The following is a 140,655-nucleotide window of genomic DNA, read 5'->3' on the forward strand; positions in this document are numbered from 1 at the left end:
GTGGGGCAGGTCCAGCTGCAGCGCCAGCAACAGCCCTCCACCCAACCTGCTGGGTCATCAGGACCCTGCTTCCCTGTCATTCCACCTGGGCCACCAGCTGTCGGTGCTACTTGTCTCCTGGAAGTTCCCACTTGGGGCCCAAGATGCCCCCAGCAGGGCCTGGGTTCCGTCCACTTGACTCTCTGGCTCCCAGGGGTGGTAAGGCTGCCCCGAGAAACCCTGAACCTCCACATCAGCCCTGGGGGCTGAGAGGGCAACACCACAGCCCTCCACCCACGGGGTCTCCCCAAACACAGCTCAGCGGCCCAGGGCAACTCCAGGCAGAGGGGCCAGCAGGCTTTAGTTAAGCATACATGGAGGCCGGCCAGTGGAGGGACAATGCTACCATTCCCGAGGGCACAGTTCTGTCTCTGGGGTCCCCTGTCCCAATCAGGTTAGGCCAGAAAGAGTCAACCTCGCCACCCCTCACAGGAGGCTGAGGGAGGCCCATGCAGGGATTTCGGCCCAGATGCCACCCCTCCCTCCTTTCCTGGAAAATGTTCTCCAGGAATCTCTCAGCCAAGGACACAGAGGGTGGGGCAGGGGTTGAGGGGTGGGGCTGGGGAGCAGTTCTCCACTGTCCATGGGACTCCAAGCTCTGGGCATACTCCCTCTGCTGCTGCCTGACAGCCCCCCTTCATGACATCCAGGCTCAGCCCTCCCTTGCCTTCCCCCCGCCCCCACCCCGCCCCCTCCCCCAACCTTGGCCTTCTCGCTTTTGAGGGGACAATGTCCAGACCTGGCTCAGCCTCTGGAAGGATATGGTCACGATCTGGGAATCATCCCAGCTCTGGCTCCAGCCCTGAGATTGGGGTGGGGGAGGTCTTACCAGCCTGCCAGCTCTGGGTAGGGGTCTGCGAGGCCCCTGGGGCAATGGGGCTGCTGCTGAAGTCTCTGGCCCAGTTTAGTGACAGCAGCACCTTGGCCCCGGAGGAAGGCAGGCCAGGCAGTCATGCAGGTTTGCCAGGGAGGAAACCTGTGGTGCCAAGGTGGCCCCAGGACAAAGCTGGCTACATAGCAGCGAAGGGAGGTGTCTGGGTCCAGTCGCAGATGGCAGGAAAGAAGGGGCTCCAGGATAGGAAGGCCCCAGGAACAGGCCCAATGGGGGCACCCAAGCAGGCAACGACAAGGGCTGGGGTTCAGTGGGTGGTCAGGCCTTCTGCCTTGTCTCAGGGGCTCAGCCCCAGGGCACCACAGAGCCCAGCACTCTGTCTTGGACAGTCTTGGGGGGGGGCAATTCTTAATTCAGAAGAAGGAGCCTAACTCTGCCCTCACTACAGGCCCTCGGACAGCCTCTCCTCCCCCTATCGCTGTCCATGTTCAACCCCTGGCACCCGTGCCCAGCTACACTGTCCTCCCAGGCTGGACACACCCTCCTTGCTGTGGAGGTCAGGGTCTGGAGCCTAGTGCCCCAAATGCCCCCTACCCTGGGAATGTGAGGGGCCCAGAGCTGGGTGGGGGGTGCTATAAGGGGCAGCAAGCCTCCAACAAAGACCCCTCCAGCTAGTAGGTTCCTGGCTCAAACCTGGTCCCTGGAGTAGCCAGCCCCCACCCCACACACCTTCCCCACTTCTGTCACAGGGAAGACTGAAGCAGGGGCAGGTGCGGCTGGCCTGCTGCCAGCCTGCCCAGAGCCAGGCTGAGATGGTTAACCAGCAACCCCCATCCCATTTATCTCCCAGGTGGCTGGCAGAGGAGGCCGGCCTGCCCAAGTCTGCCCCCAGCCAAGCAGGGAGGGGTGATAAACATTTGTCAACTCAGAAGTGTCCACGCAGGGCGGAGAGGTCAGATGCTACAATTGCTCGCTGCGGCTGGGGCGGGGGAGATTCTGAAAGCAGGCGCTGGCACTGTCTAAAGCTGGCAAACGGCAGCGGAACCCCCACCCATCCCGCCCTGACTGCAAGTCCAGTGCTCTTTGCCCCGCCAAAGCGACTGTTCCACAATCAGCACGGAGGCTCGGAGCCTTTAAAGGCGCCGAGCGCCACCTCGTCCCGGCGGCTCCAGTTCCGGGCGACAGGGCTCGAGCCAGGTCTAGCGCGGGCGAGGGCCTCCTCCAGCGACACCCCCAAACCGGGTGTGGGAGCTCCGGGGCCCCCAGCAGGAACCCTCCTCCCTTCCTCCGCCTCGGCCCTGCCGGGGCGCGCAGTCTCGGACCCCGCGATCCCCGCCCGGAGCATCCCGGGCGGGGCCAGGGGCGGGGCGCAAGCGGCCCTGCCTCCCGCCGGCTCGGCGCCCGCCGCGCGGCGGCCATGGGGGCGCGGCTGGGCCGGCGGCCCGAGCCCGAAGCGGGCTCGGAGGCTGGGGCGGCGGCGGGGTGCGGGCCGGCGCCCTATGAGCGCCGGGTGCGCTGGCTCCGCGAGATCCAGTCGACGCTCCGCGAGCGGCGGCCGGAGCGCGCCCGGCAGCTGCTGCGCCTCCTGCGCCAGGTGAGAGAAGCAGCCAAGCAGCCGGCCGGCCGGCCGGCCGGCCGGGGCTGGAGGCCGAGGAGGGGCCGGGAGTAGATGCGGAGCTGGCCTCGGGCGCGCGGGCCGGGCGGGTTCCGAGGGGAGGGGACGACTGGCCTCAGGGGTGGGGGTCTTGTCTGGGCCGGAGGGCGAGGGAGGGAAGGCAGTCAGCTAGAGTTGTGGGGTCGGGGGGACTGTGAGTGTAGAGGGGGTCCCATGACTGTACGCATCTCTGGGGTTTGAGGTCAGTTGTGGGTGTTGAGGGTGCTCCCAAGCCTGGAGCTAAGAGTCCACATTCAGGCCCTTACAAGAAAGGAGGGCGGCTGGGAAGAGGGCAGGTGGGGGTGAATCATCTTGTATTGAGGGGCAATGGGAAGAGGATGATGGTTCCCGCCTCCAGGGTGAAGGGAGGCGCAGCACTGGACCCCGAGGCAAGGACCTGGGGAAGCGACAGCCCAGCTGGTCAGTGGGTGCAACCTCTCCACGTCAGCTCAGACAAAGCCACAGCACACAATGCCCATCCTCCTAACGGGCAGCTCTCGCCCATTGAGTACACACACCTGGCATCTGTTCATCACAACATCCCATCACGACGGGTGGGGGCTCTGGTTCCACATACACCAGGTACCTGAGTCCCATATCCCTAGCCCTGGGTTGCCTTAAGAGACATGGGTTCTGATCCCAGCACCACCACTGAGCAAGCCACTCCTCTCTCTGCCCACATCCCTGTACCCTGCAGCAGCTGCCACCACAATCGGCCCCATCCTGTAAGCCGAAATCAGCTGTGCCGGTGGTCTTTGACCTGCAGGTGGATGATTGGGAAACTGAGGCTTGGAGAAAAGCAGTGAGCCTAGGGCCACAGAGCAAATTGGGGGCCAGCCAAGGCCAGAGCTCACCCTCCAGTCTCCCAGCTCTGCTCCTTCTGCTGCACTGGGTTTCCTTTCTCTGGGCTCAGCAGGCTGGAAAGGTGGGGCTGGCCCTTTAAGAGGAGCTGTCCACATCAGCAGAAGGCAGGCTTCGGTCTGGGACCCTGACTGGGTCAGCCCAGGCTCACCAGCCATCCTTCCCTTCTACTGGATCCTCCCTAGCTGTCATCTCCAACTTGAGCCGTGTTTAAAATGCAAACAACAGAGCAGCACAAATCAGCGAGAGACTATTCAGAGGCACGATCTCTGTCCAGCATGGCATCTGCAGCCCAAGGCACCAGCTGGAAATTTTAGCTGGGGAACAAGCTAGGTTGCCCACTGGTGTCCCAAAGGTTGGAATTTGAGGCCCGCCTGTCCTGCCCCATAACCTCCAGGGACTCTGCAGTTATGGAACTTGGTCATTCTGGCCTGGCCTGGCCTCCTGTGCCCTGGGCTTATACACAGAACATGTTACTCTCTGGCTTGGGGAGGGTCCACATGGGGTCTCGAGGCCCCTCCTGGCTGTGCCTGTCTCGTCAGCTTGTCGGCATATCCTCTAAACGGACCCCCGAAAAGGCACCACACCAGGCCTATGGGAATAATAGGAGGAAGAGGCCAAGGGGTGAAGGCAGGAAGGCCAGGGCAGGCCAGGGACCTGATGATGGGATCTGTGTGAGGGGTGGGAGGATTGGAGGCTGGACAGGACGGCTGGTGGGCGAGAGAGGGTGTGAAGGCCAGGCCATAGGGAGTTCTGAGACTGCAGGCTGTGTGCGAGTCTCTGCCATCACACAACCTTGAGAGCATTTGGTTTCCACTGAAGGGGTTAGGGGTCAAGTGTGTGTTTCATAGAGCTGGCTCTGGCAGCATTAGGGTGGACTGGAAGGGCATCAGGAGGCCGGGAGCCCCGGGAGGAGGCTGTGAGGGGATGAGGCCTGAAGCTCCTTGAGCAGTGGGCTTGGGGTGGGGAGAGCTGGGCAGAGGAGGGATGAGGGAAGAGTGCGGGGTGATTCCTGGGCTCTGGCCCAAGTGCCTGGGAAGATGGGATGGTGGCACCCTTTACTGAGCTGGGCCACAGGAGGCGAGACACACCCAGTCTGAGTTGCCTTTGGGTCATATGAGCTGAGAGAGAGAGTTCCACCCTGACAGGAAGGGTCTGGACCCGTCAGCAAAGAGGTAGCGGCCATAGCTTAGGAGAGCTCGGGGATAGGTGGATAGAGGCAGGGGCCCCAAAGGGAATGAGGAGGGCAGGGGCATTTGGGGATCATCAAGGAGCCCCCAGAGAATACCCCAGACAAGCCCAATCCCAGAGGAGCCAGGGGGTCTCAGCAGAACGTTTCACCTCCAGGGAACCAGTCTAAGGGTTCCTGGACCCACTTACCGCCTCCCTGAGGCCCCTGATGCACCGACCCTCTGCTCATCCAAAGGGCCCACCTGCCCCGGACAGTTTGCTAATCGCCGTTGTGGGGAGGGCTCCAGCAAGCCTCAGAGGGGAAATGGAGAGAGGGGAACGGATGTGAGAGCCTCTGGCTGGCTGGGATGGGGGCTAGGGGAGGGAGGCCTCGACCCGTGGCTCACTCCAGTCTCACTACCTGCAGGACCTAGGCCTCGAGGGGACCCTCCTCACAGACGTCCTCTACAGGAATGTGGCCTTCCTCAATCTGGTGGACCCCATCTCCCACGACCTGCTTGTGAACCTGGCCCGGGACCTGCAGTGCCCCAAGTCGGTGAGGCACGGGCCCCAGGCTGGGTAGTGTGGTTGACAGGCCAGAAGAGCCCAGAGCTGGGAGCTAGGATCTGGGCCCTCACCTGGACTGCTGCGTGGCCTTAGGCGGGTCACTGTCCCTCTCTGGGACCTGATGCCAGTTTCAGTGTATGAGGCTGGTCAGCAGCTGGAGCACATGGGAACTCTGCTTTCCCAGCCCTGGAAAGTCATCTGTTGGGTAGACCCATTTCCTCTTTTCTTTTTTTGGCCCTGCAGCATGGCATCCAGTATTTTAGTTCCCCAACCAGGAATTAAACCTGTGCCCCCTGCAGTGGGAGCACAGAGCCCTAACCACTGGACCGCCAGGGAATTCCCTAGACCCGTTTCCTGAATTTCAGCACTGTGCGCCAGGCCCTTGGGACCCAGGCAGGTAGTCGTATGGGGACCCTTCGGGATACAGGACGTTCTGACAAATCCATTGATGGAACCAGGCTCCCAGCCCCCGAGTCCCAGAGCCAGAAGAGAGCTCCCTTGGCTGGAACCCCTGTCCACATGTTCCCACTGCGTCCCACAGCAACTCAGCCACAAGCATATCCCTCCTCGTGTTGAGCTGGCACCTGCCACCTGCAGCCTCAACTCCCCTCCTGCCACCGCGTCTGCCCAGAACACCTGTCCCCCACCTGCTATGTCGGCACCTGCAGACGTCCTGCCATAAGCATGGAAGGTGCCACACTCCTGACACAGCCTGTGGCCAGCCCCCGGCCCCCGGCCCTTTGTCACAGTGAGCCCCCGTGTGAAACAGGAATGCCCACTCTGGGCTCTGCCAGCTCTGAACTGCCACGCCCAGGTGCACTTGTCACTGAGGGGTCTGTGAGGCTAGCCTAGAGCCATCGCAGTGACCCCTGGGGCTTGCTGCCACTGTGTGTGCCTGCTGTTAACAGAGGGACTGGATAAAAGAATGTGCTGGGTGGTGGAGCGTGCTTGGTGCCAGCCTGTGGAAAGCAGTCCACCCCACATCCTGCCTGAGCTGGGCCTCTGCAAGGGTCCACTTGGGAGCCAGAGAGAGCCAGGTGGTGGTGCTGGAAAATGGTAACCCTCCCTGCTGGCCGCCCAGACCCAGGCCCCATGGGTGTGGTCTCGCTTGGAGAGTGAGAGGAAGAAGAGCGTGCTGACCTGGCTTGTTCCTATTCCCTGGGGGTGGCGTCAGTGGAGCAGGGCTCCCTGGAGAGGCCTGGTCCTGCCTCCCCCTGTGGTGAGTCCCAGGGGGGCACCGAGGGTAGACAGGGAGCCAGTGGCTGATAGCCCGAGACTCTGGCCCAGGGCCTGAGGACAGGGAACAAGGGCCCATTGTCTGGGCTTCCTCCCGCCGGGCACCACGGGCCTCGGACCAGCCTGTCCAGCTCCCAGTGGGCAGCCTCCCCTGGCTCTGTGCCAGGCCACGGGGCAGGGGGGCGGGGGTGGAGGGGGAAAACCAGTGGGCGGCTCAGTGATCCGTGATGAATGCCTGTGCGCACGCACACACTTGGGTCCCCAAGGCCCGGGGGCTCACAGGGCTCCGCCTCCCCTGACAGCGCTGCCCCCGCAGGACTATGAGCTCTGGGAGTCCTCGGACAAGACCTGCCGGCAGCTCATCTACCACCTCACCCCTCACTCCAAGCGGCAGCAGGGGTCCAGCCTGCCCCGAAGGAAGACCCAGAGCTGGTAAGGGAGCCCAGACACAGCCCAGCTGCCTGGCCCCTGGGGGGGGGGGGGTCCCTTCCCAGGCCTCTGTCAACAAGAGCTGGGGCCTGAAATCCCACCCTGCAGGCCCTCACCCTTGGCTGCATCACTGCCCGTCACTGGCCGGTGGCAATGCAGGCGGATGCTCCCCAAGGCCAGCTCCTCTCCGTGTGACTGCCTCCTGCCATCTGCCTGCCCCTCAACGCCCCGCCTATCACAGGGCCTGGCCCCCCTGGGGGCCTCAGCTGGAGTCAGCAGAGTCCCCAGGACAGGCTGGGAGGGAGGTGGAGTCTGGCTTATGATTCCCATTTTCCAGGGAAGGAAACTGAGGCCGGGGAGGCAGAGTGTCTTGCCCAAGGCCACACTGCCCTGCTTCCTGAAGCCCTTTGGGGACTCTTTGCCAGGCTGCCTGAAGCTGAGGCCTCCAAGGCCAGCCCAGCAGCTCACTCTGCAACGGGGTCCCCCTTAGTCACTCCATCACAACCTCGTGGCCACAGACTCAGCCTGGGAACAGGCCACTGGCACCTGGGCCCTGGTGCTCTCCCCTGCTTGCCCCCCAGCCTCCTGCCCCCTCCCTCAGGCCTGGTGGCCCATGCTGAGCCTGGAGCCCATGGGGTTGTTCCCTGCCGTGGCAGGTGAGGGCCCTGGAGGTGTTCCCACTGCTGTCAGTCCCCAGGCAGGCCTATGTTCAAATGACAGGAGAGAACTAGAGGGGGTTCTGGGGGCAGTGGGGTACCCTCCTCAGTCTCTAAACCTCCCTTCCAGCTTAGGACACAGGGAGCCCTCCCCTAGGGCAGATCCCACCCACATCCCCCAGCATGGCCCTCTTGCTTACCCTGGGCCTGTTCCCACATCTATCCTTATTCCAAAAGGGTCAACCTTAGAGGAGGCACGTGAAAAAAAAGCATGGGCTCAGGGGTCAGAACACGCCGATTTGGAGACCTGGCTCCCCCTTAGTGGTGTGTGACCGTGGAAGGGTCGCGTCACCCCTCCAAGCACCCGTTTGCTCCTCTGCAGAATAGGATAATCATTCCCACCCCACTGAGTTGGCATAAAGATAAGAGACAACAGATGTGGCAGGTGTGGTGATGCAAGCACACAGAGGGTTTTTATAGCAGCTCATGGAGCCCTAACGCAAGTGCATCTAATCCTCACAGCCAGGTCGCCTCTTAACCAAAGGGGACTAAGGCTCAGAGCGATTCAGAGCATTGCCCGTGGCCACTCATCTAGGAAGTGGCCATCTGCAGGGCCTGGGCCTTGCTGCCCTGACGGAGGGGTCACTGTCTGAGGCAGGTGGGGCCCTTGCTCAGTCCCTCCCCACCCTCGACCCTCCCGCAGCCTCAAGAGCAACCTCCAGAAGACTCTGCCGGCGGGGGAGACCGTGAACCTGTCGGGGATACCACTGTCGGTGCAGGACGTGCAGCATGTCATGCGCTACCTGGGCAGCCAGGGCGCCAGGCTGGCAGTGCTGGACCTGAGCTTCACGGGGCTGAGTGATGAGCTGCTGCACCGGCTGCTGCCCAGCCTCTGGACGCTGCCCCGCCTCACCCAGCTTCTGCTCAATGGCAACCGGCTGACGCGGGCTGCCGCCCGTGAGCTCACTGAGGCCATCAAGGACACCACCAAGTTCCCGGTGCTGGCCTGGGTGGACCTGGGCAACAACGTGGATGTGGCCTCCCTGCCCCAGCCCCTGCTGGTTGGCCTGCGCCGGCGGCTAAACCAGCGCACCTCGCTGCCCACCATCTACGAGAGCCTGGACCCAGAGCCTGAGGGTGGCATGGCCAGGGCCACGGACCTTGCCTCCACCTGGGGCTCTGCAGCTGCCGGGCCAGGGCCCGAGCCCCAGGCCTGCTGCACCAGGTGACCCGCCACCCGCCCTGGCTCCTGCTTCCTGACTGGCAACGCACCCGAGCACGTGGGAGGGGGTGATGGAGGCGGAGTTACCCCACAGGACCCGGATCCAGTGCACAGAGGAGGATGGGCTCATTGGAGACTGGATGGTCGGTCCAGGCTGGAGTCTCAGCCTTCCCTCAGCAGGAGGGGCCCGGCACCTACTGTGCAGACCCCACAATAAGGCTGATGCCACCTCCACCTCAGCCTTTCTGCATTGTGGGCCTCGGGGCCACTAAGCACCAGCCCTGTGGCTGGGTTTGGGAGAAGGGGTGGCTGGGACTCAGGGGCCCTGCCTGCCCAAAAGGGAGGGACCAAGCTCACACTGATCTCCCCTGGGTGCTCCCTGGGCAGGGTTCCCACGGAAACCAAAGAAGGGGGGAGGGTCCGTCTGTGGTCGGGGAGTTAGAGGAAGCCTCCAGAGACCTGGCACTCACGTCTGGGCGGTGCTTGGGCACTTTGAGGAAGGAGCTGGGGAGGAGCAGGTTGGGAGCCCAGAGAGGAGCGCAGGCTGCTGACCTCCCCACCAGGGCCCCCTGGGCTGGGCATGAGACTGTGCTGACAGGGGGCAAGGCTCATTTCCCACAGGGCACAGCACTGCCCACCAGCCCTGGTACCCACCCCCCAGGCCTCCTGTACTTGGCGAGTGGGCAACTCCATGGGGTTGGGGAGGAGAGACATCAGGCCAGAGACAAAGAGCTCTGTGTTCCCTCCAGGCCCTGGGGGCCCACATGCAGAGTCCTCCCCCCATGCGGGACCCCAAGGGAGCATGCAGGGGTGAGGTGGGCACGGCCCACAGCAGTGGGGGGCCCCGGGGGAGAGCAGTACTGGAGCTGCCCCAGCAGGGGGCCGTCTCCTGTCTTCCGCAAGCAGCATAAGGGCAGGCTCCAGACCAGACGCCACAGTCACCTCCCAGCCCAGTGTGGGGAGCTGGGCCGGGACAAGGAAGGAATTTAGAGGTGTCGGGTGGACTGAGGCTGCAGCAGGGAAGCCATGGCCCAAGGCTCCCCTGCAGCACTGGGAGGTCAGGACTAGGGTAGCTGGATCCTGCAGGATGAGGAGAGACCCAGCAGCGGAGGGAGCCCCACAGGCCAAGGAGAAGGTGGGGGTCCCCCGGGCCCACATCCCGGGGCCCACCAGCTGACCTTCCCCCGTAGCTCTGGCCCACAGGGGACTGTGAGTCAGCACTGATTACACACATCCCCAGGCAGCCGGATGCACAACAGCCTCTTGGGACAGAAGGGAGATGGCCAAGAAGGGTGACGTCGGTCCCAGGACCGACAAGAGGCAGTGAGGAAAAGGAGCTCCTCTCCTGCGCTGCCTGCCAGCCCCGAGGTCAGGCCCCGCCGCTCTCACTGCTTTTGGCGGAACCCCTATCTGGAGAAAGCCAGAAAGGCATGAAGAGCACCCGGTTCAGCCCAGCTCTGCTCCCTCTCCGGCCCCCGGTCTCTCCTCTCCTCTGTCCACCATCCCTTCCAGCTCTCAATGCTCCATCCTAGGGTCCTGGCCCCTCCCTGGCCTCCTTGCTTTAAAGACATGAGCCTGCCCAGTGGCTTGGGAGCCACAGAAGTATCTCCCTGTGTCCCCCGCTCTGGGACAGGGGGCTCAGGCTCCCCAGGAGAAGGCAAAGCGGGTGGGGGTAGAAGGGGCCACAGAGAGGAGAAGGATGAGGAAGCCGGCCCAGGGCCAGGCAAGCTGATAAGCCCGTGTCCTGCAGCTCCCAGCTGGAGAAACGCCAAGCTGTCTGTGTCCCTCCTGCCCCTCGCTCCCTGCCCATCCCTGGCCCTCATCTGCCCACAAACCTTGAATGTGACGAACATGACCACTCAAAGAGATTCTTACCAGGATGGTGTGAGGACCTTGGCCGGGTGTTGCCAGGCGAGTTCTGGGAGAATCCAGGCGGAGGCAGCTGTTCTCAATCTCCCCGCCTCTCAGATGCATGCACATGATGCACTGGCTGGGCTGGAGCGTGAAACAGCTGGAGAAAGGTGGGCTGCCCTTGTTCCCACACAGGTGTCCAGGGCCCCTTCGAGGGGCCCTTACGACCACCAGTGAGGCTACTGTGCAGGCAGGGACACCCCAGAAGTCACGCAGCCTGGTGGGCAGAGCGTGCCCTCCAGGCCGGCCCCAGCCCGAGTTTCAGACCAAGGAGGCGCTAGGTGGGCGTCGCTTGGGCCGGTCCTCTCCTAGGCCCAGTCTCAGAGGCAGACACACCTGGCCTGGTCCCACCCTGTCACCTGCTGGTGGTGTGGTCCCCTCGGGGTCTGTTCCCTCATCTTGGGAACGAGGCTCACAAAGCCTCCCCTTATCCTGCTGGAGTGAGGCGGACAGAAGGATTGGAAAGTGCCTGCTGTGTGGGGGGCACAGGGCAGATGCTCTGTAGCATCAGTGGGGCCTCCACCCAGGGCTCTCTGGGTGGGAATGGCAGGAGCCCAAACCTCGGGACTAGACAGGGCTGAAGCCATTTATTTATTTAAGAGTGCTTCTGTAGCCTCTCTCGGGGCCAAGCACTGTTCCGATGGCTTTACACCCTTTTAATTCTCTTTGCACTTGCAGGAGGTGAGTGCTATTACCACCTCCATTTTGCAGGTGAGTGAGCTGAATCAGGGAGAGGTTGAGTAACCTGTGCAAGGTCAAAGGGCTAGAACTGGAGATGCCGAGAAGTGAGCCAGGTGGCCTGGCTTCAGTCTGGGATGCTAACCCCTGCCTGCCTCACCCAAATTCCTGCCAGGGGAATTCCACCAAGCCCTGCCAGAGGCCATTCGAGGCAGGAGACGTCACGGTGGCCCCGCTGGCAGGTGCCTTGCAGCGGAGAGTGGCCTCCAGCTGCACTGTCCTGGAACAAGACCAGGCAGGACCTCCCTGGCCTCCATTTCCCCATGTGCAAAATGGGTGGGGAGGGGAGCCCTCTTCTGGGATGGAAAGGGACTGGTGAGGAGTGGGGTTGGAAGTACTTGTCAGACTGAGCCCCACTCTGGGGTGTGGGATCCACGCCCACTTCCGGTGGCCTGGCTGGGACAGCTGCAGGTGAGGTGCCTTCACCTCCTCAGGTCTTTCCAGGATGTTGAGAGCATCAAAAGGAAAGATGTAGAAAAGATGACTGTTCTCTGCAGGACCTCGGTGACCAACACTTGGGAACTTCTGTTCTGTTCCTGAAGGGAGGACATTTGAGTCCAGATAAAGTTCTTTAAGATATGAGTCTACAGCAAAGGTCAGCCTCTGCAGACAGTCTTTTTGAGAATCCAGAATCTCAGATGACTGATCTTCCCAGTGGCTGATATTAACCCAGCACAGAGGTTTTTCTCTAGGTCCTGGAGAGAAAGGAAAACATACTTCTTCCTCTTAGAGATAGTTGCCAACCAACAATGGAAAGCAGTATTTCCTTTCCCAGCTGTATACTTTAATTTTATTTTTTAAAAATAATACCAGGAGTTCCCTGGTGGTCTATGGTTAGGATTCAGCACTTACACTGCCGGGGCCCAGGTTCAATCCCTCGTCCAGGAACTGAGATCCTGCAAGCCATGTGGCGCGGCCAAATAATAACAACAACAATAATGATAACAATACCTTATTTAAAAAGCAATTCTTCATTGTTGTACAACTAAAATACAATTAAGTACACTTCCCTGGTGGTCCAGTGGTTAAGACTCGATGCTTCCACTGCAGGGACTCGGGTTTGATCCCTGGTCGGGGAAGTTCCACATGCCACGCAGTACAGCAAAAAAAATAAATAAATAACATAAAAAAAAAAAACCCAATTAAGTGGACATCCCAAGTGTTACAAGTTGAAGTTGTGCTACATGGCGCATTCTGACTTGTGTATAAATCCGTGAAGTAAACGTATCTGTCACACCCAAAAGTCTCCTTGTGCCCCTTGGCAATGTCTCCCTCCCACTGTCCCTTTCCCCTCCTTCCCCAAGCAACAATTGACCTGCTTTCTGTCTCTATAGATTACTGTGCATTTTCTAGTTTTAGATGTATGGAATCATACAGGGTGTACTCTTTTTTATGTGACTTCTCTCGCTTAGCATAATTGAGACTCCCACAGTGATGCATGTATCGATAGTCCCTTTTAATTGCCGAGTAGCATTCTACTGGATGGATGTACCACAATTCACTCACCTGTTGGTGGACGTTTGTGTTGTTTCCAGTGTTTACCTATTACAAATAAAACTGCTATGAATATCATGTACAAGTTTTTGCATGAACAGATATTTCCTTTTCTCTTGGGTAGTGATATCTCAGTATGTTTTTCTCTTCTTGTAATATCTTTGCCCGGTTTTGGTGTCAGGGTAATGCTGGTCTCATAGAATGAGCTGAGGTGAGACGTATTCCCTTCTCTTAAATTTTTTGGGAACGGTTTGTGTAAAATTGATATTATTTCTTCCTTAAATATTTGATAGAATTCCTCAGTGAAGGCACACAAGCCTAAGGTTTTCTTTGTGGGAAGGTTTTCAACTACAATTTCAATTTCTTTAATAAATGTAGGGCTTTTCAGGTTAGCTATTACTTCTTGAGAGAGTGTTTGTATTTTGGATCTTTCAAGGAATTTGTCCATTTCATCTAAGTTGTGGAATTTGTTGACATGAAGTTGTTCATAACATTCTCTCTCTCTTTTTTTTGGACGTGCCGCACAGCTTGCAGGATCTTAGTTCCTTGACCAGGTATTGAACCCAGGCCCTTGGCAGTGAAAGCGTGGAGTCCTAACCACCGGACTGCCAGGGAATTCCCTGTAACATTCTCTTTTAATATCTGTGGAATCTGTAGCAGTCACCACTCTCATCCCTGAGATTGGTAATTTTGTCTTCCTCTTTTTTTCCCCCCATTGCCTGAGCAGTCTGGCTAGAGATTTATCAATTTTATTGATCTTGTTAAAGAATCATCTTTTGGTTTCACTGATTATTCTCTATAGTTTTCTATTTCATTGATACCCACTTAGATCCTTACTTGTTTTCTTCCACTTACTTCAAATTTCTTTTTCTAGATTATTTAGGGGTGGGGGCAGCTTGTGGGATCTTAGTTCTCCAACCATGGATTGAACCCGGGCCGCGGCAGTGAAAGCACAGATTCCTAACCACTGGACCGCCAGGGAATTCCCTCTAGATTTTTTTTTTTTTTTTTGGCTGCGTTGTGTCTTGCTGCGCGTGGGCTTTCTCTAATTGCGGTGAGCCGGGACTACTCTTCGTTGCGGTGCGCGGGCTTCTCATTGCAGTGGCTTCTCTAGTTGCCGTGCACGGGCTCTAGGCACGTGGGCTTCAGTAGTTGCAGCATGCGGGCGCAGTAGTTGTGGCGCACGGGCTCTAGGGCTCACGGGCTTCGGTAGTTGTGGTGTACGGGCTTAGTTGCTCGGAGGCATGTGGGATCTTCCCGGACCAGGGACGGAACCTGCATCCACTGCACTGGCAGGCAGATTCTTTTTTGTAAATTTATTTATTTATTTTTGGCTGCATTGGGTCTTCGTTGCTGTGTGCGGGCTTTCTCTAGTTGTGGTGAGTGGGGGCTACTCTTTGTTGTGGTGCGTGGGCTTCTCATTGTGGTGGCTTCTCTTGTTGTGGAGCACAGGCTCTAGGTGCGTGGGCTTCAGTAGTTGTGGCTCGCAGGCTCTAGAGCACAGGCTCAGTAGTTGTGGCACACGGGCTTAGTTGCTCCGCGGCATGTGGGATCTTTCCGGACCAGGGATCGAACCCGTGTCTCCTGCATTGGCAGGCAGATTATTAACCACTGTGCCGCCAGGGAAGTCCCATGAAATCTTCTTGTCTGATATTAATATAGCTGAGATCATTGACCTGAGACCTTGCCTTTTTCCTAATATAGGCGTTTACTGCTACTTAAAAAAACTAAAACAAAACCGCACAATGTACAAGTTGTGAGTGGAGTTTATCCAGTGTCTTACTGAGGACTGTAGCCTGGGAGAGAGCCTCTCAGATAGCTCAAGAAACTGTTCAGAAGAGGTAAGGGGAGAGGTCAGTACATATGTGATTTTGGCAAAAGGGATAGGTGCAACCAACCACACATCTCAGTAGAAGGTTGCTGCTAGTCACAAGGAATGGAAATCTTAGTTAATGATTTAGTGCTTTTCTAAGGGAAGATGCAAGAATCCAGGTTCATAAAAAATTTCTCCTGAAAATATCTAACTATCTTATGGTCTGTTCTGCCAGTTTTCCCAGAGCACAGAGTGCCTCATTCCTGATCTCTGTCCTGAACTCTTTTCAGGGTGTGTCGAAGGTCAATGGCTGCAGTGGCTTATATTCAATCCTTGTGGAGCCGAATGTCTAGTGACATTCTTTAGTGGGTAGTGCTATAAATTACTTCTCTAAGTTCTGCTTTAGTGACATCCCACAAATTCTGATATGTTGTGTTTCCATTTTCAAGTCAGTCGACTACTTTCCAATTTCTCTTTTGGTTTCTTCTTTGATCTATGGGTTACTTAGAAGTGTGTTATTTTGTTTCCAAATATTTAGAGACTTCCCAAGGATCCTTGTGATAAATGATTTCTAATTTAATTATAGTGTGGTCAGACAACATAATATGGCTTGAAGCCTTTTGAATCTTGATCAGTGTTCTGTGTGCACTTGAGAAGAATGTGTATTCTACTATTGTTGGGAGTCCTGTGTTAATCAAAGTCAAGTTGACTTACCACGTTGTTCGAGTCTACTATATCCTTGCTGATTTTCTGCTTACTTGGTCTGTCAATTATTGAGAGGAGAACTGAACTCTGACTGTACTTGTATTTGTCTGTTTCTTATTTCTATCCATTTTTTGTTTCATGTATTTTGAAGCTTTATTATTAGGTGCATAAATGTTTAAGATTGTTATGGCTCCTTGATTAACTGACCCTATCATCATTATGAAATAACCTTCATTATCCCTGAAACCTACTTGTCTGATATTAATATAGCTACTCTAGCTTTCTTTTGGCTAGTGTTAGCAACGGTATTCTTTCCCATCCTTTTACTTTTAACCTATTTATGTCTTTAAAGTGTTTCTGGACTTCCCTGGTGGCGCAGTGGTTGAGAATCTGCCTGCTAATGTGGGGAACACAGATTCGATCCCTGGTCTGGGAAGATCCCACATACTGTGGAGCAACTAAGCCCATGCACAACTACTTAGCCCGCGCTCTAGAGCCTGTGAGCCACAACTACTGAGCCCACATGCCGCAACTACTGAAGCCCGCGTGCTTAGAGCCTGTGCTCTGCAACAAGAGAAGCCACCACAATGAGAAGCCCAGGCACCGCAACGAAGAGTAGCCCCCACTGACTGCAACTAGAGAAAGCCCGTGTGCAGCAAAGAAGACCCAACGCAGCCAAAAGTAAACAAACAAATAATAAAGTGTTTCTTGTAGGTAGCATGTAGTTGGGTTTTGCTTTTTCAATCCAATCTGACAATCTCTGCTTTTTAATTGGAGTGTTTATACCATTTACATTTACTGTGATTATTGATATGGTTAGACTTAAGCCTACTATCTTGCTATTTATTTTTTATTTATCCCATCTGTTCTTTTAAATGTATTTATTTTTGTCTGTGTTGGGTCCTTATTGCTGCACGTGGGCTTTCTCTAGTTGCAGTGAGAGGGGGCTACTCTTCGTTGCGTGGGCTTCTCATTGCAGTAACTTCTCTTGCTGCGAAGCACAGGCTCTAGGTGTGCCGGCTTAGGTAGTTGTGGCATGCGGGCTTCAGTAGTTGTGGCTCACAGGCTCCAGAGCACAGGCTCGGTAGTTGTGGCGCATGGGCTTAGTTGCTCCGTGTCATGTGGGATCTTCCTGGACCGGGGCACGAACCTGTGTCCCCTCCATCGGCAGGCGGACTCTCAACCACTGCGCCAGCAGGGTAGCCCCATGTTAACCATTTTAAAGTGTGCAATTGTTTTTAGTACATTCTCCATGTTGTGCAACCATCATCACTATCTAATGACAGAACATTTTCATTACCCCAAAAAGAAACCCCATATCCATTAAGCAGGCACTCCGTATTCTCCCCTCCCCCAATCTCTGGCAATCACTAATCTGCTTTGTGTCTATGAATTTGCCTATTATGGACATTCCATATACATGGAAACGTACAACATGTGGCCTTTTGTGTCTTCTTTCACTTACCATGTTTTCAAAATTCATCCATGTTGTAGCATGTGCCAGTAATTCATTCCTTTTAATGGCTAAATAATATTCTAATTGTATGGATATACCACTTTTGTTTACCCATTCATCAGCTGTTGGATATTTGAATGTTGGCATAATTCTTTGTTATTTTAGTGTTGCTTTGGGGTTTATATTATACCTTTTAAAATTATCATATACTTCAAGTAATATACCACTTCTAATATAAGAAATTTACGGTAGTATATGTTTTCCCCTCTTGGCCTTTATGCTAATATTGTCATGCATTTTACTTCTACATGTCATAAGCGCCATAATACAATCTTCATTCCTTTGTGTAGATCCAGATTTCCATCTGGTCTAGTTTTCCTTTTTCTAGAAGGATGTCCTTTAACATTTTTTGTATAGCAGGCCTCCTGGTGATGAATTTTTTTCAGGCTTTGTGTGTCTGAAAACATTTTATTTTGCCTTCATGTTAAAAAGATTTATCCCCCCCCCCAGGTATTGAATTCTAGATTGATAATTTTTTCTGTCAATACTTTGAAGTTGCTTCACTGTCTTCACGTTTGCATGGTTCCCAATGAGAAATGTCATCCTTATCTTTGTTCCTCTAATATAACATTTGTTTTTCTCCAGCTGCTTTTTGGAATTTTTCTCTTCACCACTGGCTTTATATGCCTTGGTGTCATTTTCTTGTGCTTGGAGTTCATTTAGCTTTTGGGATCTGTGGGTTTATAGTTTTCATCCAGTTAGGAAAGTTTTTGGCCATTATTACTTGAAGTACTTTTTCTGTCCCCTCATCACCTCTCCTTTGGGGACTCCAACTACCCATATATTAGGAAACTTGGAGTTGTCCCAAAGGTCCTTTCTTTTGCAAATTCTTTTTTTCTGTGTGTTTCACCTTGGATAGTTTCTATAGCTTATGCCTTAAAGTTCATTGAGTTTTTCTTCTGTAATGTCTAATCTGCTGTGAATCCCGTCCAGCTATAGCAGTTCAATGAGAAGTTTCTCTTTCTCTTTTCCTTCTCCTTTCTCCTCCTATTACACCCCCTCGTCCTTTTTTTTGTTTTCATTATTATTATTTTGGCTGTGCTGCATGGCTTGCGGGATCTCAGTTCCCCAGCCAGGGATTGAACCCAGGCCACAGCAGTGAAAGTGCTGCGTCCTAACCACTAGACTACCAAAGAACTCCCTCGTCCTTCTTTTTAGATTGTACTTGTTTCTACTTAACTTTTTGAATACATGAAAGAGTTAAAACAAACGTCTTGGGCTTCCCTGGTGGTGCAGTGGTTAAGAATCCACCTTCCAATGCAGGGGACACAGGTTCAAGCCCTGGTCCGGGAAGATCCCACATGCCATGGAGCAGCTAAGCCTGTGTGCCACAACTACTGAGCCCACCTGCCACAACTACTGAAGCCCACATGCCTAGAGCCCGTGCTCCACAATGAGAAGCCCACACACCGCAATGAAGAGTAGCCCCCACTCGCCGCAACTAGAGAAAGCCTGCACACAGCAACAAAGACCCAACACAGCCAAAAATAAATTTATAAAAACAAAACAAAACAAAAAAAACAACTGTCTTAATGTCCTTCTCTGCTACTTCTAACATCTGTGTCAGTTTTGAATGTTTTGATTATTCTTATTACAGGTTGTGCTTTCCTGCCTCTTTGCATGCCTGGTAATCTTTGACTGGATGCCAGACATTGTGAATTTTACTTTGTAGGGTGCTAGATGTTTTTATGTTCCTATAAATCTTTTTGGGCTTTGTTCTAGAATACAGCTAACTGACCTGGTAACAGCTTGATCCTTTCAAGTCCTGTTTTTATGATTTGTTAGCTGGGTCCAGAGCAATGCTCAATCTAGGGCTAATAGTTCATTTATGATGCAAGACTTTCCTGGATACTTGTCTTAAAATACATCATATTTTTGTATTATTCGTGTTTAATGTTTTTTTATTGAATTTTTTTTTTTTTTTGCAGTACACGGGCCCCCCACTGCCGCAGCCTCTCCTGCTGCGGAGCACAGGCTCCGGACGTGCAGGCTCAGCGGCTATGGCCCACGGACCCAGCCACTCTGCAGCACGCGGAATCCTCCCAGACCGGGGCACGAACCCGCGTCCCCCGCATCGGCAGGCGGACTCTCAACCACTGCGCCACCAGGGAAGCCCCTATTGAATGTTTTAAAAATTTTTAAATGGTGCTTTGACATCTTGGGGCCTTGCTCATCCTGGAGAGACTGCCCCTCCTAGAATTAGTTATTTCCTAGAGATAGTAAACAATTTGCCTGCACAGTATACCTTTCACATAAAAACTAACCAATCCAAAGTCTACCCGCAACGACGTTTAATTCTCACACACCAAACCATTATCTGCCCTGCTATAAATCACCACAGGGCCAGGTACCACATAACTGTAGACTACCCCTATGGCTCAGAGCCCTCTGATTTGTTTAAATTATCCAATTCTAGACTTACTCAAACTGGTTTACGCTGCCTCACCCATGCTTTCCCTGTGGAAACCATAACAGAGGCTCTGGGCCATGCTCTCCTTTCACTCCTGCCTCTTGACCCACCTGATGTTTCCTCGTGTGACCCTGCATGGCATGGCATGCTCCCTGCTCTTGAGAATTGTAATCAACTCTTCTTTCAAGGAAGTCATCTCCATGTCTGTCACCTTACTATACCTGATTAAAATAAAATTCTTGGTATAATAGTCTATCCACTATCCTGTGAGTTGAGTTTTTCTCTGGCTGGTGGGAATGCACTGTTATTATCCTTTTTGATGGTTCCTTCCCCATCCTGTTTCCTCACACTTGTATGCTGATCGGTATTCTGAATATTCAAGAGGGATCTTCTGCAGACCTCCTGGGTCCTCTATGCAGCTTTCTTCTCCTGCTGTTCTGTACTATGAACTCGAGCTGGCTCCTCAAACCAGAGAGCCTGGTGGTTCCCCCTGTGTCATAGCCTGGAAACTCTCACAAGGCAGTAAGCTCACCTTATTTGTTTCCCATCTCTCAGGGATTACTCTCCTTCAGTGTCCTGAGTTTTGATTTTTTTTCAGGCATGAGGGTAAGTCTAGGCAATTACCTCCATCTTGGCCAGAAGCAGAAAAAAATCCTGTGTGCTTTGACTTTATTTTTTTAAAAAGGTTATGAAATACTCAGCAGGTGAGTATAGAAGCTGAGACAGTATCATGAATCAACTGAGTCTAAACCCTCCCTTGTATAGATAACAAACCAGAGGCTTAGACAGAATTGGTAGTGGAGGTAGTCAGAGCCAGAATCCATCTCTTAAGTCTTGGTCCAGTTATCTTTCTATGACATCATCCTTTGTTCTGTATCTTCTTTACCTTGCCAAGTGGTTTTCAATTTTAAAGTCGTATGTTTTCCAAGAAAAGACATGTTTTTGAAAAGGAGAGAATGTGCTTAAATATTCAGACCTTCATATGATCTTGAGACTGCCCCTTCCCAACTCTGGCAAAAAGTTGGATGCTTACTCTCCAGAGGGTGTTAGAAGGTTTCTGGACTAGGAAGCCTTCCCAGAGACCTGGAAGATGAAGTGAATCTGGACATGAGTGCTGAAAATACCCAGTCCTCTTCCCCCACTGAGCTCCCAGTAGGCCAGCAGTTCAAGGTAAACCCACCTGACAAGACTGAAGGTTTCTCCAAGGAATCTGACCAGCCCAAGAGGAAAGTCCTAAAGATACGGACATTGGAGATTTACTCAAAAAAGTCCAATCAGGTCACCTTACAAACGTATATTCTTTTTAATACCCTGCTCTTAAACACAAGTAGACTACCAATGATTGCCAGGCAGCTAAGGAAAGTCTGTAACACGAAAGACTAAAACAGAAAGGGGTAAGAAAACATCACGCAGGAGATGAAAGCTTCAACACAGCACATTAATTAACGTCCTCAGAGATAGGAAGATATTGCAACCCTGGAATGACGTCATATTTTTTTTTTTTTGCCCGTGCTGTGCGGCATGTGGGATCTTAGTTCCCCAACCAGGGTTTGAACTCGTGCCCCCTGCAGTGGAAGCATGGAGTTTAACCACTGGACCGCCAGGGAAGTCCCAAGGTCCTATTAAAAACAACAAAACAGGACTGGTGTCCCCAGGTGGCGCTGTGGTTAAGAATCCTCCTGCCAATGCAGGGGACACGGGTTCAAGTCCTGGTCCGGGAAGATCCCACATGCCGCGGAGCAACAAAGCCCGTGCACCACAACTACTGAGCCTGCACTCTAGAGCCTGCGAGCCACAACTACTGAGCCTGCACGCCTAGAGCCCGTGCTCCACAACAAGAGAAGCCACCACAATGAGAAGCCCACACACCACAAGCGTAGCCCCCCACTCGCCGCAACTAGAAAAAGCCTGCACACAGCAACGAAGACCCAATGCAACCAAAAAAATAAATAAAAATTAAAAAAAAAAAAAAGAAAAATGAAGCTTCAGAGAATCAACTTGGGGAAACCTACAAAGGAGGTCAAAAAACAAGAAAATGGGGGATAGGGGAGGCAAGGAGAGAAAAGAGGAGAAAAACAGGTAAGTCCAGGAGATCCAACATCTGAATAACAGGAATTCCAGAAAGCAAAACCAGAAAACCAAAGGTAGGAAATCATTAACAAGTAATTCAAGAAAGTTTCCCAGAAATGAAGGATTAAAGTCCATTCTGAAAAGGTTCAGCAAGAGCCTAGCACAATGCACCAATAGACCTTTGCCAAGGCACGTCAGTGTGAATCTCAGAACACTGGCAACAGAAGGGAGAGAGTCACATACAAAGGTCAGCACTCAGAACGGTCTCAGACTTCTCCACAGCAACACAAGATGCTAGATGAAAAAGTAACGACGCCTTCAAAATTCTAAAGGAAGACGAACACCAACCTAGAATTTCATACTCAATCGAGTATGAGAGAACAAGACACTTTCAGACATGCAACGTCTCTCAAAAAATTACTTCCCATGCACCCCTTCCACAGCAGGTCTCTACTGGACGAGGTAATAAACCATGAGGAAAAGGTTACACAAACAACAGGAGATTCAACAGAGGAAAGTCCATGATAACGGCAATACCTTAGGCACAAAGGAAAGCCAGTCCAGAGTGGGGCCTATCAAGAAGAAACTGATCAAATAGATGATGTATTTATGTCTCCAGAGAAGTCTGAGGTTAAACCAGTGACAAGTTGACAGAAAATTAAGCCAATAAGAATGTAAGTGAATTAATTCTAGGAAAAAGTTAGTTCTGCAGGAAAGTAATCTAGTCTACCACCTGGCTCAGCTGTGATTTAAATGCCCAGCCCTAATAACATAAATACTGAATATGATCTAACCAGAATTATAATATCAGGGAGATGGGTGATGGGGAGCCCATACATGGTGGGCAGGAGGAAGGAGAAGCTGAAAGATAAATGCCTAAAACGAAATATCAAGGAGTAGCCATACAAACAGGTTTAAATTGAGACATGGAGGCAAATACAAACAACAAGCCAAGAGTTGAAAGGGACTCCCCAGAAGCAAGGGAAATGGGGGAGAGGGTCAGACAGGGCAGGAGGGTTGTTGTTTTTCATAAGTCTCTCAGAACTATTTGCTCTTTCAATGTGAGTAACTGATTTTTTTCTGAAGTGCAAGATATAAAACTGTTTACAAAGCTCTATGTTTTAGGTTAATCTTCTTTATTGTTTTATAAAACTTCCAGGGAATTCCCTGGCAGTCCAGTTTGGGACTCAGCTGCTGAGAGCCCGGGTTCAATCCCTGGTCAGGGAACTGAGACCCCACAAGCCGTGTGGTGCAGCCAAAAATCAGAATTAAAAAATGTAGCGCTTACATAAAATAAAGACACTCTAGACCAGGGTCAAAATGTGGCCTTGGATATACCGAATTAGAATCATGGAGCTGTGGCGGCAAGGGCATGGTTTAAAATGCAGATTCCTGGGTTCAAATTCCAGACCAAGTAATAGGCATCTCTAGGGGTGGTGCTGTGCAACCTTCACTTCTAACAAGATCTCTAGCTGATGTGGAAACCACTGCTCTAACTCACTATATTACTAATTCAGGAGGCTCAATTAAGAAGCCAATAAATCAATGTCTAAATCAAGGGGAAGGGGGAGGGTATTCCAGACAGGGCACTATGGGTATCATAACTTCTACCTGAAAGAAACCCACTCTGTATGTAACTCAATGTGCATGTTTCTTTTCTTATCAGAAACAAGTTAACTCTTGTTCACATCTAAAACAAATTAACTCCCTTCCACAGTGAGTTCATGGAAACCACCCCACGTGCAGGAAACCCTCCACTGGAGCAGCACTGCTTGTTGGGTCACTGGCCACACTGCATCCAAACATATCAGAGGAGCTGGGGGTGGGGGAGCAAGAGACACAACACAGGGGCTGCTCTCGTGGGGAACGGTCCTGTTAGCTGACAGACTCAATGATGCTCACTGTCCTCGAGTTCTTATTACAGGAATGAAACAAGGTCTGTCACCACGTGGTTGTGTCATAACCACAAGACAAAGCTTACTAGAAAATCTCTACTTGATACAGATGGCCAACAAACACACGAAAAGATGCTCAACATCACTAATTATTAGAGAAATGCAAATCAAAACCACAATGAGGTACCACCTCACACTGGTCAGAATGGCCATCATCAAAAAAATCTATAAACAATAAATGCTGGAGAGGTTGTGGAGAAAAGGGAACCCTCTTGCACTGTTGGTGGGAATGTAAATTGATACAGCCACTATGGAGAATAGTATGGAGGTTCCTTAAAAAACTAAAAATAGGGGCTTCCCTGGTGGTGCAGTGGTTGGGAATCTGCCTGCCAACACAGGGGACACGGGTTCGAGCCCTGGTCCAGGAAGATCCCACATGCTGTGGAACGACTAAGCCCGTGCGCCACAGCTACTGAGCCTGTGCTCTAGAGCCCGCGAGCCACAACTACTGAAGTCTGCGTGCCTGGAGACCGTGCTCTGCAACAGGAGAAGCCACTGCAATAAGAAGCCCACACACCGTGATGAAGAGTGGCCCCCGCTTGCGGAACAATGTCTGCGTCTCTTTTCCTACCCTGCAAATAGGTTCATCAGTACCATTTTTCTAGATTCCATATGTATGCGTTAATGAACGATATATTTTTTTTCTCTTTCTTCAATCTGTATGACAGACTCTAGGTTCATCCACATCACTATAAATGACCCAGTTTCATTCCTTTTTATGGCTAATACTCCGTTGTATATATGTACCACATCTTCTTTATCGATTCATCTGCTGATGGACATTTAGGTTGCTTCCATGTCATGGCTATTGTAAATACTGCTGCAATGAACTTTGCAATATATGTATCTTTTTAAATTATGTTTTTCTCAGGGTGTATGCCCAGCAGTGGGATTGCTAGATCATATGGTAGCGCTATTTTTAGTTTTTTGTTTTTTTTTTTTTAATTTAATTTATTTTTGGCTGCGTTGGGTCTTTGTTGCTGTGTGCGGGCTTTCTCTAGTTGCGGCGAGTGGGGGCTACCCTTCGTTGCGGTGTGCGGGCTTCTCATTGCGGGGGCTTCTCTTATTGTGGAGCATGGGCTCTAGAGTGCAGGCTCAGTAGTTGTGGCGCACGGGCTTAGTTGCTCTGTGGCATGTGGGATCTTCCCGGACTGGGGCTCGAACCCACATCCCCTGCATTGACAGGTGGGTTCTTAACCACTGTGCCACCAGGGAAGCCCCCTCCCCCTTTTTTTTAAAGTCCTGACACATCAGGATCATTTTTTTAAGTTAATTAATTAATTTGGTTTTGGTTGTGTTGGGTCTTCATTGCTGTGCGCAGGCTTTCTTTAGTTGCGGCAAGCGGGGGCTTCTCTTCTTTGTGGTGCACAGGCTTCTAATTGTGGTGGCTTCTCTTGTTGACGAGCACGGGCTCTAGCCGCGCAGACTTCAGTAGTTGTGGCACACAGACTCTAGAGCGCAGGTTCAGTAGTTGTGGCACGGGCTTAGTTGCTCCGCGGCATGTGGGATCTTTCTGGACCAGGGATGGAACCCGTGTCCCCTGCGTTGGCAGGCGGATTCATAACCACTGTGCCACCAGAGAAGCCCTGAATTACCTTTTACTATTGGATTACTTTTGCTAAATGCTGAGTCACTGGGGTTTCCAGGCTACAAGGTCACAGTATTAGGTTTTTTTCACAGACCATGACCACGTGTGTTGTGTTGTTCAAGCTGAGCTGATGGTGCGCCCACAAAGGCTGCCTGAACAAAGTGCTCCATGAACGTCCGTGCCGACAAACGAGGCAACCTGTGCACCCTCAGAGTTGTTCCAAGGGCTTAACCAGCAACTGGCCTGGAACAGCAGCTTATGCTCTTATCAGTAACTATGCTACTTCAAACTGGAAAAAAGCAGGACATCTCCCAGGGTGTGAAAGTTTAACCTGCTGCCAAAGCAAACACACACACACACACAAAAAAAACTACAAAATGAACACACAGTCCTTATATTCTCAAAAAGAGAAAAACCCACCACAATTATTTAGTTTAACATTTACCCAGATCTAAAGAAAAAGATGTCAAAAGATAACCTAGGACATATACATACGCACACCCCTCCTGACCCAGATAACCTAAAAGAAAAAAATAAGGGCAAAGTTCTGTCCAAGATAAATTTATCTTCGTTTCTGGAAGATGTTTCCACGTCCCATTCCACGTCCTCTCCCTCTTGCGGCCACTGCAAGGTGGGGAAGAGAAAGGACAAGGTCAGGTCAGTAAGGACTCATATCATAGAGCAGCCAGAGCCCTAGGACATGGCCCAGGAAGGGGCCTGAAAGGCCACCCCGTCCAGCACCACGCTCACCCCGTCACATTTCACGGGGTAAACAGAGACCCTGGGAGGGGCAGGTGCCTGGCATCAGAGCTGGAGAGCCCTCGACTCCTGCCTTCCAGCCCAGCACTGTTCCCCACCAGAGGCAAGGCCTTGTGGCAAAGGTGGTTTGGGGACCCAGTATGGGAACCATAGAAAAGGTGATTTCTCAGAGCTGGCCCAGGGTGAGCTAATAAAACATGACAGATCCATTTAATTCACACTTAAAATTCTGAAACAAACAGATGTTAATATCTATTAAATCTGGGTGAGGGGTTTTATTATTCTTCGAGCTATTCTGCAGGTGTGAAATATTTTGGAATGGGGGGAAAAAACCAAAACCACTCCCCACATAAAGATTGCTGTTCTCTGTGACCCAAAGGTTCTAGGAGACCAGTGGCTTTGAAGAACAGGTGACAATATCCTGACGGCTACTAACTGGAGCCTCACCCCTCTCCTCTTACAGAGCCTGGGGCTGGCAGAGGCACAGTGGCTCAGGCAGAGGTCAGCGGGCCGAGGCAGACTCACTGCCAAGTGCCTTCTAGTGCACGGCCACTGGGCTCCTCCCTTTGCTAGAGAAGATGGTATCGTTACACAGTGACAACGAGGGCAGCCCTCCTTGAGGAAGCAGAGAGAACAGCAGCTGTAGCACAAAGCTGGAACTTCTGAAAATAGTTCCTTCTCCAGGACAAAGGTCCAGAGCTTTGGTCCCATCTCCCCACAACTATCTCTCTTCCAGGAAGAGCAAGGAGATTCTCTGATCAGTTTTTCTGGAGGGCATTTTAAAGGGTTACTCTACTGCGTCTTTAAACTCAACATATGCACTGCAGCTAAAGATACTGAGAGACGCTGACGACTTTCCTGCACTGTAAAGCCTTTTACCAATAAATACTAAGACGGTTCCTAGCGACTGCATTTGCTTTCTTAGCTAATCAACATGGCAGAACTTTTCAGGACCCACATACAAAACTCTGGTTGGGCTAACCAAGAAAAGAGGTCAGACCAAGTCACTGGGAAAAGGCTAGTCCCACTTTTGGAAAGTGGTAAAGGAAGGACTTATTATCAAATGTAAGAAGTTTTGAAAATGAAGTCGGCCCCTTTAATGGGTAAAGATGGCTCAAAACTGCTTACTTATCTGAAAGTGGATCCCCACCCCCGCATTTCCCTTATTTATATTGCGTATCAGTAGACATTCCCAGCCTCAAGAGGAACTGTTATCCCATTGCTTTAGGAGTCAGCTAATCAACACCACAGTGCCTCTAGTCAGCAAACTAGGCCAGGGCAAGCTTCCCCCAGACACCCCAGAATTTCTGAAAACAAAGGGCCTCCTAAAGAGTCATTATAGGAGACTTATCTACTCGTTCATTTAAGTTCCCATCTTCTTTCTAAGGAGCCACTTTGGAGTTTGCATAGCTCCTGTGAATGGGATCAGGTGAGGCAGACAGAGAAGGCAGGGCACTTGGATCCCCCAAGACTGCAGGGAAAAGGGGTGGCAGTGGGTATGGAGATGGCTCAGGTCAGGTCCACCCCCATGCCCCAGCAATAACAGGGCATTTCTAAAAGGTACACGACACACCCACATGTCACAACCAGTGCACGAGGAGCACCTACCTTGGGCCTTCAGAATAGCAGCCTTTCCCCGACCGGCCCCCGAGCCTTGGTTTTTATTTTTCATGCTCTTTAACATGGGTGCGTTTTTCAGCATGTCAGGCAAAATCAGAAAGCGGATCTTGCTGCCACGGATGTACACCTGCTCCAGCTGTGCCACTCGGCCATCTCTGTATGTGACTGTGATGTTGGACATCTGGAAGGGAACCACCGGCTCATGAGTAAAGGCCAACAGCACCAGTGGAGAGCAGGGTATGTGAAGACAAGCCTTGGCAGGGAGGGGAGTCCAGAAATGCAGAAACTCACACCACTACGTAAAGCTGGGGGAACCCCAGGCCTATTGCGTGTGCCAGGGACTGTGCTCAGCAATCCACAGAGATGGTCCTAACAGTATGAGATTCCCCACCCCCCATTTTTTTTTTTTTTTTTTTTTGTGGTACGCGGGCCTCTCACTGTTGTGGCCTCTCCCGTTGCGGAGCACAGGCTCCAGACGCGCAGCCTCAGTGGCCATGGCTCACAGGCCCAGCCGCTCCGCGGCATGTGGGATCTTCCCGGACCGGGGCATGAACCCGTGTCCCCTGCATCGGCAGGCGGACTCTCAACCATTGCGCCACCAGGGAAGCCCGAGATTTCCCATTTTTTAAGATAAAAAAACTAAGGCACTTGTCCAAGGTCCAACAGCCAGAAGGCAGGGACTCCTGATTCAAACGCCTGGACTGGCCCCCAGAGCCCCAACTCTGCCATCCTCACTCTCCCACCAGCACGTGATAAACTAACTGAAATGGCTTAGAATTGCTTGTCCAACCCCTGTGTCCCCTCCCGTATCTGCCCAGCACATGGACTGCAAAGGCGCCATGAGGGTTACGAGCGTGCACCAGATGCGGTCCCTGACCTCCCAGGGGACACACTCGAGTAAGTGAGACAGAGCCCCTCTGGCTTGGGTGACAGGGACTGAGAAGTGGGGGTGGCAGTGCCTGCACGAATGGCTCAGAATACAGGACAGGTGTGAGGCGAGAGTTCACACAAAGACCAGACAGGACATAGAGCAGAGGAACTGGGACTGAGGGCAGGGTCGTCACCTCAGAGACTATGGGGCCATGCAAGTTTGTGGATAGAGGCAGGGCAGACAGGGCTAGGGTGGCACTTCAGACAGATGAATGCGTCAACCATGGGATGGGGGGTGGGGGATGAAGGGGGGCTTAGAGGAGAATCCAGCCAGGATACTGGCCGGGCGTGGGAACATGACACAAACCTGCCAGTGCCAATCTCAACAGGCACCACGTTTATCAGATAAAGCAGCTTATTTTACCAGCCTTCTGGATGGAAAAGGACTACAATTTATTCAGAATGGGTCAAGTCCACATGGGAGAGAGGTGTGCTGGCTCCCCAATTTCTGCTGCTTGTTGTCACCTCAGCCTGACTTGCTCTTTTCTTCAAGTGTTAACTGGCCCCCGTGGCCTCTGCACAAGCGCCCAGCAGAAAGATCAAACACGCTCTAAGGCTGCCCTGCAGCTGCCAAGCCGCCTCCCCTCCAGCACATCCTGGTACATCTCACTCCCTCCCCAAACCTCTCTGAGAATCCCTGACAGAGGCTGTTACGGAAGATCAACAACACTTACACTGAGTGCTTTCACAAATGGCACGTGTCCACCTGGGCTGAAGCAAGAAAGAGCCCAGCATCCCTAGTCCTATTACAGCCTAGGAACCAGGCGGGCCACTGCTCTCGCGCTCTCTCCACGGCACTAGCAGAGAAATGGCCGCGCCGTGTATCCCTCCGCCGGGTACACAGCTTGTCAACAAGCCCGAGCTGCGCTCGCATCATGAGCTAAAGGCAGCAACTTGTGTGAACTCGGTTTAAATGAAAGTCAGGCAGGAACACCCCGTCCATTCAACTCTCCCAAACAGCCACAATGAAACACAGATGGCATAAGCCAGGTGCCCAACTGCAATGACACTTCGGGGAGAGAAGATCTTAGTACAGACCGTCTCTGGACTCATTACCCACATGTCTGGGGCCGGGGTGGAGAGTGCTGGGTGGCCAAGGACAGTCGGTCACAGCATCCCAGCTGCGGGGCACATGGCGAGCAGCCAGCAGATGTTCACCCTCTCCCTGTCCCACCACCCTCACTTTCCTGTCTGGAATCTGACAGTCAGAACTGAGAGCTTGATGCTTTCAGAGGCAATGGGATCCAACAGGTTTACTCTAGGCCTCATTTTAGAGACTGTTGCCAAGTTCACAGACTTGGGAGTCAGACACTTGGGTTTAGATTGGCTCCTTCCATGCTTGGTCACCCTGGGCATCTGGAAGCTTGTCCTCAGAGAGGTCCTGTGATGATTCAAGGACCTATTGTATGTAAAACCCCAGCATAGTATCTGGCACAGAATGTGCATGGAATGACAGAACCTTCTGGCACTATTAAGCACACAGCCGTTTGGAGACAGGTCCTAGTTTGACAAGTTAAACTAAGACTTCAAAATACTTAACAGCACCCAGTAGAATTTAGAGTTTGGTTTCTAAATTCTACTCCCAACCTAAAAGAAAGCAAGGCTCCTGAAGAAATGGCTGATTCCAGAGCTGGGTTAGGGAAGGTAAAAGATGAGCCTGTTAACAAGCAACTTATACCAGAAGGTAGGGATGTGCTCCCTCAAAATGACCAGGACACACCAAAGGGCACAGGAGTCAGCTTGAGAGGCTCCTACTGGTCAAATCTGGGATAACTGGAACATCAAAATAAACATTGACAGCAATGGATTGTAACACCCTTAACAAAACATATTGACAGTATGAGCCTATACTGATAGTAAATGAATGGATAAATGGGGGGTAAGGGAAGGCACTTCCATACAGCAGACCCAATAAATACAGAAAGAATGATGGAGGAAAAACAAAAATTATTCTTTGCAACCGTAATAGTAAAAAGATTCAAGCAAGAATCTTCACGGGAAGCTAAATGGGGCTGAGGAATGGGACAATAATGAGGAACAGAATGCTCACAAGGTATTTACTTAAAGAACCTCCCCACAAAATTCTCATTAGTTACTACAAAAGGAAAAGGAACGTACAGTGGAGAGACCACATAACACCTTAACCAAAAGATCAAGGTTAACATTGCAAACAAGGGGCAAACAGGTGTTTAGGCCTGACTGACCCTCTGGGGAGACAAAAATCACACAATAACAGCCCATAAAAGCATAACCCAAATCTAATTAGGAAGAAGCATCAGAGAAACCCCAATCAAGGGACATTCTAACAAAATAACTGGCCTCCAGTCTTCAAAATCATCAATGGTGTGAAAAACAAACTTGGAGGAACCGTCCCAGACTAAAGAAGCATCAAATGAGTTGACAACTAAACCCAGGAGGCAGAGAGGACTACACGGCCATAAAGGACACACTGTGCACCTGTAGAAACTGGATACACTGCAGGTTAAAGTACTGACTCAATCTTGGAGTTCTTGAATTAATAACTGTACTATGGATACAGTAAGAGGAAATATACAGATATACACAACATATTATGCAATAAAGGAGTATGATGACTGCAATCCACTCTCAAATAGCTCAGAAGAAACATCTAGGTAGATTTTTCCACAGACCATTATGCCACAGCCAAGAACAGTTCAAATAGTCCTGTCACTGACGGGGTGATCATGCCAAAGCCCCTAAAGCATCATTTCTGCAGAATCTATTAACTATCACTTTTCCCCCACCAAAACGTCTAGGAATTACGTCACTTTAAAGATAATGAAATTTTGGATTTGGCCCTTACTCTCTTTTTAAAAAGTAACATTTACTGTGCTTTATGATCACAAGCTTAACACATGATTGTCATTTTAAGGTAAGAAAAATATTTTTTAAAATTTAATCACATATAATTTCCCACGAAAAAACAACTATTCACTTTGGTCTTCCTCAAAAACCTTTTTTTGTTTTAAATTTTATTTATTTATTTTTTGGCTGCATTGGGTCTTCGTTGCTGCGTGCGGGCTTTCTCTAGTTGCGGTGAGAGGGGGCTACTCTTCGTTGCGGTGCATGGGCTTCTCATTGCGGTGGCTTCTCTTGTTACGGGCTCTAGGCACACGGGCTCAGTAGTTGTGGCTCGCAGGCTCTAGAGCACAGGCTCAGTAGTTGTGGCACGTGGGCTTAGGTGTTCTGGGGCATATGGGATCTTCCTGGACCAGGGCTCGAACCCGTGTCCCCTGCATTGGCAGGCAGATTCCTAACCACTGCGCCACCAGGGAAGTCCCCCACACCATTTTTATAATAGAAAATGTTATTAGAACCCAACATCAAATGGCAAACACTGAACTCCAGCTGCCCTCTAGCAAAGAACAAGCAGAGAGAGAGCCAAGAGGACACTCTCATCCCCAAAGGGCAGACTTACTGGGACTAGGAAGAAAGGAGAACAGCAGGCACCATCGGCCTCCCAGCCCGGGCACACGTGAGTCAACTGTGCTGGGTGCTCATCACAGTGGGCTCAGCTCCGCCACAGCCTGCTGGGGTCTATCCAACGCGCCAGGTATCGCTATACCCCGTGAGGCCTCGAATCTTGGCACGGGCAGGGTAACAGGCTGAATTGTACCCACCCCCCAAATTCATATATTGAAGTCTTAGCCCCCACCAATGTGACTGTATTTCAAGACTGGATCTTTACAGAGGTAACTGGGCCCTAGTCCAATATGACTTATGTCCTTATAAGAAGAGATTATGATACGGACACACACAGAGGGAAGACCACATGAAGAAAAAGGAAGAAGACAGCCATCTATAAGCCAAGGAGAGAGGCTTGGAATAGATCCTTCCCTCACGGCCCTCAGAAGAACCAACCTTGCAACACCTTGATCTCGAACTTCTAGCCTCCAGAACCCTGAGAATAAATTTCTGTTGTTTAAGCCACCCAGCATAGGACTCTGTTATGGCAGCCCTAGCAGATTAACACAGGTGGAAGGAGGTGGCAGGCCCCCACTGTCTGACATGCAACGGCTCATTTATTCTGCACTACAGTCCTGAGGCTGAGGTGCTATTTTTATCCCTGATTTAGAAAGGAGGGAACAGAGGGTGAGGGAGGTCCAAAGCTCACGACAAGTCACACCAGGTGGCAGGCTGCAATGATTCCAGATCCATCACAGGGTTTGTGTGCTTTACTTCACACTGGCTACCATTAGAGAGAACACCAAGGGCACCCGGTCAGACACCTTTCCTTCACGTTATAGATGGGAAGTCTGAAGCTCTGCAAACTCAGAAAGCTATCCAAATAAACAGCTGAATAAACAGACAAAGATTCCCTATCCTAGTCTTGCATTCTACTCACCAAACTGAAGCACCTTAAAATGGATGAGGATGCCTTCAGCCAGAGGACTGGACCTATGACAGCCATACCTCATGAAGGCAAAGGAGGCCTGGCCCCACCAGACCTGCAGAGAGGCCACCCACCCACCTCTGTGGCGTTAACACCGAGGAGAGAAACCTGCAGTCAACAGACGTCTATTTCCCCAAACACGAGGGAACCCCCAGCTGGTCAACCTGGCAGGAAGAGGATGCTCACACCTACAGAGAAATCACAAATAAACCAATGAACCCTGTGAAACAATGGATACTTAGGACACGTCCTGCAATATGACCTTGGGTAAGTCACCTCACCTCTCTGACCTTCAGTTTTCTCACCTAGAAAATATCAACAGGTACCATATGTTGACATTTACAATGTGCAAGGCGCTGAGCTAGTTGCCTGACACACACACACACACACACACACACACACACACACACACACATCTCCATCTCTCTCTCTCTTTCTCTCTCTCTCTCTCTCATCTGATCTTCAGAACAGCCCTGGGGTGGGGGTATTACCCCAGTGGCAGTCTTAGGAGTGCACTGCTCGGACTGGGATCCACCACAGCATTCACCCTGAAGCCACTCTTGTCAAGCTGCCAGCCAATGACTGACCACAGTGGGGGTATAGCGCCAGGCCACCTGTGCCCCATGCTAGACTCTTCCAATGAGAAACCTTCCTTTGCCTGGCTGAGACTTCCTCAGAGATACATTCCTACTCAACCCTCCTTCCTTTCCCCTCTGTGTCAGACCAGCACCCCAGACTGAAAGCTCTCCTGCTCCCTCTCCTTTACCCTTTATTGTTAGCTTTCCCAGTCAATCTCTTGCAGAACTAATTCTGTTCTCATTTTACAGACGAGAAAACTGAGGTGATTAACATGCCCAAGGTCAATCAGAATTCAAAGCCACATCTGATTCCAAAGTCCAAGCTCTTAAGGAGAAATTATGTTACACTTTGTAAAGTGATGCCATACAAATCCACCTGACTATTAACAAAAAGCAATGCTGGGCTTCCCTGGTGGCACAGTGGTTGAGAATCCACCTGCCGATGCAGGGGACACGGGTTCGTGCCCCGGTCCGGGAAGATCCCACATGCCGTGGAGCGGCTGGGCCCGTGAGCCATGGCCGCTGAGCCCGCGCGTCCGGAGCCTATGCTCCGCAATGGGAGAGGCCACAACAGTGAGAGGCCCGCGTATCGCAAAAAAAAAAAAAAAAAAAAAAAAAAAAAGCAATGCTGTGCCACGGGAAGGGCACCACATCAAGAAGTGGCTCCAACATTTATTAACAGAGTGACGTTCAGTAGATGAGTCCTTTAATCTTATTCTTCCTATCTTTCTTTTTTAAGGTTTATTATTTATTTATTTAATTTATCTCTGGCTGCATTGGTTCTTAGTTGCGGCATGCGGGATCTTTCGTTGTGGCTTTTCTCTCTCTAGTTGTGGCGCACGGGTTCCAGAGCACGTGAGCTCTGTAGTTTTCGGCACATGGGCTCTAGTTTAGACATGCGAGCTCAGTAGTTGTAGCGCTCAGGCTTAGTTGCCCCATGGCACGTGGGATCTTAGTTCCCTGACCAGGGATCGAACCCACATTCCCTGCATTGTAAGGTGGATTCTTTACTACTGGACCACCAGGGAAGTCCCCTATTCTTCCTATCTTATGGATGATGAAACTATCACCAAACCTGCTTACCTCACAAGACAGTTGCTATAAATGCAATCAAATGAGATGCCTCTCCCAAGAAAAATGGCAATAAACACAATATGTGAGCGGAAGATTCTGCTAACTGCAAAGCACTATGCAAACATATGGGGTAAATGAACAGTGGCCCCGAACCCAATGGTCCTCTTGAAGGTAGTGTCACTTTTCTTAAACAGGTCCCCAAAATATGGGAGAAAATGATTATGGGATTGGGAGACACAAAGAACAAAGTTAAATATTCCAAACTTCCGAATGGCTCTTATTTATACTCACATCCCCAGTACCTGTAGCAGTGCCTGGCACACATTAGGCACTCGGTAAATAACTGCTGAATGAGAACTTCAAAAAGACCCCCAACCACCATCTTTCTGTCCTCCAAGGCACAGGCTCAAGCTTCCCCCACAGTCTCAAGTGCAAAGCAGGATACCTGGCAGTTCATGTTGTCCTCTGCTTCAATGAGCTTCCCTCGATACACCTCACCAGTGTTCGTCTCACATGTCACGATGTGACCCTCAGCCTCATGCAGGACTTTAATCGGCACGCCAATAGACATCTCGGCAGGAAGAGAGTTCTACAGTGAGAGAGACAACAGTTAGTTCACCTTTCAGAGCCCAAGAACGCATGTGGCAAACACCACGCTCTCAAGGCCTGAAACTACACAAAACTTAGACAAGATGCCAAAGGTGCGTTTGTTATTATTATTATATTTTTTTTACAGAAAAAAGTAGCTTAACCCCTAGCTTGAAGGACCTATCTGGCAAACACATGCAAGATGTGGGTGGGGAGGAACAGGGGGGCTAAAGGGAAAGCTAATGAAAGGGAATGAAAAGTTCCTCCCACTGTAGATCGCTTACTTTTCATCAAATAACTATGTGTTCCCCAATACTGTGTGTTGGAGAAGAGAAGGTTGAAATGCACGTATATTTGTCAACCCTCAGTTGTAGGTAACAACTCTTGGAGAACCTATGACACAGACCTGAGCTGTCCAAGGCAGTAGCCACTGTCTGCATGCAGCTACTGAAATTAAACTCAATTAAAGTGAAATAAAATTAAAGTAGAAAATTCAGTCCCTCAGTTACATTAGCCACGTTTCAAGAGCCCAATGCAGTGGGCACTAAGCAGTGCAGATACAGACCAAAAGATCCAGGCAAATCGAGAAGAGGCAGTGCATTTAATTCAACCCATTAAGTGCTCTCTGACCCTCCACTTACTTCACCATCAAGGCTAAAGAGAAAATAGCAAAGTGTTCACAAAGTGACAATGTGCTACAAGCAGGAAATGCTTATCTTGGAGGAAAAACATAATCGGGGCAAGAGCCCGACTTGACCTAATTGAAAGGGAAAAGCAGTGGACTTTTTCTGTTCCAAGATGGGCACATCTTGTGTGGTCAAGAGAGGAAAAGGAACAGGAGAGATTGGGAAAGACAGGCTCCCCTGGTGCGGAGCCTTAGGAGTGTGGATTTTATGCTGAACGCAGTGGGGGGAACCACGTTAGTATAGGAATTATCCGATGGAAAGGCATCCGCACTTACAAAATGAATCGAACACGATTTAGAAGCAGGGAAACTTGATAGAAACTTGTGTAACGGTGTAGAAAGCATGAGGGGACCAGTGTCTGAAAGGGAGATGGAGGCTGAGATGCAAAGGGCTTTGAAAAGGATCACCCAGGTAGGATTTGGGGGAAGGAGGCAACCAGTCAGAAATGATCTCAAGACCATTACCTGAATGATTCAAAAAACACTGGCCTGGAGAGGTACAGAAACTGAAGAGCGTGTACTTTGGGGAAAAGCTAACGAAATCACTCCCAGGCGCTAGTGAGGCGACGCTCATGTTTCGGTGGCCGGGCTTCCCGCTCTTCTCCCTCCCCGAGCTCCGCAAAGCTTCCCGGCAGCGCGTCCTCCTCCAGTCCCCGGCTCCTCGCAGGTACCTCGGCCTACCCTCGCCCGCCCCCGGCCTCTCCTCACCGGTTCCGGTCTCCTCTTCCTTTCTGGTGCGGAGGTGACTCTTCAGACTGCGAAGGCGTGAAGCGAGTGAATGGCGGGGCCCGCGCTCCCAGAATACCACGCGTTCCCAAAATGCTTCGCGCAGGGCCCGCCCCCTTCCTTTTCCTAGTGGCGGGCGCGGTCTCGCCTCTGCTTTCTCCTCACCCTGCCGGCTGGGAAACTTGGGCTCTGGTATAATCGTTCCGGGCCCGGAAGAGAGGGCTGATGACCGGACCCAGGTGCCGCCGGAAACATCGACCCTCGGGCCGGCAAGGGCAGAAGGGGGTCGCGTTTCCAAGCACCCCACACCAGCGACGGGCTGGACGGCAAGGTGGGCATCGGGGGCGAGAGGCGGTGGGGCCGAGGGTCAAGACCTGCCCTCACAATCTAACCTTGAGAACCCGGCAGCGCCAGGTAAGGGGCGCCCAGAGCGAGGCGAGTATCCCACCATAGGGGGATAGGGATAGGGAAACAGGGGCGGAGCGGAGCGGGGGCGGCCTGTGACCGTCCCTCCAGGGGGTCGGAGTGGGGCTTGGTCTCCCGGAGCCCCGCGCTCTGCCTCGGCCCGAGGCTGGCGGAGGAGCTGGCCGGGCAGAGGCGGAGCTTGCTTGGGAAGGAGCCTCTGGGGAGCCCGCGTTCGCGGAACGCCCGGGCCTGGGCGGAGCTTCCGGGGAGCCGGGCGGGGAAGGGGTGCGAGGCCCGGGAGGCCAGGGGCGGGGCTCCCGGGAGCCGGGACCGCTAGCGACCGGACGAGCTGAGATCCCGAGCCCTGGGGCCTAGAGGCGTAGGAGTCGGGGCGGGGCGGGCCGCGGCCTGGAAGGGCCAGGGCGGGGCTTGGGGCGGCCCAGCCGCTGCCTCCCCTTCACCCCAGCGCGCTGGTGCTGGCGGTGGCTGCCCAGGAACCCGGCGCGCGCGGGTCCCGCTCCAGCCCCAGTCAAAGCCGAAGCTGCAGCCGGCTCCGGGCCGGGGCCATGGGAGCCCCCCGCCGCCCGCGTCATGAGGACGGAGGCGGAGGCAGCGGGGCCGCCGCTCGAACCCGGTCAGTGCTCCTCGAGGGCTCAGCTCTCACTCCGGGGAACAGGGGGGGACACCGCCCTAGCGCGGGGCAGGGTCCGGCCGCGCGACCTTGGACCGACGGCCGCCGCGGCCCGGGCTGTAGAGCTTTGAGCGAAACCTGGCCAGGTGTGCACTCCACCTTGGCCACCCCACCGCCAGCCCCGGTTAGTTGGGGTTTCCTGATACTCTCTGGGCTGGGACCCCAGGCAGCTCTGATTGCGGTCATGGTGGGAGGGTCCCCGTTGAGAGTCAGGAGCGGCACCTTCCCCAGAAGCGAAAAGTCCTCCTGGGGCTTGGAAGATCCTGTCCCCTCGGGTAGTTAAGGCCTAGAAGGGCTGGGAACTGGCTGGGAGTACAGAGCAATGGGGGAGGGCCTTCCCCTGGCCTTTCAGACTCAGTGTTTTGTCTTGCTACAGTTCTTCACTCTCTAGTTCCTCTGCCCCAGGTGGCCTGAGTTCCTTTGGGGCGGAAACACAGACTGACCCGTTCAGTGCGGCGGGCCTCAATTTGCTTTTCTAAGTGGGGGAGGGGGAAAGCAGTGATTCCTGCTCTGCTTAAGGCACAGGGTTGATGAGAAAGAGAAAGGGCTGGTAAACTCTAAAGTGAAGTGCCAATACACTGGAGAGGTCAGGAGCACAGGAGACCCCAACCCTAAGGCATTAGTGGGACACTGTGATTGCAGCAAGGAGTAGGGCCCAGGGCTACCCTGGGATTCGCCTGCCTACTCCTCCAGTTACCTAACTCTGTGATCTTGGACCAGACACTTGCCTTTGCTGAGCCTCTGTGGTGTAGTGACTCACGTTTACAGGGAGCTTTCTGTGGGCAGGCACTGTGCTAAGTTGTTTACATGCAGAGCCTCGTTAATGCTCATAATGACAAAGTCGGTTACCAATGTTATCTGCAGATGAGCAGACTGAGGCCGAGAGGGGTTAAGTATTCAGGGCCAGTGAACTGTCTTCCTTCCTTGGCAACAGCTGCCGACTGAAGCCAGGCCAGCACCTTCCAGGCAGACCCTAGCTCTCAGGTGGGACAGTCCCTTGGCTCCAGGCATCAACATCTGGCAGCAGCTTTGGGCTTGGAAGGCCTCGCCTACTCTTATCACCCCCCACAGGAGTATCTCTGGGTCCCTCTTGGCTGACCTGCTTGTGCCAGGATTCGGGATGGCCATGTGGGGACATTTAGCCACATTGGGGGTGGGGTAAGGATAAAAGAGTTAGAGATCAAGGCAAGAAGAGAAGGGGCAGCAGAGTTCCCGAGGGCCCTAGAGAGCCGCCGACCTCTGCGATGTTTACAGCTTAGGCATAGGGGAGGCACAGGAAGAGTCAAAGCCTGGCCAAAGATGGCCCAGCTAGCCAGTGTCAGAGCCCAGGCCACAGAGCAAGGAGGGAGCTGTGAACAGAGGGGCACAGTCTGGAAGCCTGGGGGAAAGGGGAGTATTGTGGTGACACGTGGGCCTGGGTATCTCGAAGTATAAGGTCTTTTTGAAAAAAAACTCCTTTCATTCGCGATTCAAGCATGTCTGTGTGCCTGCTGTGGTCTGAGGGTTGGGAGGAGGCAGATGTTGTCTGCCTGCCACTGAGGAATTCCCAGTCTGTCCAGTGGGGAAGTTACACACCACCTCCAATCCTCCATATAAAGGGCCTCAGGGAGGGAAAGAGACCAGAGCATTTGGATGGGAGACCACCTTTCGCACTAAGGGATATGCAAGAGCAAAGGCTGGGGAGTAAACAGCCCATGTAGAGAAAAACGAAAAGGCCGTTTAAAGCCACAGTGAGGGGTTCTTGAAGAGGGAGGCACCCACCACAAGGGGACAGCACACTGCATAGGCTTCTCCCTCCACTCAGCCCGTTGGGGGATTACTTTAGGATGTGAACACCTGGAGGGCAGGGCTTGATCTCAGTTACCTGTAATGTCCCCAGAGTCTGGCACACAGTGGTGCTTAATAAGTTCGTTTTTTTTTCCAGCAAAGGTTTGATTTACTACTAAGCATCAGACATTAGGCACTGGGAATAACAGTGAACAAGATTAGCACATTCTCTACCCTTAGGAGGCTTACAGCCTAGTGGGGAGACAGGATACCTTTATTTTATTTTTCTTGTTTTTGTTACTTATGCTAAGTACTGTGAAGGAAACAGGGGAATACTGTGAAGAAGAGCCCCTTCTCCCAAAGGTACAGTCAGAAAATGCCTCTCATGGGTGGAGACTTTGAGCTGGGACCTGAATGACAAAAAGGGGAAGACTTGAGTACTGAGGGTAAGAGAGTTCCAGAGCTGCACATATAAAGGTCTTGGGGTGAGGGCCAAGGTGAAGCGAGCGAGGTGGGCCCTACAGGCCTTAGTAAGAGATAAGAACGTTATTCTAAGAGCAATGGGAGACTGGAAGGGATCCCTCCAGATGCTGTGTACAGAAACAGGAGAGGGGCTGGGGGTAGAAATTGGGGCAGAGGACAGGCAGAAGTCAGGCAGGATGGAGCCCTGGGGGTTGAATCCATGGCAGTGGGTGGAGGGGACTATTAGAAGGCCTCTAGTCATGGCCTGGGTTCCTTTTAGAGCCTCCTGGGGTCGGGGAAGGAGGGAGCAAAGCCTGAGCCTGCCTGGTCTCAGTGTGCCAGGCCCCAGCTGGATGGAGATCAGGACTCACGGCAGCGCCTGTGAAGGGCTTCGCACACATTCTTGCCCCAAGTGCCCACAGCACCCTGCGGGCTGGCGTCTGTGAGAAAGGAGCGGGCACCGAGAGGCCATGTGACTCACCCAGCTGGTGGCCTGCACTCACCCGTGCCATCCTGCCTTCCAAGGGCCCCGCAGGTGAGGCATAGGAGGAGAGAGGACAGTACAATGCAGCAAAGGAGCAGTCACAGGTCCCTGCCTCCTGGGAATGCGTGACAGCCCAGCAGGGCACAGATGAGCTCGATACGAGCGTCTCCTCCTGTGAGCCAAAGCATGAACTCTGGCCTGGCAGAGTGCAGATTAGGGAAGGGGTACGGCCAGCCTGGCATCAGGGAAGGCCCCAAAAGTGCTGGCATCTGAGCCAGGCCTTGAGACTGGGGAGTGTTTAGACATGGGGAGTAGGAGCTTGGGACCCACTCCAGGCAAGAGGCTGCCTGGACAAGACCAGCAGGTTGAAAGGCCAGGACAGACTCCAGGATTCATGGGTGGCCCTCCTGGTTGGTGCACGCGGAGGAGGCCAGGGCAGCTCTGCACAGACCAGTCGTGGGTTCAGGAGAGTCCCCCGGAGACCCCTGAGGCAGGGAAACCACATGGGCTGAAAGGCCGTCCTAAGTGAACAGAGTGCTCACAGCCGGAGAGAAATCCTTCCAGTTCTTTAGACTCTAAGCTCTGTCCAGATTCACTGGATCCCAGGGCAGGAGGGTCCTGCAGGCCGCGTGCCAGCTTGCCTGCCCCAGCCCTGCCTGGCGCTCCCTGGCTCTCCTCTCTAAGGCACACCCCCCCCACTTCCCCTATCCTGGCCCCTTGTTTTTCTCCTATGCTGCTTGTTTTTGCTGTCCACCAGGGCAGGGACCTGTCTGTGTCACTCACGACCATCTCTGGTTCACATGCCAGGCACTTACTAGGCTCTTGGGAATTATTTGTTGATTGAACAACTGAATCAGACCAAAGTCCTTACTTTAGAGATGGCCAGACTCTGTCCAGCATGAGGGAGTCAGTGGCCTAGCCCACAGCCGGGCAGTGGCAGAGCCAGGGCTGGAATGCCAGAATGCCTAGGTCGGGCCCTTTCTGCTCCGCCCAGAGTAGCGTTCCACATGCAGACACGTGACTGTCCCCTCCTTGTAGCCCTGGGGGCTGTGGAGTCAGGGGCCTCAGGAATTCAGACATGAATATCTGCTGAGTGCCTCCCGGCTGCCGCCCTGTCCCTGCCTCCTCGGAGCGCCCACCACAGAGAGGGCTCTGGAGAGGGGCCTGTGGGGCTGGGAATGCACGGAGTCGGGGGCCAGGCACAACAGGGGTCGTCATGGAGAAGTGACGTCCATGGACAGGAGTTAGCTGGTGAGGATGCGGGGAGGCGAGGAAGCAGAGGGTGCCGGAGCAGCAGCCATGAAGGCCTTGTCCTGGGAGGTATGGGGGCTAGCCCACTGGAGGGTTTTGTGTAGGGCTGGCCTGCTCTGACTGGCATTTCGGGGAGATCACTGCCGTGGTGAGGAGAATGGACTGGGGGGCCTTTTGTAAGGCTGTGCACTGGTCCCTGAACGGCCCCTGCAGGATCTGAGCAGCAGCTGATTATGGTGGGAGTGGCAGTGGTGGGCCCTACACCAGGGTCTGTGACCTCCGTGTGTTTCCCTGCAGGGGACTTTGTGCAGCTGCCCGTGCCCATTATCCAGCAGCTCTACCACTGGGACTGCGGCCTGGCCTGCTCCAGGATGGTGCTGCGGTGAGTGGGCAGGCCTTAGCCCTCCCAGTCCACAGCACCTGCTCTTGCGGGGGGGCACACAGGGAGAGACCTGGGTGGGATTCATCATCCATGTGGCTCTCCTCTGTTGGGGCTTGTGGGAGGCCCAGCTTCCATCCAGGCTCCATCCCACCTGCAAAAGCAAGCAGTGGTGGACCAGGACTTCCAGGTCTGCGTCCTGAGAATGCCAGGGCTCTGGAATGGCCAGGAAGTCCCAGGTGCCCGGGCCTGGCCCACAGGGTGACCCCATGATTGAGATGTGGTGTCCTCCCCACTCCTGGCTTTGGACTCTTGGGAGACTGAGTCACTAGGGAGCTGACCGCTGAGCTGAGGCTGCGTGAATATCACAAGAACCTTGACCACTGGGGCACGGAGGGACCATAGCCATCTCCTTGTCACAGAGTTTTCAGGCAGCAGCCTAGAACGCCAGGGCAGCCTCTCCCTTACCCATTTTACCTCCTGGAATTCCAGGCAAGATAGGGTTCAAGAAAAGGATTCTGTGCCTAAAACTTAGAAAACCACTGATGTGGTCCAAGCACTTAGATGGTCCTAGAGATGAAGCTGGCGAGGCCAGAGAGGATGGCAAGACTTGACCAAAGTCACAGCCAGCAAGAGAGGTCAGACGCAGAATCCAGGCCCTGGACTCCGTGGCCGGTGCAGTGCCCCCAGCAGCCTCGGGTTGTGCCCGGCAGTGTGTGGGCAGGACGTAGGAGTTCATGACAAAGGACAGAGCCTTATGGGGGCACGGGAACTCAGACAGTGGCTCGCAGGCCCTCGGGTAGAGGGTGACCCGGGCCAGCTTCCCTGACCTCAGCAGCCCATCTGCCCACAGCTACTTGGGCCAGCTGGACGACAGTGAATTCGAAAGTGCCCTGCAGGAGCTGCGACTGACCAGGAGCATCTGGACCATCGACCTGGCCTACCTGATGCGCCACTTTGGCGTGAGGCATCGCTTCTGCACCCAGACCCTGGGCGTGGACAAGGGCTACAAGAACCAGGTGAGCGCCGGCCACTGGCCTTCACCAGATGTGATCAGAAGAGGGTGTGGTCCAGACCTGGACACCCAGGTGAGCACCCGGTGTGCAGAGACCAGGGAACCAAGGCAGACGCGCTAAGGGCAGGACTTGTGAGCTGTCGGACCAGATCACCTTGGGTCCAGCTGCTCAGAGGACCCCAGTGGTGAGCCGGGTCCTTCCTGACACCCCCACCACAGACACCCGCCGCCTGCCTTCGACAGCACCTGACGATGCACAGAGGAGCGTCCGGGTGACCTTCCTGTGTCCTTCCCTATGTCCCAGCATGAGCCGGGCCAGGCCTCAGAGCACACACTGTCCTCCTCTACCATCACTCACCGATTTTCTTCCTTCTCATGGGGACAGCTGGCTCCAAGTTGGGTCATTGGTATTCTGGAAGAAAAAACAATGTACTGTCTTTCGTTTCTTTTATTTTTCTTTTTAAAAAGAATGCCAGCATAGCCTTTCCCATACCCCAGTGCATTTTCCCACCCTGCACAGCTAGAGCTGGTCTCACCTGCCTCCCGCAGGGTGGATCACGGCCCATGCTCCAAACTTTGGCAGAGAAGAGTCGCTACTGGCCTCGCTGGCAAGAGGGTTGTCGCACGGTGGCCAGTGCCCATCAACCTAACTCTCCTTTGAACTTTCTAGGCCAGGGGAAGAAGGCTGACAGATCTGGCTTGGTCAGCGTGGCCGCGAGGCAGAGGAAAGGGCCTGAGAGCAGGGTATTTTCTGCCTCCCCCACAGGGGCTCTGGCCCCCTTAAGACCCCTGCACCAAACAGAGATTGTTCCTTGCTAACATATACTGGCTGAGCTGAGTGGTGGCTAGATATCCAGGGGCCTCAGCCGGCCCGTTTGCTCATTTACTCCAGACTCCTGCCCATCAGGGTACACAGCCCAGGGGCGGCTAACCTTCCTCAGGGTGCCAGCCTGAGCCTGCTGCCCACCCATCTCCTGAGCATCCTCCTCATTCTCTGTGTGGTCCTGCACTCCCGGCAGCCGCCCTGCCCGCTTGGGACAGACACAGCCTTCCACCCAGGCATGCTGCCTGTGCTGTCCCCCTGCAGGCTGGGCTCCTCTGCTAACTCCAGAAGGTGCTGTTTACTTCATCCAAGTGGGGTGAGGGCAGTGGCCTCTCCAACTGCCCTTCTCTCTTCAGTCCTTCTACAGGAAGCACTTCGACACAGAGGAGACCCGGGTGAACCAGCTGTTCGCACAAGCGAAGGCCTGCAAGGTGCTGGTGGAGAAGTGGTGAGTCCACCCCACCCCTGCCCTTCCTTGTGCACCTGCTCACCCACAGACTTGCAGGTTGGGGGGAGGCCTCAGGAAAGGCTGGAGAGTCAGGCAGAACTGGGGTTTCCTACCCAGCTGGCCCTGGGCACTGACTGACTTGCCCCCCCCTCCCCAGGCCTTAGTTTTTCCATCCATAAAATAGGGACAAGTGGGGCTACATGACCTACTATACACAAAACTCTGGCCTGGGGTAGATCCTGAGTGGGGGATGGAGGGACAGGTGAGCAAGACAGACTCCAGCCAGCCCTCGGGCTGCTCACAGAATGGTGGCATGGGACAGAACACAGGGACCCTAATAAAGGGGTGACGGCCTGGGGAGCATGCTGGCACGGTGACGGAGGGTGACAGGGACCCCAGGGTGACACTGTCTAGGGAGGCCTGGCTGCCAGATCTCCCCCACGGGCTGCTTGACCTTATGTGGATCCCCCTTCTCAATCTACACATGGGGGCAGGACTCAGGAGACCCCACGAGCAACTTGGCCAGATGCGAACCATTTCTTTCCCTGGGCTCCCTGTAGGTAATGCGCCCAGGCCTGCTGGCTCAGACCTGGGCTGGGTCCCCCAGACCTCCCTTGGGTCTCCCATTCCCCCCAGATTTCTGTTTTCATTGTAACGTAACCTAGGCACACGAAAGCCCACTGGGAAACAGGGAAAATGTCTCCACACATCCTCGGGCCCCGTGAGCACATGTTGGAGGGAGAGGCAGCCGATGTGTGCTTAGTGGCACTTGACAGGTGCTTCCTTGTTGAGTGGAGAGCTGGGGCTGTCCCCGTCCCACAGGTGAGGAAACTGATGGGAAAAACAGTGTGAGCCACCATGGCCACCCCAACTCGGCCGTGCTGTGATTCGAACCTGGGACTTGCACCCCCGGGGTCCCATGGAGTCTGCCCTTTTCCTTCCAGCCCAGCCCCTGCTTTTCCCGGTAGCTGAAATCCCACTCTGGTACATACCGTTGGCAACTCAGCCAGCTGTTTCATTTCAAAGACCAAATGGAAAAAGGGCATGTTTCCCTGGGCCAAGGCAACAGACCAGACGGTCCTGTGACTCAGCGTGGCTGGAGTTGGGCCAGGCCATGAGGTGCTAATGTGTGCTCCTGAGGAGCTTGTAAGGATGGAGGGCCCGGAGTGGGTGAGCGTCCCCCCGTGAAGATGGTGGGGCCCCAGGCGCAGAGGACCCTTGCAGCCCTTCTCCCCTCTGGGTCTTACTTGGACTTGCTTCCTTCCGGGGGCATTGGACGGGGGCTGTGCCTAAGAGTCTGGAGCAGCTGGCTGAACTGAGGGTTTCCCTCAACGTGCTGCTGACCAGTCCTTCCTGGGCAGCCCCTTCTGCCATGAGGAACCTTAGAGAAAAAGAAAAATAACCCTTTCAGAGAAACACTTGGTTTTGAAACTGGTGAAGGCATGCTTGACTCAGATTTTGGGAAGCAAATTAAACCAACAGTTTACATTAATCATGCATCATTTAGGGTAAAAGACCAAGGCAGGGGGTGCTTGTACAAAAGAATTCACTAACAAGGTCAAGAGCTGGGGTGCTGCTCCAGTGGCCCCTGATGGGGGTCTGGAGCTGAACTGTCACCCTGTGAAGGGCCTGATGGGTCCAGCCTGTCCTGGGCACACTCAGAGCCCTCCAACCCTGGTCCCATGCTTGGCCCCCATCTGAGCCTGGGCCACCGTAACAAAGCAGGACATTCCCACCTGCAAGGAGCTCAGGGCAGACACGAGCCATGTCCCCAAGCTTTGTGACACAGCACAGGACAGGGGTCCAAGTGGGGGTCCACTTGAGAGACGGGGAGCGGGGCCCAGCGGCGCCAGCTGACCCTCCTCCTGCCCACAGCACAGTGAGCGTGCAGGACATCCAGGCCCACCTGGCACAGGGCCACGTGGCCATCGTGCTGGTGAACTCGGGGGTGCTGCACTGCGACCTCTGCTCCAGCCCCGTCAAGTACTGCTGCTTTGCCCCCAGTGGCCACCGCTGCTTTTGCCGCACCCCCGACTACCAGGGCCATTTCATCGTGCTGCGCGGCTACAACCGGGCCACTGGCTGCATCTTCTACAACAACCCGGCCTATGCTGACCGTAAGTGTGGCAGGCGGCAACAGTGGGCAGGGCGGCCCCTGGCCCCCACGTCTCCTCCCATTCAACCTGGTGTGGCCAAGACCTACCTCAGTGCCTTCTCCCCAGAGCCCCTCCTCCCCCTGGACTCCCTCATCCTTGCCACCCCTCTGGCCATGCAGGAAACCAGCCACAACTTGGGGCTGTGCCAGACTCCATACCCCCGTCATCACAGGCCAGCCCTCTCTCCCTCCCACTGCGCCAGCCCCCTGCCACCTCCCGGGGCCCACCCCGCTGTCCCAGCTGCACAGGCCGCAGTTTCCATCTCCCCCAGGCCAGCCCTCCAAGGACAGCCAGCACACTTGTCAGAAAGGAAAGTCTGCCCAGCCCCGGCCCCAGCTCTGGCTCCAGAACCCCCAGGGCTCCCATGGCTCTGGGGACGGGGAAGGACCATCCTGACTCACACAGACTTGTCCCGTGCGACCTCGCGCGTGTTTCTTCCCCTCTCTGGGCCTCACTTTCTCCATCTGCTGAACTAGGGAAAGGTCAGAGAACAAGCTCACAAAGGCTGCAATGGGCAAGGAGGGCTTCCTGAGCAGGGAGGGGCAGCCAGGCATGTGGGATGCGGCTTCCCTGGGCGCTAGTCAGGCAGGTGCTCGCCTCACCCGCTCACCCTGCTCTGCCCCTCGTGCCCCAGCAGGAATGTGCAGCACCAGCATCAGTAACTTCGAGGAGGCCAGAACCAGCTACGGCACGGACGAGGACATCCTCTTTGTCTACTTGGACAGCTGACAGCAGGAGCCTGGTGTGCCCAGGCCCTTGGACCCCACCCTGCCCTGCCCCAGCTGGGCCCACTCAGGAGGCCCTGGCCCAGGTCTGGGGCTGCCAGGGCTCAGATGTGGAACTGTGGCTCCGGCTCATGTGACCAAACCCCAGGGAGTTCTAGGAGGCTGAGTCCCACCTGCTTAATCCACCAGCGCTGAGCCGTCATGCCACTTACCCTGCACTCCTGCTGGTTGCTGGGTCATCCCCAGAGCATCTGAGTGGAGCCTCCCCCAGGACCCCGAGGCTGACTCCAGCTGTGCTCAGGGGACATCCACCCCTACGGGTGCCCTTGTTGCCTGTGAGCCAGACCCAGGGCAGAGGGAGAAGCCTGAGCCCATCTCCCCACAGACCTGGTGAATGAGCCCTGAAGAGAGATGTTGCTTGTCTGTTTGGTTGGAGACTGTGTAGCTGGCCTGGGCCCCGGGGGCTGGGACTGCTCCAGCCTTGCAGGGACCTGGAAGTACTGCAGACCCCCCTGGGCCCTTTGGTGGATGCCGCCGCCCCCTCCCACCTCCCAGTGGGACCAGTTCCTGCAGCTGATTGCAAGGCTTCTGGCCCCTGGGGAGGGCTGGACCTCAGGCAGAAATGACTCTGAGGCCCCTGTGGCCCTCCAGGTACTCCATCTCCTTGGGGTGGAAACCTGGGCTGCAGGTGGGACCCTGGCTCCTGCTGGCCAGCAGTGCTCACAATGCCTGACCCCGAGGGCCAGGAATAGCTGCCTGGGCCCCAAAGATGCTCACACCCACGAGGCTTCCTGACTAGGCAGGCAACGGGGCTTGCGTCTGAGGGCGGGGAACCCCAAGTTTCGCAGGGTTGGTTGCTGGGGCCCTGGGCCTGCGTGGCTGATCAGTGGCTGGGTCGGGGGGGGGGGGCGGTACTGTGACCCTCCACCACCCACCCTGGTGTTCACATCAGGACCTTTTGCACAGAACTTTGGGTCTCTTCTGTCTGACAGGAGGGGTGTTACCTACCCAGGATCACACAGCACGGCACCATAGCATGGACTAGAGCTGTTTTCTTTTTCTTTCTTTTTTTTTTTTTTGAGAGGGGGTGGGTGGTGTTTTTGAGATTTAAGTTTTCACTTTATGGGGGTGAGACTCAACCTCAAGTAAGACAATAATAGTGAGATTGTAGGTACTTTGGAACCACTGACACCTCTCTTCGCAGGACAGGTAAGCCAGCCCAAGTTCTCTTTCAAAGGGGCCTCTCACCATACGGACAGAATCTGGCCCAGGAGAGTGGTGGAGCTGGGTCTTGAACCGGGGTCTGCACCTGAAAAATAAGGACAATGGATCATTCCCAAAAGGGCTGGGGACACCCACGCCTCGGGTTGCCCCTGGCTAGTGGCGTGGGGATGCCCCAACAGCCACACCACTGCAGCACCCTGCATCTCGGTCTTCCGGTGCCCAAGGCATGATGTGGGGCAGCTGCTGCCCCTCCCTCAGACTGCCGACCATGGCCATGCTCCGCGTCTGCCCCCATGGAGCCATGGCTACTCTGAGGGGCAGGGGTGGGCTCTGCTGACAAGGGCTGTCAGACCACCTAACCACATTGTTTCTCAACACCAGACGGCCTTGACCAAGAGGGAGGCGTTGGCTGGGCAGCCACCCTGGGTTTCAGAGACTAGTGCTGCCTGCAGACTGGCCTCGTGTCTGTTGCCTTAATGCTGGGTGGCCCAAGATCCCAGGGAGCGCTGTCCGATGCCCAGGAGTACCACGCGTGGTGGCTTTGGGTTTGGGTGTGCTCAGGAGGGGTCCGGGTAACACTGGTGAGGACATATGTGTCAAGGGAAACAGAGGAAGTGAAGCTTTCAGGATGGCTCCCTGTGAGTGAGGCTGGCACAGAGAGCAGCCTCCACAAAGAGCGGTCACGGCACCTCTGTCCGTCAGAGACACTCAATCCCTGGGCTTGGAGGAGGGCTTCTCAGGGCAAGCACAGGTTAGGGGTCACCTGTCTGGAAGATTCACAAGAGCTGCCTGCCCCTGGGGTGGTGCCACCTGCCTGGGGAGGGTCATGGAGGCAGGACACAAACCTCATTGTGTCGTGTTCCCGCACAAATCATGAAAATGGGGCTGGAGATAGAGCCCAGACATCAGGAACTCTGCCTACAGCACGTGGCACCACAACCCCCTGGCCACACACAGGGGGCCACGCTGGACAGTTGGCTCTGTTCACTCCAGCCACCTGGGGACAAAAGGGATCTTTTGCATTACAGAGATTTTATACATATATTTTGTTTGTAATGAGCCATTCTCAGTAAACATTATCCTCACTGCGAAATGAGTGATTCTTGTCTTCTCCCCGGGTTCTCAGCACCAGTGCATGGGAACCTGAGCCCTCAACCTGCCACAGCGGGTTTAGCTGGGACTGGAATAGCTTCCTGCTTCTCAGACTTGCATCGCTTCCAGTGCCTGTGGAGGTGCACACAAGCGGTGCTGGAGGTGGAAGAGCCTCGGAGCTCAGCTCGACTTTGACCATGGGTCTTGGAGAGGGCCTGGATGATGCATAGCTGTGGGCAGGAGGAGGACCTGGGAGGGCGGGGGAGGAATGGAGGGACAGTGGGGCCCACAGGAGGGCATGGGGGTGCAGAGGGCAGGGCTACAGCCCTCCTTGCACCCTGAACCCTTATCTGCTGGCTACTGGACTCCTGGCATTTTGCTTGATAAGAATCTACAGAAAAGGACTTCCCTGGTGGCACAGTGGTTAAGAATCCACCTGCCAATGCAGGGGAGATGGGTTCGATCCCTGGTCCAGGAGGATCCCACATACTGCGGAGCAACTAAGCCTGTGCACCACAACTACTGAGCCCGCGTGCCTAGAGCCCGTGCTCCTCAACAAGAGAAGCCACCGCGGTGAGAAGCCTGTGCACCGCAACAAGGAGTAGCCCTCGCTCGCTGCAACTAGAGAAAGCCCGCATGCAGCAACCAAGACCCAACGCAGCCATAAATAAATAAATAAATAAATAAATAAATGTTAAAAAAAAAAAAAATACAGAAAAAGGAAGTGTTTGGAAATCCTGCCTTATCTGGCATCCTCAGACCTGCCCCAGATCCTACAGAGCCAGAGCCTGTAGGTCCTGGTCTCCGGCCGATGCTCTCATGCTGGCTGACTGCTGCTCGGCCCCTCCCCAAGCCCCACATTGTGGAGACAGAGGTCTCTAAACTGGAGAACAGCCCTCTGGACACAGCTTCAGTCAGGGAGCTGACCACCTGAGGTCAGTGTGCCCAGCTAGTGTGCCAGGCAGCAGGGCAGGTCTCCTATGAGTGTAGCCAATAGCATGTGAGCCCTGGCAGGGAGCGCACCCCTCTGCACTTGAGCATGAGCCCTGCCCATCCGGGGAGAAGGAGCCCATCCTGAATGGACATATCATGGGTCAGGACAGGCATGGGAGAGATTGGTTTGGGGCCTCTGAGTGGCCCCTGAATACAATTATGGGAGGAAAATGACAGAATGAGGGAGGCATTGAAGCAGGAGGGACCAAAGGGGGGGGCGGGGCATGGTGAGTCCTGGGTGGAGTACGTTGTCCAGAGCATGTGGATTGGGGGCATGGTGGGGGACAGGCTGAGGGCTCCTGGGAAGGGCCCCACTGGGAGCCAAGGGGCCAGACCAAACCAGAGGTTTGGGTGCAGGTAAGCTGGCGCCTTTTGCCCAGGGTCGCTCATGGGGTTACATGAGGGTCTCTCAAGCTGTTGGGCAGGGCTGCAATTGCCTCAAGGCTGGACTGGGGCTGAAGCATCTGCTTCCAAGCTCACTCATAGGGCTGCTGGTCACAGGCTGCCTGGGCATCCTCATGACATGACAGGAGGTAATAAGAGGGAGGGAGGGAGAGAACAAGAGCACGAGAGCAGGAGAGCAAGCGTGAACACCAGGAGGCAAGAATCACTAGAGGTCCCATAGACCAGAGCTGGGAACGTTCCGGAGACAATCCTCTCTAGCGTGTCCTGAGCCACGCCCTTCAGAATACTAACGGTGAGAAGTTCTATATGACGGGGTGCCCTGGTCAGATCAGCTTGGCAAACACCGTATGCTGCAGCCCCGCCCGGAGATTTAGGATGTGCAGAAAAGACTCTATAATCCTGCGGCAGGGTGACCCCATTCATTTAGGGTTTCCCCAAACTGCTTTGCCACAGAGTTTGTTTCTGTGGAACACTGGTATTCTGTGAAACATGCCCATCCTTGGGTAACCACTGGTCTAGTCCAGTGGGGAGACTGCAGCCCAGAGAGGGGAGTGACTGGCCCGAGGTCATCGTTCAAAGAGTTATGGACAGAGCTTGACCCAAACCCATCATTGCTGCTTTCCCAACCCTTGGCCCAGGTCACGGTCAGAAGCAGACCAGTGGCCCTGCAGGAGTGAGCCGTGCCAGCACAGCCAGGAAGTGAACTCTGAGTTCTGGAGCCAGAGCTGGGCTGCACTGGTTCCGGGGGTCCTGTCTCCAGGTAGGGAGCCTGGCGTGTGGCCCCAACACTCTGGAGGAGCACAGATCCTGTTCTTCTCTGACTCACCTCCGTCCAACCTGCCCCAGCTGCAGTATCCAGGGACCCACATCATGGATTTCCCCTGGCCCGAGGGACACCTCAGCTTTACCTGAAAAAACTGGCAGCTGATCCTCCAGGGGGACTTACATCCCCAACTCCTTCTACCAAAGCAAAGCCACTGGCTCTATGGTGACCTCAAGTTCCCCCAAGTGCCTGGGTCTTATTCACCAATGGGTCGACTAAGCTGAAATCCAGTGGTGTCCACTGGCTGCTCTGCTGTTTACCCTCAGCAGCACGGCCCAGAACCAGAAATGGATGTGAGTCCTCTGCTCAGTGCGAGAATCCCAGGCCATTCTCATGCACTAGGCCCATCCTCCACTTGGTAAACCCTGATGTGTTTTTACTGGCTCTTGGGCTGTTGTTGGGTCTGCCACCCCACAAACTTCAAACTGTCTAGATCACTCATGTGGATGCCCAAGCCTGTTCTCTGATGCGACCAATTGGGATAAGGCTGGTGATTGCACCCCTGTGCCACCTGATTGCCACCTGGATTCATCACTGGGCTGGGTATGACAACACACCCACCACCTTGGACCTGGTGCAAAGGAAAAATGGTTTCTGATGTGGAGGCCACCACTGCATGCTGGAGTTGTGATTCCTGCCAAGGGCTGGCCCATTTCTCTTGCAGGGAAGGAGGTCACCTTGCCCACCTTGCCCAGGCAGCACACCTCCGACTCCGTCATACCTCCCACCTGCTCTCGGGGCTATTCATGGTGACTCATCACGGTTGACACTTTTTAGGGTTATGGAGTTGCTGTTCCGTTCCAATCAGCCAACTCTGGGCACACCGTTGTGGCCCTTGAAACTAATCTGTGTGGTGTTTTTGGCTTTTGGGGCCATTTGCAGTCTGACAAGGTGTACCTTTCATCACAAAAGCTAATCAACAATGAGCAGAAGTCAAGATATGCTGTGGACCCTCCACACTCCCTGCCATCCAACCACAGGGATCTGGAAGCATTCAACACCGGAATGCCTCCTCAAAAATCAACACAAAAAGGTTTCTGGCTCTACTTCCCTCACTGCCTCCTGGTCCACACACTTTTGTAAAGCATTTTGGTCATTGAACGCACCTGTCCCTAGAAAAGCCACTTCCTGGGGACATCTGGATGAAAGTGGTAAGAAGGTCATAAGGACCTATTTTGAAATTTGGGGATTCAGACTTGACTATTCCTGGACACCTTGCTTCTTTCTTTCCCCTGAGAGCAGCTCTGGGCTGGCCTGCTTGGCACATTTTCTAGGTGAAAGCCAAGCCAAAAGGGGGCCTAGGGATTCAAACTTGATTCTGGTTCAGCCACTTTGATTCTCTTGATGGACTGGCATGGTCTTAGATCACAAGGACCGCAACCACTTGGGTGAGTACATTGCTCGAGGAGAACCTCTACGGCGGCCCACGCGGAACAAAGTGGGGAATATATTGGGTCTCTCTGCATTTTATAAAAATGTCCTTTTCTTCTTGTACCTGACCCTTCCAAACAAAAGGTTTTGGTCTGAGAAGGAGAAAACTGGGGAAAAAAATTTAACAGGTGACATTTTAGCTACTGGAGTTTAGCTATGCTGATTTTGGAGGGGGAGCAGCAACTCTGGCCCCTAGGTAGGAAACACCTTAGATCCCAGGAGATAGGTAGAGAGAGGCATTAATCACGAATGATCTTTGCCTTTCATAATTGCCTCTGGAGCCTTCCAAAAAAATGCCCTGGTGCAGTTCTCCCAAACTTCTGCAAGCACCTTAAATGTAACAGGGTTTGCCCTCTTCCTGACCAGATGGTTTTGACTACAGTGTGATTCCTGTTAACCTCACCAGAAGTCCATTGGAAATGCAGGGGATGTGGTTTGCTCCTGTATCTTCCAGGAAAAACTCCTGCAGTACCACCAGATGCCTTCCCAACCCCCATTCCCATAGAACTCACTCAGTCACCCTGTGGGGAAGAAGAATGCCACCCAGCTGGCGGCATGGGCAAACAGAATAGATTGGATGACTGCCCTCAGGCAGTACTTCCAAACACAAGGACCAGACTCAATTATTCAAACTCAACTGGGAACCCAAAGGCCTACCAGCTGGCCAGGAGGCCACACTAGAGGCATTATCAACCTCTGTCTTGACGGATGGAGGTCCTTCTTGGGGGACCCCAACACTTGTAAATAACACTTTCTTTCTAGGGGCACCATGTGTGCCCTGATGACTGTACTTGTGTGGACGCCATGCATGAATTCACCAACCTCCCTGAACAGTGTCTTGCATCTTTATGGTGGTTATAACAGACCTTCAAGTGTTTATTTGTTTTGTTTTGTTTTGTTTTGACTGCGCCGTGGCTTGCAGGATCTTAGTTCCCTGACCAGGGATCGAACCTGGGCCCTAGGCATTGAGTGCGCAGAGTCCTAACCACTGGACCGCCAGGGAATTCCCCCTTCAAGTGTTTAAACAAATACTACCAGTAGGTTGGGTAGCCCACAGACAACTGTGGAGACCTCACTGAAATGAGGCTATCCTGAGTTACCCTGGGGAGCTTGCTGGACCGATAACTGACCCATTATTTAGGTGGACTCTGTGAGTAGTTATCCCTGTGATGGTACTCATTGATTAGAAACAGTGATGCACAATTTGTCCCTGACTGTAGCTAAAGTGACCAGTGATACCACCTTGGCCCTGGAAGTCATTCAGGTCAGTGTCAACTTACTGGCCAGAGTGGGTACGAATGATAAACTTGCCTAGGCTTCTTCCTTGTGGGCCAAAGCGACGACTGGGCAATACCTGCCATTCTTGGATTAATGACCTAGGTTAAGTGGAGAGGTCAGTATTTGAGAAAGCCATTTGACTTTTTCTAAGATAGACCTTGATGGTTTATGGGATTTGTCCAGCCTGTTGGGTCGAGGACCCAGGGGTGGGGGCGGGTGTGGGAGGTGGGATTGAGGTTAATACTGCAGGTGGGACTCATTCTGCTCCTTGAAGTGCTGTGGGTGAAATTAATTAAATGCCGAGAGACAAACTGAATTGATTTAGTCCAGCTTCTCTCGATCAGATTAATGAGAGCAACTGTTGGCGTAGTACACTCATGGGGATGTTGCCAGAAGTCAAGATGGTGTAGAAATGAGGGGTGGACATTTTTGGAAGTTATCGTTGTGGGTCTCTCACATTTCTCAAATTTTTGCATGACTTGCGAGCTAAAGCCATGAATGCCTTTGTCCCAGACTATTTTTCAAGGATGTCTGCCGAGCCAACAGCCTTGTAAGATATAGTTCTCCCTCCAGAGCAAAGTACAGGTGTTCTTGCGACCTTGGTAGAGAGGGGCAGCGTCTGTCTTTAGAACAAGGAGCAGACATACTTTACCGTCCAGTATAAAAGAGTCAAATTCTCTAAGCTCTCATCTCTCTTTTTCCCTTTCTCTCCTTCATGCAACTCACTGTGTGTGTAGGAGTCACTTGGCCCTCTTTGTGTTGTCTTGTGGGAATTGGGGCTCAGGGAACTCCTGCAAGAAAATGCTGGTCCTCTGGCTGCTGCTATTGTTGTAACGAAGTCCTTTGTCTCTGATCCAGGAGTGTTGTATCTTTTGCGGAGCATCCATGAAACTGAGGTCAGCTAACTCATCAGCTTGCACGTAGGGTAAGATGTCAGATTCTTCCCAGCTCTCGACAAGACGTTCATGCTTTTCAACACAGTGAATTCCATTTCTTGGGACCTATCCTAAAGAAAACAATAGAAATAAGACTAATTTAGCCATGAAAGTATTCATACCAGCATCATTTGTAACAGCAATGAATAAATACATACATACATACCTTAATGTCTAATGTAGGGGAATAATTAAATAGGGGGCCATCCACATGTCGAACACTATGCAGCCAGTAAAATGTTTAAAAACAATTTTTTTTTTTATGGTGAAGGAAAATTTTCACATTACATTGAGAAACAGAAGGGAACACCACAAAATTATGTGGACATTATGATCCCAATTATGTTAAAATAGACATAGTCCATAAAATAGGACTGGAAAGAAATATGCCAAAATGTTAGCTATGATCTATCTCTGGGTTGGAGGACTAGAGATGAGTTTTTCCTCCCTTCTCTGTATTTTTCCTTATCTTCTAAATTTTCTATAAAATATTTGCTTACTACAATCCGAAGAAAAAAGCCGATTTCTCTTCTGAATACCACAGTTCCCAGCCATGAGATCCTCTGCCCAGGGTCCCAGCTGAACCAGCGTGCCTTCCTTTGCTCTACAGAATTTCCCCAGGGGCCTGCTGTGCGCCTGGAGCTGGGGACAGGAGAAACAAGAGCAGAAGCGAAGCCCTCAGCCTGCACCATGCAGACATCTGCATTCCAGGGCCCATGACTCGTCGTGGACTGAGGCGTGTGACCAGGGTGTTAATGGGTGTTGTTGGTTTTTTTAAATAATAACTAGCATTTATTGAGCTCTTACAAAGTGCCAGACTATTCTGAGTGCTTTACATCCTCATAACAAATCTATTAGGTAAATACTACTAATTTTTTTTTTTTGGCCGCATTGCATGGCTTGTGGGATCTCAGTTACCCAACCAGGGATTGAACCTGCGCCTTCGGCAGTGAAAGCGCCGAGTCCTAACCACTGGACCACCAGGGAATTCCCTGTAGTTTTCATTGTAGAAGTCTTTCACCTCCTTGGTTAATTCCTAAGTATTTCTTTCAGATGCTATTCTAAGTGGAATTGTTTTCTTAATTTCCTTTTCAAATTGTTTAGTGTATAGAAATACAATGGATTTTTGTGTGTTGCTTTTGTGTCTTGTTGCTTTGCTAAATTCATTTATTAGTTCTAATACATTTTTTTTCTAATACTCTTTTGGTATGAAATCTTTAGGGTTTTCTACATACAGGATGTCATCTACAAACATGATTTTACTTCTTTCAAATTGGGATATGCTTATTTATTTATTTAATTGCTCTGGCTATAACTTCCAACACTACGTTGAATAGAAGTGCAAAAAGTGGGCATCGAGTCTTTCACCATTAACTATGCATGATGTTAACTGTGGGTTTTTCATATGTGGTCTCTGTTACGTAGTTTACTTCTATTCCGTGTTGAGTGTTTTATTCCAAGTTATGTTGAGTGTTTTTTTTAATCATGAAAGCGTTTTCAATTTTGTGAAATGCTCTTCCTACATCAATTAAGTTGATCATCTGAGATTTTAATGTGGCATATTACATTGATTTTTGTATTTTGGACCATGCTTGCATTCTGGGAATGAATCCCACTTGGTCAAGGTGTATAATCCTTTTAACATGCTGCTGATTTCAGTTTGCTAGTATTTTGTTGAGGGTATTTGCATCAATATTCAAAGGGATATTGGTCTGTAGTTTTGTTTTCTTGTAGCATCTTTGTCTGGCTTGGGTGTCAGGGTAATGTTGGCCTTACAGAATGAGTTAAGAAGTGCTCCCTCCTCTTCAGTTTTTTGCAAAAATGTGAGAATTGGTGTTCTTCTTTGAATGTTTGGTAGAACTCATCACTGAAGCCTTCAGGTTCCAGGCTTTTCTTTTTGTTGCGAGGGTTTTGATTACTCCTTCAGTCTCCTTACTAGTTATAGGTCTATTCAGATTTTCTATTTCTTTGTGACTCAGTCTTTTTTTTAATAAATTTATTTATTTTATTTATTTTTGGCTGCATTGGGTCTTCATTGCTGTGCGTGGGCTTTCTCTAGTTGCGGTGAGTGGGGGTGCGCGGGCTTCTCATTGCGGCGGATTCTTTTGTTGCAGAGCACGGGCTCTAGTCGTGTGGACTTCAGTAGTTGTGGCACGCAGTCTCAGCAGTTGTGGCACACGAGCTTAGTTGCTCCGTGGCATGTGGGATCTTCCCTAATCAGGGCTTGAACCCATTTCCACTGCATTGGCAGGTGGATTCTTAACAACTGTGCCACCAGGGAAGCTCCTGTGACTCAGACTTGATAGGTTTTGTATTTCTAGGTATTTGTCCATTTCATCTAGGGTATCCAATTTGTTGGCATACAATTATGTTGGTTCGCAACCTCAGGAGTTCCCCAGGTGAAATTTAAAACTGGCCCCTGCTCTCGGAGGGCAAGAGACCAAAGAAAGAAGCAGCCACTCCAGATTGGCAGGTGGCAGTTTTAATAAAAGGACTTACATAGGAAGCTTGTCTTGGGCGACTGCAAGATGAGTAGATCTCTGCCACCTGCCTGTCAGAATCTTAAGAGTTTACACAGACGCCTTAATGGGGTTCAGTCACTAAATACGGTCCAGATGGGCTCAATAACACACCACTCTCTCAAGGCTGCATCACTGATGTCACTCCTAATGTAGGAACTGTGGGCAGAATGGACATTCCAAGGACACGGAAGAGGGTAAGAGCCTCCAATTGCCCAGGTCCAGTTCACAGCTCATCAGTGCCTTTAAATCCAATCGAATTAGAGAAGAATTCCAGGAATCCTAGAACCAACACAGAAGGCTCATCCTTGAGATTCTGTTCCTCTAGAAACAGTTCCAGTACCAGAACCTATATCAGTTGGGGTCCACCAAGGAAAGAGAAACAGGGGAATTCCCTGGTGGTCCAGTGGTTAGGATTCTGAGCTTTCACTGCCGAGGGCGTGGGTTCAGTCCCTGGTCAGGGAACTAAGATCCCGCAAGCTGTGAGGCATGGCCAAAAAAAAAAAAAAAAGAAGCAGAAATGGTACGACACATATTAAGGAATTCATTGCAAGGAATTGATTTCAGTGACTGTGGGGTCTGGATGGGCAAGCCTGAAATGTGGAGAGCAGGCTGTCAGGAAGGGCAGACTGGAATGCTTGGGCCTGGGCTGAGGCTGCTGTACACACGCGAATCCCTGAATCTCTTCCTCATCCGGGAACCTCAGCCCTGCTCTCAGGGCCTTTTGACGGATTAAATCAGGCCTACCCAGATTATCTAGGATAATCTCACTTGCTTGGTTAACTGGCTATGGGCTTTAATCACATTAACTAAATACCTTCACAGCAACACCCAGATTAGCATCTGATTGAATAAGTGGAGACTATAGCCAAGATGACTCTTCCAGTGACTTTCCCCCTGCCCGCAGCCACCAGGCGCCTCAGTGACTCTGGTCAGCCTCACCTCCCTCTAGTGCATACACTCCCACGCTGACCCTCGAATTGCTGCCAGTCTAAACGGAGAAGCTGAGAAACTCAGGACTGGGGCCTCCCACCTGTGTAACTTCAAACCAACCTGCACAATGGGTGCCTGGGAATGTCTTTATTTATTTTTAAAATATTTATTTATTTATTTATTTTGGCTGTGCCGGGTCTTCGTTGTGTGTGGCACACGGGATCTTTTTAGTTGCAGCATGCATGTGGGATCTAGTTCCCTGACCAGGGATTGAACCCGGGCCCCCTGCATTGGGAGTCTTAGCCACAGGACAACCAGGGAAGTCCCTGGGATTGTCTTTAATTGAATTTCTAAAATTCACTCAACAAAGTTTAATCATTTCAAAGTGAACAATTCAGTGGATTTGGTACATTCACAATGTTGTATAGCCATCACCTCTATCCAGTCCCAAAACATTTTCATCACCACAGAAGGAAACCTGGTACTCATTCGACCCTCCCCACCCAGGCACTTTAAAACCAATCTGGGCAGCAGTGCTGTCAGGGCATCAAGCAGGGAGAATTTGGACACTAGAGCCCAGAGCCCTGGCTGATCTGCTGTGGGCAGAGGTGCCCTCCTTGGCGGGCAGCGGCTGAAGCCTGTTACTCTTTCACAATCTTGGGGCTGTAGTTGGGTTGGACAGCTTCGGCAAGCTCCCGTGCGTACATCTCGTATCTGCCTGTCATCTGAAAGCGAAACACAGACTTAGAGGTTCCCGATTCATAACCGCCCTCATTCGCTCGCCACCACCTGCTGCCACTGGAGGGCAGCCATGGGACAGAAATGCGTTAGGAAGGCTGGCTGACAGGACAGTCTCAGGGTATAATATAGAGGCACAACCCCCATGTAACCTTTTGGCAACGATTCCGGGGCTGTGGCGAAGATCACGGATGCCGGTGATGACTCACACCCCCTAGCCCCTCCTGCTGAAAGACCTCTGTGATCTTCGGCCAGAAGGTGTGGTGGCTCCAAGTCAGGAGGGAGGAAGGCTTGACCTGCTCCCGGTCACGAGCTAGGAGTGGAGTTGCCAGGATTTGCACCCTGGTCCCCTGGGTCTGGAGGCCCATCCATTCCACATGGCATCTCATCGTGGACACAGACAGAGGCTGGGGGTGGGGCCGGAAAGCCCACCCAGGGTGCTCACACCCCAGCATTCCCTCCCTCCCTCCTTTCCAAAGCCTTGACGGGAACTCATGCCCATCACCATAGCTTGGGAAGGCTTCTGCTTTCAAAAAGTTACTAATGAGGGCTTCCCTGGTGGCGCAGTGGTTGAGAGTCCGCGTGCCGATGCAGGGGACGTGGGTTCTTGCCCCGGTCCGGGAAGATCCCACATGCCGCGGAGCGGCTGGACCCGTGAGCCATGGCCACTGAGCCTGCGTGTCCGGAGCCTGTGCTCCGCAACAGGAGAGGCCACAACAGTGAGAGGCCCGCGTACCGCAAAAAAAATAAATAAATAAAATAAAAATAAAAAGTTACTAATGAGAAACCATTCTGTTTATTGGTTCCAACTTCTAATTTGTGTGGAATCCTGCATTAACCTAAGCTTCCGGAGGAGGAGAGATAGGCCAGGAGACTTTCATGTGGGCAGTGCCTTCTCTGTCCAATGAGAACTTGGGACTCAGGAAACATGCCCAAGGACCCACCCTCACATAAACAGGGGAGTCAGGCCTAAAGCCCACATCTGGCTGGATCCGAAGTCCTGGTCCCTTCCAGACATGCTGGGCAAAGTCATTCCATCCTGACAATGCGATGTTCATTTGTGTGTATGATTTTCTTTTTTTTTTAATTTAATTTTTTTATACAGTATATTCTTATTAGTTATCTATTTTATACATATTAGTGTATATATGTCAATCCCAATCTCCCAATTCATCCCACCCCCGCCCCCGCCCACCCCCCCGCCTCTTTCCCACCTTGGTGTGCATATGTTTGTTCTCTACATCTGATGATTTTCTTATAAGTGGGCACAGAGTTGGTGGAAATACTGCTAGACACTAACACAGCAAACTCCATCTGTGTCCTTGATGAGATGCCATATTTTGGGGGGGGGTCCCAGGCTGCAAGCACCCTACCCCAGGAGGTGGGCACTTATACTCTGTGGTGTCACAGGGTATTGGTCTCCAAGGCCACCTGGGGCCTTCGAGTTCAGCCTCTTGTTTTACAAATGGGAGTCCTGAGGCTGGGAGCAGAAGGGGCTTGCAAGGCAGTGGCAGAGCCAGGCCTGGATCCCATTTCTCTGCTTGACCCACTTCCCTCCATTGTCAAGGCCTAGACTTGGGGCATGGCCACAGGCAGAGCCAGACATCCACATTTACCTTGTGATAAGTGCAAATGCCTGGAAAGGAAAAAAGGATTAGCGAGGCCAATCCACTCTATTCTCTGGACAAATGAAATTGAGATTAATTTGCTTGAAGGTGCCCAGAATCTAAATCAGATGAGCAGGGAATTTATTGAGGCCAGCTGCCTGGGCATAGTTTGACCCAGTGGTTCCTCCCCTGAGCACTGGCCCTGGCCTTCAAGGAGGCAGACACCAGGCCTTCTGCTCAACTCATAGCCTCACGCGCTGTCCCTGAGGCCCACAGCAGCCGCGGTTCCCAGGGCTGGGGGCAGGACGGGCCCACGCAGAGAAGCAGGGGACTCAGAACCCACCTTGAAGCCCCAGATGTCATTCACCTGCCGGCAGAGGTTGAGGTCGAGCTCGGTGACCAGCAGCCCATCCCGGTTGCGGGAGAGCCCGGGGGTCCGGCTGCCATCAGGGGCCGCCACGTAGCTTGAGCCATAAAAGTAGCCGAAGTCCCGGTGAGCTGTGAAGGAGCAAAGGCAAGGCCCCGGTGAGCTCAGGCAGACATGGGTGGACTCGGCAGGGGGACGGGTGCACCAAGAGACTCCCAGGACAAAGGGTCCCCACCTCCCTTCCCAGTGGACCTGCCTCCCTCCTTGTGCCTGGAGGCCCAGCAAGTCACTGCATGTCACCCTCAGAGCCCTCACCTCTGCCCCAGGAACCTTTTACAGGTCACCCTAGTAGAGGTATTGGCTTCCGGCTCCAGCATCAGCCACCATAGCCCAAGGGAGTTGCATGGCTCTTCAGGGCTTCCTGTGGTGGCTCCGCACGGTGAGCTGGCAGCTCTGCCCTCGCCAGCCGTGCCAGCTGTCACCCTCACCCTCCCTCCACACCTCGGTCCCCTCACCAGTAAAGCAGGGTAACAGCCACCCTGAAGGTGTGTAGGGAGCATGTGGGCGCAGTGCAGGGCCCAGCTGGCCTCACTTTCCTGCAGGGAGCTAAGTGAGACTAGAGACTCATGAGGTCTCCAAGGCCTCACGTTGCGGGGGATGTGGAGCCCTTTCAGGAAATGCTTTTCTGGGAGACAGACCCCCTCAGCACCCCCTGCTTCCCAGGGCGGGAACCATGAGCGAGTTCAGACACCTCCTCGGTGAGGGGGCAGCCCCCCTCCCACATTCCAGGCTACAGAGGTGAGGCGGTGGGGTGGTGGCAGATTCCTAGCAGAGGTGAGGTGAGACCTGCCCTCAGATCAAAACAATCTGTGGATTCTAGGAACCCAAGGCAGCCATGCTGGGCTCTGGGGCATTTGTACAGCTGGGGAGTGAGGGGTGTGGACGAGGACAAAGGGAGGGGGGAGTGAGGTCTGTGGGGTGGATGATGCACCCCTATTTCAGGGAGCTCACAAAGGGCTCCCCCACACCTCAGTCCATCTTCACCCTAGTCCCAGGGGAGGGATGGAGTCTGAGCCGATCTCTACTCCATCCTCATCCGGGGAATGAGGTGGTCACAGGCCCAGGAATGCCGATCCACATGGGAACACAGCTGTGCAGACACAGTCTGTGGGGTAGACCCTGCCCGGAAGCGGCAGATGGGGAAGGAACAGTGAGGCCCACCCCTCATATGCAGTCCCACGGAAAGTCACGGGACATACCTTTCTTGCCATCCCCAGAGGTGAACTCGTTCGGAAAGAACTCCTGGGAAATAAAACCAAGGTAAGACACACCTATAGGGGGCGCTGCTGGGTTGTTCATCAACGTCAGGCTGGGGTGAGGGAGTTAGGAGTTAGAGTGATGTGGACCAGCCTGAACTTAACCAGTCCCTGCTGAGTCCCAGCCCCAGGCCAGCAGGCGGCCAGCGGGGCATCTGACTAGCCAGGGGAAGACCCGGATTTTGCCATCTGCTGGGAGAAGAGAAAGTCATTGCAGAGAGTGGTTCCCAGGGCCGTGGAGGGCGTCTGAGGCTCGCCTGCTGGAGTCATAAAGTCCAGCCTGGGGTCTGCGAAGGCAGCAGTGGGGGGGGGGGGGGGGTGTCTGCTCGTGGCTCTCAATATCTTCCAGAAGCCTAATGGAAACTGCGTATCCAGCAGGGACAGGGATACGTGGGCTAATTAAAACACCGAGTTTCTTTACGTTGTCAGAAATTAGACCGACTTAGTGTTCTCTCAGACTGATCAGATGCTCTGATTAGAGTTTGACAACTGATTAATAAGAATGAGGAAGAGGATGTGTTTTGCAATAAATACATGGCGTTTGTAGTCAGAATCCTTTGGTGCATGAGGTCAAGGGTGGGTGGGGAGAAATTGGGTACTTGGTGGTACTGAGGTGAGAGCCTTTCAAAATGGTTTCAGCTAAAGACAAAACAGACAAAAACAGGGGAGGGACAGTGCTTTCTTTCAAAGTGACAGAAGCCAGTCTGCCCCCTGCTGGGACCCTAGCATGTGGGGTGTGCCTGCATGCAGAGAGGAGGTGTAACAACAGGTGTCCCCAGCAAGGCCACAGCAACGGCAGTTCTTTCCCTTGTGGCTTTTGCTGCTCTGAAGAGGCTGGGCCCCGCTGGCAGGCAGGTTTCGCAGCAGCTGCAGGAGGGCTCTCTGGAGGCCAGGCCTCGGGCACTTACCTCGCCTACCCGGTTGATGGCGCAGGTGAAGCAGTGATTGGCGATGGCTGCGTTTCTGGCCTCGATTGGCCACAGGGACTCACTGTGAGAGCGGAAGGAGAAGAACCAGGTTGCCGACTTCTCAGCCAGACTCAGAGGATGCTCGGTCCCGAGCTGCAGCCCGGGTGCCAGCCTTCCAGGCCTGCAGTGGAGATGGCCAGGAGACTCACTGCATCCGTGGGTGACCCCAAACCCACAAACAGGCCAGCTCGTCCCCGGCTCAAGCCAAAGCGGCCTTTTGGAGAGGGCCCAACGCAGCAGAAGCAGCCCTGGATCAAAGCCTCACCCTGACTCAGTTTCCTTTTCTGAAACTTCCTCAGAGACCATGCAGATGAAGCTTCTGGGGGCGGGGTGGGGGTGGGAGGCTGTGTGGCAGGAACCCCTTAACTGCTGCTTCTCACTCGTTCCCTCCTCCCAGGTGGGGGTCAGGAACCCACCTCCCAGTCTGGTAAATGTCAGAAGGGAGCTGGGGCCCTGGTGGCTTGTGTATAACGTGTCCCCCAATCCCTACCCTGCTGTGCTGCCTTGCAAAGCAGTCTCTACAGGGGGAGATTTCAGGCCTAGCAAACAGAGTACACCTGAAAGGAATTTAGGTTGTAGGTGGGCATCGCCTCCCCTGTGCTGGCTCCCATTTCCCAGTGCCCCCCATCTCCCTCTTCTGAACCCTGAGTCTCGCAGCGTCGGCCCCCTGGTTCTCCTACGGGCCCGGGAAGGAGTCATCCCACAGGCACAGCTGAGCTGCAGGCTTCCCTCAGTCCAGCACCTGCAAAGTGGGGACAGGGTGGGAAACTTCGCCCCAACCAGACAGGTCCTTCCCCAGCCTACCAAAGAAAATGTGCCGCGGGATTCAGTGGGCCCCCTTGTCACTAACTATCTGTCTGAGCAGCAAGGCGATTAGGATTCTGAACTGACAGATGTAATGCCCACTTAGAAACGCTGAGTGACTGGGAGCGGGATGCCCTGGAATCTTCCTTCCTGTCAGCATGCACCTGGTTTAAACCACAGAGTAGGTGGAAGGGGTGGGTGGGTGCTTGTCACAAGCCTAATTCTCAGGAGGATTCATGAGTCTGGAAGAAAAAAAATCACAGGCTTGATTGAGGGGACTCATTTTGCCGCTTTTCTCCCCCCTCCAGCTGCTAAGCCGAGCTGACAAAACTTTTAAGAAAGGATTTTTACAGAAACACACCCGTCAATGACATTTTCGGGAATTAAACAGACAGTTGCAGAGCGAGTGCCATAAAACATCGCTCTTGCAGTTCTCCAGGGAGGGTGCGGAGTGCAGGACTCAAAACCACAGCTGGCAATAAAACGGAGGCTCTCAAAACAAGCAAGGGGGGGCTTCCCTGGTGGCGCAGTGGTTGGGAGTCCGCCTGCCGATGCAGGGGACGCGGGTTCATGCCCCGGTCCAGGAGGATCCCGCGAGCTATGGAGCGGCTGGGCCCGTGAGCCATGGCCGCTGGGCCTGCGCATTCAGAGCCTGCACGTCCGGAGCCTGTGCTCCGCGACGGGAGGGGCCACAGCAGTGAGAGGCCCGTGTACCGCAACAAACAAACAAACAAACAAAACAAGCAAGGGAAAGGAAGCCGGAGGTTCGTGAGAGCCGGGGCATGCGGGAATCGTGGGGGGTATGGGGACATCTGCCACTTTCCCAGCGCGGTGTACACAAGCCCCTAAAATTAATCACAGTGGGAAGGGGAAAGGCATCGAGGGGTGGGGATGGCGGCTTTCCTATTAACACACATACGTGGTAGAAATCCTTGACCACACGGGCTGCACGGTTTGTCAGGATGACTCAGTTCATCAAAAAGCACTTTGCCGGGGCTTCCCTGGTGGCGCAGTGGTTGAGAGTCCACCTGCCAATGCAGGGGACACGGGTTCGTGCCCCGGTCCGGGAGAATCCCACTTGCCGCGGAGCAGCTGGGCCCGTGAGCCATGGCCGCTGAGGCTGCGCGTCCGGAGCCTGTGCTCCGCAACGGGAGAGGCCACCGCAGTGAGAGGCCCGCATGTCGCAAAGAAAAAAATAAAGCATTTTGCCTCCACTGGGTGCTTGGAACTGTGGGACCCACAAATGAGGATACCCTTCCAATCTGTGCATGTGCACGTGTGTGTGTGTCTGGGGGGCTCTGATACAGGAGGTGGGAGATGCCGGAGAAGGGGATGGATGCTTCCAGAAGCTGTGAGCCGATGCTTGTGCACAGCTGGTGGGGATCTGCCTGGCATCGTGCTTGCCATCAATTCTACAAATAATCATTCAGTATTTTAAGAAACTCAGAGTTGCACCATCCTAGTGAACCACCTGCTCTAATTTTCCCACGCTCTACGACCATCCTCAGTCTTTGCAGAGTTCTGATCCCAGCCTGGAAACATTTTTGCTCACAGGCTTTCATCATGATGCTGCAGTACCTCCATGAAGATTTGTTTTAGTGGCTGTACGATAACCCATGGAAAAGATGGGCTGGCATTGACCTGACCCTGACCTCTCTCTCCCTTCCAGCTTTTCTTGTAATCAGTCACGCTGCCATGAGCATCTTCAGGCAGGCAGCCTTCCCCTCCTCTCTCAGATGCATCCTCAGGCTAAGGTTCTCAGACTAGAATTATCTGGTCAAGGCGTGGACACTGCGGGAACTTGTGAGACATGCTGCTTCTGAAAGACCTGTCAGAGTTTTAACTGCCAGCAGAACCACATCCTTGGAGGGCACCAGTTGGACCGCTGTTGGCCAAGGAAGGAAGATCGATAACTTAATAAGCCAAGGACATGTGTGTATTACGTTGAGGTGCTTCTGTTTGCTTAATTGGGGCTGATAAAAGCCTGGGGGCGCTTGGTTGGAGAGGTGACCATCTGATTCCAGGCCACAGCTGTGCCCGGCCCAGCCTGACAGCAGCTGTACCCGGTGGGGCACTGGCTTCAGGATCCACCAGGGACCCCTTTGGGGAGATGGAGCTTGCTGGATGTCTTACACATGGCCAGCAGGAGGGGCTGCTCTAGGGCCCAGAGGTTCTGCCCAGGCTTGGTGGCCCGACGACCAGGAATCGCCCTTTGTCGCAACTGCCAACGGATGTTGTCATAGTGGCCATGCTGCCAGGAGGCCCCCAGAGATTCTCTGAGGGGAGATCCAAGACTCGAGTGTCCCCTTCTGCCCGACAGTGTCCCCCTAGACTTAGACAAGATGGGGTGCATGGATGGGGCGGCAGGTCTGGGGTAGCAGAGGGGGGTCTGCGTTCTGTGAGGGACCTGCTGTGCAGATCAGAACACTGAGGGAAGTCACGCTGTGGAGGGGGCATCACGCTCAAGAGAAAGGTAAAGTGAATGTCACATCCTGACTTTTAGAAGAAATTAGACGGAAATTTCATGGAGAGCGAGGACAAGAATGACAGGGGTGGGCTGACAGGGAACTCAAGGCTGCCCCCCAGAACTCCCCCAGCTGACCCCACGTGGGGACTGGGACTCCCCCTCCCTACCCTGTCCTGCTGACAGAGAGTGAAAGCCAGTACCTCCCGACCCAGCAATGCTGCTTTGGAGGAAGTGAGCTGGGGAGAGAGGTATTTGCACACAAATTCCTAGAGCTTTGGTACTTGTTGATGATGCAAAGCTGGAAACCATCCAGAAGCTCAGCCTTTGGGGAGAGAGAAGCAGCGGAAGCGCAGTCGTGCTGGGTCATCTCAGCCGCCTGCTCTTATTCAGTGAGGGGCCCAGGGCTTGCCCAGGAGCTCAGGGGTGCCAGGCCCACCCTCTACCCTGGTCACAACAGCTTTATCTACTCAGGGGTGAGGTTAACACCCAAACACGGGTTCTGTGTCATCAGAAGGAAACACTTGGTTGGCTAAACACAGGTTTCAGAGCCACCTGACTGATGTCTTAAGGACCCTCTCAGCTCCAACCCATCGTCTGCTCCGGATCTCTCGTCTGGGTGTATGCCCTCCGTGCTCCAGACTCTGCAGACAGGAGACTTAGGACTCCTCATTCGTCACCCCACCTCCCAACCCCCCAGGAGCACAGCTGTGACAGGAGGGGGAGCTGAAGCTGGCCACGTACCTCCGATGCTCCAGACCCCTTAGAAGGGGAGCTTTTCTGAATTCTGTCAGCGATGGGGGAGATTATTATTACCTGAGACACCATCATAGCCAAGGATGGTATTTTACAGTACAGCACAGCTCTTTAGGAGGGATCGTAATTGACACTTGCAGTATTTTTTCACAGAAAAGTTGGCACCATCCCAGGATTCAGATGACCTGGTGGTCGCACCTGCCTGCTGTTTCCCAAACCTGCCTCCGCGCCCTGCAGCCTGCCCCCAGAACCCTCCCAAGTCCCTTGTGCCAAGTGACCTGAGCACTCCGATGGTGGCCGAGGGGTTGAAGATGACCTCAGCACCGTTGATGCTATACATGAGCCAGTTGAGGGGGTGGTGCCGCCCATAGCATATGTTCACGGCGATCCTCCCGAACTGAGTCTGGAACACGGGGTGGCCCAGGTTTCCCTCCATGTAGTATGTGGACTGGAAGACAAAGGGTCATGTATGGATGCCTCTGAGCTGTCAAGTTTCCCTTTCCTTAGACTTGACAGAAAAATGAAATGTCACCCATACTCCAAAAGGGATGCTCCTGGTATGACTCTACCTTAAGTTCCAAAATTTCAATGCACTTAAAAAAAAACCCCAAAATCTGAAAACCCAGACACAATAACAACAAGCTGACCCAAGGGGAAATCACCGTGGCTTGAGCACTTACCCACAATTTCTTTTGTGGGATGTTAAAAAGCCCCCAAAGCAACTTCCCACAGTATTTCAAAGATAAACTTGGTGAGGTTTCAATCATGGTACAACTAGAAGCTGAGGTGTGTGGTCAGTGTTAACACAAGTTGGTCAATGTCCTCACCAACCACCTGTTCCCATAAGAAGGTTAGAGCTGAAGGGACGGGGGCTCGTCCAGAGCAGCTCTTACCCTGCTTGGGGGGAACAGCGTAGCCCAGGGGACACAGGACCTGCCCGGCTAACGAAGGCCAATATGAGACCAGAATCCCACTCTGAAAGTGCTCTTCTCCACAAAGCTCCCTGGGCACTCTGCCTGGGGTCAAGGACGTCCCTGTGTGGCAGGCAGGTGGGACACAGTCCTGCCAACCCTGCCTCTCCGCCTGCCCCCTTGGGGTGCTGGTCAGGGTCTCACACAGATCTGCTTCCTGCCTTCTGCCTCCTCCCATTAATTTCAAAATTCGTCAGAGTCGGGCAGCAACCAGGATGTGCACACAGGGTGGACGCCAGAGCAGATCCTTGTGTGTTGAGACAAGCCCGTCACTATCTGTGGGGAGCTAAAGATTAATCCCAGGGTAAACAGGTGAGGGGCACGTCTTCCCGCCCTCGCCTCCAGCTGTCACTGGGCAATGCTGGCTTCTTCTTTCTCCCCAGAGGGCCTTGGCTAGCTCTGCACATCCTTCCTCGTCTGCCTGACCAGCCTGAGAGTGGCTGGGACCCCCACAATCAGGGAGGGCGGCGAAGGATGGGGATATCACATCCTGAACAACTGTACTTACTGCAGATCAAGTTCAGACTTCATATCTTAGGCATTAGGTGGAGTTCATTTCCCTCCTTCAAACATCCACCTCCCTCCACCTACACACCCATGATGGGCATTAACTGACCAGAACAGCTCCCCTGACTTACAGCCTGATTATGGGCACCAAGCCCCAGCTAACACACCTGTGCACAGACACACATTCCTCGCTGTCACCTGACACGTGGACGTGACTGACTCAGACCCCATGGGAGCCATGGACAAGGACCTCTCCCCACCAAACAAGAACTAGACTGTGACGGACGAGGAGCTCAGGGCCTGAAAGGGGCCACGGGAATCATTTCACGCTTGTGCACTATTGATTTTGGTTTTAATTTGTATATGACTTACTTCAAAGAAAAATTCCAGGAAGCCAAATCAGGTTACATTTTTTAAAAAATAGTCCTCTGCGCTAAAGGCGTTTGGGACTCACCGGGAATCCCACTGCATCCCATCCACCTGTGTGATGCAGTGCAGTGCAGGAAGGCCCCCAGCGCTGCTGCCACACCGTGCTGCAGCTGCGCTGGTCATCCGAGGGGCAGCTCACCTCATTGAAGTCGCCCACTCTGGGGATGTGATTTTTCCTCGTCTTGCCCAGGACGGCTCCAGAGTTGGAGATCACCACGGCTGTGTTCCACAAGATGTCCCCATGCTCCGTGTCTCGCTCCAGGATGGGGGACACCACCACCATGTCATGCTTCCTCGCCAGCTGGAAAAAGGAGCACGGCACAGTCCTATTTTCAAATCAAGTGTTAATACGTTTTTATGGAAGAATCTAATGGTCCCCCTAGATAGTTAGACGGGGTTCTGAGCTCTCCCTGCATCTGTTCTTTGAAGACTAAATGTCAGCGTTGTCCTGACGCCCAAGCTTAGCTAAATAGGAACCAGCATCGTCCTTGTGCACTGTTGGTGGGAGTGTAAAAACGGTGCAGCCGCTGTGGAAAACAGTATGGCAATTCCTCAAAAATTAAAAACAGAACTACCGTATGACCCCATAATGCCACTTCTGGGTATATACCCAAAATAACTGAAATTAGTCTTTTTTCTCTTTCTGATACAAGTGAGAATAATAACTATTTATTCATACACTTTACCATTTACTATATGCCACGTGTCTGCTAATAGGTGAAATGCATTCTCTATTCTTAAGGAGTCTAAACTTAAATAATTCTAGTCAGAATTAAATCACTTGAAATTTCAATTAGCCTAGCAACCCTAATGAGAGGGTGTATGGGTTATATCAGGATTTCTGAAATATTGAAAATAGCCCCGGGGACCTTTTTAGTGTGGATAAGGCTGATTTCCTAATTCTAAAGGGTGCACAGAGAGCTAAGTCTTTTTCCAATGCTGTGAGCCCTATACAAAGATCACAGACCCTACAGTACAAATAAAATAAAAGCAAGACTTAAAAGCCACTTCCCATAGACCTTCAGATCCAGAGGCAGTAACAAGACAAAACAAAAAAGAAGGTAACAAGCGTTGACAAGATGTGGGGAAACAGGAACCTTCATAAACCGCCAGTGGGAATGTAAATGATGCCGCGTTCCTGGTGGAGTTAAACACAGTTACCGTAGGAGCAGCAACCGCGCAGGAAAGTAGATTTTCACACCGATGTTCTGAGCAGCGCTATTCACAACAGCCAAAAGGTGGAAGCAACACAAGCATAAATAAATCGTGGTGTATACATGCAATGGAGTATTATTCAGCCTTAAAAAGGAAGGAAATCCTGGCCTATGGATGACATGGCTGTCATCCCTGACATGGATGAACCTGATGACGTTATGCCAAGTGAAATGGCGCGAAAGGACAAACACTGCAGGAGTGCACTCATGTGAGGCATCTAAGCTAGGCAAATTCACAGAAACAAAGTGGAACGTCAGGCACCAGCAGCTGGGGGTGGAGGGTTTCAGATTTACAAGATGACAAAGTTCTAGAGGTTTGCTTCACAGCGCTGTGAAGATACTTCACATGACTGACCTGCACACTTAAAAATGGTTACGATGATTAATTTTATGTTACGTGTTTTTTACCATAATAACAAAGAGAAAAGGGATTTCCCTGGCGGTCCAGTGGTTAAGACTCTGCGCTTCCATGGCAGGGGGTGTGGGTTTGATCCCTGGCTGGGGAACTAGGATCCCACATGCCATGTGGCACAGCCAAAATAAATAAATAAAATAAAATAAATCGTATGTCTAAAAAAACCCAGAACCAAACCAAACATAACTCTTGACACCAAATGCCTTTTGTCTCAAATAAGAAGTTCAGGATCTGGTGACCAGGATGAGCAGCCCCAGCTGGTCATTTGTCATCAGCTCTTACCAGCCCGTTGCTACTTCTGACCTTAATGACAGAACAGGGGGATGGCACGGCGGGCAGAAGGGGATGCTATGAGCCACGTGGGGGCAGCTGTGGTCCCGGGGCCCTCGATGCAGACAGGGGTCCCCTGGGACCAGCTCATCCCCATCCTCCCTTTGCTCTTCCTTCCTCCCACCCTGGTTCAGGCACGCCATCTGCCATCGCTTCCTGCCTCGTAGCACAGAATCAACAATCTGGTGGCGGAGAGAATTTTCCCTACAGCCTGAGAACAGGGATGTTAGGAATCACAACTCAGTATTGATAGAGTCACCATGATTACAGTTCCAAAATCCCCTAAGTATATGTAGGAAGTCTGAAATGGGACATTGGAGAAATGAAAGGAGCTATTTTTTTCGAGGTGAGAATGCGCATAAGTCACCATTTGTAACCTCTTGGAATATCCTTGGGGTTTTCTGGATGACCGCTTTATTAAGATACAATTCACGGAGCATAAAGTCCATTCTTTCAAAGTGTGACATTCAGTGGTTTTCAGTACATTCAGAGTTGTGCAACCAACACCACAAGCTAATTTTAGAACATTTTCCACACCCCAAGTGGAAACCCTGTCCCCCTGAGCAGTCACTCCCCATCCCCTCTCCCCACCCAGCCCCTGGCAACCACTAATCTGCTTTCTGCCTCCAAGCATTTGCCTACCCGGGACATTTCATATAAATGGGATCATAGAACATGTATTATGAGGTTTTAATAAAGAAAAAGGAAGCCCAGTTTTTACACTGATGAGATGGGCCATGCAGAGATGCTTCCATAACTCAGGCGAACAGCAAGTGGGGTAGCAGAGCTGTGGACACAGACTCGACCTTAACCTCAGTCCCCGAGTGCCAGCGCCACACTTGCCAGCTGCAGACCCTACTACGGGAGTCATCTCCAGGACCCCCTCCGTGGGCTGCAGCCCCCTCACTTAAAAAGCCATTAAGGGCCCTTCTGGCTCTGAAACTCTGATTTTAAGTGAAAGTACACTAGGGACTTCCCTGGTGATGCAGTGGTTAAGAGTCCGCTTGCCAGTGCAGGGGACATGGGTTCAAGCCCTGGTCTGGGAAGATCCCACATGCCGCAGAGCAACTAAGCCCGTGTGCCACAACTACTGAGCCTGCGCTCTAGAGCCCACGAGCCACAACTACTGAAACCCAGGTTCCTAGAGCCTGTTCTCTGCAACAAGAGAAGCCACCACAATGAGAAGCCCATGCACCGCAACGAAGAGTCGCCCCCGCTCGCCACAACTAGAAAAATTCTGCGCGCAGCAACAAAGACCCAACAGTGCCAAAAATAAATAAATAAATACATAAATAAATAAATTTATTAAAAAAAAAAGAAAGTACACTAAAAAAAGGGGGGCAGGGGCAGTAAATAGTCTTATCTATTCTCACCTGGCAAAGCAAGAGCCAAATGGGTGCGTTTTCCACGGAGAAGGGCCACCCCTGGCAGCTGCGGCCTCTCTTTGTGACCTGCCCGTGTTTGGCTGCTGCCAGAGGTTAGTTGACAGTTAAAGGTAGGTTAACATCCTACCTCTTGACAGAACTTGGTGGTGGGCCCGTCCTCTGCTGACTCGGCAAATTCCGTCCATGGAAGCTTCTCTCTCGTACAAAAAGCAAAGGGCATAGCTGTGGAGAGGAGAAAGGTCAGAATCACATCCAAGCTCATGGCCTCTGAGGGGGGTCCTTGGCCTGGTGGGGGAGGGTTTCCACAGGAGACCCCAGCCCCAAGAGCCTTGGCCTGCCTTCTGAAGCCCATCTCTGGCTGTGGGGACGCCTCCCCTTTAGGCTTCATGGCAGAATAAGAGGCAAGGACAAATGTCCTTCCTATGGTCTTAAAAACACTTGCAACAGAAATCTGAACAGATACTCGCACACCCACGTTCACAGCAGCATGATTCACAACAGCCAAAAGATGGAAATGACCTAAATGTCCATCAGTGGACAAATGGATTAACAAAATGTAGTCCATCCGTTAGATGGAATATTATTCAGCCTTAAAAAGGAAGGAAAGTTTGACACTTGCTACAACATGGGTGAACCTTGAAGACATTATGCACACTGAAATAAGCCAGACACAGAAGGACAAGTGCTATATGGTTCCACTTACATGGGGGACCTAGTATAGGCACGTTCACAGAGACAGAAAGTAGATGGTCGGTGCCAGGGGCTGGGGGAGGGGAGAATGGGGAGATGTTTAAGGGGGACAGAGTGTCGGTTTGGGAAGATGCAAAGGTTCTGGAGATGGATGGTGGTGATGGTTACACAATAATGTGAATGTACTTAATGCTACAGAACTGTGCATTTGAAAGCGGTTAAAACGGTAAATTTTACGTTATGCCTATTTTACCACAATTTTAACAGTACATATATATGTTAAAATTTTTTTGCCAAAGGTACAGCCAGAAACTGTTCCCAACCAGCAGATCCCGAGCTGCTGGCCAATATGCTGGTTGGTTAAGAGCACAACCAAGGCTCCTTGGGGACAGCGTCAGAGGGCCACTGAGGATGGCGCTGGGACCCTCACGCATCACCATAGGAATGTTCATCCTCCCAGGGACTGAGGCTTGCTCAGGAACAAGAAAAGCCATTCATTTAATGACACCATCAGAAGTTTGGGAACCACTGGGTAGGCTGAGCACTCCCCAAGGATAAAAGCATTATTTCTGTGACCTCTGGCTAGATGCCACCATCTAGGGGGCTAATTCAATAGGAAATTTCATTAACTCACTGATTTTTGTTTGCTTAAAAAAAAAAGCAGGTACATATACACGCAGTAACAATTCAAAGAACGCCATGCACACCAGATTCTCAAGGGCAGTTTCCTTTGTGGGGTGGAGGGGGCTGCGATGGGGGTAGGCACCAGGGACCTCTGGCTGAGTGTGTCCCACTGCTCCACAGCCTCGGCCACGTGCATCCACACCCGCCAGTCTAATGCTGTGAGCTGGGATCTCACTGGGATTAGATATGCGTTTCCCATGTCACCAGTGAGGTGGAGCACCTGGCCACATGGCTGCTGGCCTTTCTGGATTCATCCTCCAGATGATCTTGTCCGTACCCTTTGTCCACTTCCTGCTGAGCTGTTTGTCTTTTTCTTCTTGATCTGGAGTACTGAGTTCCTTGTTTGGACCAATTCCACATAGAGTTGGCCCTCTGCATCTGCGGGTTCCCCCAACAGCAGGCGGAAAATATTTGAAAAAAAAATTCCACAAAGTTCCGAAAAGCAGAAATTGAATTTGCCACACACGGGCAACTATTTAATTGGCATTTACACTGTATCATGTATTACAAGTAACCTCCAGATGATTTAAAGATTTAAAGTATATGGGAGGATGTGCGTAAGTAACATGCAAATACTACACTATTTTATATAAAGGACCTGAGCATCCCTGGATTTTGGTCTCTGCAGGGTTTGGGGTCCTGGAACCAATCTCTGTAGTTACCGAGGGATGACTGTACTCTTTAGATCTTCCTCCTCCCAATAACCCAAGTCCATTTCTTTTAGGAGGATTAGCCTAACGGATGTTTCCAGAGTTCCGGTCACTCTGAAACTCAGAATGCAGGGAAGGTTTGTAGGAAGCTGTGTGATGTGGCTGGCGAGGACTACCTGGCCACTGCATGGGTTGTGTGGCCTGTTTGGGGGTAATAATTGCAACCAACCTTTTCCAAACATGGGCCATGTGCCCAGCACAGTGCCAGGCCTGGTAATAGGCAGCATGTCCCCAATACCCCTGCGAAGTTGGTGTGACTCCTCATTTCACAGAGAAGAGAAGCATCAGCCTCCAGATTCCTTCCAGTCCCTGGAAGCCTGGTGCTATGATGGCACCACCACCATCTCAGCTGCCAGGGCGGTAGCCCATGGAGGCAGCTAAGTGGGCAGCAGGCTCTGCCAGCACCAGCCCAGGGGGCCCTGGCACCAGGATCAAGATTCCCCAGGCGCCATCCGTGAAGATGGATGAGCTATTTTAAGGAAGCCAACAAGAAAGCTGTTGATAACAAAGAACAATCCTTAATGACCGTTGTTTACTCTCAGCTTTCAGAGCATTAGGAGAGACTCAAATGCCCCAAGAGAATAAAACCTCCCTTTCCGATTTCATTTCAGCTTGCTAAGCTCTCCAAATTTCTCCATTTCCATTTTAATGGCTTCTTTTCCTGTTTTCACAACTGCTGTAACGTAAACAAACTTTCAAAAGAAGCATGTGGAAGGGAGGTTGGGGGAGGTCGGCTGTGAAGTTCCTACTACAGTTTCCAAATTAGAGGGGAAGGGGGTTCCACATTCACTGAACCAACACTCCATGAGGCAGGCTCAGACTTGGACCGGGCCCTGCCCTCAGGAGCTGCCAGCCAAGATGGGAGCTGAAAGGGAACCTGTGTAGGGGAGTCCCCAGGGCCCCCCCAAAGGAGGGAGTGTCCACGCTAGGCCTTGATGGATGTGCAGGAGTTTTCCAGATCCAAGAAAGAGAAGTTGGTTAAACCATCTAATATTTTTTAGTGTCTGTCATGTACCAAGGATTATTCAAGCCACTAAAGATAAAATCTGGGTAGGGGAAAGAATAAACAGAATGTGGTCCATCCAAACAATGGAATATTATTCAGCCATAAAAAGGAAGGACACTCTGACACATGCAACAACACAGACGGACCTTGAAACCATGATGCTCAGTGAAATACGCCAGACACAAAAGGCCAAATACTGTAGGATTCCACTTACATGAGGCCCCTAGAGTAGTCAAATTCATAGAGACAGAAAGTAGAACAGAGGTTATCAGGGATGGAAGAGGAAGGGGAGTACAGAGTTTTGGCTGGAGATGATGAAAAGGTCTGGGTATAGATGGCGATGACAGTTACATAATTTTGCAAATGTATTTAATGTCGCTGAATTGTACACTTACCAATAGTAATAGTATGCATATTTTACAATTAAAGTTTTTTAATGTTAAAAAAATAGAGGTGGGGATTGGGGTGGGAAAAATAAACACCACCGAGGCACTGATCACATGGAGCTTACAGTCTAATGGAAGAGGCAGACAAATCAAAAGCATCACACAAGAGTATACATGTAACGAGAAATGTGAAGAACGTGATGAACTTCTGGGTACAGGTGGCAGATGGGACACACTCCTTTGCTCTTTCCTGAAACCCCACCAAATGAGAGTAAAGGGTTTTTTGTGTACAGGTATAAACCCACAGGGATGGGGCATGAGCCAGGGACAAAACCAACAAAACATGGGAGGCTGGAGAGCCGAGGGAGGTGGGAGATATCTTAGTGAATCTGAGAACACCGAGTCCCCTCCACAGTGGAGGAGGCCAGGAAGCACCCCACTCTCCATCATAGACCCCTTGAAAGCTCAGGAGCCAGAGGCACCATGCAGCTCTGAAGGTGGGGACGCAGGGAGGGCAACAAATAAGTAGGATGGTCAAAAGTCTACTTAAGAAGCAGTCAGATCCCTTCTCCACTCCAAGAGGCTGGGTTGAGCCTCTCCCACCCCAGCTAGAGGCTCACTCTCTAGAGACAGTTAAACAGAGGGTCTCTGGCCTTGGGGAACCCAGGACAAAGGTGAGTGGAGTGATAAAAACAAAGGGATTAACTAAACATAAGCATACTGGACTCCTGTCCTTTCCTCTTGGCAGGAGATTAGATGAATTTTCTCTGGGGAATCTGACCAGCCTGAAAAGAATGACCCAAAGATACTACCATAGGCGATTTCCTAACAAACAGCTAAATCCGGTCATCCTATAATGAAACTCAGTGGAGAAGCCCCTCCCACAAACTCAGAGCTTGCAATCAGCTTTTTAATCTCCAATTCTTAAAATATAAGTAATTGGGGCAGCAGCGGGGAGACCAACTTGGAGTAACTAGGAACCATGCAGGGAGAAAAAAAAATATTACTTAATATCCTTAGAGATAAGAGAAGATATTGTAACTATAAAACGAGAACAGAATGTGATAAAATAGAAAATTTCAGACCAAAAGAACTCTCATAAATTCAAAATATGACAGCAAAAACAAAAAACTAGAAGGCTGAATGACAAATTAGATAAAATCTACCAGAAAATTGAACAAAAAGACAAAGAGATGAAAAATAGGCACAAATACAAAAGAAAATGAGGGATCCAGTCGAGTTCCAACATCCTAACAGCAAGGAGTATCAAAAAAAGAGGAGAGAAGAAAGGGGAGAAAATCACGAATGAAACAATCTAAGAACATCTCCTAGATCCGAAAGACTCAAGTTTCTAGACTGTTAGAACTCACTGAAGTGTCTAGAAGGATGGATTAAAATAGATACACTCCATGGCACATCATTATGAAATTTCAAAGTACTGGAGAAGAAGAGATCCTACAACCTTCTAGAGAAAAACAGTCCATATACAATGGGGCATAAATCAAAATAGTCTTAGACTAGTCAACAACACCCAAAGCCAGAAGACATGGAGCAAAGTGTTCAAACTTTTGAAGGAAAATTGTTTCTAACCCAGAATTCTATACCCAACCATACTATCCAGCAATATTTTCAGATGTGCAAGGTCTCAAACAGTCTACTCAACAAAAATGAGGGGGAAAAGCAAGAAAGAGGAAGCTGTGAGATAGGAGAAACACAAGAGCAAGGCAGAGGGACCCCCCCTGGATGATGGTTAAGGGAGTCCTGGGATGGCAGAGAGGGGGAAACCAATTCAGAGCAGAGCAGCCAGAAGGCTCTGTGACAGATTCCTGTGAGGAGATGAAACCGATAGACTACTTCATGTGTCTAAACCTCTTAGGGGGATTTAGGAAACCAGCAGAAAGTTTGGGGTAGACTTTGTGGTAAGCATGTAGAAAACAAAGCAAACTGCAGGGAAAACAGAAAGCTATTCAGGGAAAGAAATTAAAGCGATTTCCTTTGAATCTTGGTAGCAAATGGACTGGGGACAGACCAGGAAGGGTACATGTGTGTAGAGGGGGCAGGAGAGGGCAAAGGACTACACCGTCTCCTTCCATCATGGGAAGTCAATAACTGATGCAAAACTGAAAAATTAGGAAGCAGCAACACAAGCAAAGGTAAATTCCAAAAGAACCAGCTCAGAGAAGAAGTAGCTGCCTCTGGGGAAAAGGATAGCTATTTTTTGGTAACAGACCTTGTAGACCCATTTGAATCTAAACCATGAATGTGTATAACTATGACTAAAAATAAAATAAAGAGGTACAAGGTAGCAGGAGTATTTAATAGGGATGCGGCTTTACACAGGGAGGCAGGCTCTGAGCTGAGATCCAAAGGTCGAGCAGGGTTACAGGCCAGGGGAGAGGAATGCTCCAGCTCCAGCTCTGGCTCTGGGTGGAGGGAACAGTGGGCGCAGTGGCCTCGGGGGAGGGGAGTAAAGTATCAGAAGGTCAGGGCAGAGCCCGGCAGAGATGGGGAGGAACAGATGATGCAGTGCAGAGTTTTCATACAGATCTTTCCTAGAAGGTGTGGGCAGCCAGTTAGAAGGGGCCAGAGTGGAGAAGACCAGCTGGAGGCGATTACAGAAGCTGAGGAGATGCTGACATGCCTTGGATCAGGGCAGAGGTAAGGAGGTGAGAGGAAGGAGTAAACGGATTCAAGTTTGGGAGGCAGGCTGAGGCTCAGACGAGAGACTGAGGCACGCGAAGAGGAGGAAGGCTGGGGTTCTGGGGCTGCTGGTGTTGTTGACAAAGAACCTTTCTATGGATGAGAAAAGAAAGGAGATTTTAAGAAATCAAGCAGCAGACACTCTTGGCGACGTGGAGATAAGACAGCACTGAAGGCAGCAGAGAAAGCACCCCGAGAGAGACTTACTCCATGCTTCCTGGAAACAGATGATGTTGACTCCACACATGGCAGCCACCTCTACGATGGCCTCGATGCGTCTGTGCAGGGCAGTGACCTGGCAATTTAAACAGCGAGGATTAGTTGGTTGAGACCATCTTTAGAACTCAACACCCACGTGGCCGGCTGCAAGAGGACGAGGAAGGTGGGAGGTTCTGGTATGTTGGACTGTCCTTGGGTCCAATTCTGCAGTCAAAGGTGGCGGTGCAGAGGCTCTGGGGTCCCACACACACTCAATGCTGCCTCGCTAAGCCTCGGTTTCCTTGACTGGAGAATGGGGAGAACGCTACCCACCTCGGGGGTTGCTAAGAGGAGGACGTGAGGATGTGAGTGCTCAATGCGAGAGGGGCCACACTCCGTGGGCCCACCACACACCACAACCATCCCCTGGGTTAACTGCTCCCTTGCCCCCTACCCCCCAGGACCCAGTCCACTTATGACTTCCTGCATCCACAGCTTCGGGGACGCTTTGTCCTGCCACTTCTGTTCTCCCATATGTATGGTGTCTTCCAATGACTCGCCTTTCCCAGCTGTGCCCTCTGCCAGAATGTGCTCCCTTTCCCCACCCAAAATTCCCTGGATGTGTTATCCACATCACGTGTTGCCCACAGAGGGGTAGCTCTTCCAGCAAGGGGCCGAGAATTGGGGTACCTGCATTCTCCCCAGCCTGCGTGTGTCCCTATGGTGGCGCTGTTCCCACTGTGCTGTCACATTCCTCCACTGACACTCCCATGACCCCACGAGCTCCTTGGGAGCAGTGTCCTCAAGTCCTCCGTGCTCAGCATGACGTCTGGCTCCCAGGAGACATTCAGAAGTGTTTGTTCAAAGACAGACCAGAGGAACCAGGCTGAAAACCCAGAGACCACAAATGCTTCCTGATGGACGCTCGGTCTCCCTCGAGGGACTGCGTGCACGGGGCCCCGCGGATGACTGCTGGGTGCCAAGCGTGCTTCTAGGCTCTGGGGGGTGGTGATGACAGCATCCCTGCCCCCCGATGACCTGACAACCTGGGCTGAGGAGACATATTCACAATCTGACCAATGTCTGGGGATCTTAGGATCCAGGCAGAGGGACACACGGTGGACAGATGGGTCCTGACTGGCGTGTGCCGGCAGGAGCCCGAGAGGCAGTTCCACGGAGAGCGCGTGAGTCACAGGGGCACCCTCCCAACAGGTAAACGGAACTTCAGCTCGATCACAGGAGAGGAAGTGGAAAGGAAGGTGGACAGAATAGTGAGGAGTGAGAGGAAGGCGGACAGAACAGTGAGGAGTGAGAGGAAGGCAGAGAAAGGGTAGGAGCCAGAAGAGAAAGAAAAGCAAGAGACACGGCTGGAAGGAAGTGGGGGCCAGGGCAGAGCCGCTGGGCAACCATCCGGGGACAAGATCAAGTTCAAAACACAGAGCGGCCCGCTGCCCGTTTATGTATTTACAGTCAAAAGAGGCCAAACCTGTTTCACCACAGGGGTGTCCGCGGGGAGGGGGGTTCTGTTCTGAACAAGCCCCATGCGCACGGTCCGGGGCCTCCTCTGCTGCTCCGTCAGAGCCTGAAAGGCATAGCCCTGCAGCTCAAAGTCCCTTTTGGAGGCGGCTTCAAAAGCCCTGCTGGGCAGGTCGAGCTTCCTAAACAGGCAGGAAAGAGGGGACATGATCTGCCTGAGGTCTGCTGCATTTAATGACCCTCCAGAGTCACTCCTCAGACACAGAAGAGGTGGGAGCGTCCCGGCAAGAAGGTCCAGCAGCCGGCCAGGGCCAGGGCCTCGGCCACATGTGGGAAGCTGAGGCGGGGCTGGAGAATTGGGCCCGGTGGGTGGAGAACGGGCTTCCCTGGGGAGACTGGAGCTGGGAACAGCATGGTCAGGCTGGGCGGAGGAGGGCAGTGGGGAGGGGGCAGCAGGGAAACTAGTCACGAGGTTGATGCTGGAGCTGCTGAAATCGGGGGGGTGGTGGTGGTGGTGGTGGTGGTGGTGGTGGTGGTGGCGGGAATTGAAATCTCAGCAGGCAGCACAGGAGAGAGGGAACAGATTCCCAAAAATGTCTGTGGACTAGAGTCAGAGGACCGTGCTGAGCCTGGGGGCTGCGGCAGGTCGTGATGAGACAAAGGAGCTGTCGAGAAGGAGGCTGGGAGCTGGTTAGGAAGAGAGGCCAGGACGACAGCAGGACGGAGGGTCCCGTGGCCATTTGCCACTAAGGATTACAAGTCTTTGGTGACACCCCCACCCCATCCTGTCCTGCTTCCCGCCAGGGGAGAGAACAGCTCCTTGCCCGATGCTGGGTGAGCGTGGCGGGGCCCAGATGTCCAGACCAAAGGCTGAAGGGCTCATCCCTGTTTGTGATTTATTAACAGAAGCAAGTGGATTATTTATAAAACCTCCCACCAAAGTGACCATGGGCCACATGGCCCGTTTTGTGCCTGGCCCAGGGGTGAAACCCGCAGGGGCAATGGGACAGGGCCCCCAGCCAGGAAGGCCTTACCACCTAGGGGCACGGTGGTTATGAAATACCCAGAGAATGCATCAAAAAATAACCTGACAACCATTATCTAATAATATTTCTCTCCTACTTTAAACCACTTTCTTAAAGACATTCCTTTCAAAATCACAGCCCTGTCAGCCTGAGCCCCCTGCCACCGCCCCCTGCCAGGCAGTTTCCCTGTGATGGCCTTGACAGCTCCGAGTTGGGTTCCACCCCTGACAATCAGCCTGCTTTTCAACTAGTCAGGGTTCCGTGTGCTTCAGCAGGTTAGAAATAGCAGCAGTGCCCACACTGCGCCTCCTGTTGCCATGACTGCCTCAGAGACAGTCCCCCACCTGCAGGCGGACGCCCCCACTCCCCCGGACAAGTCACCATGGTGGCCAGGACAAGAAGGAGGGCCTGGGGGCCGGCTGCCCTTGGGAGTGGTCCTGGTAGGCCGTCCTCAGCCTGCACTGTCAACCAGGAAGACATCAGGTGGAAAAGCTCGCTTCAGGTTTGCAAGCCCAGCTGTAACCATCACCTGGAAGGGGTCCTTCATCCTCTGGCTAACTCTCCCCACCCACTGACTGCAGCTGTCAGCTCTCCCCACGTTTCTACCTTCAACACTCAGCCCCGTCATTCCACGATGCTCGACCTCCCTGCCTCCATTCCCATCCCTGCCCATAGCTCCCTGCAGACATCCGTCCCCTAGGCCATGCAGGCCAGGCCTCCACTACCTTCTGGGCTCTACCTCTCCCCAGCACCCCCCACTGTCTGGCCACTACCTGAAGGTTTCCCCGCCCTCCAGTTACCCTGGCATTCCTTCACCCAATCCTGCCTGCTTCATCCTGGAGAACCCAACTGGCCCTCGAGCCCCATTCTCTAACCATGTGCTGTGTCCACCAAAGGCTTGGCTCAAGGATGTGGCATGGCACCGACCAGCCGTGGTGGAGACCAGCAAATGGGCCACAACCTCACAAAGGGGGCTCCGTGCTGCCCCCAACCCTCCCTTGGTCCCCATAGTTGGCTCTTGCCCCTCTGCCCCTCATCCTGATACTAAGGCCCCCACCCTGGGGGCCTCACCTACAACTTCAAGGAGGAAAGCCCATCACTTCCTGTCCTGGCTCCACACATCCCCTGGCCTTTCCCCGGGGCACCCCCTTTTCCAGCGAGGTCAAGGCAGACCTTGCCCAAGGGAGCCCAGCCCCAGCTTCCTTGGCAAGCTCTCGCTTCTGGAACTTCTCTTTCCCCTCTAATGGCTCTTTACCATCAGCGTTTTAAATAATTAAACCAGAGTTTTGTTACAAAAGAAACACATGCTCATGGGGGGAAAAAAATCAAACAGTAGAAAATGTAAAATGAGTTCCCCTCCATCTCAGAACCTAGAGACAACCCCCTTAACAATGTCTTATGTATCTTTCCAATATTTTTGATATGCGCGTGTGTTACACATACAAAGGTGTCCTTCTGTATGTTCTACTCTGCCTTTATTTTTTTTTTTTGGCCGCGCCAAGCAGCATGTGGGATCTTAGGTCCCTGACCAGGGATCGAATCTGTGCCCCACTGCATTGAAAGCACAGAGTCTTAACCACTGGATCACCAGGGAAGTCCCTTCATGCCTTTTTCACTTAACGATATACCCACTTTGGACATCTCTCCCTGTCTCCTGCAAACCTGCCACATTCACCATGACAGCTGTTTGAGCCTCTCCCATTAAAAAACCAGAAAAAAAGAAAAAAGGGAAAGCGTGCTCTACACAGGCTTCTCTTGTTCTGGAACCACCAGCCTACTGGTTGCTAAAGCCAGTGGACTCCCTGCTGTCCCCATCCTTACAGACCTCCTTGAGCCATCTGACACTCTGTCCCTGTCCCAATCAGCATCCTTGATACTGGCCCTAGGGTCCCCCCCGCATCCTTACCTCTAGAGTCTACCACAAAATCTCCACCTCCTCTGCCCCTTTAACACTGGGACCCCCAGATTCCTACTCTGCACCCACTCCTCCACCTGGAATGACTATCTCTAGGACAATCCCAAACCCAGCCTCCCTCCACCCTGATGCCCACCTCTGCAGAATCTCTGTAGTGGGCTGACCTGTGGCCCCTCCAAAAGATATGTCCAACGTCCTAATGCTCAGAACCTGTGAATGGGACCTTATTTGGAAAAAGAGTCTTTGTGGATGTAGTTAAGGATCTCAAGATAAGATCATCCTGTATTACCCGGGTGAGCCCTAAATCCAGTGATGGGCTGAGAAACGCCCAGAGAAGAGACACAGGGAGAAAAGACCAAGTGAAGACAGAAGCAGAGACTGGAGTGATGCTGCCACAAGCCAAGGAACGCCAGAAGCCACAGAAACTAGAAAAGGCATGGAAGGATTCTCCCCCAGAACCTTTGGAAGACTATTCCTGCCAACACCTTGATTTTGTACTTCTGGTCTTCAGAACCATGATGTAGGACAACCATCAAAAGACAGAAAGTCCCTCGAGAGTAGGAACTGTGGCTAACCCATCCTTGTACCTCTAGTGCCCAAGACAAAAATAAATAATAAATGATTGTTGAATGAATAAATGTTTCTTGGTTCTGGCTGTCTTAAAACTGAGAGTTGATGTTCTCTGGGGATTTCATCTGTCTAGCACAGGCAAAGGCCCATTTAGCTCATTCACTTAGCAAACATTTACTAAGCATCATCTTTGTGCTGGGCGCAGCAATTATTGGGGTGGGAAGCTGCTTGTGTGGAGCAAAGGGGGAGTCCAGGGGAGGGGCTGAGGATTCAGGTCCACCAGGCATTCATAGAGGCAGCCATGCCCGAGACAGGCCATAAGAAGTGAACAGAAGAATTTTTAAATGACTAATTTTCTTTTCTTTTCTTTTTAATAAATTTATTTATTTATTTGTGGCTGCGTTGGGTCTGTTGCTGCGCACGGGCCTGCTCTAGTTGCTGTGAGTGGGGGCTGCTCTTCATTGCATTGAATGCGCTTCTCATTGTGGTGGCTTCTCTTGTTGCGGAGCACTGGATCTAGGCATGTGGGCTCAGTAGTTGTGGCTCATGGGCTCTAGAGTGCAGGCTCAGTAGTTGTGGCACACAGGCTTAGTTGCTCTGTGGCATGTGGGATCTTCCCAGACCAGGGCTCGAACCCATGTCCCCTGCATTGGCAGGCAGATTCTTAACCACTGCACCACCAGGGAAGTCCCTAAATGACTAATTTTCTATCTTCACTTTGCAGCCTGTTCATAGCCAAATTCCACTCAATCACAAGTACAAAGGTTTATACCCTAGAGGTGAAGCTTGGAAGGGGCTCAGTTCTGGGTGGAACAGAACCAAGAAAAGGGAAAAGGAGAAAGAATGGAAAAGGGGACTTACTCAGTTATTGTGAGCCAAGCCCCAGGAAGAGGCCTGGTGGTCACAGACTAATGGAATTTGGCTCCCATTTTACCTCCCATTCCAATCCCTCCCCACCCTGGAGCGATCCAAATGTGCATACAAAGTCCCTTTTACAAGGCAGTCCTTACTCTGAGCTCTAGAATGGGTCCCAGCCAGTCCCCTACATGGGAAACTTATTTCTATTTTCCTAAGACTCTCCCTGACACCCATGAGCTCTGTCTTTTCCCAGGGGAACATGCCCACCTCACCCTTAAACACCCTGAGACACCCCCTGCTTCAGGACACCTTCTTTAGGAGCCTCAATTCTAAGAGGCTTCCCCCATGACAAGCCTTTACACATGCGGTGGGAAGCAGTAATCCAGCATGAGCACACTGGAGGGGCCTTGAAGTCCCGGGCACCCCTCTTTGGGTACTAAGAGCCCTTTTGGACAAAGTTCTGTACCATGCCCACCCCGAAAGGCAGCTGTTCTACCTTTACCATCCACTAGCTATGAAAACACCTGAGACTCTGAGGTCTGGCCTCCCTGCAGGAACTCCTCATCAGCTGGTGGCTGGGAATCTCTGATCCAATCAACACCCTCCAGTTTCAGGGGAGCTGATCAGGTTCCTGCCTCAAGGTCACTGCCATAAGGGCAGGGAGTGCGCAGTCTGGCTGGATTGGGGGAGCCCACAAATGGGCAAGAAAGTGGAAGGACGTTTAGTCAGGAGTTGCATTACATTCTAAGGGCCGTGGGAATCCTTGATAGAGTTTTAAGCAGGATATGATTTACATCTTCTGGTTGCTTTGAGAAAAGTGGACTGAAGAGAAACAAGAGTGGAAGGGGAAGTGTCTTCCAGCTCTGTATGCCCAGCGTCCAGCAGTGCACTGCCCTCAGAAAGTCCTAGTGATGCACATAGCTGGCTGGGAGTGGAAAAAATTTGCTCTGAGCATGGAAACTAACTCCTGTGGCTTGCCAGTGGGAAAAGTTCCTTCGCCAACCAGATTCAGAGGCCTCTCCCTCCAAGGGTCCGCCAGAGGCTGGGTCACTGCAGGAAGGAGGAGGTGGGGGCTCTGACAGGAGGTAATGACCTAGACAGACACCTAGAGGACAGGCCTGGCTCTGGGGAAGAAGCTGGTCACTGGAAGCTGGGAAAGAGAGCTGGGTGGCCACAGAGAAAGCACAAAGAGTAAAAACCATCCTTTCCCTCTAGGCTTGTAAAGTTCACTCTCGGTTGTGCAACTCTGAGCTCCCAGAGCTGTCACATCTAGACCTCCTAGGGTCTCAGCTCACCAATTCAGTACTTCACCACCGCCCTTGTAGAGCCCTTCCGATTCTGAAGCACTCTGCCTGGTCCCCCAGACCCACACACCGCTGGCCCCAAGATCCCCCACCTTCCCAGTCTAGGCCGCACACCTGGTCTCTTTGCCATAGAGAATGCGTTTGACCTCCTGCAGGTCTGCGAGTGGTAGATGCTTCTCCAAGCACCGCTCCAGCGACTCAAATCCAGCCCCGGCCATGGCTGAACTCCGCACGTTTCTTTAGACGCAAACTGCCCGACGGCCTTTGCCCCCAGGAAGAGGAGCAGGCGGACAGCCAGGAGCGCGCACGCGCCATCCCCTCTACTCCAGCGTCCTGGCACCCGAGAGTTCACGTGGGGACACGCCCCCTCCTCACACAGCAGCAGCGCGCCTCCAATCAGCGCCCCAGGACGTCGCGGGTGGCACCGCCCCTTGCCCTTCCCGCCTCCTTCGGCACGCGCCGGCCACGCCCCATCCACAAGGGACGCAGGAGTCTCGCGCGTCAGTGCTGTGGCTCCCGCTGGCCTGGCTGCCTGACTGACCGTCCGCCAGCTGCCCTCGGAGGCCCTCGCTCAGGTGCCCGGGCCGCGTGCTTGTCTCTCGCTCTCCTCACCTCAGGTTCCCGCCCCGAGAGTCGGGACGGAGGACGCAGAGAGGCGGCGAGAGTGGCCAGGATGCGGCCTGCAGGACTGCGGCGGGCCTGAGGTGAACGGACCGTTGCGGGGCCTTCCCGTCAAGCCCTCAGGCTCCAGCGCAGCGCCCGGGACGCAGACGGAGGTACAGGACGAGCTGAGCCCCGGGCCGGAGGCCTCACTACTGCCTTCCGGGGCCTGGTTTCTAGAGTTGAGGGGCCGGGCCGCGTGCCCCCACCCAGGGACCCTCACGCCGTCATGGGGCCGATACCACCAAGCGCGGGGCGGGCGGGCGGGTGGCTAGGTGTCCTCATGGCCCCCTGGGGGGTGGTTGGGGCCGCCGCCCAGAGGCCACGGTGGGCGCCCCCCCAGAACCCGAGGAGCCCCCAAGCCTGGCCCACCCGGCCCGACGGGGCAGGCGCTGCCAGGGACAACCTGGTCAGCCACCTGCAGGCCTTGATACCCCAGACGCGGGGCTTCTGTTGCTTCTCTGTGGACCGGAATCCCGCTGCCGAGCGGGGTTGTTTAAACATCAGATAAGATGAACACACAGGGAGCTCAGAGTCGGTGCTGTGGGGCCCAAGGCTTTAGAGACGTTACAGAAGCGTCTCACGCACAGGTTTGGGTCATTGATTTAATGCATGTTCACGGGCAGTTTCCAGTATCTGATGGAGCCGCATTTCAAGAATGCAGACTTTGAAGGCTTGCTGTGTCTGAGGCTCCGAGATAAGGGCATTGCACAGAGCAGCAAGACCTAGTACCTTTCCTCTGTGATTTAAGGTAGGGACAAACTTTGTAATTACTGCAGATTTAAATAATTCGGTGTGGAAACGGTATACTAGGTGCAGTGGAGCTCAGAGGAAGGGGTGATTTCTGGCTTAGAAGGGGATATCGTTTAAGGCCTCAAAGGAGAGGATTCATTGCCGACTCAAAATGCCTCAGAGGAAATTTGAACCCCCCTTCTTCCGCCCTGCTCTTGTCTTCTGTTTGGTATTTCCTAGTTTAGTTAATGGCCTTGTTGCCCACTCATTTGCTAAGCCTTTGGGAGTCATCCCCAACTCCTCCATGTTCTTTTTTTCCCCCATGCAATCAACTTCTGCTAAATTTATCTCCTGACTTTTGCTAAAATCCTTCCTTCTCCCACCTCATGCCTGCAGTATGTCATCTTTTGCTTGAATTGCTGCCAGTCTTCTAACTTTACTCCTTACCTCTGATGTCTATCCTTAGTTGTCCCTCTAAAACTAACATCTTTTGTTTTTTTTTTTTGGCGGTACGCGGGCCTCTCTCTGTTGTGGCCTCTCCTGTTGCGGAGCACAGGCTCCAGACGCGCAGGCTCAGGGGCCATGGCTCATGGGCCCAGCCGCTCCGCAGCATGTGGTATCTTCCCAGACCAGGGCTCGAACCCATGTCCCCTGCATTGGCAGGCGGATTCTTAACCATTGCGCCACCAGGGAAGGCCGAGGTGTTACTTTTAAATTCACAATGTATGTTAATTTTAATCCTTAGGGAAGGTACTTAAGGTGCTGTGGACTCCGCTCATCAACATTTGGAAGATTTGAACGATTTTATGATCGTTGTTTGTGAGCAGTCCTTGCAAGGGCCATGACATGGAGACCCCATCTTCCTCTTTTCTCCTGTGAACCAGAGGGACTGCTTATGACCTCATTTAGCTTTACAGCACACAAAAGCTTTTGCCTCTTTTTGTCCCATTTGATCCTCGCAGTAATACTGTGAACTATGGGGCAGGAGTTCTTGGTATTTGTCAGATTTCCAAGTTAAACATGATACTTAACTGGAAATGAAAATACAGGCGCCAATATTTCACTTATAGTCGAGGGCGAAAAGATCTTAAGTGACCCGATTTCTAGGAAACTTTCTAAAGGTCCAATGTCTGGGTTAACTTGTCCCTATATGGTGTTTCTTAGCTCAGAAGTCATAGTTCTTCTTTCTTTGCTAGAGTGTATTTTATTGTTAATATTATTATCCTTGTGTAGACTTTAAGTGGCTCACATGAAAGAGTTTCGGAATAACACACTCAGGCTGCCTGAAAATGGATTTTGTAGCAGGACAGGGCCAGCCCAGCCAAAATGGTGACATGGAATTTCATTGTCTCCTTTTGAGCAGTCTGAACTTTTGTCCCTTGTTTTTGCTTTGAGTCCCTTGCTTCTCCCCTCATCACTAATCCTGCCCATCCCTGCAAGGCCTTCTTTACTCCCAGTAAACTTTCATAGCCCATCTCTTTTTGGTTTTTTTTGGCTGTGTGGCAATGTGGGATCTTAGTTCCCCGACCAGAGATTGAACTCGCGCGCCCCTGCATTGGAAGCGCGGAGTCTTAACCACTGGACTGCCAGGGAAGTCCCTCATAATCCATCTTAATGTTAGCTGAGCAACAATAAAATGCAGTGATCACCTCCATTTTAGTGGGGGAGATCCTACAGAAGGAGCCTCTGATGATGAAAGTGTCAGACATGAGAAAAAGCCCTGAGAGAAATATTTAAGTCAGGAGACCCCACCCCTCAGAAAACATTCAATGGCCTCATTTTTTCTGGAATATGACCTATCTGATACATCGTATACATTCCTATTGCTACTTATACATCTGTGTACAGGCTCTCACCATTTAAATTACTTCAACCAACATGATCAGTCTTCCTGCCTCCCAACTTCAAATTCCTCCTCAGCCTTGGTTCCCAGGGTGATCTGTTCTTCAGTGGCACTTCATTAGTGTAGGCCGAAGTCCTAGAGGGCATGGCATCAGGCCCTCTGATTTGGCCTCATCTCATGCTATAACTCTTCCCTGCCCATACTTCGGGCTCCAGCACTGTCAGACTGTTTCTAGTTGCACAAACCCTCCATACCTTTTCATGCCTATGTCTTTCTTTGCTTGGCTTCTTCACCTAGAAAATTCTCACCCAAACCTTAAGATTCATCAGGTGTCTCCTCTTCAATAAATCCTTTCCTGGCTCCTCAGGCTTGCTTGAGTTCCCACCTCTGTGTTTCCATAATATCGAATCTGTTAAGTTTCTTGAGGATAGAAGTATGACATGTCTTTGGACAAATGATTGTTGAAGCAAATTGAACACCACATCAATATTTATAAATGTTTATATAGTCATTTACCAGGTCCTTTTGTAGCTGTATATTTAGCCTGCTTTTTTTTTTTAATTAATTATTTTGGCTGTGCCAGGTCTTGATGTGGCATGTGGGACCTTTTAGTTGCGGCATGCGAACTCTTTAGTTGCGGCACGCATGCAGGATCTAGTTCCCCGACCTGTGATCGAACCCACGCCCCCTGCATTGGGAGCATGGAGTCTTACCCACTGGACCACCAGGGAAGTCCCTTAGCCTGCTTTTTAAAAAGACCACCCTTAGCTGTGGCAGATTCATAATCCTTTCCTTTCAGTAAGACTCTCAGCTGTCTTTAAACCCTGGTCATCTAGGACACAAGTAGTCCAAGTCCTTGAGTGGTTCCAATACCAGTATTGCTGTTGGGGGAAAGACGTCCACCCTTAGGGGCTACTTCATATAGCATATCTCTGTTTACTCGGAAGTTGCCAGTTCAGTATGTCATGATTCATCCCTCTCTGATTATCTCCTGGCCCATAGTCACTTGGATTAGGAGTTTGGCAGGATCTTTAGCCATCACATTCTTGAGTTGTAGATAACATACATCAGACCTCATTTTCAGAAATGTCCTAGCTATAGGTAACAGAGAGCTGCCTACATGTATTTTGAGAAACAATATAGTATAACAAAGAACATTGAATTGGGTATATAAATAAGTTCTAATCCTGGTTTTGGTATTAGGTAACTGCAGCTTTAGATAAATTACTTGATATCTCTTCTTCCTAATCTATAAAGTTAAAGGTATTGGACTAATTCTCATAAATTTTATGATTTTATGATTGCTAGAGTTTGGCATCTCTTAAGTGTTGTAACAACTTTTTATCTTTTCACTGAGACCTCTTTTTATCTGTATGGCAAGGGCAAGTAGAGCACATGTGGCTAACAGCTAATGGAGAACTCCTTGGATATTAGTGCCTTAAGGCCAGGACTGGGTGACCCTTGTGTTATCGAGTGCCATGGGTACAGTGGGAATTGCACTGGACTAGAAATCCAAGGACTTGGGGTTCACTTCTGGTTCTATGCCAGGACAAGTCATGACCTTTCTGGGTCTGTTTCTCCATCTATAAATGAGGATAATACCCACTCTACTTTCTTTGAACTAATCCAATAAGCTAAGTGGAATTATCTTTGAAAATCTTTATTTCTACAAGGTATTTTTAATCAGGGAAAAGGTATTTAGATATAATATTCCCATGGAAAATCATAAATATACCATCCTTAATGTACTGGATGCTTATCTTTGGGGTATTTTTTCCAGTGGTGGTAATGCCTTTGCATTGAATCATTTATACTCTTTCCGCCAGTTCTTCTGGTAATAAATAGCATACATTTGAAAGACGAGTAATTTTAAAGAAGGCTGCATTCTGAGGGAAGCCATGAAATAAATCAAAGCTGACTCGCCTAAGCTGAAATCTAGTCCATGACCCATCACTAGTTTGTCTAATCATTTGGGCTAGCAAACTAAGTAAGCACAGGCTGGTGTATCATTAGGAATGCAAAATCCCAGGTTGAGTTTTTGGGACCCAGATTTCATGAAGTTTCAATGTGGTAAATGAACCTTCTTAAATGAACCTTCCTCTCTACTTCCTGCTCTCCCTAAAACAATTGTATACATATGCAGTGGGGTTAGTAGCAATATGTGTGGCATTTAGGGGTATTTGGCGGATTATAAGCTCAGTGTGAGTCAGCAGTGTGTTGTAGCTGCAAAAAAGATGATATAGTCTTAGGTTGCATTATGAGAGGTATAGTGTCCGGAACACACCTGTAATCTTTCTTGCTCTGGGCTAGATACGAGGCATGTAGATGATCTTGAATACATCCAGAAAAGAAGGAGATGATGTTGGTGAGAACATCTAACAGCAACAAATTGTTGAAGGCACTAGCAAAACAAAGCAGACAAACTCAGGAAGGATATTGTCACTTTATTCACATATCTGAAGGGGGCCATGTATAAGAGGTTTATATTTGTTCCATATGGCCCTAAGGAGAGGAGCGGGAGTCAATGGATAGAAACTCAGGGAGGCATATTTCAGCCCCAGTTATTTCCAGCAGGTGATTCAAAGGTGAAATTGGCTGCCTCTGCAGACAGTGAGTTCTCAGTCGTTCTCAGTATTCAAGTATGGTCCTGATGACCACTTGGTGGGAGTGTTGTAGAAGAAAGTCAGTCATCAGATGGGTAGTTGAACCAGATAGTCCATGATTTGTATGTATTGCTTTAACATGAACCAAAAAAAACTTAGGGATATTAAATCCAAAGAGCCACAAACAGACCATAGACCAATACAAGATAGTTTGGTATCTGAAGAAGTGAAAGTCAAGAAGAGTGCTCTTACTGAAGAACCAGGTGATGGGAAGATTAGTAGTAGTAGTAGTAGTAGTAGTACTAGTACTAGTAGTACTAGTAGTATTTGTTGTAGTGTATTTGTTTGGTTTGGTTGGTTTTAATGGAAAAGGACCAATTTTTTAAAAATGTATTTATTTTTGGCTGCATTGGGTCTTTGTTGCCGTGTGTGGGCTTTCTCTAGTTGTGGTGAGCAGGGGCTACTCTTCATTGTGGTGCGCAGGCTTCTCATTGTGGTGGCTTCTCTTGTTGCAGAGCACGGGCTCTAGGTGCGCGGGCTTTAGTAGTTGTGGCTTGCAGGCTCTAGAGCGCAGGCTCAGTAGTTGTGGCGCATGGGCTTAGTTGCTCTGTGGCATGTGGGATGGGATCTTCCCGGACCAGGGCTTGAACCCATGTTCCCTGCATTGGCAGGCAGATTCTTAACCACTGTGCCACCAGGGAAGTCCAAGGACCACTTTTATTGCTAGTAGTGTGGACCTAGATTCTGGGACCTAATAGTGACAGGAGTTTTGGTCCCAGAATCAGAGGATGAAACAACTATCTTGTGGTAGGAAAGAGTAATTTCAACTTGGAAGTGGTTGTATCTGGGGATCAGTTAGGGGAGAAACACTGTAGTGGAATTAAGAGACTAGGCAGGTACAGCCCAGGGGTGAAACAAGTGTATAGAAAGAATTAGATATTTGTTAAGCCAGACCAAACAGATTTGTGGTACTCTACCATCTATAGGTAACTGGTGTCTCAAAATCCTTAGCACTGAAGCCAAGTAGAATTTGTGCTCTGAGAGACTGTACTGTGTGTTAATTATCCATTGTGGAGGGTGTGCAGTATCGTAGTAAGGTGCCAGGTTCTCTGCCCCACCAACAACCTTACCACTAGCAAGTCCTGACCTTAGTCCCAGAATATGAGTTCCACTTCAGATTTCAACTTTGCTGCTAGCCCTGCCTGAATAATTAATGCCCCAAACCAAATAACTAGTCTGCCATGTTTGCAGCATTAAACCTGTTTGCACTATAGTTCAGTAACTGAATCTGGGTTTTGTTTCCTTAAATCCAGGTCTCTCTCTGGCATCCCAGTGCACTGCCCCTTTTAAACTTAGCACTGCCAAAGACTTGCATCTGGACTTTGAGTCTCATTCTGCTCACTGGGCCCTGCTAGCTGTTGCCAGATTCCAACACAGACTACTTCCTGCCACTGCCAAATCCCAGGACCCCAGAGACTCACCTTTGGGTCTCTGTGGGTGCTGCAGGTATAGGCTTCCATTCTCTAAGAATGAGGTACGCCCCTTCATCATCAGGAGCCTTTCCTACAGTCCCAAATTTCTCCCTGATCAAGGGAGTTGGTCTGACCATGCCATGTAGATACATGTAGATACATGTGGGAGCCAAACTGATCCTGGCCTGTGCTCAGATCAGTCCACAGGAGGCTGTCTTCTATAATCAACCTCTGTACTCACTAGCCAGCAAGAGCTTTCTGAACGTGGTACCATGCATCCTCCTGGACCTCTAGGCGGTGCTTCCATGCTCCCCAGCCCCATCTCTGTTTACTTAACTGGGTACTTTTCCTGTCTAGACTCTGAAGAGTTAGTTTTAGCAGTCCATGGCAAGCTGCACAGCTTGTTTCACAAGGCTCGTATAGCCATTTAACATTTATTCTCTTCATTGGTTAGTTTTATAAACATGTATTGAGTGAGCCAGACACTGTACCAGGCACTGGGGTCAAACATGAATAAGTCATATGGTGTTCGTTCTCATAATCATAATAATGGCTCCTATTTCTTGAGCACCTGCTGTGTGCAAGACACTGCTAGGCCTCTAAGTGACAGAATTCATAGGGGATGGGAGGTGTGTTGTGAGAGGGTAGGAGGAAAAGCTAGGTAGTTTGTATTACAGACATAAGACTTCAGGGACAGCACATGGTTAGTGCTTAATAAACAGTAGCTGTGTTTACAATGTTAGGTGATAACATTACCAAAAGAGCCACACAGATCCAGAGGTGGGAGAACAAGCATCTGAGCCAGAAGGATGTGTGGAGGACACAGGAAGGTCAATCCAAGAAGGAGGAAAAGCAAGATTGCAAGCAGAAAAAGGTGACCGTTGCAGAGTAGCCAGTCTGTCTGGGGCACCAGAGTAGATAAATGGTCGCACTGTACCAGTGTACAGGAAGATAGCTCGAGTTCTAGAGACGTGTGCTAAAGAAAGATTCTAGCCATGAAACCTTTTACTGTATTCACAGGAGAAAATGATTGCATGAAGTTGTAAAAACCGGAAGGGTAAGACAAGCCTGAAAATTATCTAATTAAAGGAAGGAAGATTGCAGACTGCTTAGCCACCTGAAGAGAGAGAGTAGACCTTACAAAATGAGAGGAGATGATTACATCACTTAAGTGAACATTGATCAACGTGTTTGGCAGGACAAGTGGAAATGTTTTTCTCTTAAATAATTCAAGCCTGCAGGCTTCCAACCCAGCTTAAGATAGTATAATCATCTGTTATATATAAATGTGGATGGTGTTCCAGTGGTGAAGGAGTAGAATTTAAAGGAGGAATAAGTAAAACTTTCTGTATTCAACAGAGGGTGCTTGAATAAAGCCCTGATGGCAAATACACGAGAACCTTCAGTTGAACACATTATCTGAGGAGAAGAAATTACTGTTTGCTTGTTGACGTGGATTGTAACATACGTAAACCGTATGATATAATCAGGGGAGTCAGGCCTGATGATTTAAAGACATTTCTATTTCTAATGTTCTGTGTTTCTATAAGGTAGACTTAATTCAATATCTATGACAAGTTTTCATGGCTGGTTGTTCATATTTTCCTAAATTAGTAGATACAGAAAGTGGTTGGGAAAAAAATTAAAGGAGTATTAAAATCATGGCCATATGAGATAAGATTATATAGTAATGATACTGTTTAATAATGTTCCCATACATTGAGTTATTTTATCAAAAGCAACATGATACATTGGTAAAATCATAAGTTTTAAATTTTCCAACTCTGCTATGTATTTTATAACCCTGAGCAAGTTGCTTAACTTTTCTGGACCTTCTTTTACTCTTCTTTAACATAAGATGATAATACTTGCTTCTGTGGCTTCTTCAAGGATTAAATGAAAAGTGGGTCTGTGAAATAATTAGCAGTATGATGCCCCACTCTTGGTAGGGGCATCCCTTCCCTGCAGTGATGTAGCTAGTACTCAGAATATTTGGAAAGCCTCTCTGGAATTTGCCTACAGTCTGTGGCACAGCTTCTGGAACAGCTTTACTGCTGCTAAGCGTTTGGTTTTGTTTTTGTTTTTTTGAGGGTAGATTTTATATTTGAAAAAACAAGAGCTAAATTATTGAGTGATGAGGTTGGAGGTGTTAACACAGTGTGATGGTAAAGTTTGGATTGTAGATTGACCCTGAAAGCAGCTCCAACAGAGAAGTTCCAGAGAAGTGTTGAGCAAAAACAGCATTTTTGGAATCAGTTTTGGACAGATAAGTTCTTGTGTGTTTAAACTTCAGCTTTGTTATGTTATAATCACACTTCATTTCTGTGGAAAGGATGAGGCAAGACAATTGATAATAGAGACTAGCAGAATGTGAGGAGAAAATAAAACCACAGAAAATACGTAGAGGCCAAGCTAATGGCACAGAGTTCATTAAAATATTTTAAAATTCTTTCGTTATGTACAACTCAAGCCTGGGTGCTAACAATGTAAAAAATCTAATTTCTAAATCTGACTGTATTAAGGCCTATTACATTCTCCCAGAGCTGAATGGTCCTACTTTGTCTTCAACTCAGTATACCTTCGAATGAATTTATCTTTCTCTTACTAATGTCCTTCTCTCAGTTTCCCAGACTTAAAAATGTGTCTGATTCTCTTTTTCTTACATTAAACCTTTTCTGCTTTAGAATGGTTTGCATTCTGCCTCTTTTCCAGTCTTACTGCATCCATCATCATCACCTCACTTGCTGGATCTTGCCTGAATCACTGTATTAGCTAGGAAGCTAATTTATCCAATTTCAATGTTTTTGTCTCCTGTAGAGCCTTTTACTTTTAACCTAATACTTTTAGATTAATTTTCCTAAAATAACTCTCCCATCTTGTGTATATATTTGTTACATTACCTAACACATTGATGTATAAGTAATTGTTAATGAGGTAATCATTTGTGCCCCTGTCTCTGTTTGGACTTGAGATCTTTGAAAGCAGGAGTTATTTTCTTTATCTTTGCCTGTAGCGCTTAGGGGCTTGCACACAGCTGTGTGGCCCCAAGCAAATTATTTATGGCTCTGTGTCTCATTTTCCTCATCTGCAAAATGGGGATAATAGTGTCTGTCAAAGGATTGCTGCATTAAAAGAGTGTGTTTGCGTGTATATCAAAAGTAGCTTTTGTATTATTATAGTTTTTGTATATGACAGTTTTTTATTGTTAGAGCACTCAAAAAAGTTACTGCTTTCTTACTCTGGGAAAACTCCTTTTTCCTTGACCTTTGAGGGCCTCTTTTTTTTTTTTTTTAATTTTATGTATTTTTGGCTGCGTTGGGTTTTTGTTGCTGTGCACGGGCTTTCTCTATTTGCGTTGAGCGGGGACTACTCTTTTTTTTTTTTTTTTTTTTTTTTTTGCGGTACGCGGGCCTCTCACTGTTGTGGCCTCTCCCATTGCGGAGCACAGGCTCCGGACGCGCAGGCTCAGCGGCCACGGCTCACGGGCCGGGGCACGAACCCGTGTCCCCTGCATCGGCAGGCGGACTCTCAACCACTGCACCACCAGGGAAGCCCGGGGACTACTCTTCATTGCGGTGTGCAGGCTTCTTTCTCATTGCGGTGGCTTCTCTTGTTGTAGAGCACAGGCTCCAGGGCGTGGGCTTCAGTAGTTGTGGCACACGGGCTCAGTAGTTGTGGGGCACAGGCTTAGTTGCTCTGCGGCACGTGGGATCTTCCCGGACCAGGGTTTGAACCCATGTACCCTGCATTGGCAGGCGGATTCTTAACCACTGTGCCACGAGGGAAGTCCCAAGGGCCTCTGTTTTCTGACCCACCTATTCTCTCCAGGTTAGTCTCATTGGTCCGCAGCATAATTTCCCACTCCCATTAGGCCCATCCTTTCAGATCCTTGGGAAGCCTCTTCTCTGTGAGGTCTTCACCAGAAGTTCCACCTTATACTGACCTATCTCTCTTCTGAGCTCCTCTGGTATTTAGAGTTTGTATCTCAGTTTAGGTACTTAATAGTTTCTTGTGTTTGTTTTGTCTCTCTAAAAAGAATATAAGCTCCTAGAGGACAGGGACCACATCATATTTCTTTCATATTCTCTACATGCCATGATTCTGGGTTTATATTCATATAATAAGCTTTCTTGATGCATATTTAATGTACTCTACTAGGCAGTGGGATACAGTAATTAATAAGAGGTGCCTTCATTCTAATGGGGAGCTAGAGATATAAATATTCAGGATTTCACCTGGTCACGGCTATGGAAGGTTTTAGAGAAGATGATTAATATGCTCAGATCTATTAATTAGATAAATCACGGATCTGTGCAGAGGGTGAGCAGGGTGAGTAACTGGAAGTAACTGCAGTATAAGCTGAGACATGACAAAGCCCTGATCTAAGTAAGGCACTGGAAGTGGAGAGGGTGAATTCAGGAGATACTGTGGAAATAAAAATCAAAGAGATTTGTGACCACTCAAACACAGAGTATGGCGTATGGAAGATAGGGACGTTCAAGGTGAGTCAGGCTTCTTTCTTGAGCATTGGCTTAGTGGTGAAGCCATTTAGGAAACAGGAGCCGTAAGTGAAAAAGCAAATTTGGAGATAAAGGTGCTCATGAAACCTCCAAAGAGAGATCCCTGTGAACAGTTGGGAACTCAGGTCTGGGGCCTAAGGATTGGAATTTGAACTAGAGAGAGCAGGAGTTGGAAATCTAAGCAAATAGTGATTGTTGAATCCATGGGAAGAGATCACCCAGAGACAGGATGCAGAAAGATGAGAGGTAGAAAATGGTGCGAGAGAAAGTTCAGAGGACTTGGAGGAGATGCAGAAATGAGCAGGTCACCCGAGGTCAGAGTGCTGGGCAGCAGTTAATACTGCAGTGGCGTCAATTCACAAGTGTGTATTGAATTCAGAGTTTGGGAAAGTATTGAAATGGGCTGAGCTGGTCCCTAGTAGGGTTCAGTATATAGTGGCCAAAATGAATTGAATAGGGGGAAGGAAGGGCCGACAGTGAGGATAAACTGTGAATATGGTTGGAATGACAGGAAGGAGAAAGAACAGTTCATTGTTTGAGGATGAGTTAGGGCTTTTTGAAAAACGAAGGTCTTTGAACATTTTTTTTGTGAAAAGGGAAGGAACCGGAGGAGAGAAAGAAGGCAGTGTCAGTTGTGTGCTAGGTGGTCTGTTAACCCCTTTACATATTCTCTCGTTCCATTCTCATAATCACCTTGAAGTGGGGTCTCCTATCCACTTGACATATGGGGTCAGCTCAGTCAACAAACTTGACCAGAGAGATGAAGATTTGTTTGACTACAAAGACCAAACTCTTTCTACCACATGTTGCTCTTTCTAGGCTCTTACCCACCTCTATAATCTGTTGGTCCGGATAAAGAAGGGAGTGGGAAGGAATGGGGCCACGGTCATCGTGTTGAGACTGCCTGGGGTGCAGTGTGGACACCCTCTCCATGACAGGAGGCAGGATGTGAGGAAGAACCTGTGCAGAGTGGGAACTGAAGATGGACACACGGGAGCTGAGGGGACATAACGAGCCTTAGTGGTCATCTCTTAAGAGGGAGGGGCAGGGAAGGATAGTGAGGAGATCAAAAGCACTTACTGGATGATTGACAATTAGAAATCATAGCTGAATAGCAGTGTTTAAAATGCTTTGGTAAAAGAAGGGAAACTTGGTTAAAAGATTTCAAAGATTTAAAAAAAATCCTGTCTGGGCTTCCCTGGTGGCGCCTGCCGATGAGGGGGGCACGGGTTCATGTCCTGGTCTGGGAGGATCCCATGTGCCGTGGGGCGGCTGGGCCGGTGAGCCGTGGCCGCTGGGCCTGTGCGTCTGGAGCCAGTGCTCCACAACGGGAGGGGCCGCAGCGGTGAGAGGCCCACTTACTGCAAAAAAAAAAAAAAAAAAAATCCTGTCTGAAACTGCTTTCACTTTCTTGGGATTTAAAAAAAAGAAGGCAAAAAGGAGCCAAGTTAAAGAAAAAAAAAAAGTCCCTAAAAAAGGGTAGGAAGAATTGAGGGATCAATATTTTATAGAAAAAGTCTGTGAAAGTATTTTTATGCTTACATATAGTTCCAATCCCTAAAAAATAAGGAATAAGACAGCAAAGAACTCCACATCCTTAAGGTGAATCAGAGAACCCGAGGCCTTCTGTACAGCAGAGAGAGCATTGAACCCTGGAGTAGAGAGACCAGCCTTGAATCCTGGCTCTGTCACTAGGCAATTCCCATCCTTCTCACTAGGTCTGTTTTCTCAGCTGCAGAATTTGGGAGTTGTTCTGTGATATCTAAAGTGCTTTTGAGTTTGGAATATCTGTACTGGTGTTGGATACAGTATGACATAGTGGTTAGGAACACAGACTCTGGAGTCAGAGTTTAATGTACAGTATTGTAATTGTAGATTGTAGATGCTGTTATTCTGATACCCTTTTTGCCGCTGCTGAGAGCACACTACTCTGCACCTACATCTTGCAAGGAACAGAAGGTAAATGGAATTAACCAGTTGGAGTTTGCCAGGTTCCCCTTTGGGAAAGGAATGAAAGGCATCTTCAAGGATTTGAGTAGTCAGGACCTCTGGGTTATGATTCAGCTGTAGTCAACTGTCAAATTTTCCCACAGCTCAGTGGAAAGTCACTGAAGGCTCCGTGAAAGCAGTGCCACCCCTCCTTCAGTGTTTCTCTTCTAGGGCGCACCGCCAACCCTGGAGGTCTGAGTCTGTTGGTATCCCAGCAGGGAGAGGATCTAAGCAGGTCTGGTAGACTCACCATCCAAAGTACTCATGTCTGCCATTGCTTCTGCTTTATCAACAATGCTGAAAGACTCAAGCCTGTGAGAGTCTGTTATCAACCCAACTGTGGGGCATCAAAGAAGAAAAGTTTGGGGTCCAGATTATTTTCCTAGGCAGGAACAGTGATGTAGTAACTGTCAGGTTATTTTGGAATTCAAAATCTCATGTCTCCATCATCCATGCTATTCCCTGCCTCTCTCTGTGGGTAAAGTTAAGATTATGGATGCTACCTCATAATATAACATACGTTAGTGATAGTCACAAAGATTTTCACGTTTTCTCAAATTACCCCAACAGAAGCTTCCTCTCTATGTAACTGGCCATAGTTCCACCAAAGTGGAAGCATCTACACATCTGCTTATAGTTCTGACATCTTTTGAAATCTTCTCAGATCACTTTCCCAAATTTGAGTTCAGTGTTCCTTTTATGAATTGAATGTTTCTCAAGCTTCGTGCTTTTACCCGTGCAGAGGAAACTTTAGTTAGCCCTAGCATGATGTTCATCGTGATATTCAAGTAACAGCTGGTGATCTGGGCCAAAGCTCCTTTTATTTCTTATGGTTCTCTTTTCAAGAGCAGACAGGGTAGGTCCAAATCTAGCCTGGATTTTCCCTTGCATTGAGGTCTACTCAGTATAAGAATAGAATTCGAAACCTAGGTCTCTTGTTGAAGTGTGAACTCCCTTTATGGCTAACCTCAAACTTGACACTGGGTGCCATTCATCAACATTGTTATGACATTGTTTATCATAACATACTTCTTGATAGCATTTTAGTGGTTCTGGCACCTCCAACCTGAAAATTTCTGCCTTTGGCCTCACTACTTCTCTGTATACTTCTTTGTCTTTAGGTAGATCATTGGGGTCCCTGCCCTTTGCAGAATAATCTACTCCATGATGCTTGAAATGCCATATAATTTACAACATTTTTTAGGTAAAGAAATTGAGGCCCAGAAAAGGTAATTGATTTGCCCAGGTTCATATAAGCACTCATCAACAGAGGTCAAGCCCAGAATGCTGACTTCTCTAAATCCTGCTCCATACTGACTGTGTTAAACAAGCAGGCGTCTTCTTTTAAAGGAGAGGTTAGGATGAGTGGAGGGGATAAGACCCTCCATGAAGAAAGGACAGGGCTGAAGGAGGTTAGAACCCAGGCAGGGGTAGGGCACTGTGTAGGCAGAAGGCCCAGGGAAGCTGTGGGTGCCTGGCTGTAGGGGGAGCAGAGGTGCCACTGGTTGAGAAAAGGGCACAGAGAGTTAGGAGACCACCACCACACACTTGGCCTGCTTGAAAAATCTCACCCAGCCAAACAGATACAACAGCCTGTCCGGTTCTTATTATTTCTACAGCTGTGATTTAGCTGCTGCTTATCTTTCCTCTAGGAGATTCCTTGGAATGAAACCAATGGGAGATTAGGGTTTGGGAGAGTCTCATCAGAGCAGATGGGCCAGCAGCAGCCAGAAAGCTTGTTGCCTTTGGCTGAGAGCACCATCCTGGATCTGAACGTCTTGTGAGTAAACCCCAGCAGGCTCAGCCTTAGGCCCGAGTGAAATTGTACTGCTTCTCCTTGAAGAAGGACCTTGTGTACTCCCACATCTTCCCTCCCCTCTTGCTGATGTTGAAAATCACGTTCTCAGAGAACTCTTCAACCTAAAATCATGGTGCCGTTAGCAGCCCCGGGCGGATGGCTTCTTAGTGCTTTAGGTCTCTGGGTATATTTGGAAGTAATACTGCAGGGAAGGTCAGGAGACCTGGGTTCTGATTCTTACCCAGACACTAATTTTCCTTGGGACCTTAGGCATATTGTTCCTCCCTAGGGCACAGTTTCCTCACCTGTAAGGTTGTTTATAATAATATTAGCTCAATTTATGAAATGCTCACTATTATCTACCAGATATAACCTCATTGAATTCTTTCAATAGTCCTATGAGATAGGTACTGTTATTGTCCCATTTTACAGATAAGGAAACTGAGGCTTGGAATTCTCATACCCTGCCATCCTATTTCAATTGCCAGTCCCCACCCCTGACCAACACTCCTTTCTCTGCTTTATTTTAGCCATAGCATTTATTACCACCTGAAATATTACATATTTTACTTTTTTGTTTGCCCTCTCCCCCTACAAGACTGTAAGCTCCATTAGGGAATGGATTTTGTCTTGTCGTCGTTGTTGTTGTCATCTATTTGCTGTGTTCCCAGGGCGTAGAATAGTGCCTGGCACACAACAGGCATTCCAATATTGGTTGAATGAAAAAAATGAATGAATGAATTCTTGATAGGAGTATATATTGGTAGACGTTAGAGAAATCGATTTAGAAATGCTAATATTTAATGTGCATTAACCTTTTGAACCTATAATACCAGAACTAGGAATTTATTCTGTTGATGATATATTCATGCCTGTGTTTAAAGCCATAAGTGCAAGGATGTTTCCTGCAATACTGTTTGCCATAGAAAAAGGCTAGAAACAATCAAACCGTTCGTCAATGAGGGAACTCATTAAGTAAATTGTGATAGCTCCCTATAGTGGAATTCTGTGCAGAAGCAGAAAAGAATGAAGTAGATTTGCGTGTGCTGATATGCAATAACCTGAAATATGTTAGTAAGTGAAATTAAGCAGAATCCAGAGCAGAACATCACTTCACCCATTTGCGTTAAAAGAAAAAGATATGATAGATTTCAAAATATACTTGTTTATGTCTGGACTGTTTCTAGAAGGAGAAACAAGAAATAGTTGCCTCTGGGGAGGGGACCAGATTCTGGCTTGGACTGGAGTATTTTCTCCAGTCTCTCACTCTTGTAGTATACTCTTTTTTTTTTTTTATAGCAGTTTTATTGAAATACAATTCACCCATTTAAAGTGTATAATTCAGTGAGTTTTGTAATATTACATTATTAATTTTTAAAATTGTGGTAAATATATATAACAAAATTTGCCATTTTAACCATTTTAAGGTATACAATTCCGTGGTATTAACTACATTCACAGTACTGTGCAATCGTCACCACTGTCTATTTCCACAGCTTTTTTAGTCCTCAAATAGGAACTCTGTAACCTTTATAGCATAGTCTTTTTTTTTTTTTTTTTGCTGCGTTGGGTCTCTGTTGCTGCGTGCAGGCTTTCTCTAGTTGCAGCAGGCGGGGGCTATTCTTTGTTGTGGTGCGTGGGCTTCTCATTGCGGTGGCTTTGGCTTCACTTGTTGCAGAGCACAGGCTCTAGGTGCGTGGGCTTCAGTGGTTGCAGCATGCGGGCTCAGTAGTTGTGGCTCGCAGGCCCTAGAGTGCGTGGGCTTCAGTAGTTGTGGCACGTGGGCTCAATAGTTGTGGCATGCAGGCTCTAGGGTGCACGGGCTTCAGTAGTTGTGGTGCGCAGGCTCAGTACTTGTGGCTCGCAGGCTCTAGAGCACAGGCTCAGTAGTTGTGGCACACGGGCTTAGTTGCTCTGCGGCATGTGGGATCTTCCTGGACCAGGGATTGAACCTGTGTCCCTTGTGTTGCCAGGTGGATTCTTAACCACTGCGCCACCTAGGGAAGTCCCTGTTATATACACTTCTTTATTTTTCAGACTTCACATATAAGTGATAAAAAGGAGTATTTATCTTTTTCTGTCTGCGTTATTTCACCAAGCATAATGCTCTCTAGGTTCGTATATATTGTTGCAAATGGCAGAATTTCATTCTTTTTATGGCTGAATAATATTCCATTTTATATACACACACACACACATGCATATCTTCTTTATCCATTCATCTGTTGATGGACACTTACGTTGTTTCCATATCTTGGCTGTTGTAAATAATGCTGCTCTGAACATTGGGGTGCATGTATCTTTTCAATGAGTGTTTTCATTCTCTTCATATATATATATATATATATATATATATATATATATACCCAGGAGTGGAATTGCTGGATCATATGGTACTTCTATTTTTAGCTTTTTGAGGAACCTCCATACTATTTTTCATAGTGGCTACACCAAGCTACATTCCCAAAAAAAGTGTATAAGGGCTCGCTTTTCTCTATGTCCTTGCCAACATTTGTTATTTGTGGTCTTTTTGGTGATAGCTATTCTGACAGGTATGAGGTGATATTTCATTATGGCTTTGATTTGCATTTCTCTGATGATTAGCGATGTTGAGCATCTTTTCATGTGCCTGTTGACCTCTATATGTCCTTTTTGGAACAATGTCTTTTCAGGTCTTCTGCCCATTTCTTTTTTTCTTTTTTTAAAAATTTATTTGTTTTATTTATTTATTTTTGGCTGTGTTGGGTCTTTGTTGCTGTGCGCGGGATTTCTCTAGTTGCGGTGAGTGGGGGCTACTCTTTGTTGCGGTGCACGAGCTTCTGTTGCAGTGGCTTCTCTTGTTGCAGAGCACGGGCTCTAGGCGCCCGGGCTTTAGGAGTTGTGGCTCCTGGGCTCTGGAACGCAGGCTCAGTAGTTGTGGTAGTTGTGGTGCATGGGCTTAGTTGTTCTGCAGCATGTGGGATCTTCCTGGAGCAGGGCTCGAACCCGTGTCCCCTGCATTGGCAGGCAGATTCTTCCCCACCGGGGAAGCCCCTTCTGCCCATTTCTTAATCAAGTTGTTTGTTTTTTTGATATTGAATTGTATGAAGTGTTTATGTGTTTTGGATAATAACCCCAGTTGGTCATATAATTTGCAAATATTCTCTCCCATTTAGTAAGTTGTCTTTTCATTTTGTCAGTGGTTTCCTTTGCTGTGCAAAAGCTCTTAAGTTTAATTAGGTGTCATTTATTTTCAATTTTATTTCTTTTGCCTTAGGAGACAGGTCCAAAGAAATATTGCCATGATTTATGTCAAAGTTATGTCTGCCTATGTTCCCTTTTAGGACTTTTATGGTTTCAGATCTTATATTTAGGTTTTTAATCCATTTTGAGTTTATTTTTGTATATGATGTGAGGAAATGTTCTAACCTCATTCTTTTACATGTAGCTGTCCAGTTTTCCCAGCACCGCTTATTGAAGAGACTGTCTTTTTCCCTATTATATATTTTTGCCTCCTCTGCTGTAGATTAATTGACCATAATTGTGTGGGTTTATTTCTGGGCTCTCTATTCTGTTCTCTTGATCCATGTGTATGTTTTTGTGCCATTACCATGCTGTTTTGATTACTGTAGCTTTGTAGTATAGTCTGAAGTCAGGGAGTGTTACATCCAGCTTTGTTCTTTTTTCTCTCATTAGTAGTAAAATTGAATTTGTAATAAAAAAAAAACTCCCAGCAAACAAAAGTGCAGGACTGTACAGCATTACAGGGGAATTCTACCAAACATATAAAGAAGAGTTAATACCTATCCTTCTCAAATTATTCCGAAAAATTGGAGAGGATGGAATACTGCCAAATTCATTCTACAAGGTCACCATTATTCTGATACCAAAACCCGTAAAAGACAACACAAAAAAGGAAAATTATAGGCCAAAATCTCTGATGAACATAGATGCAAAAATCCTCAACAAAATATCAGCAAACTGAATTCAGTAAAATACAGAAAGGATCACACACCATAATCAGGTGGCATTTATCCCAGGGACCTAGGGATGGTTTCAACATATGCAAATCAATTAGTGTGATACAGCACATTAACAAAAGGAAAGATAAAAATCACCTGATCATCTCAGTAGATGCAGAAAAACCATTTGATAAAATTCAACATCCATTCATGATAAAAACTCTCATCAGAGTTGGTATAGAGGGAACATAAAGGCCATTTATGACAAACCTACAGCTAACATCATACTCAACAGTGAAAAGCTGAAAGTGTTTCCTCTAAAATCAGGAATAAGACAAGGATGCCCACTCTTGCCACTTCTACTTAACATTGTCCTGGATGTCCTAGCCAGAGTAATCAGACAAGAAAAAGAAATAAAGGGCATCCAAATTGGAAGGGAAGAAGTAAAACTATCACTATTTGCAGATGACATGATACTATATATAGAAAATCTTAGTCTCCACCAGAAAACTATTAGAACTAATATAAATGAATTCAATGAAGTTGCAGGATACAAGATTAATATACAGAAATCTGTTGCTTTTCTATACATTAATAATGAACTATCAGAAAGAGAAAGCAAGAAAATAATTCTGTTTAAAATTACATCAAAAGAATAAAATACCTAGGAATAAACTTAACCAAGGAGATGAAAGATCTATACTCAGAAAACTATAAAACATTGATGAAGGAATTTGAAAATGATACGAAGGAATTTGAAAATGATTCAAAGAAATGGAAAGATATCCCATGTTCTTGGATTGGAAGAATTATTATAGTTTAAATGTCTATACTCATTAAAGCTATAGATTTAATGCAGTCCCTATCAGAATATTCATGACATTTTTCATAAAACCAGAACAAATGATCCTAAAATTTATATGGAACTACAAAGACCCCAAATTGCCAAAGCAATCTTGAGAAAAAAGAATGTAATATTTGATTGTTTAAAATCATGTGCAGGGGCTTCCCTGGTTGCGCAGTGATTAAAAATCTGCCTGCCAATGCAGGGGACATGGGTTCGAGCCCTGGTCCGGGAAGATCCCACATGCTGCAGAGCAACTAAGCCCGTGCACCACAACTACTGAGCCTGCACTCTAGAGCCAGCAAGCCCCAACTATTGAGCCCTTGTGCCACAACTACTGAAGCTTGTGTGCCTAGAGCCCGTGCTCCACAACAAGAGAAGCCACGACAATAAGACCGCGTACCACAACAAAGAGTAGCTCCTGCTCACTACAACTAGAGAAAGCCTGTGTGCAGCAACAAAGACCCAACATAGCCAAAAATAAATAAATAAAATAAATAAATTTATTTAAAAAAAACATGTGCATGTATCACCTTTTAATTCTAAAAACTAATGTGAAAAAAGAAGTAAATCATGTTTAGAAATCTTAGTAACTTGTCTAAGATCCCACAGCTCCTACTCCATGGCAGCAACTACCAGTTTTATTATAAAAAAATAAAAATACTTACAAAGAATCAAATTCTAGCTATCTTTCTGGGTACCATAAGGGATGTTGGATATCATCCAACCCCTTCATTTTACAAATGAGATAACAGACTCACAGAGGTGAGGTGGCCACCCCAAGTCAGGCAGCTCATCTGTAGCAGTCCTCCCAATCCAAGGGACAGTATTCAGAATAGGTCACAGAAGAGGTCTCTTGCTCCTTGACAAAAAGTGGGACTTGAATCCCTCCTGCGCCAAAGGGAATTAAGGAATCTCCCACTTGAGATCTCTCTTGTATGTCCCATATACCTTTTCTGTCTAGTAGTAGGGAATGGGGCCATTGCACCCTGATAATAGTGTTTCTGTTTATCTAAAATTATGCAGCAAACCTTCAGGGCCTACCTCAATTTCTACTTCTAAGAAAATGTCTCTGATTGCCCTAGCACATCCAAATCCCCACTTGATTCTTTTTTTTTTTTTTTTTCCGCTTGATTCTTAATTCTTATAAACATTATTATTTAAAGCATATAATTAGCAGTCAGAATGGTGTGAGACATTTTGTAGCTGTGTCAGTTTATGATTTTATTCTGCCCACTAGTGTAAGCTCCAGGAAGCTAGGAATTGGTGGTTGATTCCCTGTCATATGTACCCAGTAGATGAGTGATGGTTGATTGGGTTAACTGAGCTGTGCTGTTCTGGAAAAAAAAAAAAAGCTATGGTATGAGATGTGAGTTCATCAAAGGGTTTCTCTTTGCCGCCCAGCAGAGACGCCTGTTGGATCACAGGGCATTGGAATTGATGGAGGTTGCAAGTGTCCCTCAGTCACCAAAACCAAGTATGATCCTTCCTTTATCGTACTTACCTTGGCATTAATGACACCCTCATTTACATGACTGATTACAGTTCATCTTTTCCTCTTTTCCACTGCCACCAATAGACTTGAAATTCCATGAGAACATGGACCACGTCTGTCTAGATTCACCATCATATCTCTAGGACCAAGCCTGGTAACGTAGTAGGTGCTCAAAAAGTATTTGTTGAAGGAATGGATGAATGAATATATCACCTTGTTTTATAGATGAAGAAGCAGAGGCCCAAAGAGATTGGGCTTCTTAGTGACAAGACTGGGACAAGAAGTCAGGTCTCCTGCGTCCCAAGTGGGTTAGCATCCTTTCTATTGGGTCGGCTAAAAAGTTCGTTTGAGTTTTTCTGTAACATCTGATGCGAAAACCCAAATGAACTTTTTGGCTGACCTAATATTTTCCTTTGCATTCTGTCAGTATTGGAGTCTAGTCCAACCCTTTTGTTTCCAAATGGGAAACTGAGGCCCAGAGAGGGGAAGGACTCACCCAAGGTCACAGAAGAAGGCACCGGCAGAGCCAGGCCTAGAACTCAGTTCTCCTGACTCCTAAGCTAGTGCTCTTTCTTTGTAAAGGCGTAGAAAAAACAAAGCTGGATCGGGCTTATTGCCAAGCCCCTGTAGGAGGTCACATAGCCGAGCAGCTCTCAGAGTTCCTTGTCTATTCTTAGCCTGAACTTTTAGTGACTCTGGTCTTCAGCAGCCTTTTCCCCCTTTTTCCTTTGCATTTGGTTTTTTGTGTATATGTGGTATGTGTTTTAAATAAATGTGCTACGTGTAGGAAATGGGCTTCAGCACCGTCCTGCTACAGAGGCCCTGAAAAGAATAAACGTGAGAGAGGGGACCTGAGAAAACAATTAGCTTCCCTCCTCTGAAGTGACCCCAGTGCCCCAGAGCCACCCTCTCTGTTGCCTCTCACAACTGCCAACATAAGGCTAAGCTCCTCACACAATAAGAAGGAAATTGCCAGAAAGAATTTACAAGGAGGACTGACTGTTAGTATTAGCCACTGATGCCTCACATGGGTGAAGTCCAGAAATTAGCTCTTCCCAAGCTATAGTCCCTTTTCTAACTTCCACGTTTCCCACCTCCAAATCATTTATCCATCAGCCACCAAATATGAACTAAAAGCCCATTTCTGCACAAAATTCTAGCCTCTCAAAACCTCTTTCTCTACTTTGCCAAATACTTGCTCTGAACAGGGACACACAAGAAATTTAAGCAGCTAGTGATTTTGGGTTACTTGGAATGGACCAGAGACACAGAGGATAGAAGGTAAGTAATGTTGCAAAAGTATAAAATGACCAATGACAGCAGCTCTACAAGTTCGCAGGAGGTAGAAGTTGCTTTGGACTAGGCTAGGTGAAAGAAACCTTGGCGGGTAGTTTGAACCAGGTTTTGTGTGTTAGTTGTCTGTTGCTGTGTAACAAATTACCTCAAAACTTAGTGGCTTAGAGCAAAAACATATATTATCTCACAGTTTCTGTGGGTTAAGGATTGGGTCCAGCTTAGCAGGGTGACTTTGGCTCAAGGTCTTTTGTTGAGGTTGTGGTCCAGCTCCCAGCTTAAAGTCTCAACAGGACATAGAGGGGAACCCAGTTTCAAGCTCACTTAATTGGTCATTGGCAGGCCTCAGTCCCTTGTGACACAGCCTCTCCACACGCTTCTTCAAGCCTTGGTGCTGGCTTCCCCCAGGGTGAGAGATTTAAGAGGGAGCAAGAGTGACCAAGATAGACACCGCAGCCCTTTTGTAACCTAATCTCAGAAGTGATAACCCATCACTTTTGCTCACTCAGTGGAAGCAAGTCACTAGGTTCAGCCCACATACAAGGGTGTGAATACCAAGAGGCAGAGGTCATTGGGAGCCATCTTAGAGGCTGCCTACCACTCCTTGCTGGATGGATAGGATTTAAATAAGGTATAGAAAGCATTCCAGGTAGGGAATAAGCGTGAAAGCACAGAGGTTAGAAAGGTTTGACTGGGGTGATTTGGTTGGAGCAAGGCATTTCAGTAGGAGTGTAGGTGGTACCTGGAGAGGTTGTCTGGGCCCAAATTAAACTGGGTTTTCAAATGCCAGGCCACAGAGTTTTATTTCTATCCTCTGGCTCTTGTCTCTATTCTCCCACTCAACTGTAAGCTCTGTAAGTACAGGGACTATGTCTATTTTATTCTTTTTTTTTTTTTTTTTTTTTTTTTTTGTGGTACGCGGGCCTCTCACTGTGTGGCCTCTCCCATTGCGGAGCACAGGCTCCGGACGCGCAGGCTCAGCGGCCATGGCTCACAGGCCCAGCCGCTCCGCAGCATGTGGGATCCTCCCGGACCGGGGCACGAACCTGTGTCCCCTGCATCAGCAGGCGGACTCTCAACCACTGCGCCCCAGGGAAGCCCCTATTTTATTCTTAGTATATCTCTGAGATTTACAGTAGAAGTTGGCATGTAGTAGGTGATCAATAACATTTGTTGAATGAATAAACCTATGAAGTCAGTGTGTAAGGAGAATACAGAGTGCCAGATTTCTCATTTTCATTCTGACAGGATTCAACATAATTACTTGTGGAGCTCCCAATCAAGATTCAAACGTTGTCCCTTATTTCTAAGGTACCACTATTCAAATTGCATAGCACACAGCAAAGAGGAAAGTTGAGCTTTAATCGTGTGCTACATCCTTCCCTTGGACTAAAAGCTCTTTAAACAGCTTATTCTGTTGAGTCTCAGAATCTTGGTCCATAGGCAGAAGAAGACAAACTTGGTATCTAAGAGCAGACAAAGATGGTTTCACTCACTCAGCAGTTCAGGGACATAACCCACAAGTAGACTGGGCAAGCTCCTAACACCTGGTCCTGACCACTTGCCATGCTGCCTCCTCCCTTTGCTGGCTTGCTGGAATGCCTCTGGGAACCACTTTTGTGTATTACCCTTCAGTGTGAAGGGAAAATCTGTTCTGGGGAAAGGAGTAAAGGCAGCAAAACTTAGGTGGAGTGTTAGTTTGCTCAGGCTGCCATAATAAAATGCCACAGCCTGAGGGGCTTAAGCAATAGAAACTCATTTCTCATAGTTCTGGAGGCTGGAAGTCCAAGATCAAAGTGTCGGCAAGTTTGGTTTCTCCTGAGGCCTCTCTCTGTGCCTTACAGGTGGTTGTCCTCCCGCTGTGTCCTCACATGGCCGTTTCTCTGTGTGCGTACATCCCTGGTGTCTTTTCCTCACCTTACAAGGACAACAGTCCTGTTGGATTAGTACCCCACCCTTATGACCTCATTTAACCTTAATAACCTCTTTAAAGGCCCTATCTCCAAATACAATCTCATTGGGGGTTAGGGCTTCCTCATATGAACCTGGGGGGACACAATTCAGTCCATAACAGTGGGCAAGGTTTATTATACATGTGCCTTATATCCTGTCATCCATGTTCTTCTAAAGGAATGATAATCTCCCATTTGCAGAGATGGTGATCAATGATTCTTAAAGATTCTTCACAGCCACCATCTCACATGATGTTGCAGGAGTCTCCAAGTTAGTAGAGGTGGTATTATCTCTCCTCTACAGAAGAGGAAACCCACCAGGCAGGTTCACAGGTCCCCCCAGTCACGAAGTCTAGAGACCAGTTTCCAGATCATGGGCCAGCTCTCCCTATGCCCTGCCTTGGTGTAATCTGCTCTTGACCACTCAGGACCAGCCCCTGCAGCACCGCCACATAGAGTCTAACTGACCACTTCTTCCTACTGCCCCCTCCATCAGAACTTAACCCCCTTCAAAGTCCTTACATTTGATTTTCAAAGCGACAGTTAGCTGGCTGAAGAAAACTGTCATTAATAATCCATGTTGATTTGTTAGTGTGAGATACTCAGGAGGGATCCTAGCCAAACAGGTTAACAATCTATGATACTTTATAGCTTGTAAAATATTTTCTTCATATACCATATCTAACTTACTTTCACTCTAACAAGAATTCTCTAAAGCAGATGCTATTATTATCCATACTTTTTAGACTCAGATAAGGTAGTTAGCCCTAAATCACACAGGTGAGTAGCAGAGGTGGGACTTGAACCAGATACTGTGTGCTCTTTTTACTCTATCTTGCTTCACTGCCCAACTTTACTAGTTAGTTCAGAATAGTATTTTGCTACACTGATGTTTTCCTCTGAATATTCCAATATGTGGCTCTTTCCCTTCCCTGTCTATTCTGTCCTGATCTACCCTCTATTGAGCTCCCACAGGGTTGGGTCTTGAGACTCAGCTCCATTCCTGCTTAGCTGGGGTGACCACAAACACATGTGTTCCCTTCTCACTAGGCTTTTGTTTCTTCATCTGTGATGAATTTCATTGACTGGGGTCATTTTCCAGTTTTAAGACTAATAAACTGATTGTCTTTACCTTCCATTTCATCATTCTATAGTTATCGAATATCTGCTATGTGTCAGGCATTGTGCTACATACTTTTTTCTATTTCTTTTTAAAATAAACTTGGATCTTTGGGTGTGTCCTGCCAACAGAAAACAACAGCAACAAAAGAGAAAACCCAAAAGAATAAAAAATAAAGAAAGAAAAAAACTTCTGCAACAAGTTCTTCCCTCTCCCCCTTCCCCCTGCCCCACCATGCGAATGTGTAGACCTGGGGACCACAGCAGGTTTACAGAATGCAGTATACAATCCACCAGAACAAGACAGACACGGACCCTGCCTCAGGGTGTGTACTTTCTTACATGCCAGTATTGCCCCTTGAAAGCATCTAGTCAAGTACTTTTACAGAAAAGAAAAGTTGAGCCATGTGTATGAGTGACTTATAAAGCAAAGAAAGGGCACAAAGCAACAAGTGGCAGAGAGGAAATCTGGGAAGCTGGGTCTTTTCATTCCTAGTTTGGGTATTTTTCTTCCACTCGTATTGTGAGTTCTCCCTTCTCAGCTTGCTAATGAGACTGTGGCCTCTCTGATGGGTGTTTTTGCCTGAGATCTGGCCCTATGCTGCTGCTGATGGTGGTAGCTGACAACAGGACTCATGGGGTCACCATTTCAACATCATAAAGGAGAAACTCTCCAGTTTCCACTGAAATTTAAGACACAAGAGTGTAACAAACAAAGCCTGATGCTCAGGGTATGAGACAACTCATAAACAGGGCTTGTTCTTTTCATGCTGCTGGGGCCAGTCTGTTAGCTACTAGAGGATGGCACGTTTTTCTGCCCCACTCACCACATTTCTACCCCCTGCTCTTCTCCAAATTAGGACCTGAAGCAGCTGGCTGTAGATCTAGGCTCTGCTCACTCTGTATTCTCTAGACATTTGCTTAAAAAAGCCTTCACCACTCCTTGCATCTGGTTTCTCAAGGAGACACCCTGAGATTTAGGCCAAGTAACTTACTGAGGAGGCAGTAAGCACTGTGGGATTAACCCCCGTGTTACTTTCCAAATGGACGCACCCTCTTCCATGTGTTTTTAATAAAACCATGGTGCCTACATGTGGAACACCTGTTTGCAATGCAGGCCCTCAATAAGTGTGAATTTCACCACACTCATTTTTTAAGTTATTATATTTTATCAAAGTTATACAGGCATGTAATTTATGTTTTTTTATTTTTATTATTTTATTTTTTGGCTGCGCTGCGAGGCAGTGTGGGATCTTAGTTCCCCAACCAGGGATCAAACCTGAGCCCCCTGCAGTGGAAGCGTGGAGTCCTAACCACTGGACCTCCAGGGGATTCCCTACAGGCACATAATTTAAAAAGTCAACTTCTGCAGTGCTACAAGGTTTATTAAGACAAAGAGTGGTCCTCAGCTTCCCTCCACCACCCTACCGCCACTTTTCCTTCTCTAGAGGGACCATTTTCAACTTGTTTAGCTCATTCTTTTACCTATCTATAAATAACATGTTTGTATTGCTACTTCCTGATTTTTCAGTTCAGGCATTATCTGTTGACTTCCCACCATGGGAGATGAGGATTCAGCTCCCTTTTCTCCACTCACCCCCTCTACACATGTTATACTTCCTATGCCCAATATAGTTCCCAATATAGTTATAGTGTAATTTTGGGTAGATCAGTAATTAGTGCACTTGTCATTATGACAATGTAAATCCCATTCACAGGTAAGCAATGTAGTCAACTATGATTGGTTTTCCCTCCCAACATATCTTTTTGTTTTGTTCTTCTTGTTTTTTCATGCATTTAGGTTTCTAAGATCTTAGCACTAATTAACCCTAAACCCTGCCAGTTATCCAGATCTCTCTCTATCCAGATCCAGACAGTCTCTTGGAGACTTTCTTCTCACCTGCTCTGGGGGTACTGCTGCCATCTCAGGAACCCCTCCCCCATACTGTCATCCAGGGAATTCCGAATTCCCTTGCCTCTTTCCTGTCTTGGATCACCTGTTTCTGGATCCCATGTGTTCTCATTTTTTTGCTTCCTTCCCTCTTTTTGATGACTTATATTTTCTAGAACTTCTGAGAGTGCATGAAAGGGAAATTTTTTGAAACCTTACATGTTGATTAAGTGTAGGGCCCTAGATAAGAGTCACTTGGTAGTGTGGCTCCACTGTCTTCTAGCTTTCAGGACTGCTGTTGAGGCCATTCTTTCTTTGCATGTGGCCTGGTAGGACTTCTTAGTCCCCAGCATTAAGAAATGTCACGAGGACATACCTATTGTGCTGTCCACTTGGTGGCCCTTTCAAAGGACATGAAAGCTCATGTCCTTTGATTCTGGAGTGTTTTCTTGAATTATTTTATATCCCTCATTGTATTTCTAAAACTCCTGTGATTCAGCTATTGGGATTAATTTCTTATCTGTTCTTTCCTAGTTTCTAACTTTGTCTTTTTATTCTACTCTCTGGGAAATTTCCTCAATCTGTCTTCTAATGCTTTTATTACATTTTTATTTCTGATGTCGTATTTTTCCTTTCTAAGAGCTCCCACTGGAGACTTTGCCCTAAAAAAGAATCCTTTTTAGTGGAGTTTTAGATATATTGAAATTAGACACGTGTTTAATCCACTGTTTTTACTCAGTATCTCTATATACATTGGCTATTAATTCCTGCCTTCTATTTGAATCAAATCCTTTAAGCTTTTATAATGGTTTCCTATTAGTTAATATATTTGACCCTCACAGCCTAGAATGTGATATCTGGATAGAACCTTGGGATTGTCTAGTTCATCCCTATCAACTTACAGAGAGAATACCCAATTCTCAGAGAGATGAGGTGTCTTCTTGGAAAACACTTGTTTCTGTCAGAACTTACCAGAGACGTGTGAGATGGGTGATTTGGCAGGCACACTGTACTCACGTAGCTTTTTTTTTTACTCTTTTCCAAAAAGTGTGATTGAGGTATAATTGACATATAATAAATAAACCGCACATACATGAAGTGTGTGATTTGATAAATTTTGATCCATATATATATACTTCTGAAACCATCATCATAATCAAGATACTGATCACTTCCCAGATTTCCCCATTCCCTTTGTCATTCCTCCCTCCTGCCTCCCCCCAACCTGCCCAGGCAACCACTGATATGCTTTCTGTCACTGTAGGTTACTTTGCATTTGCTAGATATAAATGGAGTCATAGAGTGTGATCTATTTTTTTGCCTGGCGTTTTTTACATGTAGTTTTTCTGTGTGCTCTGGAGGCTGCACCTGACTGTCTAGGTCAAAAGGCTTCAGCAGCTCCACCCCCTCTACATCCTTTCTCTTCTGCACGCTTCCCATCTTCCCTCTTACAGCCCCAGGGGCTGTGCTGGCAATCTTCTAGCCTTCTAATCTCCATCCGAGCCTATTGTCAGGGAAGGACCAATTTATTTCATTCACAATTTTATGTGTATGATTTGTGTGATTGTACAGAAGACAAAAACTCACATTTGGCTTGTGCCAAAGAAGTAAAGCTCTAATGATGGATTTCCAAGCATGAGCAAATAAGTTTGGAAGAGATTTTTGGACAGAGGCCTCCCCTGAACCTCTGGAAGTGTACCCTGTGTAATAGAATCCCAATGTAAGACTGACCCTGCCTGCAGACAGGCAGAGTGAATTGAAATCCCCTCTGGTCCCGTTCAGAATTTTGGTTTCCTGAAATGTCAGCCATTGAGAGGCTAAGAAAAGAACTAATGTCTTGCTGGCCTTCCTTCCTTTTGGTCTATTTCTCAGAGAAAACAATCCTGTGTAGATAAAAGGTCACTCAGGAGGGCAGGGTTCCTGTGTTTAATCCCTATGTCTCTGGTCTGGGTGAGAGGAGGGCCACCAGAAGTGGCCACGGGCAGCCAGACCGAAGTCTAAGCTGGCAGTGGCCCGAGGATCGCAGTCGGGAGGGCCTGGCAGACCAGCCTGGCTCTGGAGATGCCTTGCCTGTCTCACTTCTCTTCTTACTTGTTTTCACATTTAATTTTTAATTATTAATTAATTCACATTTAGTTCTAAACAGTACTGTGAAGGGAGGAGAATGGGAAATATTTCTACATTTTAAAAATGAGAAGAGAAGTAGCATAACCTCAACTTCGAAGCATTTCTCAGTGCCAACCCTGTCCGTGGGGAACCCCAGGCCACTGCCCTTGCCAGGGAACATGGTGGTGTGAAACCTATGGGCAGCAGCAGAGGAGTCAGGGCAGGGAGCCAAGTCCCCGGCCCATACACTCCCTCCACTGCACTATGTGACCATCTCCCAGGTTTACCAGTTCTCCCCACAGGCCTGTTGGAAAAAGCACAGAGCCTGGGAGGGGAGGGCAAAGGCAGTGGTTCCCAAAAGCCTGTGGGAAGGGACCCATCAGACATCTTCCTTGTGAGCGAGAGGCCCAGCTCAGCACAATGCACCTGGTAAGGGAGGGATACACAGGCAGTACCTTGGCTCAATTCAGCATTTGCTAAATACGGACTCTGCCAAGATGGGGCCAGGCATAGTTTCCAACCTCAGGGTCCTTATACGTCTTACTAAATAGTGAGAAACCTAACAGTGGTGGGTAGAAGGGGAGGAGGTGGAACCAGAAGCCCTCCCTCAGTAACCCAGGAAAGATGTAGTGAAGCCTAGACCAGGAGAAAGGGCACAGGGAAGAGATTTTGAAGACCAACTTGGCTAACTTCAGTATTTTGTCAGGGCTGGCTGGCCCTGCCTCCAGGAACCCCGGACTGCCTGCTAGTTTCCTGTGCCAGAGAGCCGAGTGGCACAGAGGTGACAAGCCAGATGAGGTGGGGAAAAGGAGTAGAGCTTCCAGAGTCCTGCTTCTGGTATAAGGCCAGCACCCCCCACTCCACTACCATGCTTCATGGCAAAATGCTCTACATCAAATCTCTTTACAAATTGGAAATCCCATGATCTCTGTAGCAAGAGGGCAGGCATTTATGCATCCTGAGAATAATAAAAAGTTAATAATTTCTCATTTATTTCACACATTTATTGCTTCTTATCCTTTATTTAACTTGATGCTGTTAATGAGGTCATGTGACAGCCAGGCAGAGATTATTGGCATCTAACATGAGAAAACTGAGTCACACGGTGATTGAAAGGTGAAGCTGTATCTAAACACTTCATTAGCTAGAAGTTGTAGCAGCTGAGACCAGGGCTATCCGGGAATGTTGAAAGGATGGAGTGCCCCAGGCTGGGAGGTGGGATAGATTCTGCATTTACCATTCTCTGAGATTCTCTGCAGCCTTACTTGAGATGAGGAGTCAGAGGGCTAGAGTTCTGGTTCTGCTTCTGGTTCTGCTGCTCATCTGACATGTGAAGTTAGCACGACTCAGCCTCTGTTGATCTTGGTTTTCCCATCTGTAGTGTCAGGATTAAAGGACTCAGGGATTTGCTGGGCTAAAAGCGAGGGGAAGGACAATAGCCATGAGCACTGGCACATAAGGCAGAAATTCAAGGCTTAGTTTGGAAATTGCTAGATAAATTTAACTTAGAGTACAGAATAAGTGTTGATATGTCGAGTTCATTCATTTTGTCTTCTGTATGACAGTTCCCTGTAGGAGCAAACCACAGTTTATGTGTCCATTTCACCTCTGAGAGTTGCTTCAGCTTTTTAGTATTGCATTGTAATGAATGTCCGTATGCATGGTTTTATATATATGTGTGTGTCTTTATTGAAGATTGAGGCCTAGAAGTGGAAAATGATAGGATATTCACATCTCCAGCTGTACTAGGTATTACATATTTCTGTCTTTTCACATCCCCACCAGCCCTTTTTTTTTAAACTTACAGTTTTATAATAGCAAAATGAATACAAATCAGGACCAGCCAAAAGAAGAGATGTATAGGGCAAGGTCTGGGGGGGTCCTAAATTCAAAGCTTCTGTGTTGTCTCCCTGTGGAGTGAGGACACACCACTCTCCTGGCACATCAGTGTATGACAATATGCACTGAGTATGTTAACCAGGGAAGCTCACCCGAACTTTGTTGTCCAGAGTTTTGCTTTTATTGGGGTTTTATTACATAGGCATGATTGATTGAATCACTGGCCATGATGTTGAATTCAATCTCTAGTCCTCTCCCCTCCCTGAAGGTCCCTTAAAGCCCCAACCCTCTAATCACATGAATGGGCCCCATTGACACTTTCAGATTGTTGCCAATTGGCTGACCGTGAATGGCCAGAAAATATATTTTAATTTGCCTTTCCCTAATTACTAGTGAGATTGAATTTTTTTTTAATTTTTAAAACTTTTCAAAAAATCGAATAAAGTTGATGTAACGTTGTGTAAGTTTAGGGTATACAGTGTTACTTTGATACATTTATATATTGTAATATGATTGCCAATGCAACAATATTTATCACATTACATGATTATATTTGTTAAGGCAGATTATTGTCTATATTCATCATATTGTGCATTAGAACTCTATGGCTTATTTACTACTCATTACAAGTTTGTACCCTTAAACACCATCAATCTTACCCCCCCCCACACACACATAAACACACACACACACACGCACACACACGCACACACACACCCATCCCCTGGTACCACCGTTTTACTGTTTTTTTTACAGGTCAAACTTTTTTAGATTCCACGTGTAAGTGATATCATACAGTGCTTGTCTTTCTCTGTGTGACTTATCTCACTTAACTCAAGGTCCACCTGTATTGCAAATGGCAGGATATTCTCCTTTTCCATTGTGTATATGTACCATATCTTTTTTATCCATTCATCCATTGATGGGCATTTGAGTTGTTTCCATATCTTGGCTATTGTGAATAAAGCTGTGATAACATGGGAGTGCAGATATCTCGTTGAAATCCTGTTTTCATTTCCTTTGGGTATATACCCCGGAGTGGGATTGTGGGTCATATGGTAAATCTATTTTTACTTTTTTGAGGAACCTCCATATTGTTTTCCATAGAGGTTGGACCAATTTACATTTCCACCAATAATGTATAAGGAGATTGAACTTATTTTCACATGTTTATTGATGATTTAGACTTCTTCATATAAATTGGTTATAACTTCACCCATTTATCTAATAGGTTATTTATTTATTATAAATTTATTTTATTTGTTTACTTTTGGCTGCTTTTGTTCTTTGTTGCTGTGCGTGGCTTTCTCTAGTTGCGGCGAGTCGGGGGGCTACTCTCCGTTGTGGTGCACGGGCTTCTCATTGCGGTGGCTTCTTTTGTTGCAGAGCACATGCTCTAGGTGCGCGGGCTTCAGTAGTTGTGGCACACGGGCTCAGTAGTTGTGGCTCGCGGGCTCTAGAGTGCAGTCTCAGTAGTTGTGGCACATGGGCTTAGTTGCTCCGTGGCATGTGGGATCTTCCCGGACCAGGGCTCGAACCTGTGTCCCCTGCATTGACAGGTGGATTCTTAACCACTGCACCACCAGGGAAGCCCTCTAATAGGTTGTTTATTTTCACAGGAGTTATATATTATGGACGCTAATCCTTTATTGATTATTGATTATATGCACTATAGTTACTTTATCCTAGTTTGTGGCTTTTCTTTGTACTTTTTGAATGTTTTTTTGTGTGAAAAAAAAGTTTAAAAATTTTAATAAGTCGATTTAGCAGCATTTTCTCTTAAAGCTTTTGCTTTGTGTTTTAAAAAATTCATCTTTCTTCAGAGATCATAAAGATATTTTCTTATGTTTGCTTTTAGTAGAGTTAGTTTTTTTGTTTTACCACCTTTATTTTGTTTTCAATTTTATTTTTCCATGAAGAAACTCTGTTGTCTCAGAACCATTTAAGGAACACTCTGTCCTTTTTCTGTGATTTGTAATGTGACCTCTACCATATAACACATGCCCATACAAGATAAATTTGCTTCTAACCTTTATATCCCATTCACTTTGTCTATTTGCCTGTTTGCCTATTGTAATGACTTGAACTTTAGATATGTTAAGGCAAATTTTCACCTTCTTCAAAAGGAATAAAAATATTTTAGCTCTTCTTGACCCTGCCTTTTTTTTTCCACATGATTTTTTTTGGATCCAGATTGTCAAATTTCATGAAAACCCTTTTGGGATTTTTAAGGAATTGTACTTGATATCAAATTAATTTGGGGATAATTTCCAGTTTTATAATAACTCTTCCCATCCATGAACATGGCACGTCTCTTCATCAGTTTGACTCTTCTCTTTTGTGCATATTTGTTAGATTTATTCTTAGGTACCCTCTAGTTTTTGTTGCTATTGTAAATAATGTATTTGTAAATTACTTTTTATAATAGTTTTTGCTGATATATAGGAATGCTATTGATTTTTTATATTGACCATATACCCAGCAGCCTTGATGAACTCTCATTCGTACAATAATCTCTAAAGAAATTGTTTTGAATTTTTCAATACAGACAATTAATGCAAATAATATCACTTTATTTCCTTTCCCAGTCTTGTATCTTTTTCGTGTCTTACTGTGATCTCTCAGACCTTTAGTACAATGTTGAATAGCATAGTGGGTTTGGTCTTTACTAGAAAGAGAAGGCTTCTAACATTTCATCACTGAGTATGATGTCTGCTGTGGGTTTTTGAAAAATACTGTTTATTGGGTTAAGAAAATACCTTTATATTTCTAGTTTGCTAAGAGTTTTTAATATGAATGGATGTTGAATTTTTTTAATCATAATCATTTTCTGTGTCTATTGAGATATGTTTATTAATATGAATAATATTGATTGATTATCTAATGTTAAGCCACCGTTGCATTCCTGGGATAAACTCTAATGGGTCATGATTTATATTATTTTTATACATTGCTGTATATGGTTTGCTAATATTGAGTATTTTATACCTAAATTCATGAATAATATTGGCCTCAGATTTTCCTTTCTCATGCTTTACCTACTGTATATAAGTGTAAGCCAACTATTTTTATAAGGATTAGGATCATTAGGATTAGAAGGGAATTTAAAGGGTGTCCCATTTGATCTTATTACTTTATAGTAGGAAAAACTGGAACCCAGAGAAAGGAAATAGTCTTTCCAAAATCAAACAGAGTTTGTTAGAAACAGAGTTAGGACTAAAGTACTTGGCAGACCACTTACAGATTTCCAGTTACTTCCCCATTCATGATCTTACTTTATCTTCACAACAGCCTTGCAGAGAGAGTATTGCTTATTGCCGCCATTTATGGATGGGCTGAGGACCAGAGAAATCATATCATGAATTATGTGACCCAGTAGAGCTGGGACTAGAAGCCAGGCATCTGACTCTAGACCAGAGCCCCCTCCCAAGTTTCTTTTGTTCTGTGCCCAACCCCCGGACAGATCCACTTTTTAGCCTGAAAGAAGGGAACCCTGAGACCTGCATCCAAAATTATTATTTTATAAGAGTCCAGCAGTATTTTCACACGCATGTCAAACAAATGGCCCATCTGCAGATAAACCTCAGTGGGCAGGGATGAGGGCTTCATGATCCCTAAGGGTGATCTTGGTGGAGGGATACCCTCAAGGCCAGAGTAAGTCCAGGGTCTCTAAGAATGTCTCCTAAAGTGGAAATGGGTCCAAGGCCCCTAAATGGAATCTTTGTTACAGATTCAGAGCACAGGGTCCCTAAGGGCCTGTCCTTAATGTCCCCCACAGAATGGGGGCTTCAGTTTCCCTTCCATCCCCCTCCCCGACCCCTAACCACCACAACCCCTCCCCCATATCTCTCAGCGAGCTGCTTCCTGCACCAGCACCCTTGTTTTGCTTGTGCTGTTTGTGTCTGCTTCTAACAGCTGGCCCCAGCCTGGCAGCCCCTTGCTCTGAGGATTATCCAATTATCCCATTAGCCCAGCATGTCCTTCCTTCCTCCAGAGCTATTAGCTCCGCATCTCCCTCTCCCTTGCTCCCTCCAGGGGCTGTTTCATAGCTCCCCTTGCTCCTTCCCTAGCCAGGCCTAGGGCTGGGTCAGTCCACAGTCACACAGACTTGGGGAGCACCAGAGCTGGAAGGGACGTTTTGCATTGTCCCTCTGCATCATTTTGCAGGGAAAGAAGCTTGCCACCATACTTAAAGTCATGTGACCCGTTAGGACTGCAAAGGGCTAAGAGCCAGGTCTCTCAACTTCATGGCCATGCTCTTTCCCACCATGTCTGGTCACCACGCCTTATCAAGTGCTCACTATGCTTAGCCCTGGGTTGGAGGAGATGCCATTCCCACTCCACTCTCTGGAAGTCTGTGGTTAGGATTAGAACTTATGGTCTAGGTAGGGAGACAGAACACACACTGGTGAAACCAGCACATTATCCAGGAGCTAAGTCATACCTTAGCAGAAGAGATGTTACCAGAAGTAGGTGACAAACTTCCAGTGCAGAGGACAGGCAGTAAGTGCTAAAGGAACTGGGAAGAGTGAGAAGAGGCTTCCAGCAGAGGGTTCAGGAGGGCCTCCTGGAGGAGGTGGCTCTTCAGCTGGTTGTGAAGCATGGGATGTGTTGAAAATAGGAGAGATTCAGAGAGTCAGCATTCCTAGCAGAGGCCTCCCTGAAAGGGAGAGGCAGGGAATGGGTTAGGAGGGAGGAGGGTGGGAGCTGTTCAGTTTGGCTCAGCTGGGGAAGCTGGGGGCGTGGGTGGAGGCAAGGCTGGAGGGCAGAGCTGTGGCCTGACTGCCATTCTAGAGGGAGGCTTGATGAGCTTCTGAGCAAGGAGGGGCATGATTGGAGGTGCTGTGGGAAGGCTAATCTGACTGCAGGGGCTGAATCGATTACGGTAAAAAGAGAAATGCAGAGAGGTTGGTTTGGAGCTTATCCAGGTGGGTGAGAGATGGTGAGGCCTCAGCTAACACCATGACTTTTAGGGGGTTCCTGGGAGTAGGATAGATTGAACAGATTCAGAAGACATCTGGAAAGAGGAATTAGCAGGATACAATAGATTGGACTTGGGGAGATAAGGAAAGGATTAGGGCAGTTAGGAGTGGCAGTGGGAAGTATGGGGGTAGGGAGGAGGTGGGTGAGGACCCTCCCATACTTCACCCTCGGGCACTCATTGGGTAGAGTACTTCATAAACTGGCAAAGTTTGCTTAACCCTGTGCTGCATGAAACCTTATCTACCCCATGTCCCAGCTCCTCAAGCTTCTCCACCAGATGTCCACATGCTAACCCGATAAATTACATGTTGCCCCCACCAGACAGCAGTGCACTTCAGCTGTCACCACCTGCTGTCACTGCAGGTGGTTCTGGTGGGAAGAATTTTAGGTCTTGGGTATATTCCGTCGATATAGGGCACTGGGCCCTTTGATTCCTTTCAGTTCACACCTGGTCATCAGCCCTCACCTATACCTATAAACTTGAGTCAGGTGATGGTTTTATTTTGTTTATACTTTGTCATTCCCTCTTCCTTATCACCTATCTTATCCCCCATTCCTGCTTCGGGCTTCCAGGATCCTGAGACAATTCTGGGCAAGAAAGAAGAGCCATCCTTATCTGGCCTTATGCCCTCATGGTTCGGGGGAGGCTCCTCAAAGGCTCACAACGATGCCCATGCCCCTTGCAGGCCAGTGAGGCCTGAGTGCCCTTGGAGGGGTCTCCATTTGCTGCAGCCCGGTAGCCTCAAACATGAACTATAGTTGTTCCACCAGAGTTGCTGTGAGCCCCAGAACTCCTGTAGGTTGTCCTACTAAGCCTAGTTGTGCCCTTTGGGACAGCACATGACAAGCTGCTTCCCTCTTCTGGTCTGCTCACCTGGTGTCCTGGCTCTCCCTCAGTCATCTCCAGCCTTCTTTCCTCCAACCGTTCTCAGTTTCCGGTTTGCAGACACACCCCGCCTCCTCCCCCGGTCTTGAGTGCCTTTCTTTGGTTACTTGTTAATCCTGCCAGGTGTCACTGAGAGACTACCTTCTCTGGGTGGGCACGTCTTCATAGGGTACTTCAGTTTGTTGATGATCAGCTGTGGTGTTGGGAACTGAACACCAGCCTCCTGCCTTGAGCCAGGACCTGGACCCCGTGAGCTCTTCCCGCCTGGGGCTCCTGTTAACGGCAATGCAATGCAGCTTGCGGCTGCAGCCATTTCTTTCTCTGGCATTTTGCACAAAGTTGGCCTCTGCTGACCTTAGCAACTGAAGTGTTCATTGTCATGACATGAACTGATGGTAGCTGGGTTCTCTCTTCCCACTTCTCCCTGCACATTTGCTTTTTCAAACTCAGTGCAGGACTTTACACTGATCTTTGCTCAGTTTTCTCTGTCTGGTGCCCCTGAGGTCATTTTGAATCCTGATTCTGTCAGCTCAGACATTTATAATATCTTCTCTGTTGCATCTTTGGTAAGCCTTAACTCCCCTGGACTTGAGGTGTTAAATGTATGGGACAGGATTGGGCTGCAGACAGCAAGTGATCCATAGTCTGTGTCCCTTGCCTCAGTTGTCAGCCAGTGTCCACACCCAGCTCCCGGCCCCACAGACACCAGAGGCTTCCAAGGTGCCTGGTTTAAATTCACACTTGCCATGTTTCTTTATCTCATATACCTTCCAAAGTGCTTTCACATTTATTATCTGCTTTATCTAAAAGCAGGCATGGCAGTTCAAAGAGGGGCTAGCCCACAGTCCGAGAAGAAGTCAGTGGCAAGGCCGTTTGAACCTGGTACTGACCCCCATTCAGAGCTCGGCGAAGCAGGGTGGTGGTTTTAGGAGCAAGCAGAGGGATTTTTTTGCATTTCTGAATGAGGCAGGAAAGAGAGTCAAGCTGAAACCCCAGAGGTAGCAGAAGGCCTGGCCTGGTCTCTCTAGTCCCCCTAAAGATTCTGCAGCAGACAACAGTTGTGATGTATGTTGGGTTCTGGGCCTAAATTTTCCCAAGAGAAAACTACATAATTTTTAAAGTCCCATCTAACATTTCCAAAAATCTGAATCTAAACCAGGTTTTATCCCCCTCACTCTCCTCTCTATACCAACTAGAAAATGTGGGTGGATTGAGAAAGAACAGAAAAGAAAGATCAAAACTGTGACAACCCTCTGACAACATTTTAACTTGAAAATTGCCTGCAAATGGGTGGCATAATCCTGTGTGGGCAGATGTAAATCAGGTGCACGTCTACTCAGCTCCTTCTCCTTCACATCTCCTAACAAACACCTGGAAAACACAGCCCTGGACTTGACCGTTGGCCTTCGGAAGACTAACTCACTTCAACCTGCCTGATTCCCCAGTTGGGTGAGACCTGCTCCTCCACTGCACTACCAGAGCCTGTGTCATGCTGGTGGCCTCACCTCCTGCTGCCCCTATTGGTGGCACCTGTGCACCCCCCTCCCTGCTGACCCAGGCCCAGCATCACCAGCAGGTTCTCATTAAGTGGTTGAGAGGAACAAAAAGTCAGGAGGTGGGACTCCAGTTCTAGTCTGCTCCTTAGGTGCCAGTCCAGAGGCTGATTCTGCAAAATCAATCCCTCTTTCTCCCCCCACCCCCCCGCCACACATACACACACGCTTCCCTGGGCAAGGCAGAGAAGTGTGGATGGTTCTGCACCAAGCCTTTCCTACTGGTGGGAAAATATTCTTCGCTCAGAGGACACTGGGTCATTACACCTGTCACCTGCCTAGCCTTGTGCTGACACCCTGGCCTGGCCTCTCCCTGAGCCCAGCCCCTCTCTAAGCCTGACTAGTGGCAGGGCAGGGGGGCTTGTGGGCAAGCTCTGCTAAGTTGCCCTTTCTCCTCTGGCAAAAGAAAGGGTGGAGCCAGAGCACCTAGGAAGGTGACTCTGCACCCAGGCTCTGTGTTTTGTGTGTCCAGCCTTCTCCTTTAAGGCTGTGAGTCACCTGACATTCTCCCGCCCCACTCCTGGCTCTGCAGCCTGACAGGGGCTATCCCAACAGTGACAGTTACTGCTAATGATGAGTTACAGTGCAGTGAGGGGTGCCTTAGGACAGAGGAGGGGAGGAGAGCATTCTGATAGAGTGCTCTCCACTTTTCAGAGCGCTTTTTCATTCCCTGAGGGAGTGACTTGCCTCACAGCAGATCTCAGGTCTCCCCAAGTTCCTTCCCCCCTAATGTAACCTCCCATCAGCAGAGGGGTGTCCCAGCATGCTCAGGAAGCGCTTTGGGAGCTTAGGGGAAGAGTGTTCACCATGGCAGCAGCCCACAGGACTGGCTGGGAGCCTGTGTGACATGACAGGATAGGGGTGCGTTCTAGGCACAGAGTGCCATCCTGACGTGCCTTTATTTAGGCCCTGGGCATCAGGGCAGGCTGCACAGAACCATTCCTACTCCCTAAGCAGTTGGCTTCTGCGAGCCCCCGGGTTCCTGTTTCTCTACCACAGTTGCAAAGAAGGCCCACTTCCAGCTCTGGGTTATCAAGACCCAGCCCAGTAGATCCAGGGGGCAGCCTCTCATTTCCTCTTACTTCCCAGGCTGCCCTTCATCCCTGAGCTGCCTCGATTTGTCTCCAGAGCTTGTCCCCTGGTCAGTATGTGCAAAACTGAGGCTGGCCCACCCCACCCACCAGGAGCCCAAAGTGTTTTATGTAAGTCCTCCCAGAGGAAAGGACCTTAACACAAATGGGGAGGCTTGCAAAGGTAGGTGTCCTGTCTCTTATGGGGCGAGTGATGAGCCAGGACGCGGCCTGAGCCAGGCCTCTGCTCACAGGCTTCCCTGGGGACCCTGGCTGCAACTGCCATGGAGCGAGGCTGGGACCACCACACGGACAGGTTCTGTGATGGAACTCTTGTGCTTGGAACAGGCTTGCATGAGGCATGCGGTCCATCCCCAGCCCTTTGGGAAGAGCAAGGAGAGAGCAGAGGGGCCCTAGGACAGAGCTTTAGGGCTTAGAGCAGCCCTGGTATTGCCCCCGGCAGCTTGGCCCAGGGCAGACACGCGTCTGCAGCCCCAGGGCTGGGCCAGGCCTTATGTCTCACTGCTGCTGCTGCTGTTGAGGTGGGCTCTGTATGTTTGCGTGCATACACGTGTATTCTCTCATAGTCAGGGAATGACACATGCATCTGTTCGTGTCTGTGTATGTGCGCTTACCCATGAGCCTGGCTCACAGTGGGAGCTTGTACAGGGTGTGTGTGGTGATGGGACACTGGGCCCCCTGGGGACCCGAGGAAGCATGATCACGTGGGCCTGGGCTCCAGAGCTGGCCTATGGGCTGGTCCTGCGAGGGTCTAGGGCTCAGTTGTATCCAAAGTATTTCCTAAGACCCTGTCCCTGTTATTCCCCAACCCAAAGCCTGCACCATGTAGCCCAGCACCCAAAGCTCTGTTCCCAAGAGGCCTCAAAAAGGATGGAGAGACGATATTTCTTCTTTACCTACCTTTGTGGTTCTCTTAGTGGCCTCTTCCCACCAATTGGTCATGAGGACTGACAGCATCTGTGCTCTTGGCCACCTCAGGCACAAAACAGGCCACTGTTCTGCCCTCAGCCTGCAGCAAGCCCAGGCCAAAGTGTGTAGGAGAGTGGAGGGAGCTGGCGTGGATGGGGTGGGCTGTGCGGTTGTGTCAGTGGTTCTGACCCTGACTGTCCATGAGAACCCCTGGGGAATTGCTGCTGCCTGGGTCGACCCAGCATCTCTGGGGTAAGGGCTCAGGCGTCGGCGCTCTTTAGAGCGTCCTAGGTCTCTTCTGTGCAGCCAGTTCAGAGGACCTCTGATAGATAACGACAGTGAAATATTGCTAAAATAAACCTGTGTTGGTTTAGGGATACTTACATATACATCTGTCTAGTAGAAGTATTAAGATGTGCAGTGGAACAAAATGAAACCCAGGAAAGTGGTTGTTTCCAGGTGCACGAAGCAGGGTGATAATATGGGGAGGGGTTGGTTGTCATGTTTCGTTTCTTGAGCAGAGTAGTGGGAACATGGTATTATTTCATATTTTTCGGTTTGGTTGAAATAGTTCATCGTTAAGTTAATGGGAAAAAAAATCATGGATTTTTTGGTCAGATAAACCTTGGGTTTTAAGTTCACTTCTGCCATTTACTAGCTGTGTGACTGGGGCAAGTACTTAACCTCTCTGTTCAGGAGAGGTGGTTTAGTCTCTCTGTTGTTTAGTCATCTGTAAAATGGGGCTCCCAGGGCTGCGTGAGGATTACCTGTGAAGTTCTAACATTCCTGCCCGTCTTCGCCCTGAGTGTGCCTACGAGACTTCAGACCAAGACTGGCCCTGCGGCTGGGGCACGCTGCTCACTTCCCCTGGGCCTCAGACTTCTCCAGCACAGAAGGGTGGCACCCCCTCCTTAGGCAGGGGGCCCCAGAGACAGCGTTAGAGCAGGAAACACCCGTTCCTTGTACGTTTCTTTGTTTGAGTAGGAGGAGGGATGACTCCAGGGGAAGGCAGTTTAGCCCCCCACCCCACCCCCTCATCATTTTTAGATCCCCTCTCAGCTGAGGGGTGGAGCAGGGCAGTGGGGAGTGAAGGAAACAGCTCTGAGAAGGTAACATAGAAGGAGACCTACAAAGGACATTAGGAAGGTAATGAGGGAGGGAGGAGCCTGGTCCCCACACTGAGGGAATGCCTAGGGCTGGATGGGTCTGTGGCTTCTGGAGGGAGAGCAGCTAGAGAAAGGGCCCCCTCCTTTCACATCCTCTTCTCACAGGAATGCAGGTTTGGGGCTGCACATGGGCATTTGCATTTTGGTGCATCCAGGCAGCCTCTTCCCTAGGAAGATGGGAGCCTGGGAGCCCCATCACAGCCCCAGGCAGGCAGGCTGTCTGCACATATGTGCACACTCTCTTACACCTGCAACACATACCCATATGTGTGTGCCAGGCCTGGTTGTGGAGTAGGGAAAGGAACTCAGACACCATTCTAATTGGACAAGCTTAAAACACAACGTGGCTCATTTTTATTGTATCTCAGAAAAAAAAAACATTCCCTTCAGAAGGAAAGGCAGTTAGATAGGGCCTCTACCTGGGCAGCTCTGAGCTCCCCAGGCTAACCCCTCCTGGCCAGCCCCGACATCCTCCCCTGCGCCCACGCTCTGGCACGGCTCCATTACAACTCGCTGTCCTCGAAGGAGATGTGCATGGCAGCTCATGGCAGCGGGAGAGGGCTGCCTGGGTCTCCCTGGGCCAACTCCTGGTGCCAGGTTAGCAGCAGGGCTGAAACAGAGCCAGCAACCAGGGAGGGAAGATTAAAAGGGTTTCCTCACACTTACATTTTCTCCTGGAAAAAATAGTCAAACGCCACCTCTGAGCACAATAGCTCCTGAATCCTTGGAAAGTCTGGGGAGGGTGGTGTGTGTGTGGCAGGGGGGCCTTTTGGAACCACTCCCCAGCCTCAGGCCAGCCAACCTGCTCTGCCACAGCTGCTCTGCGGAGACAAGGTGGCACTTCTAGGTGCTTCTGGAGTTGGGGACCAGCCCTGGCCAGCCAAGATGCTCTCGTGCTGGGGCTCTGGCCTGATGCAGGGCCTCCCAGCATGAAACGTCCACTTCCTCGGACTCCAAACCCTTCCTTCTGGGCCTCATGCTGCTCCAGCCGGGGCTCCCTCCTCAGTCCAAAGTGGAAACCGGCCATGAGAAGGGTCTCCGGCACATGCACTCTTCTCTCAACGTGACTGGTTCCACCAACCAGGAAGAGAAAGATTTCCTTCCTTTAGGAAGGGGCAGACTCAGTGGTTCATCAGGACACTCCTGCTCCATCCTGGGCTTGGGGACCCTCGAGGCCCAGGGACTCTGGGTGCTCTCCCTTGAGCTCCTGTCTGAGGAGCTCCATGTCTGGGAGGCCCATGTCCCGGTGGGACTCACGGGCACTCCCTCCACTCAACAGCCCCAGGGTGTAGCCATTGGGTCGCCGCTCAGGCTGGGGGGCACTGCCGTTGGCCCACACCCCGGGAGGGTGGCCATTGAGGCGGAGGCTGATCTGCTCCGCGTCGCTACTGTGAGCTGCCAGGGCCCGGGCACTGGTGCCACCTGCTTTGAAGGGCTCCCGCTGCCTCAGGATGTGGCTGCGAATGATCTTGCGGAAGGTCTGGCGGAACTCGCGGATGCGGTAGGCATAGATGAAGGGATTCACCACGGAATTGGTGTGGGAGAGGATGATGGTCAGGTACATGAGCCAGGGTGGGGCGTGGCTGCACTTGGGACAGAAGAAGGTGAAGCAGTTGATGATGTGCAGGGGCAGCCAGCAGAGGGCGAAGAGCCCCACAATGATGGCCAGCGACTTGGCAGCGTGGACCTCCTTCTGCAGCGTGGACCGGGCTCGCTCCCCCGGCAGAGGCTGGCTCTCCATCTGCTTCAACTGTCGCCGGGCTGCCAGGAAGATCCGCAAGTAGACACCCAGCATGAGCAGCAGGGGCACCAGGACACAAGCAAAGAAGTTGTAGTACACCATGTAGTTCATGGGGACCACGTCCTCAAAGAGACAGGCCACCTGGCCCACCCTGCAGCCCTGCGAGTGGTTTCTGCCCTCCTGCTGACTGCAGTTGTTCCAGCCTAGCATGGGAGTCAGGCCGATGGCAAACGATAGCACCCAGCAGACTGCAATGATGCCCTTGGCCCTCGTGCCTGTCACCAAGCCATTGTACCTGGGGAGAGGAGACCAGCGTCAGAGGCCTGGGAAACCAGGGCTGGGAAGGGCCAAGAGTCAGAAACCCAGAGCAGCAACCTGTACCTCATCCACTGGCTGTGAGGTCTTGGACCAGTCACTTCCTGCCTCCTAGCCTCAGTATCCTCTTCTGTTCAGAGGAGGGCCAAGCCTGGCCTTTTCTCACAGGAGGTAACAGGAGAGCAGGCACCCTGGAAAGGGAGACCACTGCACGGACGTCCAGATGATTTTTGAATAGTATTACGAGTAGTCCTGGGACTTAATTAGTTTGGTTTGAAGGAATTAATAAGTGATTCTGGGGGGGGGGTGAGGAGGGGAGAAGTTATAACCTCCATGTTGATCTCAGTCGATGCTACAGTGGGTGTCCCTTTATTTAGAGTGGGAACGGGTCAGGAGGGTACTCGCTGGCTGGGAACCAAACCAGCCAGATCAAACCTGTAGGTGGTTCACATCTCTTGTGCTTATGCTCTTCCTTCCCCACTTGACTTAGGGTCTCCAGAAGCCCCTAAGGAGAGGTGGTACAGGTGGGAAAAGGAGGGGTGGAGGTCCCGGGCCAAATGAGATACCCCCTCTCCCTTCCAAATTCACCCACAGCCCTCTGGAGAGAGATGAGATCAGTATGTCTTAACATTTATATAAGCCTTAACATTCAAGAGGTAAGAGTTGCATGAGATTCAAAGGTCCAGAGAGGAGAGGTAGTCTGCGCAAATCACTCAGCACTCTAGAGCACCAGACTCAGTTCCAGACTCGGGGAGTGGCCTGATCTGCTGGCTCAGAAGCTGACCTCAGGCCAACAAAAAAGGGTGGTATCGATTTTATTAAAAGAAAGGGCAATCAAAAAGTCTTCTCCCTGACTGAGGAAGATGACCTCAGTTATCTCTGAGGGATGACTTTGCATTTAACGGTTTTGATTCTGGCAACACCAGACTGCCTTCCTCTGTACCTAGTAAACCCTACCCATCCTTTCTAAGTTCAGGTTAGATAGATCTCAGAGAAGTTTACTACCCAAGCTCAACTAATCCCTACCCAATCTGGGCTCCCAAGGCTGGGGGCCCCTTGGGTCCCTATATCCATCACTGCATTACCATCACTGAGACAGGACATAGTAGGTGTCAAGGAAAAACATGCTTAATTCTGGAGCTGGAAGTATCCATAGAAACTAGTCCATGGGGTAGCAAACACAGGGGCCTAGAGGTTACAAATGTGTGAGGCAGGCAGGCTGGTGGGTATTTACCCTATGTGCAGGAGGCAGCTGATACCACTCAGCCACCCCCTCCCCCACCCCCACCATGCAAACTTGCCCAGTGCTGCCAGATCTCAGGAGGGTCTGGGAGCTGATTTTTCTGGGTAAAACCTCCCATGGTTTAAATTTTGTCAACTGATTCAAATTAAGGGAAAAAAAAACACAGTGGCCTCTGACCTCTAGTCTATTCCAACCCTCTCGTTTTATAGGTAGAGAAACTGAGGCCCAAGGAGAGGAATGGACTTGCCTGGACATTCCAGGAATCCAGAGGCAACTTGGGCCAAGGTAACTTCCTCATTTCTGAACCCAAACAGTAACCTAGTAGGACCGTTCTCCGGAGCTCTGCCGCCCCATTCACTGGGGGCTTGGGTGCCTGCAGCAGGAAGAGGGTCATGGACTTGCCCATTTCTGTCAAGCCACAGAGAGCCTATACTGCCCTATCTCCTGTTCTGGAGCTTCAAACGTGAGGTCACAGTTTTTTTTTTTTCCATTTATTACTTATCTAGCACTTGCTCTGTGCCAGGCACTGTTTTTAGTACTCTACAAATAGTAATTTATATGATCTGATTGAATAAGAGGCTATTTTAATTTTTTAAATATCTATTTATGTATTTGGCTGCACTGGGTCTTAGTTGCGGCATGTGGCATCTTCATCGTGGCACGCGGGCTCTTAGTTGTGGCATGTGGGATCTCGTTCCCTGACCAGGGATCGAACCTGGGCCCCCTGCATTGTGAGCTCGGAGTCTTAACCGCTGGGCACCAGGGAAGTCCCAGGAGGCTATTTTAATGTTGATATTTTTCTGAAGAAAAGCATATTCCCTCTGGGTTCTAGCGATGGTGCATTCTTGTTTAGCCATGTTGTCACTGCCTCTCTGAGCCTCAGTTTCCCTATCTGTAAAATGGGACTAAGAATCTGGGGCTTGTGAGCACTGTCCCATGAGGGCAGATTGTAGAATTGTTGGGTGAAAATTATAGGGAGATGGATTGTGGCTCAGGGTAAATGAGCTATTCACAGGAGAAATGGACTGCCTCAGGCAGTGGTGAAGCTCCTGTCATTTGAGGCAGTCAGGCAGAAGCAAGCAGTAATAGGGATGGTGTAGAAGATCCTGGAGGCCACCTGCTTTGGGGATTTTCAAATTGTTCTCCAGCAGCAACCCTTCTCACCTGCATTCCCAGGCAATCACAGAATTGGAGCTGCCGAGGAAGAGAGGAGGCTTAATAATATTCACTGAATGAATGAACTGGGGGGGAAGCCAGGGCCCAGCCTGAAGGCTTCTGGGGACACGGTTTGAAAATTCCTGTTTTGTCCACTTGTCTACATTTAGATGAGGAAACCTAGGAGAGGAAGTCTGCCACTGCATTCTGAAAAGAAAGCTCCTCCTGTCCTGGGGACAGACACAGAAACACATTGATAGCACTTGTCTCTGTATGCAAAGGATGTCTGGAAGGATTCCCAACACTGCCTTCCAGGAAGGGAGCTGAGGTGGGGCAAGGGGGACAATTCTTTACCATTTATGCTTTTGTTCTTTTTTGATGTTGTAATACATGCAGGTATTATTTATTTTAAAAAGATACCAAACAGATTAATTTTGTTATTCGAAAGAAAGCCTCTTAGGCTGAGAGCCCTGGACCCAGGCTCCCAGGGGACTGGATCAACATTAGGGCCCAGATGGAACCATGGCCAAGCCACAGCCTGGCCTAGCAGCATCTCCCATCCCCTGAGCTGTGTCTGTGACTAAGGCAGTCACATCTTGCCCTCCTGGGCCTCAGACATAGACTGCCTGCCTGGTGGAGGGGGTGCCAAGGCCATCCAGGGTCATGCTCTGCTGTTCTGGGGAGCCCAGAAGTGTCATAGGAAGCCGGTGCCAGAACCACAGCCCCCGCGTTTAGAGGTGTTTCTGCATCCCTGTGTCCTCCAGCTCACAGGCTGCCCCTTCCTGGGGGCTCCCCATTACTTACATTGGGGGCTTACCCTATGAGCCAATAGTACCCCCCACAATTCAGGTCAGGGCTTCCCGTGCATTTGCCCTTCAGTCAGGAGAAGGCGGAGCTTTCCTAAGTTGTCCAAAGGAGCCACTGACCTACAGCTAAAACCCAAACTCCCTCCCAAGCATGGGAAGGCCTGAGCCAGCCTCACAGCCTCCCTGTAGGCTTGTTCTCCTCTTTGTCAGTCACCTCTCCCTGGCCCAGAGCCCACATGCTTATTCCTTCCCTGTGGCCTTTGTCCAGGCTTGGCCCCCTTCTGTTACCCCTTCCCCCACACACGCCAATGCCCATTCCAATGCATCCCCAGCAACCCATGGCGTCATCTCCTGCAGGGAGTCCTCTCTCCCAATCCTGCCCCCTTAGAAGCCAGGGTACTCAGGTTTTGTTCCCTGGGGCAGTTCACCACACAGGACTCTGCTGCCCCATAAGAAGGCCTGTTTCCCGAAGGGAGAGAGCAGTCAGAAGGGGCTAAAGTGAGAGATGGGAGACAAGGGGTGTGGAATTCCCCTGGGAAAAGAAAGCCTTTGTCACCCTGGGAATTCTGTCCTCTGGGGACATGGAGAGCTCCCATCCCTGCCTCTGTCCAGGCCCTGCCCTAGCCCAGTAGGGTCCGTGCACTTGGGAAGGAGCACATAAGATTTTTCTGAAACTGAATTCTTTTAAAAAAAAAGAAAAAGAAATTAATGGTGAACGGTGCAGGCCTGGAGCTAGGCATCCAGAGCATCGGTCAGAGGCTGGACTTCAGGTTAGCCAAATGGACTTACTGAGTGGATCAGGAAACAGCACACAGGAGAGACTGGATTCCAGCTGGAAGGGGACAGAGGAAGGGGGGCAGGAATGGGCACCCTGAGCCAGGCAGCAGTCCCAGAGCTGCCCCGGGTTACCATCTGCCTCCATCTAGTCCCCACTCATGCCCAGCTTGCTCTCAGGAGCCCCACACGGACAACTTTACACACCTCGTTCTCCCAGCCCTCGCCAGCCCAGTACCCTTGAGGAAGAGGAAAGTGGAGGGACCCAAGGGGACCTGGAGCAGGGTGAAGGGCCCTGGAGTCCCCGCGTCCGGAGACACTTTTCCTTCTCTGGCTCTGGCCTCCCCATGAGTAACAGGAGGGTCATAACATCCGCCCGGCCACAATGCCGGCCGAGAAGATCAAAGGAGACGCTGAGCCAACATCCTCTGGCAAACGTGGAGCTCTCTGCCCCAAGGGGGGTTGAGCATCATCACCACCGTCATCCCATTGGCTCCCTGACCCAAGACAGCCAGGCTGACCCTTCTAAGCCCTATCAAGTGGAGCTCAAATGGCCAAGGTCTGGGTGGAACTAGGTCCTGCTCTGGAAGACTGTGGGAGTTGGGCAGGCAGATGGGGTTGGGGGGGGGGCAGGTCCATGGCTCTGAACCTCCAGCAGCTTCAGAAAGACCTGAATCTCCATCCACCCCACCCTGCCATCCTTTCTCAGGGACCCATCACTCCAGTCCACTCACTGGGCCCTCAGAACACCTTTGTGAGCTCAGAGGGATAGAGACCTGGCCCCTTTTATAGATGAAAAATGGGCCCAGAGAGAGGCAGCTGACTTTCCACAGTCACACAGCATGTCCCATCCTCTTGCATCAGGGAGGATGGGACTTTTGACTCTTGAAAAACAGACAAGAAAAAGAAGCCAAGGAAGGCCCTTTAGATTGAGACCAGCAGCTCTGATCTCTCCCTCAAATCCACTGCTCCTTGAATCAGGGAAGAAATTGAGAACGACACCTCTGCTCCCCACTGAACATTCCGCCAGGGCCGGCCCAGCCCAGCCCACACTGGCCTGGCCCCGAAGTGGACACCAATCAATCAGCCTGGGAGCCCTAAGGCCTCTGTGTCCTGGTCGAGCCTGGACTCTGGCTCTGCCCGTTTAGGCTGGTCCTCTATTAGGACCAGCCAGAGTCCCCTTTTCTTTTGACAAGGGTCCTAGGCTGTCCTGAGACAAAGTATTCTGGGAGGGCCACACGGGGCCCAGGCTCCTTCCTTCATTTAAGCAGCATGATGAGGGTGTCTGTCTGCTTTTCCCTTACAGCCCAGGTGGCCCAGGTTCTGGGAGACAGGGGCCACCCTATGACCAGCTCCCAAAAGACTGAAGTCACCGAAGGTGGCAGTCATGTTTCTTCCCATGCCCAGTCCTGACTGTGCTACCAACTCATTGCGTAGCCCTGGGGGCTGACTCCCTTCTCCAAGCCTCATTTTTCCATCCATAAGATGAGAGGAAATGACCTCTAAGGGTGCCCCTGGGTTTGACACTCTATATTTCCATTTGCTCATTGAGCCTGTTCCCTGTCCTGGCTGGGGCACCCTCAGCCCAGCATGGGGCTGGTGGGACTACTCTGGTTCAGAGAATTCGCCACTGGATGGGGGCACACCATCCTCTGAGACCTCCCTCAGGGCCTGCAGCCATCTAGGCTGTGGAACCCAGCTCCAGGGTGGAGGGGCGAGGAGGTGGGGCAGAAGGCCCCTAGGCCGGCCCCCAGGTGGGGAGGGACACACTTCCTAGCCCTGTCCATGGGTTGGTGGTGGTAGGTGGAGGCTGTCTTTAAGTGAACTCAGCCTCAGGGAAAGTCTTTGTTTACACAATACATGGCTGAAGTCATTTCACAAAAGTTTCACCATAAAAACCCCCATCCACCAGCCAGCTCCCGTCCCCCATGAACACTTGGTGACTGAGCAGCACAGAATTTGCATAGAGGTCCAAGTGACTCACGAAGGCATTTGACCAAGGCACTTCCCCTCTGGGTCATTTTCCCAATGTGCAAGCTGCAGGGCGGCCTGGAGGAGCTGGAGGAAGGCAGGCGGGTAGGTGGGCGGGCTTCTAGCTCTCAGGTCCTGTCGTTTCCGTGGTGCCCACCCTGCCCCACTGTCATGCTGTGTGAAGAACGACCCAGATGCACCCACCCAGGCCTGGGCTGCACACATCTGCCAACAGCCAAAACACGGCAGCCTCACCCATGTAGCCCAGGGGAGCCTGGGAAGGACCAGCCTGCCCTGTGCCCACAGGGATCAGCTGGTGTGGCACAAGTGCTGGCCATGTGCCAAGCTCTGGGCAGCCCCAGACAGCCCCACGGCCCTGTCCTCAGCTCAACACAACCCAGACCAAGTCCTGACCCCAAGTTCACCCTGACCCCTGGTTCACCCTGATCCTGGCACAGACCAGACCCTGACACAGGGAGCTTTTTCACAGATGTGGCCCCCAGCATGAGGTGTACCAGGGAAGAGAACGTGGCTCACCGGAGTGGGATGCGGATGGCGATGTAGCGGTCAATGGCGATGGCCAGGAGGCTGAAGATGGAACTCTGCGTGAGGACTAGCACGAAGCAGGCGAAGAAGAGGCAGCTGTGGCAGGCGGCACAGAACCCCGTGCTGATGGTTATGGCAAAAGGGATGGCAAGGACCCCCACGGCGATGTCGGCTGCCGCCAGGGATACCACAAAGTAGTTGGTGACGTTCTGCAGATTGCTGTTCAGCCACACAGCCCAGCACACCAGCACATTGCCCAGGATGGCCAGCACGGCAATGGCCAGCTCCACCGTGATGTACACCGAGGAGCCCATGTTGGGCACAGCTGCAGATGGGCAGGGTCAGCAAGGACGCAGGCCAGGCCAGCTCACGGTCCATAGCTGCAGCACAGCTGGCCTGCCCAGGCCCTGAGCCCCTTCACAGGAGCCAGGAGCGTCCCTGCCGTTGGGGGGGGCCCCCCAAGGGCTTTTCACAGCCAACTCCAAGTCTTCAGAAACCAGGCCCTCTCCAGGGGCTCTGGCGGCATCTTGGCTCAGCTTAGCTTCAGAGTTCCTGTGGTACCTGCCAAGGGAGAAGCCGCGTGAGGAGGTGGACCACTGGCAGGGGCACAGCTGAAGATTCCCAGGGGCAGCCCTCAGCCCCGGCTCCCCAACACCCTCCCCACAGGCCGGGCATCAGCCTGAGGACGACCTACCGTGCCCTGCCTCTCCCACCTGAAACAGAGGGCCAGGGATCAACCCCAGTCCGTTTTTCTTCCAAGGGAGCCGAGAACTTTCAGAGTTGAGTCACTTGTGTTGGCCCCCAGGCTCAGCTTCTCAAGCCTTCTGTGGCAGCTCTGCCAGTTTCCTGGATCCCTGAGCTCACCACTACCCTACGACCCTCCCTCCTGGAAAGGCCTCCTTAACCCCTGGATCTCCCAGGGCCACCCACCTTCTCTCTCAGCCAGCTTCAGTCTGCTCCATCCCCCTGAGAGCGCTCCCCGGGGACTACCAGCACCTACCTATGCTGCCCGAATAAGGAACAGGCCCAGAGACCCCAGAGCTCTGATCTGGGAGGATCTGGCGGCCCTCTGGTCCTGTCTCCCACTGCTGGCAGGTAAGCCTTCTTGCCCTCACTGGTGGTGCTGCACAGGGTGTTGGAGCAGGCACAAAGGGAGCCCGCCCCTCAGCAGCCCCCGCCAGCTGACTGCACATCTAGGAGGGGCGGCTGCCTCGCCTCCCCCCTCACTCCCTCCTCCCACACCTGCTCCCCAGCCTGCTTCTCTGCCTGGCTGGTGCGCTCAGCCAGGCTTGCCTGGGGACTGCGGGCAACAATGTTTCTCCTTTCTGGGCCTCAGTTTCCCCACTGATACAGTGGGGAGGTTGGACCCCAGTAGCCTCTGGGGGCCATTTCAGCTCTCACCCATGATTCTATGAGAAGGGAGTGAACACATTTGAAAGGGCTCCCCCAGTCAAAATATCATAGAAATGTAAAGAATTAGTGACACCCAGTAGAAGCAGAAGTCTTAGTCTCTCTAGCCCAAACCCCCAGGGATCCCCCTTGAGCTTGTGAAACAGTCTCCATCGCCCCTGCCAGTCCAGGGGCCTCTCCCCATCACCTCTACCTCCCCCTTGTCACACTCACTTGTGCTGCCCAGCAGTGTCCTCCATGCCAAATCCACCCCCTCCTGCAGTCCTGGGCTTTCATGGTCCAGGTGCACATGGAGAGTGGCTGCCGCCTGCCTGGGAACAAAAAGCCTGAAGCTGCCTTTCAGGCTCACATGTGGGCTCGGGGTTGCATTCCCCCTCTCTCTTCCAGGATACGAGGGATCAAGAGGACTGGCAACCTTGGGAGAAGTTTGCTTATTGTCCCTGCCTGTATTCCAAGGGCCAGGCTCCCCCAACCCTGTCCAGGAGGTGATTTAGAGCTGTAATAGATGACCCCAAGTTTCCTTCTAACTCCAATCTACCTCAGGTGGCAGGAGCTGGGTGGGCACGGAGAGGTACAACAGAGAGGCGTCCCCCATGCCCACTGGGAGGCTTGGAGGGGAGTGCCCAGCCCCAGGAAGCCGGAGAGAGAAGAGGAGGCCGAGCTCCTGAGAACCCAAGGGGTTCCTGCAGCCCACGGCTTCTCTCAGGCCTGGCAGGAGCCTGCCTCCAAGGGGCCATGGACAAGTCTCACCGAGCCCCTGCTGTGCACAGGGCATTTGCCAGCCAGCTACTTACAAAGCATGTCACTGGCGGAGGTAGGGCAGACCAAGTCTCCTGGTGCCAACTCTGGCCACACAGTGTCCCTTGGTGCTCCCGGCCTGCAGCCCAGAGTAGCATTCACCAGGGACACTCTGACTGCAGAGGCTATGTGTCCAGTGTCTCGTCCTCGTTCTGCAGGAGTGAAGTGACAGCCCCCAGAGCTGCCTCCCATCTGGGGGCCTCCCAGGTTCAGCACCACCAGCAGCGGGCCACTGTCCAGTCAGGCCCAGCAAGCCCCAGGGACCCTGCCTCTTACCACCAGTGAGCCATCCATCCACCTTCCTGGCCTCCTCACAACCCCCTGCCATCCTTCTTACCCTGGCCTCAGCCTCTCCTGGGGAATCTGCATTGACAGAGACATAGCCTCTGCCAGTCCAACCAGCCCAGGCTAGAAACCTGACTTGGCCCTAGGCCATCATCCAGATTCAGAGGGTTCTTCCCAGGGTCAGATAAGGTGGGGCCACCAGTGATCCACCTGACCCAGACAAGTACCACGTTTTTGTGGAGCTGAACATGGGCTGTCTGGCCCCACTGCCTGGAGCCCTACTGATGGGGTCACATCATTAGCATCTGCCCTGGATGTTGGGCTGACTCCATGTGGGCTGGGATGCCCAGCATAGAAGGGTGTTTGGGGACCCTAACCCAAGCCCTCTGTTTGGTGAGGTTCTCCTGGCAGACTCAGGACCCCTAAATCCTTGGGGCTTCCCCATCACCTTCTGTACTGTGGGCTCTCAGGCCTCACAGCACCTGGTACCAGCACCCTTCCTGACTAAGCTGAAGGCACCTTCCTACTGTCCAGCAAGCCTTGGGTACCTTCCCAGTCTCACTGGATACAACAGACCCTCCAGCCCAGGTCAGCCCTGCAAGGAGCCAGACACACCCCTGCCAGCTGGGTCTGGAAGGCTGCCTCCCAGCACAC

General features: G+C 50.3%; 5 protein-coding genes across 10 annotated transcripts; 2 read left to right on the forward strand and 3 right to left on the reverse strand.

Moving 5' to 3' along the window:
• The first annotated feature begins 2,288 nt into the window (after positions 1–2,288).
• Positions 2,289–8,673, forward strand: LRRC75B (leucine rich repeat containing 75B). Its single transcript, XM_065890546.1, has 4 exons — positions 2,289–2,465; positions 4,984–5,112; positions 6,676–6,791; positions 8,148–8,673. Exons 1-4 carry the CDS (start codon positions 2,289–2,291, stop codon positions 8,671–8,673), a joined length of 948 nt encoding a protein of 315 aa, XP_065746618.1.
• Positions 8,674–25,261: 16,588 nt separating this feature from the next.
• On the reverse strand, positions 25,262–36,673 carry SNRPD3 (small nuclear ribonucleoprotein D3 polypeptide). The gene is made up of 4 exons (XM_065889567.1): positions 36,223–36,673; positions 34,687–34,830; positions 27,234–27,426; positions 25,262–25,490 (listed from the first exon to the last, which is right to left on the reverse strand). The coding sequence occupies exons 2-4, from the start codon at positions 34,810–34,812 to the stop codon at positions 25,429–25,431; spliced, it is 381 nt and encodes a 126-aa protein (XP_065745639.1). The 5' UTR covers positions 34,813–34,830; positions 36,223–36,673; the 3' UTR covers positions 25,262–25,428.
• Positions 36,674–37,059: 386 nt separating this feature from the next.
• GUCD1 (guanylyl cyclase domain containing 1) lies at positions 37,060–46,910 on the forward strand. Of its 5 annotated transcripts, none has more exons than XM_065889566.1 (6): positions 37,060–37,279; positions 41,598–41,682; positions 42,533–42,698; positions 43,874–43,965; positions 45,841–46,082; positions 46,759–46,910. In XM_065889566.1, the coding sequence occupies exons 1-6, from the start codon at positions 37,237–37,239 to the stop codon at positions 46,848–46,850; spliced, it is 720 nt and encodes a 239-aa protein (XP_065745638.1). In that variant the 5' UTR covers positions 37,060–37,236; the 3' UTR covers positions 46,851–46,910. The 5 variants fall into 5 exon arrangements, with proteins under 5 accessions (XP_065745638.1, XP_065745633.1, XP_065745634.1 ...); XM_065889561.1 differs by having other exon boundaries at positions 37,237–37,279; positions 46,756–46,850; XM_065889562.1 differs by having other exon boundaries at positions 37,237–37,279; positions 45,970–46,082; positions 46,759–46,850.
• An 11,939-nt stretch (positions 46,911–58,849) lies between these two features.
• UPB1 (beta-ureidopropionase 1) lies at positions 58,850–86,563 on the reverse strand. Of its 2 annotated transcripts, XM_065889882.1 has the most exons (11): positions 86,387–86,498; positions 85,947–86,118; positions 80,611–80,782; positions 79,134–79,221; positions 72,878–72,972; positions 69,546–69,707; positions 67,778–67,947; positions 63,416–63,497; positions 62,451–62,493; positions 61,168–61,322; positions 58,850–59,204 (listed from the first exon to the last, which is right to left on the reverse strand). In XM_065889882.1, exons 1-11 carry the CDS (start codon positions 86,400–86,402, stop codon positions 59,121–59,123), a joined length of 1,239 nt encoding a protein of 412 aa, XP_065745954.1. In that variant the 5' UTR covers positions 86,403–86,498; the 3' UTR covers positions 58,850–59,120. The 2 variants fall into 2 exon arrangements, with proteins under 2 accessions (XP_065745954.1, XP_065745955.1); XM_065889883.1 differs by lacking the exon at positions 85,947–86,118 and having other exon boundaries at positions 86,387–86,563.
• Positions 86,564–130,089: 43,526 nt separating this feature from the next.
• ADORA2A (adenosine A2a receptor) lies at positions 130,090–137,822 on the reverse strand. The gene is made up of 2 exons (XM_065890109.1): positions 137,500–137,822; positions 130,090–130,993 (listed from the first exon to the last, which is right to left on the reverse strand). Exons 1-2 carry the CDS (start codon positions 137,820–137,822, stop codon positions 130,090–130,092), a joined length of 1,227 nt encoding a protein of 408 aa, XP_065746181.1.
• Between the last annotated feature and the right edge of the window lie 2,833 nt (positions 137,823–140,655).

The sequence above is a fragment of the Phocoena phocoena genome, chromosome 13 (assembly GCF_963924675.1).
Source record: "Phocoena phocoena chromosome 13, mPhoPho1.1, whole genome shotgun sequence".
Taxonomy (NCBI): Eukaryota; Metazoa; Chordata; class Mammalia; order Artiodactyla; family Phocoenidae; genus Phocoena; species Phocoena phocoena.

Excerpts from the sequence above, each read along its gene's own strand:
- GUCD1 (XM_065889561.1), top strand. The coding sequence starts at position 37,237 with ATGAGGACGGAGGCGGAGGCAGCGGGGCCGCCGCTCGAACCCG. Across the intron at positions 37,280-41,597 it reads GGGGCCGCCGCTCGAACCCG|GGGACTTTGTGCAGCTGCCC; the intron begins GTCAGTGCTCCT and ends GTTTCCCTGCAG. Across the intron at positions 43,966-45,840 it reads AAGGTGCTGGTGGAGAAGTG|CACAGTGAGCGTGCAGGACA; the intron begins GTGAGTCCACCC and ends TCCTGCCCACAG.
- ADORA2A (XM_065890109.1), bottom strand. The coding sequence starts at position 137,822 with ATGGGCTCCTCGGTGTACATCACGGTGGAGCTGGCCATTGCCGTGCTG. Across the intron at positions 130,994-137,499 it reads GCCATCCGCATCCCACTCCG|GTACAATGGCTTGGTGACAG; the intron begins GTGAGCCACGTT and ends TCCTCTCCCCAG.
- UPB1 (XM_065889882.1), bottom strand. Across the intron at positions 79,222-80,610 it reads ACACCCCTGTGGTGAAACAG|GTCACTGCCCTGCACAGACG; the intron begins GTTTGGCCTCTT and ends TTAAATTGCCAG. Across the intron at positions 72,973-79,133 it reads CTGTTTCCAGGAAGCATGGA|CTATGCCCTTTGCTTTTTGT; the intron begins GTAAGTCTCTCT and ends TCCTCTCCACAG.
- SNRPD3 (XM_065889567.1), bottom strand. The coding sequence starts at position 34,812 with ATGTCTATTGGCGTGCCGATTAAAGTCCTGCATGAGGCTGAGGGTCAC. Across the intron at positions 27,427-34,686 it reads AGGACAACATGAACTGCCAG|ATGTCCAACATCACAGTCAC; the intron begins GTATCCTGCTTT and ends GTTCCCTTCCAG. Across the intron at positions 25,491-27,233 it reads TGCTATTCTGAAGGCCCAAG|TGGCCGCAAGAGGGAGAGGA; the intron begins GTAGGTGCTCCT and ends CCCACCTTGCAG.
- LRRC75B (XM_065890546.1), top strand. The coding sequence starts at position 2,289 with ATGGGGGCGCGGCTGGGCCGGCGGCCCGAGCCCGAAGCGGGCTCGGAG. Across the intron at positions 5,113-6,675 it reads ACCTGCAGTGCCCCAAGTCG|GACTATGAGCTCTGGGAGTC; the intron begins GTGAGGCACGGG and ends CTGCCCCCGCAG. Across the intron at positions 6,792-8,147 it reads CGAAGGAAGACCCAGAGCTG|CCTCAAGAGCAACCTCCAGA; the intron begins GTAAGGGAGCCC and ends ACCCTCCCGCAG.